General features: G+C 43.2%; 1 protein-coding gene and 1 long non-coding RNA gene across 4 annotated transcripts; one reads left to right on the forward strand and one right to left on the reverse strand.

The window, feature by feature from the left end:
* Positions 1-28,072: 28,072 nt before the first annotated feature.
* LOC119008904 (matrix metalloproteinase-16-like) lies at positions 28,073-102,755 on the reverse strand. Of its 3 annotated transcripts, none has more exons than XM_037079631.1 (11): positions 102,263-102,388; positions 84,756-84,904; positions 83,732-83,746; positions 83,349-83,471; positions 76,435-76,739; positions 56,057-56,218; positions 50,550-50,767; positions 40,270-40,408; positions 35,396-35,546; positions 34,659-34,774; positions 28,073-30,425 (listed from the first exon to the last, which is right to left on the reverse strand). In XM_037079631.1, the coding sequence occupies exons 1-11, from the start codon at positions 102,386-102,388 to the stop codon at positions 30,091-30,093; spliced, it is 1,839 nt and encodes a 612-aa protein (XP_036935526.1). In that variant the 3' UTR covers positions 28,073-30,090. The 3 variants fall into 3 exon arrangements, with proteins under 3 accessions (XP_036935526.1, XP_036935528.1, XP_036935527.1); XM_037079633.1 differs by lacking the exon at positions 102,263-102,388 and adding an exon at positions 99,532-99,590 and having other exon boundaries at positions 30,091-30,425; XM_037079632.1 differs by lacking the exon at positions 83,732-83,746 and having other exon boundaries at positions 30,091-30,425; positions 102,263-102,755.
* Positions 102,756-137,102: 34,347 nt separating this feature from the next.
* Positions 137,103-141,709, forward strand: LOC119008906. The gene is made up of 3 exons (XR_005071586.1): positions 137,103-137,834; positions 138,949-139,065; positions 141,546-141,709. It is a non-coding gene; the product is annotated as an uncharacterized LOC119008906 (long non-coding RNA).
* The last annotated feature ends 2,470 nt before the right edge of the window (positions 141,710-144,179 follow it).

The raw sequence follows: 144,179 nt of genomic DNA on the forward strand, positions 1-144,179 counted from the left end.
CCAAAGTAAAGAGAAGCAAAACAGTCTCTCAGCAGCTCCTCTCTCTCTCTCTCTCTCTCTCTCCCCTGTGGACGTCTGAAATGTGGCCTCTTTCCCTGCTTTGATATGGACTCGGAGTACGGGGGAGGCCCCTCAGGTAACCAGAGCTGGCTCTTTGGGCTGCAGGGCCCGGCTTTCAGAGAGAGACAGATGTGTCATTGAAGACAGCCAAGCATGACCTACAGGCATGCACGACAGGCAGGGAGGGTCTGACAAACAGCTACCAGATCTCTGCATGAGAACACACACACACACACACACACACACACACACGCACACAACCACCTGTTTTTATGCTCTTATAATAATCTTGTTGAGAGAAGTTTCACTTTTCAGCCTGGGAACTCTGAGAGGGAATTCCTTTCTCTCTTTTCATTCGCTGATTTCAATCTTCACCCTCTGGAAGGAAGCATGTGGTGTTTTTATATGAAAAGAGAAAAAACAGGTTAAATGTGTTAAAGGACTCAAAAGTGTTTTTTCTCAATCAGCTTCTCACCCTGAGCGATGGGGCTCTGTTGGATTAAAACAGCTTCGGAAGTGTTGACGTAGTTACGACTGATTCACATGAGAAACGTGTTTTTGTCTCCGCGCTGGTTTGAAGTGGGTGGGAAAAAAAAAAGTGGCGCCACACACATTGTAAATTAACAACATGGGATCGGAAAGATTGTTGGTTGCTTGCTTGTTTTCCGGGTCACTGTCAATCACATCTGGGCAAACCACAAACACACACATAGTCATCAAAGTCGGTTTAGGTCAACCTCTGCAACCCCTGATTCTGATTACACCACATCTTCTACAAGACGCTCACTTTCTATATTGTACCGTGTTCATTTACTGCAAACACAAACAAAACATTTTCTACTTCACAGCAGCTTCACATTAATTGTGAGTCGGACAGCATTGGAGTACTGTTTGATTCAGTGTTTGTTATGACTGTTGTTCATTTTGTCGTCAATATTCCATGTGACCAAGAAAAAACCCTACGGGGCTTTAAGTTACTGCGTCTGATGCCACTGATGGATAAAACATGGATTCATGCTGTCACAGGGGCTGAGAAGATGAAGAGAAGCGTACCAAATGTTGAAAACTACATTTAATTGAGAAAAAATATGGACACAGTTGTCTGCATTGACTACTATCATGAACTATGCTGACAAAATATAAATACAATCATTATTCCTTTACTTCTACACCTATAAAAGGACTATTTCTTGTGTTTCCTTGTAAATGATCAGTAAACCTGATGCTGTGGTTCCTGTCCTCCTCTGTTGCTGTAGAAATCAGTTCCACTTCCACTTCATGTGGACAGTAGCTCAATGGTAGCTTGCCAAGCTAACAGCGCTCCCAGCCAAACAAAAAAGTGGAGAGCACCACTCCTGATGCAAACAAACCGGGACTGAAGAAAATTATAGTTTTTTTGTTTAAACTTAACTTCAGTGCATATTTATAGAGGGTGATAACAGCAACTAACCGTTTGAATTATACGACTGAAACTCTTGAACCGGGACGGAAATCAAACTTGTAATTTGTTATGGAGGGAAATGTGATAATAATGTTACCATATTTTCTCCACTACCCAACAGCTATGGGCCCGTGTGAGAGTAATGATCCTGCACTGCTGAGGCACGAGCTATTAGATTTGCAGGACAGTTTGGCACACTGACTTGTATGTTGAGGGCTGATTCGATAACTGGGGCTTTACACATTATACTTAAATGGGGTCATTTGCCAGCTTGTGTCTCCTCTCCCACTGTGTATCCGCGACAGAGATCAATAGGACTCATTCTATTCCATCGACTTTCAATCACGTTTCTCTGAGTTTCCCTGTTCCCCACCAGCCGCCAACCACTGACTCATTACAGAGCCGGGTAAAGGTAACCAGGCCTCTGCAAGCCAATGCATTATGGGCCGAATGCCCGCGGGCAAAACAATCTCGTCCTGTTCGTGGTGCTGTAATGACAGGCTGCTGATGTTTATGCAGTAAATTTGCCGGCCTCGCTCTCTGCAGTAACTTTTCTTGTCAGACAATATTGACTCACTGAAGTCACTCGGAGCGGACTGAATCTCTCATTAGGTCATACTCCGTGGCAACTGATGACGTTTATAAAACCACCATGTACTCGTATATTAGTTATAATTGGTCAAAATCCAATAAAATGGCTCCCTGAAGATATTTCAGTTCTATTTATGGTCAGCAAGAGTCAAATGATCTAACTGCTGGGACAGTTGTGGTCAATAATGAGATAATTTTATGAGTTACACGTCCTAACCAGTGACAGTAATGTATAACATCATCAGCTCTCTGACAGTTACTTCAATATTGACTGCAGAAGGTGAGATTTGTAGCATTTATGGAAGCTTACTAAGTTACAGCTGCTACAGTTAGCAGATGAAGACAGAGCAGCCATGTTTGTAGTATGAATATGGTGGACAGCCAGTTCTTACTTATAGCAGCTTTAATAGAAAAACCCTGAAGAATCTTTTAAACAGCAGCAAACACTGACTCTTTTATGCTCTCTAATAAATTGCCATGTTTTCCATTGCACGTTCGATGTGTTTTTGCTTTCCTAAGCAGACGGTGTGTTCTACACGATACAGATAGCGTTTGATTCCTGTGCTCAGTTGTCCGCACACCTTTCCCCCGCCATCAGACCCGCGACTCCAACTGACTCATATCACTTCCTGTACAGTAAGAAGGACTCGGATCACAGCGCAAGCCTGCTGTCCGGAGCCAGAGTTAACAACACCCATCCCATCTGTTCCATTAGTTCAGCAAAAAAAAAAAAAAAAGAAAAGAAAAAAGGGTTGAGGTCCATCTGAGAAACCACAAAAAGAAAAACAGATTCATCTCCTTTGGAAAATATTATTAGGCTTCCAAAGGCTGTGTGTACACAAGGTCCGCCTGCTGCCAAGCACACAAACACAGATGAGTTTTACTGTCTGTTTGGCTCTATGTGAGGGGTCAGCTGGGACCACTTCCTCCTTCTCCCGTGCTCGTGTTCTCTCTCTGTCTGTTGCACTGCAAAAAGTAGCCAGCTTCTATTAATCTCCCACTGAGTAGGACTGTCACAACAATCGCGTTCAAACAAATCTGAACCAACATGGAATATGTTCGAATAAATTCGGCGCGACCCGCGAAGCCAAAGACCTGAACAGCAGAGTAAAAATCGCTTGATGGTGGAGACGGCAGGCCTGGAGGTGGAGACTGCGTTTTAACGTTGGAAAGGGAGACAATGCTGGATACTTTTGTGGAGACAAGAAGATTGGCAAGAAGCTGGCACATCTCCAGCTGGGTTTGTGGCGACAAAACCAGGTATTTTAAGTCAAAATGTGATCTTTTCCAGAACCAGAACCAGGTGGTTTTTTGAGCCTAAACCTAACCGGAGCACAAGTAGAGCTTTGACTGATTTGAAAAGCTGCCCTGAACCAGTGTCAAAGATCAAGGACCATTTTCTTTATCCTGCTGATGGTGCTCTTTGTAATGTAAGTATGATTCAAAAATTTGACCTCATTGGAAAATATTGTTGTCAGTAGTGGGGGGGTTTTAAGTGAATTTGATATTTCTTTACTTTTATCCTACACACATTCTAAACACAAGGGCAATAATTGTCACAATCTGTATGGCAGCATGTAGCTTGTGCGACGGAGCGATGAGAGTTGGTGCAAATAAATAAGACACAAACTGTCCTGTTGGACCACATCTGGTAAAGAGTTCTGTCTTTTCCAGAAGTTGAAGGCAGACTAGTTAAATTAATCCATCTCCAGTTCTCTGCGCATATCTGTGAAAACTGCCAGTAGTCACATAGACGGGATGTTAAAGATGAAACATCCATATCAACGTTGACATTTTTTGCAGCGCTCTCCTTCCTTCGGCAGCTTTCTCAGCATTTGTTGATCTATGACATCGTTCCTTCCATGTGGCTTTGGGAAAGTAGGATGTAGGAGGGGAGAGACATTCATTAAGGTGGCCTCAACATCAAACACTGGTCTGGAACAAAAACTGGATGAGAAGAAAGGGAAGAGAGGGAGCGGCAGAGATGGGCTATAGGAATCGAGGCCAGTGGAGAGGGAGGCGGGAGGAGGAAGGAGGAAGGAGGAGGCGTGGGGGGCCATGACGCGGGAATCGCAGCATATGGACGAGACAATAATGGTGTGCGTGTGCACACATGCCTGTGCATGTTTTGCTCGTGAAGTTGATGGAGATTGAGCCATTAAAGACATTATCACTGCTCTGCTCAGGGGGACAATTGATGTCGACGCAGACAGAGACGAAACCATCCCAACCTGTCTCCTTGCCATTTATCATTGTTAAGACGACAGCTGCAGCACTCCCAGTATCCCCACGAAGTCCCCCAAGTGTGTGTGTGTGTGCGGGTTTGTGTGTTTCTAAGAATCCCACCATCTTAAACTGTATATTTCACAAAGGAGACAATTTACGGTGATGTGAGGGAGATAACGCTCGGGGAGAGAGAGGAAAACAGAGGACGCTGTTGGAAGGAAGCAAATTTTATCTTGGCAGTGAGCGGGTGGCCGGAGGGTTGATGTGCTGTTTTTGTATTCCAGATGCTCGCTGGAAAATGGGCTGTCGTCTGCATCTCCACATGAACATAAGAGGAGACAGAGGAGTGACCGGGGGTGTCCCAGCGCTCGGCCCACTCTCTTGTGTGTATATTTGTATATTCTACACCATTTAGGAACCTCCGGACACCTATCCAAACAAAGTTTCATTGTGCACTTGTTTATGCACGCACACGCTCGTCTGTCCACCGACTTGATTTCCTGTGTGCGTGTTCATGTTTATATGTGTGTGTGTGTGTGTGTGTGGGTGTCCAGACCTCCGTTAGGGTCCGTCCAGGCCACAGTGTTGAGCACTGAGCGCTGAGTCAGTGCATTACTGTCATGGCAGATGTATCCTCCGGCCTGTCCCCCGGCTCTCACTGCTCGCCCATAGAGACGCATTCAGCTGCAGCCAGCGGCACTTTGCGTGATGAGCCTGGCCAATAGCCTCAATAAGGACTGATGGCACCGTTCGGAGGGAAAGAGGGAGGAAAGAAAAAAAAAGTGAGGAGGGATTATTGAAAGGAGGCGATATAGATGTTCGGATGGAGTGATGCAGAGGAGAGTAATGGCAGGGAGAGATGGGTAAGAGAAGGGTAATATTGGTGTACACTGAGCTCTGTGTGCACTCAAATGGGCAAACTGCTGGCCATTACTGATAAACAGTCATGTTCTGTGACTGCAGCCAGCTCAGTCACCTATCATTACCCTGGTGAATTTATTATTAGACACCGGGGGAAAAAAAAAAAAATTGAGTCCATTTCACAGCCACATTGAATCAATGACTGGAGCCTCGTTGGCAGCTGAGCTGGTGGCACGTGTTGGCCGATGGCACGCTTTTTAGAACCTTCACCGAGGCCTGCCGCTGCTGCCGACTGGAGGGGGGCCAAAGCAGGGGGTGCCATCTCATTAGCACTTCAGATCCATATTGCTGGGACTTATAAATAATTAGCAGTAAGCCGCTATGGGGAGCCAGGCATGCTGCTATCTCAAAAGTTAATCAACAAAAGGGTGATTTATTTACTTGGAGATCACTGAGGTGTCACACGGTTCACTCTACGCATGTCGGCAATAATGTTTCACGTCACAGTTGATCAGATGTTGACCCCAGGTCAGGAAAGAGACAGAAAGTCTGCCTCACTAGTAATACACTTTGTTTCAACATCCTCAGATCTTTGCTACTATCTGAAAAATGTTTCCAGACATGGTTTGCATTGGAATGTGATGGATTCGTGACGCGTCATCATCAGCTGATTAAGTTGTTCAATGAAAGCAGCAAAGCAGTGTCAGCCCTCGCTCAGCATCTACACACGATGCATTCAGGCACGATACGTCTGTCTAGGTCAACTGTGCTTCAGCAGCGTTCACAGCTCAACACACAATCACTGTAGTTACATGCATACCACAAAGCCTTGCCTTGCAGAGTTGCCACAACACTGGAATTTCAAACATTGATACAATACCTTAAGGAAACTTGTTTTTTAATATGAGATAAATATATTATGTGTGATGCACACACAGCATCGGAGTGTATTTGCTTCTGGAGGAGTAGGGGATGTGTAGGCACTACAACAGTGCATGGATATTTACTGTTTCAAATATTCTGATAACTTTCACCTATAAGCATCTGTACTGGCTAAAATAGAGTAAAAATGAAGCGTTGGGTATGTATTTTATTCTCAGGCACATATTATTTTTGCAGAGGCAAACAACTAACGAGTACGAAGGTATGAACAAGGTGGCAGAGTTATGTCAGAGATCCTTTGATTTCTTTGAGAAGAGAGTTTACTTGTGTGAACTGAACTGAACTTGAGTTGCTTGGGAAGAGATTACCTTGGACAGGTTTGAGAAACTGAAATTTTGTCATTTATTGGTGAATAAATAAATATTGGTTGGTTGGCTGATTGGTTGGTTTATTCTTTGATTGCTTCTTTGCTTGTTTTGTAGGTTGTTTGGTTGTTTTGTTGGTTGGTTGGTTGGTTGGTTGATTCTTTGATTCTGTTGTATACATGACTGACACATTAGTGCTGAAAAACAAACATGTAAATCAAAAATGTAGTTGAATTGTGACCTTAAACTCTAAAGTCAAAAACAAATCATGGACTTAGAGAATTGAGACTCCCCCTAGTGACGAAGGTCTGGAGCCCAAAAAATTTGGGACAACCATAAAATATGGGGCTGTTTGTTTAGAACCACTGATAAACTCTATGTAAACAAATGTGACACAGAAAACAATTGAATGGAAGCAATGGAATGTCTGTAACCCACTCACCACTATCTTATAGGCATATATTGTGTCCCACAGCACTGACGAATCAACATATCAGTGCTGACATTTAGCTGACTCAGACGACAGATGACTCAGTGATAAAAGTGAGAGATGACGTCATCGGCCTGCTGCACTCGCCACATACAGAATTTCACTAAACCAGCTGAACTAAAGTGATGTTTGCATTGGATGTACTTGGCAACAACATCCATGGGTGTGAAGGAACAACAGCCACATTCCACTTTTGCGGCGCTGAAAACAACAACCATCACTTAACCAGTTGACGTCCGGTCACATTGAAACCGCATGAGACATCCAGGCCCACAGCAGTCCTGGTAAACAATCCACTCGCGTCTTGATTTTGTGTGTGCGGTTTGCAAATGAGCGCAGGGAGTGTTTCCGACTGATCATTTCCTGTGTTTCAATTTACTCAAGAGTGCTTCTCCTGTCAACAGAGGGAACAACCAATTTCTGAATATTACTAAAGTCTCGTAATGAGTTCTTCCGCTGAGGGTCGACTCAGACAAACTGCTTCCTAATCAAGCGCCGATCGCTTGTCGACCTGCTGCATCCTCTTCCATTGAGCTTGATTATCTCTGCGCTGATTTCCGGCAGCGTGGCGACACTGCATGACTCCTCCATAATAAGAGATCAGAGCTGACGGCTTTGAATACTAATTATGGTGGGAAGGTGTAAAGGCGGGAGAAACTGATGCCCACCGGATAACTTTCACCTGCCAGTTTGGATTGGCTCCAGTCCCACACAACTTTTTAAAAGGGATAAGCAGGCACAGCTAATGGATGCTCAGGTTTCCCCTTTATCGCTCACAGTGGTTTGATTTTAATTACATCTCTTGTATGATGTCCAATCAGGACAACTGCTCCGCGTGATCCTCATTCATTTGCTATTTATTATGGCAGCATTTCACCCCTCAGAGCAAAACCTGTTTTAACGATGCTCAGTCCTCGGCCTGAAGGGCACATGAGAAAGATCGGTCGGGGTCCACAGGACACGGCCTCAGTCTTGTTTCAAAGTGTCATTATCTTGCAGACACAGATGTAAAACTGCCTTCACTTCACTTTGCCTCTCCATACTGTAATTTAAGAGAGTGATTTTAATCACTTAAAGTGATAGTTCAGGTCTGCTGATGTGGGGTTGTATAGGCGCCTATCCCTAGTAAGGGATGTATTACCAGCACGGCTGTCTGATGACAATGTTTAGCACCAAAAATGTTCAAAATATAGTGTACACTTACTGATCATTTTTTTCTTTTTTTTAGGAGGCTAAAATACATCTTGCTATTGGTTCCATTTAGCGGCACAATGCTCCGTTTCTCCACTGGGAGAGCTGATGGTCATGTCCTGCAGGTAATACACTGTCTATGGACAGGTACCTCATACAACCTCGCATCGAAAGACCCCACCTGTCACTGTAACGACTGTAGGCAGCTGAGGACATGACTTCTGTCACCTCGCTAAGTCAATATAAAGTTATGAGGACTGATAATATGCGTCGTATTCCGCAGAGGTACATATAAACACTTAGAAGATACCACAGAATCATCTGCAGTGAAATAACATTGATTGCATTGGATCTCATTAATGCGTAAACATGCATTAGCTTAACACAGTGTTGGTTTGATGCGATGATACAATCAATAACGGCATCTAATGAACTTCGTCTCAGTACACCTAATCCACCAGGGGAAACTGTGCATGCTTGTCTGGTGAAGGATGAATGAACGAAGGGTCACACTGTATCCCAGTATGATGCTGCATGTTGTATCTGCTCTGCGCTCAGCTTCCTCCTTCTGCCACAAAGTCTTCCTCGGTACAAACCAGCCCCCAACCCCCCCACCAGCAAACAGACCCATAGTCATTATGTTCCCATTAGCTCTCACTAACGCCGTTGCTCCTAACATTATCACGCTTAGATGCTAATGTTATGACTATGATTATCATGATGTGTTCTTGGCGCTGGAAACTCACACACACACACACCCGCAAACACACACACACACGCGCCAGTGCTGGAGACCTCATTCCGTTCCGTTCCCTGCCGTGAAACAAATCAAAAACTAGTTACGCCCCTGCCTCTGAATGCCATCTCTGGTACCTCACCGCGACAATAATATCAGCTATCGATAGGAGCCGGCGGGGAAACTGTCGAGCGGGCGCACTTCTAAGCTGGAGTCAATTAGTGGGGAGGACGACCTCTTCAGTTCCCCAATTATTACCCCCTCACTAAAAACCCTCTGGTTGGTGCTAGGCCGCCCTAATAGCATCTCAGCTGTGCTGCTAAGTAGAACTAATTCACATTTATGGAGGAGCATGAGCGTGTGTGTGTGTGTGTGTGTGTGTGTGTGTGTTGGGGGGCATGTCACACAGCCCTTCGGTTGCTAGTGAGGACTAGCATCGCAGCATACGAGTAGACATAAAACTGTTTGCTTTCACAGATTGTTTTCCACTTGTTGAAAACGGCTTCACGACAGTTTTCAATACTGTAAACCAAAGACAGCGAAGTGCAATCCAGTCACATCCTGCTGCTTCAATAATAGCAGCGCAATGACAGACAGATGTCCTCGATTGGTCACTTGCCAAGCACAATTTTCTTACTTTGTTTTCTTTCTCCTGCGAGGAAAAAAAAAAAGGCTGAGACGAGAATATCAATAATTTTCCAACTCCTGTGAAAGCTGCAGCTGCTGCTCGAACGGACAGCTTTGTTTCATTACCACAGACCTACAAGAGGCACTGTGTTCACTAGTGCATAACTGTGTGCTTTATTTCAACATTTCAAATAGTAATGTTTGCGTTTGCAGCTAACCATATCACGACTGCTTGTAGCTTTAACTTAAGTCTTTCAGCACAATATTGGAGCTATCAAGTGCATGTTTAAAAGGGAGGCCTGGTGCAACTCCAGAGGGAGCCGTGCAAAGTCTGATAACGTCCCTGAGGACTACGAGTTTGAAAATGAAAACATGAGGATGTAAAAGGACTGAGCACACTGGACCCCCGTGGCCCGCTCCTCATCGCTGCCTGAGGCTACCACTCGAGGCTTCATCCGCCGCTACCGGCATAAGAAAACAAACTGAGACCAAATGAGCGGCCGGGTTGCACTGTGGGTAATGTAGGTGCCAGGCTCTGTCAAGACAGAGGAATGCATGAAATTTAAAAGATGAGTCAGTCAGAGCCAAAACCAAGACAGCTGGAAACTGTGTTTACAGCCAACTCACGAGCTAACAGTAGCTCAAGACGCTAGGTAGCTGCAGTTGATAAATCTAGCGACAGTTGCAGTAACAGTGATATGCATTAGTGTTGCAAGGCCTGTGTACCGCACGTCAACCGCAAAATGACAGACTCATAGACCGCACTCAGACGGCAGCCATTTTCCACATCACTCTCAGGGTGGGAAAGCTAAGGGTTGTACTGCGGTGTTCGAAGCAAGCCCCCGGGAAGTGGGTCGGTTTACGAGGGAAACAACAATGGAAAAACAAAAACGAGTTACAATGGACAAAAAGACAAAGTAACAAGCGGAAGGGCAGAAGCAAAGTGCAAACACAAGCAGAGTACAAATAATCAGAAACATACCACACAGAGACACTGGGGAAGGTACCGGTGGAGAACGCAGGCAGGGTGGCATCACGGGGGAACACGGAGGAAGACACATACTCAGAGACACTAACGAGGGGAGCAGGAACAGGTGGAGCGAGGAGGGAAGAGGGCAGGTGAGGGAAGGAACGGAAAAACACCGGGAGGGAAAAACACACAGGAGGAAGTGAAGAGCAAGACGTGACACGCAAGGGCACAATACCAAAATAACACAGGAAACACAAGAACGACGAGACACTGAATCACGACAGCACGCTCCTCTCGGACACATTTATACAAGCCTGGAAGTAAAACCCACCGGATGCTATCGAGCTTGCAATCCGGCATAACATAGATGTTAAGAAGCAACCGGCCTCTTCCTTCCCTTTATCCTCTAGTTTAGTGATGATCCGGGAAAATGAGCGCTGAAACCGTTTTCAGTGTTCATAATTGATATGTAACCGATCCTGTGTTTCAAACGAAACCAATCGCAAAACACAAATTTGAACTCCTAACACCAAAGTGATAGCGCTGAACTCCCGACAGCTCCTCTGCATCACCGCCCAGCAAACTGAGACAACTGTCCCTCCGTAACCTCACATCCTGTTCATTTCCCCTCTTTGATCAGACACTGACACTGATCTGTGCTGCGCCCTTTATTTTGTTAACAGTAATTGAAGAGGCATGACGTGAGTAAGACGCAGCTGCACTCCATTTGTAACACAAACGCAAATGAGACTAACTGTAGGTACGGGGCGCACCTCTCTCTCCTGGCATTAAGACGTCTTCTCTTATTCTCTTTCCCAAACCGTCGATGGATACAGGCTTGACACGTGGGATTTTTATTTTTCATTTTAGAAAAGCAAAGCGAGTTCGGCCAGCCAAAGTTCACGTACCGTAACAGGTTACATGTATCGGTGTGTTGTACCCCTTGTACTCTCAGGTAATGAGCTCTCAGATCAGGTTTCCATGCAGCTTTACTTAGTTTATGTTGAGCAGTTTTGAGGGAAGGCTTCACTTTCCACTTGTTTTTTTTTCTCTCTAACTCATTAAATCCTCCCTTAGACTCCAGGCTTTGTTCATTTTTTATTCTATTTATTTATTTATTTTCACAAATTGCACGCTGTAGCCTGTGAACAACATGGAAAAACAGACAATTAAAAAAAAAAAAAAAAAAAAAGCCTCTTCCAAACCGCCCCGTCCCTCTCCTCCTGCATTCTCAATCTTCTCTTCACCTTCAGCTCTCTAATAACGGTCTTAAGTTGACATTCAGTTTTTCCCGGGGCCAAACACTTCTGCCGGTGCTGTCTGCTTTCTAATTGTAATAATAATTGTGGTTCCGCCTAATCTCAGCCGGGGCTGTGACCCCGGCCCGCTGCGAACGGATTTGAGATAATGAAATAATTGCCCCAAATGCTTTTTTTTCTTCTCCCAAACAGCCGCTGAAACCCGAAACTCCCCCCTCCGACAAAACGGCATCAACATTCACTCGGCCTCTATCAGCGGCATTTTCCACTTTAATTGAAATTTAGATTGTTGCTGACCCCCCTGGGTGAGGTTTGGCGGACCAAGCCGAGGACGGGGAGGATAGCGCGCAGCTCTAATGGGGTGGGTCGGCCCCGGAGAATGCCATCTATCTATCATTGTGAGCGTGTGTGTGTGTCTGTTTGTGTGCTAGTGTGTGTCTGTGTGTCCATGCTTTCATAAGAAGGAGGACATGCGGATGATATATCATCCGTATCGCCGCAGCCATTTCTGCATATGTATGTGTTTGTGATGATTTGTACCACACTTCACACAAACACACACACACACACAGACACACACAAAGGACATGTATACCATCCAGCCGGCTGGATGCATCATTTATCACGCAGGAGGCCGGACCAGGCTTTTGACTCACTCGTGATTGTCGCTGCCTGTTTAGGACGGTCTCTGCATACATGTGCTTTCTCCCCTCCTCTGGGTTAACAGGACCTGAGGGGTATCAGGGGTTCATCCATGTTCGAGCACCACTGGTTACCCTGCTGTTAGATGGTTACCCAATCTGCCTCCGTTTCATTTCAAACCTCTCGCCGTATCTGCCTCGCTAACTAATTAGAGCGGGAAAACGCCTGCCGCAATAGACGTGTACAATCTCTCACAGCTCACCATATGTCTGTTTAAGCAGCCAGTTCGAGCAGCTTAAGGATCTCAAGTCATTTATCAGCGCAGAAATGTAGGTTAAAGCTCTCACTGTTTGAGCGCTGCGGGACGGACAGCAGACGTTACATACGGCTGTATGCTCATCAGCTGTTTGTCACTTTAGAGAACAACCTGGACATTTGAATTGTAGGAGTGAAACAATGGCTTCATGACTTCAGTGGTTCATAGACAAAGACTTTGTGGGGTTATATAATGTTTTGTTTTCAGGCACTAAAGATTTTTGGTTTGTTATACTATGGCAATTTACGCACAAAGATTCAACTAAACCTTATTAAGATAAGATAAGATAGAAGTTAATTTAATCCCCTGAAGAAATTGGTATGCTGGAGACTGCTAAAAAAATGTATAACAACTGGTTTCCCCAGGTCAGGGCCCAGTTTAACACAATGAAAAGTATTAAATATGGGTGAAATACACCAAAAATTTAAAAAAAAAAAAAAAAAAAAAAAGTATTTAAGGAGATGTGGAGCCTGCATGATACAGTGACACAAGTTAAGAACAAAAGTGAACTAAAACTAAAGAAGCAGCATTAGCAGTAACACCAAAACTAATATTGGCAGTTATGTTGAAGGTAATCAAAAGAAGTAGTATCGCACATGAAAGTGACTGATGTGTTATCGTACTAAAGTTATCAGGGCACAGGATGAAGGTTTGGATGGGCAAAGTGGCACTTCAGGTGGAACGTGACCTTGACTTGCATTGAATTGGGAGAGGATGTTTGCCTTTAAAAATGACAACAGTGACATTTTGATATTAAACCAGCGCTCCACCAATTAAGCAGAACACCGCCTACAACAGTACCAAACGTTGTCAGACTGAGCAAATCAAATTGTGATAGTGAAAGGAGATATTTCAGGGGCGTGGTGACGCAAAACCCGATACATTGGTGTGTGTGCTGGGGGCTTGGTTAAACTAGTACAAGCTAATAGTCAATGCCTTGAGCCTCTAGCCTGGTATCTTCAGACAAAATAACATCAACACCAGAGCAGCAAGGATTGCTCGATTTAAATTAAATGTCTTGTGAACTATTTTGATGATTAATTAACTGTTTCAGCCATTTATATTTCAACTAAAAATGTCAAAAATGTGCTGGTTCTGGATTTTTTGCGAGGATTTGCTGCTTTTTTGTCATTAGTGACAGTAAATGAAGAGTCTTTGGGTTTTGGACTGCTGGTTGACACAATAAGCAATCTGAAGACGTAACTTTAGCCCCAGGGAAACTGTGACGAGCATTTTTCACAATGATATTGACACTTTTAGAAATAACAAAAAAAAAGTCATGAACTACCCCGGAAACCTAAAAAAAACCCAAAATGCTTGGTAATATTTCACAATTTAATTTCTGGCGCCACTTTTCTACCACAAGCAGTCAAACATGGAGGAACTCCTTCTCCTCGTGCCGTCCCCTTTCCTGTACAACACTGCGTCACTACTGGGAAACACCATGTTTACATTAGAGTCGGTTGCGCTGCATGTGGATCGGATGACACTGAGTGGAATCGCTGAAAAACACGAGGCCAGTGAGAGGATTCCTCAGAACCGGACCCATTACTGAGCGACCTGCGTAATGTGGAAACTACTCCAATGGCCGGGCGTGGATCAATACTTCTAGAGAAACGAGTAAACGAGATGTTCGTGCTCTCCCTCGCACTTGCCGATGCACAGCACTCAGATCCATTGTGTCAGAGTTATAGTTATAGAAGCCACGATACAGCAGCATGAATAATAGTCGTTATGGGTCCACTTCGGGGCCGCAGTGACCACAACCTCGGGGCGTCGGCGCGTCTGAATTATTCAGACCGTGGCAGGATGGGACTGTGCACATGCAGCTCAGGGATAACAGCTATACAGATGGCGGTATAATTGCAGCAGGTAAAATTTGTTGTCTACATCTTTATTATCTGACCAATGAAACAACGCCGCCTTTTTTTTTTTTTTTTTTTTTTTAACATTGGTCGTTTTATTTATGGCTACAGGGGGGCATTCATACTTAAAGTCAGGGCACGACCGGAGTAATCAAAGTGAACCAGAAGGGAGAAATAAACTTTATGTGTTTACTTAAGACTGGTGACGGTCGATCACTGCGAGCCAGTGATGAATATGTTTAATATTTGCCTCCAGTCGAGTCGTCCGCTGCAGCGCCCCTGCAAAGTGTTTGACAAGAGAGGACAGAGGGGGAGCGTCGCTCTCCAACCCCACAAAACGCTCGTCATCCGACGGGTTTCCGAGCCGAGCGGCAGTCAGATCCCGGTTCTTACCACTTTTCATCCCACTAATTAAACTGACTGGGGAACAAAAGCCAGCTCAGCCAATCCAGCTCCCTTAATTGCTTTCGACGCAACGCGCAGATCGTCCGCCCGATAAGATCCAAAGTCGCAGTTAGAATTATTGCATTTTTTAATTAGCCTCTTTTATGGAAGTCATTTTCACAAAGGCAATAAGAGAGAGATGGGGTTTTTTTTTGTGACCATTGAGAGTATTCAAGTGAAGGAACGACCTGATTCAGATAGAGGCAATTTCCTTATTACAGTGCTCAACGATATTGCTGTATGACAGGAAGTGGAGAGGCTGAAGCAAATATAAAAACTGCTGCTGGGTTTGTAACAGGGCCTCCAGCAGCTTTGGTGACACAAGGTAGTAATGGATATGTTGATGCATGGTATGGACCAGCAGGGAAGACATATTTTTGTAGGCTAACCTGGTTCCCTCCAGTGGGACGTTTCAGTTGTATTTTGGATTATTGCAACCAAAAAATGAAAGCTTTCTGACAAACCTGAGTTTATGATACTTGAACCTTTGGTTCAGTCAGATAGTCTTCTCAGATGAACACAGCTTTAATGGGTTTGGAAGCACGATTGTAATCGCCAGAAGTATAAAGCTAATGTTGAGATTTAAAGAGGGTGTGAATCTCTGGTAATGTTTGGATCTGATCGATTTGATTCCAATTCTTGGGTGTCCAGTTCGATCCAGATTTGGTTCTTGATTCAAGAAAATCAAGATCTCAGTTGCATGAATAGAAAAAGGGGGGCACTGTTTTCACTGGCTCACTGTGTGCTAATCCCACTGTTTCCTCCTCAGTCTGCTTGAAATACAACATGAGACACAGCTGCAAAGTGAGATAAACAACCTGCAGCCTTTTTACTGTAAAAAAAAAAAAAATGTTGACAGCATCAATGAATAAATGATTGAATTTGAAAGAGTCTGATGGTGGTGTGTGTGTGTGTGTGGACAACAGAATAAAGGGTGTGCGCTCTGCTGTGTGGTTAGCGTATTGAGTCCAGCGGCCTCTCTGCTGTGCTGTTACCTCCGGGGGGGTCCGTCGCTGTGCAGGGCGCTGAGGAGCAGAAGCAGAGTTTTCGAGGCGGAACACACTGAGCAGAGATGTTTCACTCGCAGCTGAGTTTGTGGAATGAACGTGGAGTGTTTGTTAGCCTGTTAAGCGGTCGTCAGCTGGTCTTGGTTGTTGCTGCCGACACCTGTTGCCCAGTTGCGCTAATGCGTAGGGATACAGGCTCTACGGTTGACAAAAATGCGGTGCCAAAAGAAAGGGTGGTCTGACGGCGATGTAAAGCGGTGTGAATTTTCCCTAAACAACATACACTTGAAGTGTTGTAGATTTTTAAGGTGAGCCTTGTTTTAGGTGGTTAAATTTCGCTTTTTCTCTGGACTCCGTTCACTGCAGTGCAAAGCTGAGCGTCTGGGCTGGAGCGGCTCTCTGCTTCTCCAAACTGAGGCTGCGATTACAGTAGGGAACAGACCGACTATAGATATGTACTTTATATGACCCCACTTCAAAAAACACGAATTATCCCTTTAAAGGCAACCCTGAGATCACTCGCCGATGTCCGCTCTCCACTAAGACCTGCTGCTGTGACGCCGTCCAAACACGACTATCATCGTGGCCGTTTAGAACTTTGTTTGCGTACACTGTTTGTAATCCACTTTCTCGACATCGCTGAAGCCTTAATTCCCGAGCAAATGGGAAACGGGGAAACGAGACAGTTGAATAATTACCGCATAAATATGGGAGGTCGGAGAGCCTGTGTGCGGTGGGATTACGGGAGAGATTTAATCAGATCAGTATCGGAGACGCCTTCGGTTATCAAACAGGAACTGCGGTCCGAAGGCTTCAGCTTGCCGTCCGCACCGAACTAACGCGGCCGAGCGTTCCCCTGCTGAGGAATGCAACTTACTTATTGATAAACGCACGACTCGGAGATAAAAATGCGACCGCGCCGAGCGTTTCAGATTGAGTGCAAATTTATGTTTCATATTTGGAGTAAGCCTTGCCCGAGAATTTTAATCCAAACGTTTCAGCCGGCGTTCCTGAGAGGTTTGGAAATGAGATTCTGCTGTCGTGTATAATCCACTTCTATAATGACTTTCCTGTAAAAGGGATAGATAGTCTGAGCCCACGGGGGTTTGCTAAGTAACTCTGTCAGAGAGCCACAGCTACTCACCGCTAACACAGCCTCTTACTATAAATACACAGCGGCTGGTGAGCAGCACACAGACACAGCTCCAGTTTATACAGTGAGAAGACGTCTCTCTGTGTCCTCACTGTACAGGTGACAACTCCGAGGTGCGGCAGGTCTCGAGCCGACGCTCCAACAAACACTGTAATGTTTCCCCCCAGCAAAGCGCCATCTGTGGCCCACTGCCACACTTTAATCACGCCTGCCGCTGAACGATTAATAATGAAAATGTCATTACGGAGTCTTCATCATTTCATGAAGCCGTGCCGAGCGGTTGCACGAGTTGAGAGTTTGATAAGGCAGAGGGGTTAATTCTTTAAGCCGCCATAATATCGGAGGTAGCGCTGCGAGTCTCCGCTAACAAGATGCATTAAGGAGCTTTGACGAGTGCGGGTGACGAGGGCCGTCAGAGGGAGGTTCCCTGTTAAACTGCACTCGTGTTGCATATGTAGCCTGTCCACAGCTAATGTACAGCAGCTGGGTCATTACAGACAGCACAAATGTAGTAGAGTCAAAAGTACAATTCATGAATATCCCTCAGTATAAAAGCTGTATAAAATGAAAGTAGCCAAGTACAACAAAAGTACCCCAGAACTGTACTTAAGTACAGTAAATGTAGATCCACCACTGGTGTTTTGTTAATGCAGGACATGCTACACTGTGGTGTTATGACTCAAAGAGCTCAGTACTGGTGTGTAAGTAAAACTCCCTTTTTCTTCTCCAAGTGCTGAAAGTGGACTCTTGGTTCCAGTTACAACAATCTGTCATACGTCAGGCTTTTGCCCGTTTTCACGCCGCCTGCAACCGTCCGACTGTTCCTTCATGTTACTGTTGGTGGGTCATGTGATCTGCTGTGTGTAAGCTGACCTGATGTACATTCTATGGTCCATGTAGCTCACATATAGATATATACAGCCTAAAGGCCAATGCGCAAGTCGTGTGTGTGTGTGTGTGGCCCAGCAAGTGAAGCCAAACCTGAATACACACACATACACGCGCACCAACACACCAGGACACCCATGAGTCATACTGAAAGCGCAGACAGAACACAGTTACACTCACACACACACACACACACAGAAACACACTTCAGGATTTTCAGGCCACTGACCATACATCCTGTAAGTAGAACAGCGTGCGGCTATACCCTTCGCCTTCGCTGCCCTCAGCCATATCCTTTGTGATCGTACAGCGCGGCATACACAACATGCACTTTGCTTTACAAGGCCGCAGCCCACATTTCCTCTGTAAAGTGCCATTTACATCAGGTCGACTGCCTCGCCGAGCTCCCTGTCGTTCCCACAGTCATTTGTCTCATGCAGCCACGCTGCTGTCAGCTGACGCTAACCCTCACTTCCTCTCCTTAACACATCCCCCAGAGGCCCGGCCCATGTCGAGGTCTGCTCATGATCCTAAAGTGTTTATGTCTGATATCGCAGATGTGGATGTGTTTGACCGAGTTTGATACAGTCTGGTAGATCTTATCCTAATTGCCTGAGATTTTGAGTTGAATTCTGCTGAGCCCGGGAGAGAAAACCATCCCTGGAAAACAAACGGTGGGCCCGTCGTGGCTATAGAGTCCTGAGCTGGGCTCTCTTCTTGATATCTTCCTGTCGAGGCTCGAGACAAAGCAAAGGGAAAGCAAATAAGATGGACTGCCAGCAGGTAGCCACGCAGCCAGCCTCTCCGGACTGTTTGAAATGTGTAACACTTCCTGAGCCCGAGTTTCCACTCACTGAAAATAATCACCAGAGAGAGAGAGAGAGAGAGAGAGAGAGAGAGAGAGAGAGAAGGCAAAATGTCTGGGGTGTGTTGATTTAGCAGATTTGCTGCTGAGGTCCTCAGAAATGGTAGTGTTCAACATGAAGAGATTGTATCCCACATCTCCAGCTGATAAAACTTCATCACTGTCAGAGGAAGCTGTGAAATTGGCACAGGAAAAAAATAAACCGATACTTTTCGCTCCTCTGGAGTTCTCACGCTCGCGCGTCCACTCCTGCAGAGGTCAAGACGCGGAACTCTTCGCCTCTGTGCATCTTTTATGACGGGACACTCGGCTAATTTGATTTCACACATCGCTGCCAGTCCACGCGTTGTAAACGAGTCCATGAGAACAGTCGAGATAGATCTTTCTCCAGCCGTCAGGTTTATGTCTGTTTGGGGTTTCAGCCTTAAAATATTAAAATATACCATTGTGGGAAATGTAGGACCTGGCAATTTTGGAGCTTATCAGAAAAATGGCCACACAAACCATAAGGTTTTCCTAAACCTAACCAAAGTGTGACTGTACAACCTCTGCTGCATCAGTATTGATCTCTCTCTTGTGTACCTGCATGTCCCAGAAATGTATCAAACTTAAAGACTAATGTTAAACTGAGAGTTTTCTGACCTACGTCACATGTGATACCAAAAATAAACCTATGTATGAATAAAAAGTTCATTTTGCTGCACTTAACATACACACAGTAATAAAACACAGTAATTTATGGATGAACGGGCGGACAAAAGGAATGGAAGTTAAAACAGCGCGTGATTAAAAACCAGGAATAAAACGCGAGGGATAAAAATGTAAAAATTCAAACTAATAATAGAAGTAAGCGCATTGTCAAGCATGAAGAACAGTGTGACTCAATAGAAACAGATTCAGACTGACAAAAACATGTCATCTCGTTAATCATCACCCAGGAAGTGGGAGGTGTAGCTGGCGTTCGGAATTCGGTACAAATTCTTCGTGGTCTGCGAAACCGAAGTGCCAAGGACCCTGCCATCTTTGTCTCCGCCTCTTTGTCTGATTCCCACAAAATGTTGCATCAAATGAAGTTGAAGTTGGTGTCTTTCTAGTTGTTCATTTTTTGGACTGTTGGTGAGAAGAGAAAGAAATGTTAATGAGCAGAAGAACTGTGGGTGGGTCGTTTCATGGCTCCATGTTCAGGGGCTGGACTGTCCTCCACATTATGAAAGTAAAGGGTGAATCAAAAGACGCATGTGAGGTTCAGGTTTTACATCCTTAATCTCTGAACGAAAGTATTCTCATTCAGACGACTCCTCCCTGAGAACAACTGGCTCCAGCTTGTTTAAGGACCGGTGTCAGCAGTGAAGGTTTCTGGACTAACAGGTACAACTCTTCGGCCGCACTGTAATCCGAAAGCCGATGAAAGAAAATAATATCATAGAGGCTGAAGGAAGAAAGACAAGCTGTCGTTGTGTTTGTGCAGCGAAAAGGCAGCGATCTGTCCCCGGGGTTCAGAAACATAACAAACAAGCTTTCTTCTTCTGCAGGTATTTGGCGGCTGACAGTCGGTGCACAGTGACGGCCCCGCCGGCCTCTCCATTTTCAAATCGCATACATCTCTGTGAAGGGTGGATATCAATCAGAGAGAAAGCTCTCTCACTCCCACTCTGGAATCTGGCTAAAAAACAGTTCATAACGTCTGGGTCGAGGAGCCGGCAGAAAATCCATCAGGGGGAGGAAGCGGAGAGGACAAAGGTGATGATGCAGAAAGTGAGATTTAAAAGTTTTCGGGCAAATCGCTGTTGAGTCTCACTTTTTTTTTTTTTTTTTTTTGAATAAGCAAGAGATGGAGGAAGTTTTCGAGCCCAATTCATTCTAATCTACAAGCAGACAGGTATCGACTGGTCCTCCAAAGACTGAGAAACACAGACAACCACGAGAAAAAAGGAGCCCTCCGGATAAACAAAGACGTTTTGGAAAAAAAGAAATAATAATAATGAAAAAGAAACTATTCTCAAACTCCAAACATATCATTCATACTCATCCATACATCTGTGCCGGTCTCCAGAGCTCATAACTGCTCCTGGTGAAAGGGACTGGGGAGGGGGTGAAAGGGGGAATCGCTCCCTGCAGCTGACCAATCAATGGCGTGATTAATGGAGCTAATTTTACCTGGACACCGCGGATCATTACTTCCTGCTCTCCATCTCCTCCTTCCTCCTGTCTATATGGAAGTCAGCGTGGATAATGTGTTTGCCTCGCTAATGAGAGTCCCGCGGAGGCACAGAGGACGGCGGAGGGTAAAGCCACGGACGACGAGTCATCTGGGACCGCAGCCCGGCACGCGGAGATGCTATCGGTGCCGACGCCACCGGCTAACGCGGCCGTGACCTTCTCGACTCGAGACGTTAGCCTGCATACCTGTCTCGTCACAATATTTCATTAGTCTGGTGTCCTGTGGAGGTGGAATTGTTGTCACGTGCAGTTTTTTTTTCTTCATGTCCTGGTGATCTTTAAAAGCGAAGCCATTTCCTCCCCATTCATTCATGCCCTCTCGTCAGAGCAAAATAACTGAGACTTTCCTAGAAGGACTTTGGTTCAGTTCGCTCTGCTCATCTCAAACAACACGTCCTGAATGCAGAGACAACAGTGGCAGCTTCACTTGCTTTTATAGCGCGATGAGTCCTTGATTTCAGACAAGCACACAAAAGCAGGCTTTTCATTTCCACTCAGTGAAGAAGTACTTGTTGTGAGCGTGGCTTCTTCTGAATATAACCTGCATCAAAACAAAGCAGTAACACCGGGTCGGGTTACGGTACCGACTACTGCAGGTAGTAGTTTCAGCTATTTCGCTGGACAGAGCTGGACTGACGTCTGCAGCTCAGCCTGAGAGCAGACTAAACACAAAGTCTCATCCGTTCCCCACGCACCTTTGTTGTTGTCTGTTTGACTGCTGAAAGTCAAAGAAAAAAAAAAAAAAAGAACAGTTGGATGCTTTATAGTCTTCATATCACGCCACTTTAACCTGACAGGCTCCATATACTATGATGAATAGCTAGTGGGACGCCTGATGCTGCAAAACACATGCAGCAGGAATCATCAGATGCAACCTCAGTGTTGTGTAAGAAAATTGTTTGTTTTTGTTTTTAGTATTATTAGTTTAATCTGCTGGAAGTATTTCAAGTTTGTCTCTGCGGGATGATGAAATGTTTTAGAGCTTTTCACTTCACCAAATCGTAAAATGCATTGTGGTTAAGAGAAGGTCACAAAAAAGCAAAGGCCGGGTTTTTTCCTGAGCCGATGCAAAATGGATATTTTGGACATTTTCATGCAACAGCAACAGTGAAGAGCATCTTTTGTCGACCTCAACCTTGAGCCCAATTTCACAGGAGGACGGGGTGGCATGTGTGATGCCTCTTTCTGTGAATTTAAGATGCCTAGCTTGCAAAGGCCACCTGGGACCGCGGTTTGAAATACGACTAAAAACAAGGAACCTCCTGGGGCTGCTTTTCTGAGGACGACCCCTACAAAATATGAACTTATGACCCGCATAGGAGAAAAGAAAAAATAAGCCCACAGGGGTTCGAACAGTAGATGGTGAGGCTGACAACATGAGCCAACCGAGCTCTATACTCCATCAACTGCTGACCTCCAGGATTGTGTTCCTTCAGTCTGTATTCTTCTGTTGTCTAAATCATCATTTAAGGGGTCAGTTTACCAAAAAAACACATCGTTTCACCAGAGAGATGGGGCCACTGGGTGAGAATGTGATGGTGGCACTTTCTGCAGAGAGAAATGTACTTTTGCAAATGTAATTTTTCAAAACTATCTTCAGTCACGCTGGCAGTGTGACTCTAGGGAAAGCAATGTCAGTTGGTTGAACCATCCTTTTGCGGTCCAGGCTGAAATTTTGCAACAACTACTGAACGGATTCACAAAAAATCTGGGATGACATGACACTCATCGTCCCTAAAGGATAGATCCTGATCATTTCCTGACCGGACTTTTCCTCTAGTACCACGTTGAGGTTGATATTTCTGATTGTGAGTAAACTGTCTGTATTCGGCTCAGTTGCTCACGACCTCTTCGAGATGAGCTGTAAAAACTTTGTTGATCCCTTACTGTTTCATCTAGCACCATCATCACGTCTGACACTTTCATTCGTTTGTATGTAGTTTGTCGCCAGATGGCATTCACATCAGCTTCAGCTAGCACTTTGTATTTCATGCTAATTAGCACATATTAGCATGTTAACATGCTAAATAGCAAATATTAGCGTGTGAACATGCAAAACAAAGATGGTGACTGGGGAACATTGCAACATCTGTGTCCGACAAACATTGGACTGTTAGCATGTTGTTACCATGTTTGCGCACCATTTTTGATGTGAACAAAACTAAAACTTTCTGGTGTGTTTCTGGCCTGTTGCTTCTTCCAGATTAGGGAAGAATAAGACTAAACCTAATACCAATAAAACCTTATATCGTCTGGCAACATGTGCGCCTGGTGGTTGTCTGATGGTGTGATCACCACCTTGTAAGCTCGTTGGAAAGCAGAATCACAGACAGCACGATTACTTCAACTGCAAGGGAACGTTAACGAGCACAAGGTTGTGTGTTTTAACTCAAGTCAACTCTCAGTGAATTCAGCACTCACCAGAGACTTCTGTCCTCTCACTTCTTGCAATGCAACACATGCACCTGACAGTGGATGTCACTAAAATCATGTAGTTTCTCTCTGTTCTAGCTTTTTAATTGTCAGTAATGGTAGTTCACCTTAATGCTGGTTGCTACCCACAACAAAAGGGAAAAAGAAGATGCTGCAGCAACAGTTAGCTGGCTGGTTAGCTTCTACAACGGTGCGACTACTGCTCATTAATTTACGCTACTCAAAACGAGGTGCTTGTCGGGATATTTGGAACAAACAAATTGAACAAAACGCAACATTTTTTAAAAAATCTGATATTTCACAGAATAAACAATCGAGTGAAACTACAAAAAAATCCCACTGTGCCTCCAGTAAGCTCACCGGTGTGGATTTTTGTTTCTTTGGCAGCCATGGCACACAACCCAGTCTGCAGGAAATGCTGAGCAACAGCAGCAGTATGCAAAAGAAGAAAGCAGCGTCAGTGTGGTAAGCCTGAGCATTAATACTGGTTGTAATGGTGTCGGCAGTCACTGGGCTTTTATAGGTGAAATCAGCATCAGTGTGTAACGGATGAGCAGATGCTTCTGACACTCCTTATCCCACAGTCTATAATACCTTAATCTTCATGGTAAGATAACGCCTACAGCTCCGACTTCATCCGCCTGATTGTAGGACGTGCAGTTTAGGGCCCTCGGTACCATTAAACCCCCAAATTCTTCCTAGATGCAACAGGGAGCGAGGGAATGTAAAGAAAAGATCCATTTTCTTCACTGCTTTTCAGTCAGCTCTGTACTGAACCTCCTTCCCTTTGTATCGCAGGCCATCAGCCCCATGCCACTGGAGTTAATGATGTGAACATAACGGCGGCGTGGCGGAGACAGCCGGAGAATCAGAGACTAGAAAGCTCTCAGTCAAAACATGGTGGGAAACCTAAACATGTCAGCAATTAGACAAAAAAGGTTCTCATACTGTTACGACGGGGCAGAAGTACTTTCAACAACAAAAAAAAAGAAAGCATAATGCGTCCCATTTGAGCGTCTGGAATGTGCAATGTGCCCTGGGTGTGTTTTCATATGCGTGTAGGTGTTATTCTAAGCAGATTTCAGCAAGAAGGTGCATGACCGAAAAAAAAAAAAATCCATTTGGAACCAATGATGGAAATGAAAGAAATTGGAAACAGATTACGAGCTTGTCTGGTCCGAGGCAGCTCGATCAAAGACGGCAGACGCGCACAAGCGGGTATTTCCTTGCGGACGTGGAGCCGGCGCGCTGCAGCAGAGAGGCTCCACTCATCCATTCCTGCGCGGTGCCGCGTTAGAAACTTAAGGGTCTCGTTCGCCGTCTGGAATCTCCCGTCCGCACGGGGGTGGTTTTTATTGCCGGCGAAATATGAAGATTGGTCTATTCGGAGAGATGTTCTCCGACTGTGAATGGACTAGAGGGAGATTGGAAGATGGCTTTCATCCGTCTCACTACACAAAGTGACAGTAGCTGTTCTGTTTCTCTCGCAGCGTTGGCCCTGGTCACCCCTTTGAGGAATGACACAGAATTTCCATATGGATGTGGGAGGAATGACATGAAAGGCTCATATTTTTTTATATATATGTATTCCAGAGGGACGCGCTCATAAAAGAAACCCCGGTGCTCTCTTGATCACATGTAGCTGTCAGCATGTTGGACTGTCACGTCAGGACCGCGTAGGCCTGACTTTATTCCTGCGGGGAGCGGCGGTGGGTCGCGACCACGCATGCATGAACATGGGGACGAACGAGGCCGGGATTGCGGGATAACATCTTTGACGTGTTTCTCGGTGGGTTTCGTCGGTGGGATTGACCAAACACAATGGCCTGTCAGCTGAACGCTGGCTGGAGTCCCTGACGCCCGGCAGCGGCGATGCCTGTCAAGCTCTTGTAAAGGACACACGAAGCCTGTAGGGATGATGGCGGCAGGTCTAAAGTCAAAAATTATTTCATTCCAGCGCAACCCTGTTTAACTATGAACCCACAAACACAAGAAAGAAAGGGACGAGAGGAGATGAGCCGAGCCGAGTTCCACTGCCCTACCCCCCCACTGCAAAAGACAGTGCAAGTAAGCAAACATTAATCTCCATATGCGTCCCCTATATATGGTTTAACCTATTCCATCCGGGCCATGGCAACAGATCGACCCTCGCTGACCTTCAGCGGGCTCCTTTTGGCTGCTTCGCCGCGCCGCGCTAATAACCACCTTCTAGGATATATGGTCCTTAACCTGGAAGGGGCCATTAAGCAGTGCACCGTGAGGACCGGGGGTTAAATGAAAATGTATCACTCTGGCTCCCCGTTGTAATCACTCAAGTTTTGAGCCAATGACGGCGGGAAGAGAAGGAGGAGGAGGAGGAAGAGGAGGAGGGCTGACCAAAATAGCACCGTAGAACAACAGCCCCAACCAGCGTAGGTCAGTTTAGCACCAATATTTTAGCCTGGCAGTCACAAAAGAGGCTGCCAGGCCCACAGGGGGTTTGTCGGGGCTCCAGTTGTGAGGCTGACACACACACACACACACACACACACACACACACACACACACACACACACACCAAACACGGAAAGTCCAGAAAGCATGCACAGGATGAGGGTGCAGAAAGAGACTCACTTATAATAAGCCCAGCCGAGGCCGAGACACAGATACGCCCAGACAGGCAGGGCAACGTGGGCTTTTTTTCGCTGACCGACTTAATACATTAACACCCACCGCCTCCAAAGATAAAGAAATAGAAGTAGAAAACAAGAGTCCTGACTGGCTCTTGCGGTGCTAAACAGCTTGTATTACTGCTGCAGGACTGGTAAATACAGCACACACATCTGTGTGGAAACGGGAGAACACAAATAGGCACATGGACACAGACACTCCGAGCCTGTATTTAAAGGGATGGAGTGGGAAGAAACAATGAGTTAGAGCCTCGGGAAAAAGCACCCATCTAAACATAGCTGAGCATATAATGCCTTTGTCTAAAAGCAGAGAGGCAATTTCACCACTGAACAGCCCTGTGATGAGACCCAATGAAGTGTTATTCCTACGAGTGTAATTTCATCACACACACACAGACACACACGGACACACTCAGACTCAGTGACCACAGTCAGTAAACTGGTTTGACTCGCACAATCTTTGTCGGCAGTGACTGCGTGTTGTTAAATGTGTCCCGGCGAAAAGCTAGAATAAACACGAGGCGGGTCGTAAGACGGCTCCCGTTTCACATTCAGTGCACAATAAACGCCAGCCCTCCACCGCCGGGCTCGCACATCTAAAGCGCTGATTTTTATCACGCCACCCAAAAATAAAGTACATGTAACAGCGTAGTGAGCTGAGCTCTCAGGCCCCGATCAGCACGTACACTATTTCCTCTAAATCAAATGCTACTTTTTCCTCATTCTTTCCTGCTGCTGACTGAGTTTATCTCTGCAGGTCAGAGTTCACTGTCATTTTAGCCAATGTTCTGTACTGTTGTCCTGAAATGTCAGTTGCTACAGACTGTAGGACACACTGGCTCCAGCAAAGTCTCTAGTTGCTTAAAGTTCAGCTACAATAATTAAATCATCCATTTTTTGCAATCAAAATAAATATCAATTTGGTGTTTAACTAGACTGTAAATTGTTTTAATCATTAAAAAGAGACAACAGAGATGCTACTTTTCTTCTCTTCCAGCTGGATGAGGGTATGCGCCTGCCTGTTTTGACAGGCAGTCTGAGCCCCGGCAGGATACAGACAGGACAAACCCAGGCTGTAGTCCACGTCACAGGCAGACAGCGTGTTGTCCTACATGGATGACACGTGTAGGCCACATTTACATGCTGTTCACAGCTGCTGCAAACTGACGTTAGCGGTGAGCTTTTCACAAGTCAGTGTTTCTTTGGTAGCTTGTTCAACAAGCTGACGTCCAGGCCAAGACGAGTGTGTGTGTTTGTAAGTTAGATAAGAAGGATGTTTAAGCAGGGAATCTAATGTTGTTACACAAGTCTGTGGCTCTTGTTCCATGCAGCAGGAAGCTTTCTGGTTCAGAGTGACTGTAAGGTCTCTGTGTAGAGCACATAGTAGATTAGTACAGGTATCCATAGTGATCACCCGACTCCAGTGTTGCTGTCTGGTAACATTTCTCTTTGTCTTCAGTGCCAACCAATGTTAACATGCATGTAGTGAACATGAGGTTAGCACTAAACTTGTCTCAGTGTCTTAGCACTGTGTATTACATGTGCTGAGCGGGGCATATTTTGTGTTGTCATGGGTGTTTAATAAATGAAAATTGTATTGTATTGTAATATTTTAACATGAAATCTTTACATTTACTAAAGAACTACTTTTAAATACTTTTTTTTTTTTTTTTTAACAACACTACAAATTATAGTTTCCATTAACTTATTATTAGATCAGCTGGTTGGCACACATGTGAGGTCAACATGTACTCTGGGTATTCAGATTCAAAGTTTCCAAGCACAGCATTATCTGCCATTATCAGGCGTGTGGGACACAGATGCACGACCAGCTCGGATGCATGCAAGCGGAAAGATGAGCAGAGTTCGAATGCAGCTCGTAATCATACATTGATCAATTTATTCATTCTGTCAGGACACATTTCCTCGTTGTCCCATAGTCATACACAAAGAAGTCATGGTGAGATGTCCAATTTGTTCTAACCAGAAAACAGGAAAAAAAGGAACAAAAAAACAAAAAACAGTTTGTGATCATGAAAACAGACGCACATTCAAAAGACGCTCGCCGTGACAGCGAGGACACTGCATGTTTGCTAATGGCTGGCTGCTTTGTAGAGGCCAATTTAAATTTGCCAAAGATCCTCCAAAGATCTCCCAATTGTTCCACTTGATTCTTTTAAAGTGTTTTCTGAGATTTAATTGTACCTGGAGGTAAGGGGAGGGGGAGGGGGGCTGGGGTACACTTAAAATGTACACAAATAAATGCAAACAGTATTTTTTTTTTTTTTTTTTTAACGAGTAAACTTCCTCCTCAGCGTTTGAGGGGTTTCCAAAGCCACGTTGAGCAGAACTGGTTGGATGTACAGTGTGTAAATGCTTGCATGCACGTTGACACAGGCACTGATCTTGACTTGGTGGCTCACTTCGTGGGTCCTCAGTCAGGAGACAAGAGCATTCTGGGAACTGTGAGCTCTCTCAAACAAGGCAGTCAACAGGATCCTTTAAAAAAAAAAAACTTAAAAAAAAATGGTTGAATAACCATACAGAATGACCATTTTGGATGAAGACTTCTTTAAAATGAGGGGAATGTGGGCCAAGGACAAAAAAAAACCAACAACAGTCGATCCATCAAAAGACTTCCAGGCTTGTTATTGACCTGATTTCTGTTGTTGTACGGAAATGATAAAAGTAACAGTAACAAATATCTTAACACACAAAAATAGTGGCTTGACTCCAGAACCTTCCGACATCTTTTTTACGATACAATACATTACTCTCAATACAGGCTGACCCTACTGTATATTTTTGTCCAGAATGGCTCAGCAAGCCAGTGCTGAGAACTCTGGGTAACGTAATAAAATCCAGAAAAAAAAACAATCACAGGAAGCTCACAACAAGCTTCTGTTACAATGAAAAAACAAACAAAAACAAAAGAGGTATACAAAAAAAAAAAAAAAACAACTGCAAGAACAGCAAAACCAAGCACAAGTAGTATGATCTATAATTAAGGCGAGTTAAAATATTGCAGAATAATTTGGCCCCTGTGTCTCAGACAGACTGCCACAACAGTCAGAGCTCCCCGACTCTTAATCGCTGCAAGGATCCAGAGAAGAGAAGGAAGGATGAACTGAAATGAGGACAACAAAAAAAAAAAAAGAAAAATAAAGCCAAAAAAAAAAAAAGTGATCCTCTTTGGAGAGAAATTGATTTTATTTGGTTTCGTTTGGTCTCTTCCTCAGAAGCGTGTTAAAGGGAACAGTGAGGACCTCCTTTCTAAGAAGTACTGAAAGAAAAAAAAAATTAAAAAGGGGAAAGAAGAACAGAAACGGGACTGAGGACTGGTAATGTGATTAACTTGTGTTTATCTGAGACTGTATATCTTTTGAAAACAGTATGGGGGGGGGCACCAAGATCAGAAAATATAAAACTGTTGTTTAATCAACAACCTGATATGACAGATGACAGTGAAGTGCCCTGTGAGAAGAGTGCTTGTCCCCCTGAAAAGTCCTCCTGATTAAGGGCAGTTGGGCGAAGAAATGAAAGAGGAATGGGACAGGAAGTCAAGTTTCTGAGATACAAAGTGATGCCGACCCTCCTGTTTGTTTTGACTGGGTCTGTAGGTCATTTCAGGCAAAGATCCCCCACAAATTGTCCCTCTGCTCCCCTGTTTGTTAAAAAGGCTGGGGGCTAGCGGAGTCATTTTAAGTCCTGGGGTCACCTTTCGTTTGAAGGGGTCTGATCGAAGGTATCAGATGACCCAGAAGGAGGAGGCGTGGCTGTGTGTTTTCACGAAAGTTGTCCAAAGCCCACTGTCCTCCTCTGTGAAAGTGGGGGCCACCGTCCTGTTTTCCCCTGTGTCTTGTACCGCCCCACCTTCCCCCACGATGTTTCAGACCCATTCCTGCATGGAGCGTTTGCAGTACAGTATGTGGCGTGGCGTACCCTTCCTCTTGAACTGCACCACAGTGTAGATCAACACCAGCAGGCACAGCGCCAGCACGCAGGGGATGACGATGGCGATGGCCTTCACCGTGTTCGCCTCGTTGTCCAGCTCGATCACCACGTCCGAGTTGCCATCGTCGGCCGGCGGCCGGGCGGGGTCGATGGGCGTCAGCTCGCAGCCCATGAAGTCCTTGAGGATGGAGCGCGGGTAGCCCGGCTCCACTCTGAGGAACTGGTTGTTGAACTTCCAGTACTCCTTCCCCTTGTAGAAGTAGGTGAATCCTGGGGGAGGAAATGAGAAACGGAGACCTGTAAGTACATTGTTGAAGAGTCTGTTGCACATGTAACCACACCCAGCAGGCATGGTGTGCTGGCCATAGATCTGTATAGAAGAACTAGACAGTGAACGCAAAGATGATGCCAGTGCGATCACAACTGCTCGCCTTGCACAAATGGCCAAAGAGTTTCCCAGCTTCAAAGGTTTACTTCCTCATTATGTGGCCAAGTGGATAAACATTAGGTTTCACCGACTGCGCCTGCCCGCGGGTTCTTGCTCTGCCCGTCGCCTTTACATTTTGATGACATCACAGGTTTTAAATAGCTTTCCCCTGCTTGGGTAAGGTTTTACAAATGGTGCTGTATGGGGAAAATGCAATAAGGGCCGCAGGGGTATTTTTCACTACAATGCAACGAGTGGCCGGTGAGCAAAATTGAAAAGCAAAGCTGAGTGGTGCCATTGTATCCAGGTCTATAATACAGTAATGGCACTGACGCAGCCTGGAGCACACCTCTTTGTCACGGCAGCAGTTTCAGCCACTGGAAGTCAACAACAAGGATCTTCAGCTGCTCATTCAAAACTCTAAACACGGTCGAGATGAGCAAAAGGGTCGACTGAACAACAAGCCATCACATCACTGTCAAACAATGACTGGTCACTCTGACCACTTCATGTGATGGAAAGGTGACCAGTTACACCGTGAGTCTTACAGGCCATGAATACCTCATTAAATGGTGATGGCAGTATTGTCAGAATCTATTTAATCTATATAAAGTCAGAATCTATAGTTAATTGGACCAATTTTATGTAGTGTTGGGCATTTGATTCTGTAACATTTTTTTTACCTATTTTTAAAAGTAATCATGTATTTGTTTGTTTAAAGTCTCTCGATCTCTCAGAGGTAACAAAAGCTCTGCAAATTACTATTTGGAAATATGCACATATGTATCTGTACTTGCAAATTGTACTTTAGATCAGAACTAGTAAATATACGAAAGATCAATGTTCAACTATAAACTCAGAGGGACTATTCTCTTTGTGATTCTATTGAAAAAAACTGTGCCTTGGGACGGCTGCCTTTCCTGTCATCAGAACACACCATCTGAATTGAAATCGAAGTGATGATAACCTGCCAAAGAGGTAAAACGAGCGCCGCTCAGACAACTGAGTGTGCTGCTCTGCTGCTAAGCAATTGTTTCCGTTTCAGCTCAGTTGTTCAGCTAAGACGTCCCCCGACTGTCCCTCAGGACTAATTATATCTGGTCATAGAAAAGAAAAACACAGCCAACCAGGAGCCAAACCCCACAGCTAATATCACACAACAGCACAACAAATGTCATGGAGAAGCAAGCTGCTGCTGTGCTTTTCAAACCACAAGAGTGGCAGTTTTTTTTTTGTTTTTCCTCGCAGCAACGTGGAGGCAATTGTCCCGGTGTCACGCAAATTCAGAAGTCTATTTACACAGATACAGTGTTCATTTTGTGATGAAAAATTGAGGGTTATTTCACCGGGTCTCTCTGTGTTTGTGTCAGGAACAATGAATATGGTGACAAGCAGAAAAAAAAATATCATGTCATTTATCCAACAGATACAACCATTACAGATAACATTATGACAATGAACACATTCTAACAATGACAAGTGTGACAGGCATAAAAATAGTTGTGAAACTACATTCTAGAGGCTTTATATGACATGTTTTCAGCGCCGTGACAATAAGTTGTTGTGAAACTGTTGTGTCTGTTTGGGTTGACACTAAACTTCGCTGCCCCCTGCAAGTCACTGGCTCCGAAAGGCGAGTTGGGAAAATAAATGCCGTGTAAAACCGAGTATGACAGCCTGGCTGAATTCTCATGCTCTCCTCTTCCTTCGCTGGACCCTTTTACACTTTGTTTTCACGCTATTTATTATTCATGCACGCACTTCCTGGGGAAAATAAGGGGGGGAAAAGCTCGGATTTTGCAGTCAGACGGTGTGATGGCTATTGTAGGAGCTGGGGCTTCTTAAAATCACTTGTTAGATGAAGATGTTTCTGGTGAGGCGGTGAGGAGGCACAGGACGGAGCTGTAAAAGATTCATCTGGGGAGCGCTGCTTTGCACATGTCTTCTCGTCTGACACTGTGAGACAAAAACTTTTAACAGGATGTGACTATAGCAAAGTCTTAAGTCACCTGATTACATTAAACCAAATTAAATTCCTATCTATGTAATCGTTCATTACTGTTGCTGGTTATTGGTGTTTTTTTTAAGGCCAGTTTTCTGTGTGCCTACAGCTGACGTCTTATGAGCAGAGGGAAATCACAGAAACCATTTTCTGAACATCAATTTCGGTCTTTCTATCCAAGAGAAGACTGGCCAGGAAGTGGTTCGCTTTGCCAAATAGTTAACTTAGCATAAAGATTAGAGGCAGAGTGAAACAGACCCAAGATGGCTCCATCCACAGAGTGCTGACATATGAACATTCTGTATTTCTCACATTGCATCATATGGGGAGTTACGTGACTACAACTATTTTTTTTTATTTCAAACAACCAGCAACAAGGAGCAGTAAGTTCCTGGAGAGTTGTCAATGTAGCAACAATGTAATTTCCTCTAAAAAAAATTTTTTCGTAGATTTTGTACAGATCAAAATACAGCACAATGTGATAAGTGTTTATTAATGAGTTTCATATTTGCTAATTTTGAAAACTGGCATGAGCCAAGGTAGCCATCTCTCCCTGCTTCTTTATGCTAAGCTAAGCTATCAATCTTCTCATCTAACTCTAGGCAAAAAAAGACAGCCAATAATTACCCAAAATATATATCTTTTACCTAATTCCTTAACAAGAAGCAGACAGTTTGGATCGGTCTTCTGGGAGACATCAACAGGCATGAAGTAAGCTAACAGGTAGTTTGCCTCATGAGGAGGCACAGTCTGATCTTTAAACACCAAGCAGCTACAGCCTGAGCAACATGTGGTCACGTAGGCACTGAAACACAAGCCTGTCTACAAACAGAACCATTCAATCTCTCATTTAGAACCCAGTTGATGACTGTGATTAGTCGAGGAATTCTAAAAAAAATCTTGGGGAATCTTCTCTCCAACCAGGCAGCAGCTTCTGCCACACTCTCTCCTACACTCAACACAAATCATCTGTTACAGAGAGACAGAACGGTCCAGGTGAAGCATCAGATAGAGGTGGATGCTGAGCAAGCTTACTGTAATTTAAAGAGCGCGAGGAAGAGCGAAAGAGAGAGGTGCGGGAGGGTGAGAGTTGAGACAGCCTGAGCTATCGTGGGCGAGAGCCAGGTCAGCCCTCAGGCCTCTGTTCCCAAACGTGTTGCCACGCACGCATCATGGAGAGCAGCAGCACACTCAATTATGGCTGGTTATCTGGGTCAATGTTATGAGCGTGTCGCTCGACACACTGTCTACGCAAACAACAGACCCGCCAAATAAATGCAGGCTGACACATATATAAGCAGAAATACATGTGATGCACACAAACACCCATCATCCCCTTGGATATAAATCCACCCTTCATGCTCGGATAGATGCCCGCTCCACCTGGCCTCATCGACAAACATGCATGGCTACGGATCTAGCAGGAGATCTGCAGGACAGATGGCCCGATCGCTCAGCACCACCTGCCCTGCTTTTTCCAACCCGGGCGGTGCCAAGACCAGGCCCAAACCCACCTGGCATGATACATCCAATGGGAAAAGCGATTTCTGTCTTCACAGTATCTGACGGGCCAATGGGTGAGCTCTCTGAGATTTCTAAATCCTGCCTCTTCACCCTCGGCGACGGCCCACTGGCTTAAACCGGAATGAGCGCCCAGCGGTGGTCTTGTCCTTTTCTGCTTTCCACAAGCCTGCTCCAACTGGGTCTTATGGCACACTGAGCAGGATGGACTGATTATGGAACATTCTGCTTGTGAAACAAATCAAAAACAACCCCCCCAACAAAAAAAAAGAAAAGAAAAGAAAACAAGCCATTTCTGTATAAACTGGCCTCTTATCATCTTTCAATTGCCATACATAAACACTCTCCATCAGTGTGCCTCCCCTGATACTGCATGTATGGAAGTGTGCCACTCATTGAGACTCAGCGTAATAACTGGGGCAAATTTCAATCAATGCTACTCTGCTTTACCTCCTGCGCAACATGTGCCAGTGACCAGCTGAAATCGATGCTATCTGGCACATGAACCGTGCTGTTATTGCCAAATCAGAGTATCGGGCAGGACAAATCGTACCATTGGCTTTGTCAACGAAGGCCCCCTGCGGCGAGTCAGGCACACCTCTCCACACCGTGATGGGCTTGGGATATCCAGGGTCCATGGTTCTCATTTCCTCACTGTAGCGCCAGTACCTAAACAGGAACAAATGATGAGCCACAGGAAGACAAAGCAGCTACTGTGTATCCATGAATGCAAGGTCGAATTGATGACAGACGGTATTCAATGCTCATATTTCATATGTTAACAGGGGCAATGTGTAAGAATTTTAGTTGAAATTGGTTAGATTAACCTAAATGATCAACAGTATGTGACTAAACAGCAGTTTTGACATTATAATGTTTAAGGTTTGATGTGTTGCAGATATCTACTGAAGTTAGCATGCTAACCAGCTAGCCCCAGGCCCACTCCGGACCAAAGCTCCTATGCTGGCTGTGTAAACACCATCAATCAATCAATAAGACACTTTAAGCCAGGCTAGTTTAAAGACCGAATGTCTGGTTATCACCCGTTATAAAATAAATGAAAACCACAATCTGCTTTGGCTTGTTGTCTGTGTAATGTACTATCATGTGAACTGACTGTGACCCGCCATGGAACAGCAGATGAAAAATAGCTGTTGGCTAACTCATTTCAGTTCATGAAATAGCAACATTTCTGATTAGTATCATTAAGTGGGCTTTTTTGGTATTTTTTTTTTCTTGCAGCTGCCAAATGTCTGAATCATCTAAGTTTTTAAGGTTCTTTATCCCCACCTGTCCCCTTTAAAGAAGTAGGTCTTGGCCACATCCTCCCACCACACAGCGGTCTCGATGCTCTGGGCCGGCATCCCGTGGCCGAACTGGGCGATGTCCTTGGGGTATCCAGACTGCAACACTGTGTCCTTAAACACCCAGAACTGCTTCCCTGCACATCGAGAAAAAGAGGGGGAAAAATAAATCAGCAAGAGAAGGACGAGAAACAGCTGGGATTACCCTCCAGGAGCAACACGAGCGGAGGCAGATTAAAAAGACAGATACAAGCCTGGTAACAAATGGCTGGCAATAACCTGTTGCCTTGTATTACAGGATTTGATGTTGATGTTCCTCTAATTTAAGATAGGGCACAGACATGGTGACAAGTTCTCCTTGCCCTTGCTTAGAGGTACTTTGGGAACTTTTTAGTGCTGGCAAACTGAGCCGGTAACTGCTCGACTGAGATAAAAAAGAAACAGCCACCATCCCCCCGCGGGAAAACTGGCAAGCGAGAGCCACATTTAAACATTTGTTAAAAAGTACAAGCAAGCAAGTACCTGAACATTTGGATATTTCTGGGAGGATGTTGACAGTGTTCTAGAAAAATTAAACCATGTCAAATGTTTTCTGTTTGTCCCCTTTCTCCATTTACCTTAAACCCTCCTTCCTGCTGGGTAATTAGGTTAACCAGCACGTTTCTGACAGTGTGACCCCAGGAAGTGCTTTCCTTCGTCACTGCTGGAGGTGGAGAGTGTGCCAGGAGGAAGTGGGTGGTGGGTGGGTGGAAGCGTAACGCGTTAGAGGGTTGAGAAAAGGAAGAGGCGGAATGACGAAGGTGGAAAGAGGAAAAACAAAGGATGTCAAATATTTTGGCTTCTCATTCTTTGACTAACGTCAGGCGGTTTTCACGTTATCTTATCAGACGCCTTTCAGATAAATTCACTTGATTACTCATTAAAACGCGGCCTAGGGCTGTCAACATTCAATGATAAATGCAGGGGAAACGATGTTCGTCAGACTCTGAATTTGCACGACAAAGATAGTCTTTCAATATTTTCGGGACTGACAAAAATAAATGTCTCTCTTTGGGATCTAAACCCTCAGGTAGAGACATTTTGTTGGGGGAAAGACGGAGACTAAGCAGGGAAAACATGAAAAGGCTGACAAGGAGGGAAAACAAAGAGGGTGTGCTCGTCTGACATTTGCAGAGGAAAGTAGCAGACGATAAATATACAACAGGCTACATACTTGTGTAGCAAATGTTTTTAATCACTTAGGTTTATGTTACATTGGATTTCATATTTTTTGGATGGTTTGATCAGAGCTGGACTCACGAGGAACATTTGCTGGGTCAGCTTTAACACAAAATGCACCCCTTTCTTCAACAAATAGAGGAAGTGGGCGTGTTACAAAACAGACGTGATTTCAGCAACATTTTAACTCATTCTCCTGCCTCTTAAAAGGCCTGACATTTAACCCTAAAGATTATAATTTACAACATACGGCCACAGTGGAGGAGGGAGAATAATAGGTGGAGAGGAGGAAGGAACAGTAGGACAAAGTGCGGCAGAGTTTAAGTGGGAATGTAGTGGCCTCCTTTTGGAAGAGGAAATTCCTGTCATGTCATCCTCTTTTTCTTACAGTGCGCCTCTCATTCTGGGTCGCACTTCCTCTGGCCCTGACACACACACACACACACACGCACACGCACACGCACACACACACACACACACATTCACACATCACACCCTGTGATTAATAGAAGCTCCCCTTCCCAAAAAGAATGAGTTAACTTGATTCACCAAAAAAATCCATCCATTCCATCTCTCTCCCACATAAAATAGGATTCTCCTGTTCTTTTTCTGCGTTCTTTCCTTTTCTTTCTTTCTTTTTTTTTTTAAATCTGACTCGACTTGCACTCCACATAAAAGTCGAGCTTCATCTTCAGAGCTGTGAGGGCTGCTTTGATGTAACGGTGGCTCCGGCATCTGCTGCAGTGTAACGACTAATCCCCTGCTCGCCCTCCACAGTGTATGAGGAGTGTTATATAGGATGAAGATTTGTTTCCAAAAAAGAGACGGGCCACACGCAAACATACAACCAAATGAGCCACACATGCGAGTGCTGACATTAATTTGCAGAATCTCACACACACACGCGCGCGCACACACACACACACACACACACACACACACACACACACACACACACACACACACACACACACACACACCAGTGTTCCCACTGTGACCCTGTGGTAAAAGTGCTTTACTTTGACCTAAATCTTTGTTCCTGATTTGTTTAACCCAAAACAGTTGGACTGAAAACCACTGAATGTAATGAATGTGTGTAAACATTTGTAGCACACATTTTGGCATGTTTCTGTTAAATCATTGAATTATAAGGTTTCTTAATGCACTTTAATGTTGACCACTCCTGGACTACAAAACAATACATTTCTCTATACACCAAAAGTTGCTAATGTGGTGCTCACAGCACTGACACTCGCTGCCTCAGGAGTCTGTGCCTTAACAAATCCACAAAGCAAAGATTAGAAGCGAATAGAACAGATTTAACAGTTTGTCTGCTCCAACAAAAGCTTCAAACATTAGCACGTCCAGGTAACGTGCTAACTACCTGCAATGGTACCCCTTTATCACCGCCTCTGATTTCCAAAGGCAGGAAGCATATCAATAGCTCACTATTTTTTATGTGGGATTATAGGTTACAGTATGACACCCTCACCTCTAAAAAGTAAAATGCTTACTCAGGCATGGAACATCTACCTTGTGAGTGACGAAATGCTAGCATACCAGAGTTTATGCATATGTTAACAGTTGATGTTAGCGTTAACAGTAACATTAGAAGCATTTTTCCTGCTCTTTATTTGATTTGGGGAAGTTTGCTTTCTTTAGACTGACACTTGCTACAGCTGATAAAATCCTCTAGCCTCAGCTGTCCTCGACTGTAGATTGGAAACTTTTGATTACTTCTATGTGGAATCCACTGACTTCCATTTTTTTCACAAATACATTTATTTTTACAGTTAAAAATAAACTTGCAATTGATCTTTATGGAACAATTTCTGCACCAAAGGTCCTACCTCATGATGCAAGACAACACTGATACATGTGCAATAAGTCTATATAGGCAGACATGTTGGCTCTGCTGATTTATTGGTCTGGCTGTAATATAAAATAACACGCTCTCAGACATGTCTACATGAGGTAAATGAAGCAAGCAGCTCTGTCTGACCATTGACGCAAAAAGCACCAATCAAGCTCTGATTGAATCCTGCCTCCTGGGAAGAAAATGCATTTTAACGTTTAGACTTTGCTGCATGTGTAGGGTCCCTTGTTGCCAACTTGGTACTGCCATATTTATTTGATGAATTTAATTTTAGTTTATAACCCAAGCTGTTATCTTGTGATTTACGCTACAGTAAAATTTACAATTTTAATGTTGCATATAATTTTCATTACATACTCTTGACTTGCAGCATCTCAGAAGAATGAAAACACTGGCTGAACTGGCACAAAGCACAGCACTGTAGGAATAAGAACACAGGCTGAATCTATCTCTAATGTATAACAATGTCCGCTTGCTGACCTTCACTGTGATGCCATTACAGCACAAAGCGAATCAGTATCTCAGCCGCCACTTCACCGCAAACCAGGGTGTAATGCCTCCATCTGTGCATTTATTTAAGTAGAATTTATCAGACGAGGCACTGCTAGAAAATATTCAAAACGGCTGGTTAGACAAGGACCTAGAGTGCTACATTTTGTTTCCTGACCGACTTTCTTTCCTAATTTTTATTCCAAATGGGGACAGACAGAATGAAGCCTTCTGGGAAATCAGCTGTGCATGCTCAAATGAAAAACGGCATTCTGTTAGTATGAATTCTCTAAATCCGTGTGCAATCCTGTTGCTACCCTGCAGAGAAAGCGAGCAGTGAGTGGACGATTCAGCACCGAGATCAAAAGTCCCAGAGCTTGTGGCGCACGCGGGACCAGTCGTCGGCATTTCCAGGAATTGTTTGGTGTTGAAAATAGAAACAGGTTTGATTGAAGATTTGTAGTTTTCATCTCAGCAGATTTTCATTGCTTCCGTACGTCTCCTTTCATCAACACCCTCCCTCTCTCTCTCTGTCGGTCTCCCTCCCTGGAGTGTATGCAAATAGGAGTTTACAGGACTGCTTTGTTTGCTTGCTGTTTCTTTTAAGTGGCTTTTCGGCTTCAGACATAATTAGCTTTAGATCTCAGTGTTTCGGGGCTTGAATAAGGAGACAAATCTCTTCACAGAGGTAGAGAAAAAAACTAAATTTGAGATCATCAAACACCGACAGCAGGTACTGATCTTTATCATGATGCAGTGATGGCGAGTTCCAAGAAATTATGTTTAGCTACAGTTGAAGATTTAGATTAAAACATAGTGCTATCACACAGTTTTTATTAAAAGTCATGACTTGTGGATTATGCTGGATTTTCCAAGAAAGTGAGCAAAACACGGCTTTAATCTTTCACATACTGACACTGAACTCACACGCACACGCACGCACACACACGCACGCACACACACACACACACACACACACACACACACACACACACACACACACACACACACACACACACACACACACACACACACACACACACGTGGATAAGACCAAGGCAGCAATGTACAGACACACAAAGAAAACACATGCTGAATACAGAAAAGACATGTGCATACGGTTTATAACAAGCGACAGCCATGTACACAGAACAGATCTGTGGACAGATAACATGCAAGAAAACACAGCACATGTAGCAAACGTATACCAGGATGGTACAGACTCAATATTTGGAGCGGATGAAGATGGATCAAATGGAGCAGCAGCTCAGGCTCACCTTTGAAGAAGACAAACTTTCCATCGCTGTTCTCGTAGACGGCGTCTATCTTGGGCGGCAAGCCCCTCCAGAAAACACTGATGAGCATGGGGTATCCTGGCATTACAGAGTTATCTCTCACCCGCCAAAACCAGTGGTCCTGAGAGGGAGAGGAAAAAGGACATTGTCAAGAAACAGAGGACACCAGCACAAAGGTCATGTGTAGTTCAGGTTACTCATCACAGGGAGTTTGAGTCAGCCTGTCACATTACATCTTTTGTGGTCCCGGACACCCTGATGATGTTGCCATGGTGATCGTGGATGGGGTTTGAGACTTCAAATTAAATCAACAGAATGCCTGCATTAAAAACTGGGTGTGAGTTTTCAAGGATGTGGCCATTCAAGAGGCAGGAAGGTCAAATCAAATCAAAAATGCTGCAAATGGAAAATGTATGATTCTGTCCTGACCCATAATAAGAGCAAAAAAATTGAATATCTTGGCCTCTGTAGCTTCAATTTTAACTACTGCTGTTTAATGTGTCTCCTGTGAGCCCCCCGACTACATAAGAAGTGCAATCTTAAACCACTGGAGCAGCCCTTTAACCAGATGTACATGGTTTGGCAAGTGTGCGTCTGGTTAAAGAGCTACTTATTCTTCGTCCCTGAAGTCTTCTCTCTTTTAAAACCAAAACCAAAACATTTGACACTTGTGCTGCTTGTAGAAAATTTCAACTGCACCGTCTTCTTCCCCTTAATTCGATGCCCCAGGCAAGTTGATTTTTTGTGGGATGATCTCTTTGGGTTGGAAAAGCACATACTTTAACTGTGTCTCTTTTTAACATTATGAAGTTAATGTTGATTGCACAATGTAATGACTGAAGAATAATGACACCACTGGCTGGCAGCCTGGCACCATTTCTATCTGCTTTCACGTAAATGGACAAATAAAGCGATGTTGTTTCCTGGGTTGATAGGGAGTTGCTGCTCAGAGGGAAACAGAAATTATCTTTACAACAATGGCACCAACAAAAATACCACTTGGAGATGACAGAGGGTGGAAAAGTTGTCTGTTATAAGCTTGTAGTGAATTCTGCATATAACATAATTTATGGTATAAAATTACAGGCGCTGAATTTAGGCTCCTTGCTTTTCCAGTTTCACAAACAAAGTCTGCTGGCAATGATGAACTCCGGCTGCTGCTTCGATAGCCCCAGTGCCTTAAAGATCCACATGTACTTTCTCAGGTTGCCTGGGAAGCCCGTAATACTCACACTCCGCATGCAGAACTTGAAGAACATACTGGGAAAATCATCAAGTAACGGGGGCAAAGTGATAGCCAGGAGCTTTATGAGAAGCCAAGAGTCTCTGATTTCCTTCGGGGTGGGAAACGTGAGCGCGGCCAACTGGAAGGTGTGTCTTTTTGATGTTGGATGAAACTTGATGACAGAGGGGGGCCAGGGGGAGACCCAGCTGTGAAAGCTATTAGGACTCAGCGAGATGTCCCACCCTTTGGCAATGAACGGGCAATTGCGTCTCCTCAACACGTAGAACGCTCAGGCCAAAAAGCCTGACCTCATAGTGAGGGACGCAGAGACACAGAGAGAGAGGGGAGAAACACATCATCACACCCGGCTTCATTCACAGTGAAAGCTAAATAAACAGCCCATTTATCAAACACTCTCTGCACTGCTCTCTTTCTCTCTCTGTCTAATCCAATTTTTTTCTCTGGGACTGTCCTCTCTCCCAGGACTCTTCCTCCTCTTTCTTTTCATTTCCCCCTGTCTCTCATTCCTATTCCTCCTCTCTTCCTCGCCCCTGCTCGCGCTGTACATACTGCCTCCATAGATTTAAATTGTTCAGCATTTTGATCTGTACACGGCCCGGCCCAGTAATTGAAAACAGATCAGACTGTGAAATCCAACCCATTTGAATACTTTTGACTTTATAAAAGAGAAAATGTTCTTTCTCCGTCCCACTCCCACTCTGAAAATAAAGCTTTAGCGGGCAGACTTCACTTGCAGAACATTTCAGCCAGCACTTTGCAATTACAGGAACGTCTAGAATAATCACAACAAGTTTGGTCTTAGCAGAAGTTACAAATATCATACTTCAGATTGTTCATGTTCTGTGCTTTGAGTGAAAGGGCAGTGCAGGGTTTGTCATGCATACTGTCCAATGGTGTGTGATAATGCATGCAGAGCATTAAGGGTGAATTACCATATGGTCTCTATAGATATAAATTCCTGACTGCTCGATGGCCCTAAACTGTTCCTACCGATGAGTTTTTGTTGGTGTCGATGAGAGTTTGTGAAGTGGAACTGTACTGTAGATATTGCCCTGAGAGTTCCTTGATCTCAACATATAAACTGTGAAACATTTGCTTTACTGCAGAGGGGACAAACAACTTTAAGCTTCAGAACAGATGAATGACTGGAACCTCTTTGCATTTCATTTATACTTAAATTTACAGATATTGACAGATTGATTTCTTTTTTTAGGAAAGATAACTGGCAAAACTCAATATAGAAACATAAATGCCATGGACAGATTACTGAACATGCCTCCCCTCTTAGTCAGAGCTTCTGTGTGGAGTAAAAATGACATTTCTTGTAGGAAAGTTAATCAGATGACTCGAAGGGACTCGGGATGACAACAAATAGATAAAACAACTACAAAGAGATAATGAAATGACTACCAAAGAGAAACAAAAAACAATATTGAAAAGACAAATACAAAAGAGATGAAAGGCACTACAAAGAGACAAAACACAACTATGAAAGAGATAAAAACAACTACAAGGAGACAAAAAAACTGCAAGGAGACAAAACACAACAACAAAGAGACAAAAACAACTAAAAAAGAAGCTAAAACAACAAGAATGCAAAAAGATGCAAAATGACTATAAGGAGACACATTTTTATAGCCAATTGTCTTCAAATTTGTCAACAAATAAAAATTAATTTTCAACATATTTATCCAAGGCACACTCTTTCTCTATTATATGTACTCTCATATTGACCTTCACAGCTACATTTTTAATGAGAGAGAAATAATTTTGCTGTCTCTTCATCAGAAATGACTAAGATGTATATTTATAAATAAAACCTGGACCCTCATTAACTTCTAAGAATTATACTTTTGAATGCCTTTTAAAAGAGACAACGGGTTTAACATAAAACTTTGCCAGCGCTGACACCCAGGTCAAGCCTGGTGGAGCATCTGCTGCTGCCATGTGCATTGCTGTGTGAGTGAAGAGGTGAGAATATGATAGACAGTGGTGTTAGGATGATAGTGTTGCTGACCTCTCACTCAGTTAATGTGACGCACACACTTGCTTGGCTTGGCTGAGAGCAGAATGCAGGTGTAAATAATTCAGATGGACAAGGATTAGGGTTGCTGCCTAAAGATCTCAGTGTTTATAAGAATTTCTGGCCAAATCGACTCTTTTTCACAGAGAAAATAACTGCAGAAGACAGGCTTTAGTAGCATGCCTGCAGTTGTGTGTTTGTGTGTTTTCTCATGCGCTGAAAGCTACCTCATAGGCTGGAAAGAAACTTCTCCAAACCACATTAACATTATCCACAACTCTTGTTAATAATGAAGTATGACCTTGAAATGCCACAGCAATAAGGCCTGGTTCAACTTTTCAACCCGCAGCTGCTTGTTTTTGTAACGGTTCATTCTGATATGGCTGCTTTTCAGTTTGTATACGTGGCAAAGGTTTCTAACCCAACAAATGTCAACAGAGTCCAGCATTTCAGACTGTTAAACAGTGACCCATCAAGCGCAGTTTGATAATGTCATCCTAGAACAACGCTCCTGTACCTGATATCTCTGAAACAACTGGATGAAATGCAAACCAAAAATGGCTTTGGTTCTGCTTAAATGCACAAGCAGCAGGTAATTATCTCAATAATTATCTCTTTTGCTCCCTCTGTATTTCAATTAAAAAACAATTTCACATCATTTTTGGAAACGCTTTCTAGAACTCTGCAGTTCAAAACAAACTGTGGCAAAGAATGTTGGCCGTACATTTCTGAGTGCTTCAGACACGCTGTTAGTGCAGGACTATCCATCTCTTTACTCCCAGTAACACAAAAGAGAAAGATCCTGAGAAGAGTGGACAGCTCACTGCCCACTTGGCCACTGTGTTCTCATTAATGGATGTCGGAATCAAAGCATGTCTCCAACATCGGAGGCCAAGTGGCCAATCCTGAACTGCGAGGCACCCTCTGGCATCCCAGAACCCCTGCTCTAAATCTGTCCACATCAAGGAAGGAATCTCTTTCAGTCAACTTGGGAGCAGTGAAAAGGAGGAGGAAGGGCACAAGAGTGTGGCAGTTTCCTTTATTATAGACATCTCAGGATGAGAGCTGGGTGATGGAAGAATTGTGTTTTTTCTCTATCTCACCTGATTGAAAGCAGTGCAAGAGGCTTTGACTGCATCCAAGCGTTGGTCTGCAGCTACAGATTTTTGAGCAGGCAAACCAAGCATCATCATTAAGCACTATAAATGAGAGCAACTCATTAAATTGACCTTCAAGCATTCAGCTGTTGATCCTAAACATGGATACAACCATTCTTAAACCACCATCAAAGGTGCACAGTGGACTTTTAAATGCTTTACCTGGCTTTCAATGGCTGTTGGACGACTATATGTCCATGTTTAACTACACTCCAAGCCTGATGGGAAACAAGTGGACTCTTTGTATCTTGTTGCCCAGTCATGGTATGACAGCATAAGTGACAAGGTAATAGTTCAGTACATTTTATGAGCAGCATAGAGAGAAAACTGGTTGCATTAATGCCTGAGAAAAGCATGGCACCGCATGGTTTGAGAGTTCATAAAAAGTTGAACCCAAAGTGCTTGCAATCATAAACGTGGTAGCTGTGTAATTTTAGCGAGGCATTTACTGGTGACACTGGATCTACACGGCTGAACACAGTCATCTGTGAACCTTAAATGACCCTCTGTCACTCCACTGAGAGAAAAATGATCGACCGTGAAACTACCACCTTAACAAGCATGACTCCTAACCTGCCTTTGTAGATTAATGTGTCTCGAATAACTCAAGCACTTCTCAGCGCTGTTTGGAACAATATTGAGCTGAACATGAAAACCAATATGCATCAGCTATACATCTGCAACAGAAAACATAGCTCAGAAAACACGTCTGGTCTTCATCTCAGTCTTCATGATTTCCTTCATGATTCATGATATAATAAGAGTATTCTGAGAGACAACAAGTACCTGTCATTCACATTGATCAACCATTTTAAAGGTGTTACTACAAACTGTCAATCTTTTACCTCCATTAATCTGCAACATTATCACTGAAGTTAAAGGGGTTGTGACAATTATTACTCATTCTGTGAAAGAAACTGTTGAATGCTTCAGGCGCTGTAAAAAGAGCTCTCCAAAGTCTGAAATAATAACCTTGATGATGTCATCAGGGTCATGTCGGCTTGGGTTTTAAGATTTAAAACTTTGAAACTGAAGGCCAGCGTTTCAAATTGGAGGTGTAAGGTTTTTTAGAAGTGGACATTTAGGAGGCATGGAGGTCTAATTAGAGACACTTGTCGGTCGGATTATGGGAAGTGTAGGACCCAACCTACACATGGCCTAAAAGCCAGGGTACTTTCTTTATCTTGTCTGAACCCCAACTTTATAGAAATGCAATATTAAATTTGTAATTCATTACATAATTGTGATAGAATTACTTGTACTTTTATGAGTATTTGTCAAGTCTATAATATCAGTAAACATTACAAAATATAATTTACTATAATTTACTATTAATTAATTTACTACTAATTATAATATAATTTACTATCACAATCATAATTTAGAGTACAATTGGTATTAATACCTAAACCTTTAAGCACCATCTTTGTAGCCAATAAGCCTATCCGACCATAAAAGGACAAAAACCTTGAGAATTGATCATGACCACCGAGAAATAATAATAAATGTAAATCACTGTGGAAATGACGCATGTGCATGAGTTTCTATTACACTCATGCAATCATCCACAAACAGATGTGGAAAACACCCTTAAGTTTGCACATGAATAATTGTGCCCGCTCCACCAATGGTTCGACCTGTCTGAGAACAACAGCAGTGAAGAAAACGTACAACGGATTGTGTTTCACCAGCAAAGCTCTTTCCAGCATCAGAACGATTGTCATTACGCAGGACGCATGGTTTCTGTGTGTACACATCACTCATAAATTTGCCTTCAGGACAGGATAAAGTTGCATATGTTTCAGTTTTGTCAGCAGTTCTTGATGAACTCAATGACTTTGTGATGCTGAAATTTGAAGTTTTTGCCATTTTGCACTTTTAAAAAAAAAACATTTACCTACTTTGTTTGCTTGACTTCAGCTACGAAAAAAGCTCTAAAAGTCAAGCACAGGAAAAAGGAAATGTAAATCCCATTTATTGCAAAGATTTGTGTTGATTGAGAGAAAAAAAAACACGTTCAATTTACATGTATATGGTTTTGGAGTTGATCTGTACACTTCAATATACTTTCAGAGGCAGGAAAGAATCAAACAGGGATAATCACATCCAAAGTTTTGACACAAGTAATCTTCAGAGACGTGATAGCAATGAGGGCTTTTCTGTAAACATACAAGTGTAACATGACTTCTCTCTAAAGCCCTCTAAAGTGCTGGACCACCTGTGGACCCCGCAGGCTGTGAGACTGCTGAGATCTCTGCTATAATGACTTGGCAACGACTTGACTCTGCTCTTCCAAAACAATCAAGTGAGGACGGTGAGTATAGCCAAGCCTTACAGGCTAAGTGGACCTCCGGCATGAAGTAAGCAGGCAGACAATCGCATGAATTATTTTTGGGGGAAGAAAGAGGAAATCACCCTTACAAATGACGGAAACAAAAGACAAAATTTTAAAAAAGTAGGCACAAATTGTAAATCACTTACACTCGCCAACCATCATTTTAACCAGTCTTCAATCTAACACACAGACCTTGGCATGCTCTGAAGGGAATATATCAAACTCTGGACTAATACAAACATCTCTGATTGTGATTCCACATCATCCGTTTTACAGTTGGGCAGCTTCATCTACCAGGAGAGAAAGAAAGCATTAACATGATACCTCAGTCTTCTCAGAGAAAATTGGCACCGAGCTCACTGAGAATCAAGAAATATTAGGACCACCTGCTCCTCCTGTGAAACACACTTACAGAGTGAGTCCAAGTCAAACCTGTGATCCCTTATTGATTTCACTTTACTTAACACGCCTGATTCACAGGCTGAGACGTGGATCATGCGAACGGGTGAGCAAATCACTGTGAGTCACAATATTACTGGTGGTCCTAATGATGTGAACACAGTGGATTTACAACCGCACTTACATGTGTTCTGTAACAAATCACCTCTCTCTGTCAGTCTCTCCCCTCCACTCCTCTATACCTTCGGAAAAATGGGAGCTGCTACTACTTGTAAACGCCAACAGAGAGTGACGTTCATCACGGCCTTCAAAATTATGGAGCAAACAGACTTCTTTCCCATCGCCACTGATGCCAATTGAAGCCAAGCAATTACAGGTAATCCCGCTTGTTTAACTTCACTCTTTAAAAAAAACAGACAGACTTTATAGGATATAGAAAACATAAATTTAATCTTTTTTTTTATCCTTTCCATCCATACAACATGTACAGTACACTGCACAACTGAAGAGGCACATTGCCCTACTCCTCATTGCCCCTTTGCTCGGGGGTTAATTATGTACATTTCATTTACAGTGGGAACTGCTGGCTGTAATAAGTGGAGAGTTTAAACAAAGAGGGAGCAGATTATGCTGAACAGAACTGTTTCCGTGTGGCCCCTGTGGATCGGCCTTTAAAGAGTACTTAGAGACTCATTTGGCACACAAGACGAAGGACTAAGTAGCAGTTTTTTTACGACAAACTGAGCCAAAGTTGTGTACACAAGTTTTCTAAAAAACTAGTAATTTATTTTCTTTAATTACAAAAGTATAAGTGCAATACAAAACAAACAATAGCAATTAGAGTTAGATTAAATCCAACAAACCAAAACGTCCGTTGTTGCTTTTACACTCAGTTGCTAAAAACAGCAGAGAGCACAAACGAGTGGTATGTCCCCTCAGATTTGGCATAAACCAGAAGCTGTTAGTGACATGTAGGAGGGAATAGGAAGTTTGTTGCTGCTCAGTGCACTTACATCATGTCTCCATGTCCTCCTTATTATTTTCTTATTTAGCATGCCAATCTGGCGAACCCAAGGCGGTCGGATACATCGATTGCAGCAGTGTTCCTTTTGTGCGGACCGCTGTTAATGACTTCTCTCGACCGTGTCTTGCGTTTTCTCAGCTTAGCTTCCTCTGCATAGCCAGCCCCCTAACTTTATTCCAAGCTTCTGAACAGCTAAGTGACAGACATGTGGGGCAGAAATAAAGACCCTTTGAGTTTGGGGATGCATGGCAGTGGTGAAGGGAGACGATTTTCTCGTCTGGGTAAGATCATTGGGTCAGAGCGACAGTGGGGAACAGCAGTGACTTCAGTGGTATGCTAATGACAAATTCCTTCCTTACAGCAACGTTGAGGGTTACTGTAAGGCAGGAATCCATCATGATGTTTCATTGTAGCGGTCGTCATATGCCTACTTAGTAGAGTTTAGCAGCAGTTTTGTTTATATTCATTGAAATTATTTGTTATTAAGTGCTGACAGTACTGCTCTCTGCGACAGGAAGCCTGATTCTAGTCTCTAAAAACAGGTCAGAGGTAAATAACATTAAAGTGATGTCTGATTAGTTATGACAGAGGGGCTGGCATGCTCACACTACGGAAATTAATTTTTTAAAAAGTAGTGCCAAGACAATTTGCTGCACTCAAATTCAATTTTTAATCCACAGGAGGTGTTTTAGAGCCCTCCCGACCTCACATTCTCTTTTTCCTAAACTTGTGAAAAGACTGTCTGATTGCGGAACTTCCCGTGTGCCTCCACAGAACCACCGAGCTCTGCACAAATCCCATGATCCACATCACTCCATCAGACCAGACTGCTACCCTGGGAGCAATGTCGGGTGATGAGGGCTGCTGCCGACACCATGTGACAGAGACCGGGGCTGTATTTAGAATATTGTAACAAGCCGGTGTTATTCACACCAAAAACACAGACACAGTGTGAGCTTTGAGCGCTATTCTGGTTCATCACCTTCACAGGTAGCAGCTCTGGTCCCGAGATTTATTTGTTCAACTTTAAAGAACACACTCAGAGCGGGGTGGCAGAAAGGACAGAAAGGGTTTTTCCCCCGACTCCACAAGCCTCTTATTTAACCATTGAATACTATCTATTTATATCCCGCTGAAAAATACAGTCCCACTCACAGAAGGCATCAGAGGCACTCTTTCTCCTTTCTGTGGAGAACACAGGACAGCTTTGTGTTGCCCCAAGGTTTTTCTCTATTCCTTACTGCTTGTTGCCAAGGTCTTGTGCTCACAAGCTGAGACCAAGGATAAAGATGCATTAAGGGACATGTGTACTTTTTTTTTTCTCTCACACTGGAATGAAAACCAGGCAGAATTTTGTTGGGAGAAAGGAAAACTTTGCTGCGCTTTGCATGGCACGGTGTTACCTCTCAGTACAATATCCGATTTGTCCTCTGTGCTCGAGTAACCTTGGAAGAGCTTCTTTAAGAATTTCTGCGCTGATTATGTAATAAAATACACAAGCACTGGTTTTTAAGGTAACTGAGGAGAGTTCAGCATGTTTCTAGATGTTACAAACACAGTGCCAAACTTTTCTGTCCAAAGAATTCCACACAACTTCTCCACAAAACTTCAGTCGAATAATTTGTATTACATCCAAGTGAGCCAATTCTACATTCAGCACACAAGGAGCATGATGCAGATTAATAGAAAAGCTCCCACCCTCTCTATATTTAAGTAATCCTTTAGCAAGCTCTCTGCAGGGTGCTTTCCAACCTACAGCCCATTTCCATCGCTCTGAATGGAGGCATTGATGGAGTTGTTCTTTTGTTGTGCGTATCAGCCGATTAAGTTATTCGCTACACCAAGAAATCCCCCCGCAGGACTCTGTTCAGGCATATATTGGTGATTTGGTGTAAAAACTACCCTCCCATCAAAGTCTCACAACTTTGTTTGGCCTGCAAGGACTGATTGCAGTACCCTCACGCGAAGGAGAGAAAGTTTGGGGCAAAACAGCTCCAGGCTTCAAAAATGACTCCTCAAAACAAACAAAATGTGAAAATGCCCCAGGTTTGTTTTGATACCGTAGACTCTGCGCTTACCTTGAAGACAAACATCTCTCTCCTCAGTATGGCGAGGGTGTTGAAGCCTCCGTCGCAGATGTTGGGTTTGGCGTTGGGGTGGGATGGTCTGTCTCCCGGGGGCAGCCTTGGAGGTCGGGTCTGCCTGTCTGGCTTGCGGGGGTCTGAGGGAGGATGGGAGCGGGGAGGGGGCGCCGTCGGCAAAGGCTTGGTGGGCTGGGGAATCTTATCAGGGGGCCCTGGAGGGAGTCACAGAAAAAAAACATCTCAATATATGATATTTGCAACCAGACATTCCAGATATGACTTTTGTTGACTACATTTCTTGGCAATGAATGCAAATTGATGCATGAGAAAAATAGTGAACGTGCATCTGAGTTATTCACAAGTTTAAACTCAGCTATAGCAACTGTATACAAATCTCTTAAGTATCAGTTCAACATGCTGGGAAATACACCTGTATAATTTCTTGCTGAGAGTAACAACCACTTGGAATACCACTGGATACCACTTGGAATACAATGGATACCACTTGGAATACAATGGATACAGGTAAATATTATTTTACAGCCCGACTGATTTCAAGGAGAAACATACATATATATCTGATATCAATCTGTTTGCTGTAATACACACATTTGTGAAATATCAGGCAACACATAAGACAATATGGATATTTTTGTGATAGACAGATAACTGATACATTGGTCAGGCTCTACTCCAGATTCCAGAAATCTTAATTTTAGCCTCTACTAATTGTATTAGCCCTGAGTTAGATTTAGTTGTTATGGCAGTGTGTAAATCTTTGGTTATCACCGGGCCAGTTACAGCCAACCAGCTACCTGCGCTCGCCTGAGAACTACATGTTCAAGCCAAGTTTATCTTTTTCACCTGTAACTTGAACTCAAATGGCAAAGAAAAAGGGTGAGAAGTGAAGAGGACATGTTGTAACAAGTAATTAAGGACCAAAGAAAAGATAATAAAACATGAGGAGAAGATAGAAAAACAAGATGAGGCCCTTTAAAAGTCAGCATGCAGCGTTAAATGCTGCCAGTTTCAGGGATCCGGCTCACCAAAGCACAATATGATATGTCGAGATGACTAAAACAGAAAATCAAAAGCATAAGGGGGAAGAAATGTACTATACTGTAGAGATAAAAATAAAACGTCCTCAAAAACAACGGCCAAGAAATTTCACGTTCATGATTTGCATGGGAGAAAGAGAGTGAGAGACGTACAGAAGGAAAACAGAGGAGAGGAGGTGGAGGGAGGGCAAACGTGTGGGTTGTTTGCTTGAATAATTGAGCGCATGACGACGCATGAATAACACACTGTGTGACTGTGAGAACGAGGATATGAGTTGCCATGTGTTGATTGGGGCCAGCCATTGCAGGAACAGATGACAAAGATGCAAACATGACAAGTGAAACCCCATCACCTCCAAAAAAGTACCACTGAATCACAAATAATGGCCTTTACACTGACTGCGATCATTCAGGACCGCTGCATATTGGATTTAATGAATTAACGAATGGTTTTAAAGTCAATGAATGAAAGAGGATTAAAGAAGTCAATAAGCAATAAATCCATGAACTTCTCCATCTATAGTGAGCAACTAAACAAAGAAACAAAGGATGCTGAACTGTTAAACTAGTTGACACACTAGCTGATGATCAGAGGATTAAGAGGAAACATTGCTTTGCCAGACATCTCCCAGTCGGCACAACTGATCTGCGGTCTGCACCAGAGATTCCATTCACTGACTGAACTAAATCCCCTGAAATACACCCCAGATTAGTGGAGCCAAAGCACTCTGCCGTTATGTAAGCACTGGGAAGACTCGCAGTCGGATGGACATGTAGACAAACATGCAAATGTGTACAGACACAACAATTACGGTTAATGAAAATCAAACGTAGCAGATACGCTGTTATGTTGTGAAAATTTTTGCCACCACACCACTACATTTGTTCGCATTCATCGGGTACTCTCCAGGTAGTCCCACATGTTTGACCAGTGGTCGCCCATGTGCCACGAGGCCCAGCCAATCTCTGCAGCGTCTCATTTCACTGATTAGTACACTTTAACCCAAACAACAGGGATCTAATCAGAGATCTCAGCTGGTGTGGTGATTGACAGTGAAAATCTGCACACTCCTGGGCCGTCAATGAACATAGATGGAAACCAATACTAGACTGAGAACAAAAGTGAAGAGCCTGTCTAAATGTCCTTAAAGGCATAATTCGGCATGTAGTATGACTTTCCATTAAAGGAGGACAATTCAGCCAAAAGACATCGCTATCTGTCTCATCTCCATTATAATCCATGATCAAAATTTTGCTCATTAACTTCAATGTAGGATATAGCCAGCCTTGATATAATCTATATATCTATATTTCTTCATTTGCACTATTAAAACACATTGAAGAGAGTCACTTGGCACAAGCTTAATATCTGCCATGCTGCTAGCTAAAACTAATCATGTTGCATAATTTACAATACATCACCCAAGGAAGAACCACAGGGCAACACTTTAAGTTACTTAAAACTTTAGTAATTTCTTGTTGCAAAGTTGCAAGTGATGTTTGTAAGCCTTTACATTGCTTAGGTGCAATATGTAGTACTGACCACCTGTCAAATTAACACTCTAAGTAAATACATGCTAACTACAGCTACTGTTAGCTAGTAAGCTCAGTTAACCATGCAGCTAGCAGTAGTATCTGCTGACTCCATTAGTAGACTTGGAGCTCAGAGCACTGGGGGAGTGCTGGTGATATCCTAACTTTTAATCTCTAGTAGGGGTCACAAGTTCACAACACACTGGATCCTGCGGTTATCATGATGCAGATAAAAACTTTCATACATTTGCTTTTAAATACTAATTGATTCTACCCATCAGTGCCAAGTACTTTATTAGCTACACTGTTTATTCAGAAGTTTGTATTTCTTTGTACAGTGATGTAATAGCTTTCTTTACTCTGCTAAACAGGAAGTCAGCTCCTCTCTTCAAACGAGTGGGAAGTCATTATGTTCAAAGCTCAGTGAGAAAAACAGTGATTTGCTCACTGGGATTTAAAAAAACAAAACAAAAGCATGACGGTAATTGCTATGTTTGTATATGATCTGTCTTTATTATTTATAAGTACTCACAGGCAGCTAAAACTTTTAGCTGTTAAGCCTATAAATATATCCAGTGACGTTTAGGTTGTTAATTATTCAGGAGAAATGACTGTGTGTTTGCACACAGGAAAATAAATGATATGAGGAATAAAACCAGCAGCCACCAGCGGGCTTTTACTCTCTACTGTACTGTGACCTCAGCTCTGAGGTGAGAAACGCAAACAGCTGTTGGATGTCCAAAAATGTAACAGCGGATCGATCCTCACTATCAAGCTCAACCTACCCGTCAGACCTTTTCTTCCCAAAATTCATTGTGTGATCCTGCTTTGCTCCCACCAGCTGCAAATCAAAGTCCTGAATTCAACATCCAATTTACAACGTTACTCCTCTTCTCTCTCCAGCTCTCCATCCCTTCTCTTACGCCTCACCCACAATTCCATTCATGTCTCACTATATGCCTCTGTCTGGAAAGTCATTCCCATTGTTCCCTGTTCAACCTTCATGTTGCAACTTCTACCTCTGTCCCTGTTTAGCCTCATCTCACATCCCTGTTGCCATGACGAAGGAAAGGAGGCCAACTGCCAAACAAGACTGAGAGAGGAGCTGCCATCACTTGTCCTGCCCTTCAACTCCTGGTACAACAGGGAGGAGGAGGAGGAGCAGCGGAGAGGAGTTAAACACGAGAGGGATGAGGAGAGATTTGATCGCTTGCCCAGGTCTGTCACTCCCAGAGGTACGTGCCCTGGCTATGTAAGCAGATGGCAGGCTCTTTTGTGCTCATGTGTGTGTTGGTGTGTGCGTGTGTGTGCGTGCAGCAATTCATGTGGCAGACCAGAGTCATCTCAGCTGAGTGTGACTGGGTTACAGCCACGACAGCTGGAAGGGACAATACTGTCACTTCCCACCGACTTGTTTCTTACTTTGAATGTCAAACTGGGGTTAAAACGACACTTGAACAATCAAATAAGTGTAAAAATTTGTACATGTAAGAAACAAATCGCCCTCATTACAATCAAAAGACCGTCTAGATTGAGGTCTCAGCCAGTTCTACCCCGATGTAAAGCTAATTCAACTCTGAGTGTGTTAAAATGGAGACTACACTGATGCTTACATAAATCCCTAACCGTCAAATTGAATTTCACACTTCTGATACACCCGCCCCTGAGCTGCATCAGCTTTATGAGTAGACAAAGCACCGCAATCAGCATCTGTCAACTCAAAATGTGTGTCAATGAGGAATGTGTGGGTGCTCTGATGATGAAGCTCTCGCCTCCTGCGATCTTAAATTTAGGTCTTAATCTTAGATCTGTGCTTTATCTACTTATCAAAGTTGTGCCAAAACTGGGTTAGAATAACACAGACAAGACACTACCCAACTTATGAGAGACCTAGTTATGATCATTATAGTCATCGTCTGTGACCGCTTTATCCCTTTTTCAAGGGGTCGCAGGGTTTATTGCTGGAGTCAAAGTATAAATGTTAAATACTGTGTTGGGACACATATTTTATGCTGAATCAGTTCAACTCAAATTTGCACCTTTGACCAACAGCAAACTGGCTGGACAGTGCTGACTTCTGATGTGAGGAAACAGCAGTTTTCATTATGATGTATTTGTATCATGTTACTGATAAGTTAGCATGCTAACAATCTAGCCCCAGCCCCTTAGACTGGTCCATACGTCCTGTATTTGCAGTGTAAACATCAACACTCCTCTAGTTCCTGAGCTCACAGTCAAAACCACTAGCTGTATGTCTAACTGAGCTAACTAGTTACAGCAGCTACAGTTAGCAGCAGTAAGAAGTCGGGTGACATTCTGCCCCCTATCTGTTTTGAGCATGAATTTGGCAAGTGGGCAATTCTTACATATTGCACTTTAATCTTACCAACTGTATGCAAGAATTTAAAATGCAGGTCAACACACAAAAAATATGTGAAATAGTTTTCCCATTGCCGGTGGCTCAGGTTGTCTTCCTGTTTTATTTATTTATTTATTTTAATCTGGTATGTCAGTGTCAGTGTCATGAATGATAAAGAATAAATACCCCTGCCTACTGTCATTTGACCTGAGAATGAGTGTCTCTTGTATGTTTTCCCAGTGAAGCCAAAAGCCAGATGTTGATGGGTGTTAGTGGGATTTATCATCCAGTGTGAAATGGGTTATCAGTTTCTGAGCAAGCTTGCTAGATAGCTACAAAAGTTAATGTGATTGATTGGCCCTTGAATGTTCACCGGATGTGTTGGCAGATAGATCTTCACTAGCTCTGCAAGAAGACACTATGTCAACAAGCTCAAAGAAATATTTTGCAAAGCTATTGATGTGTGACTTTCTGGTATACCATTACTCTGGCATGCAAATCAGACCTCATCTGGATTTATAGTCCAGCAGAACACCTAAATGAAGCCTTACCATAAATCTTCTGGATGCCCAGCAGGTCGTCCATGGGCAGTTTAAAGTTGTCAGTGTCCATGTACTGGTAGAAAGGAGCCATGATGGCCGTGGGGTCGTTGGAGTGTTCAAGGCCCAGCGCGTGGCCGAGCTCGTGGACTGCTACCAGGAACAAGTCGTTACCTGAACACGCAAAGAGAGGGGAAACAGAGCAGTCTGTCAAGGCGCTGTGTTTACAGCATTTTATATCTCTCACAAGTTGCACCTGCTCAGGTTGTCAGTGACAGCAGCTTTCCTTCAAAATAAAGCCAACATTTGGGTCAAAGAAACTATAGAAGCAAAGCCAAAATAAAAGAAGTTTCAGGCAAGTATATAGGCAGTAGACAGTAGAGTTGTTAACATATGGTCCTCGGAACAATATCAATCCAAGCATGTGTGAATGTGTGTCTATGAGCATAGATAATCCACTACTTATGTATCTAATGAGTGGATTATGTAGCGAACAGCCACTGATGGGACGTATAACACAGAAACATGCATACATACACACACACATACACACACATTTACTCTCACAAAGCGCAGAAAAGCCAGCGCTCTGTAATTAGTCTCGAGCCATGGTAAGCCGATGACTACGCCGGGTTGACCTTTTGACTCAGAAACCCTCTGTGGCAGACGACCAAGCCTGAACCCAATCCCAACTGTATTAGATTTGGATATTTGGGATTTAAAGCCACCCGTCCGTGCCCCATTCAATCTCCTCAACTTCGTCACTCGCGATGAAAACAACAACAACAAACACTCCTCCTCAAAGTCCTCTCTGATCTTATGCCAAGATGTCGAATCTGACCCATAAAGAAACTTGTCGATATTGTTGAGAAACTTGCGGGTTTACAATCAGGGCTAAGTCGCTATATCCAATTCATACCGGGGAGAAGCTAACACGATTCCAATGAGACATCTGCTGGCTAAAAATAAATGCAATTCCATTACTTCATCAAAGCCTTTAACACTCAATCATAAATAAAAATGTTACTGATCTATTGGCATCATGATCTCATTTCACGACAACAGAAAATATTTTTGGTTCGGTTTCATGGGTGACCCTCCGATGCTCTCACCAGTGCCACCTCTCTGATGTTGTCAGTTTTACCTTTCTCTCTCTTTCTTAAGACACAGAGAGACTGGCCAGGAGTGAAAAACATCATCACTTATTCATTGCGATTCCCGCTAAAGTGAGGCACTTATCTGCTGCAAATCTGTCACATGAATAACACATCAGCAGATACAGACGGTGACTCAGATCACTTCTTTGCAGGTACAGTACAATGCTCGAGAATTTAAAGACCAGGCTACCACTGAGAGATGGCTTAATTGGAACCTTGTAAAGGATATCTGACTGTATAAATGTCAGTGAGTCTTCATAGCACTGATGTAAAGCCCTCTACTGCACCGGGTGGAACAGGACAGCCAGACAGCGGTACGATCCAGAGTTTTGCTGAAATAGCTCCACCGTTCAGCCAAATTCTTCCAATGAAAGTAGATGGCTTGTGAAAATAGAAGAAGTGCAGCAAGTGAGGCAAAATTTATGCAAGCTTGTAATATTGAACAAGTGTCTGGAGATTGAGTTTATGGCAAATAAAGAGAGGCAGAGAGGAGAAAGGAGATAAAGCAGAGAGAGAAACGGCTCAGGGATTTAGGAAAGACTTGCGGAGGAAATGGGGTCACGCTCATCCGCAGCTGAAGACCCTTCTTCAGGCAATTTCCTATGATGGGAGTGGAAGGAGAGGAGTAGGAGAACTCAATGTAGCGAGAGAAAAAAAAAACACACTGAAATATCATTGTTGAATTAATTGTGGTACACGAATGTGACCGTGGTCCGTGACAAATTCTAGGTTTTTGCTTCATCTTCTTTCTCGTAGATGTGTAGCTGGTGCAAAGGACTGTCAAGACAGTTACAGAAGCAGAGAAAATGTGTATGATTGCTGAGTGCACTGATTCTGATTTACATACATTTGAAAAGACATTATGGCCAAATTAAAAAAAAAAAGGTACTGATTTCAATATATCGGCTGAGGGCTGAGTTGTAGATGTAAATGGAGGCTCTAAAACGCTTCTCAATTAGGCTTTGATGCATTCAATTACATAACTGTTAACTACCAATGCAGTCATAACGAATTGATCCAAGGTGATGAGTTTGAACAGTAAGCATTTTGAGCTTTTCTACTTGAGCTGTGTTATATATGCACTACAAGTTTTAGTATCAGTGAAAGTATTACCAAACTTCTTTATTTACTGACAAATGCAGCACAAGTTCAATAGGGCTGTACCGATGCAAGTCCTGATGCACCAGATTCTCTTGTCACATCGGCTGCATGAGTAAATGGAAAGACTGACTGTCTTTATACATCTCCGTCTTGTTCCATCCCTCAATCTTGAGTCTGTCTTCCCGCCTCCTGAGGCCATTTGAGGTCAGCGTTGTCACTTTGTGTTGGTTGCTTATGTAAGTCACGCTGTGGTAGACAGGGACGTCCTGTTGGCCCCGGGGCCACAAACAAAGCCGAGGCAGTTTGTACTGCCTGGCTAATTATCAGCTGGAAGGTATATGGAGCCCACACAGTGGATGGTAGAGTGTGCAGAGAGACCGGGAGAGGATGATGCAGGGAGCGAAGGATGAAAGAGACAAAGAGGTAATGTGAGGGGATAGTGTACGAGGAGGAGAAAAGAAGCAATGTGAAGGTGGGAGAAGAGATGAGTGGGAGACAGATTCGAAAGAGTGGATAAATACAGAGATAAACAAGGTGAGCTAAACTGAGGAGAAAGGGCGTTTGGAGTGATCCCTGTATGAGAAAATGTGGAGGAAAAAAAACACAGGATGATAAAGAGAAGCGGAAAATCTGAGGCGAGGAAAACGATAAGGCTCAGGACTATTTGTTATCTTGTAAGATGTTCCAATGTTCCAGCAATCGCAAAAAGATGGAGATGATGAATTACACGACTGTAACCTTTGACCCTGGCATTCGTACCATCACCCCTTCCCGTCAGTGGCCGTATCTCAGCCCCAGACACAAAACATAAAGCAGAAAACATAGCCTGAACAGCAGGATACAGCTGACAAAAACAATGCCAGCAGATGAAATACATTACAAAGCTCTGCAGGACTTGTGTGATAACCCACTGAGGGCACCATTTTTTTTGTTTTGAGGGGGAAAAAGAACAGACAGAGAGTCCTGTATTTTCACCACACTGTGATTCATCACTCGCATCTGTTCCGTCCACTGGTTTGGCCAGGAATTTATTATAAAATAAATATCTCATCCTGTTGACTATTTTATGCATAAAAGATATATCCCTAGCAACAAAGCCTCCAAAATCTGGCATTGTTTAATCATTCTATGTTTATTTCCATTAGAAGCGGGCAATGATCGCAGCATGGCAGCTCGCGGTAGCAGCAGTCTTGCAGACACTCTCCTAAGGATAGGTCAAGGTTGCTGCTAATGAGATAGTGTAGCCGAGAAAGAAAAAAAAAACAACTGAAAAATAAAGGAGGAAAGATAGAGTGGAAGAGGTGGAGGAGGAGAGTCACTGGAGATTTATGATGAGACATACCTCTCTCTGTCTTTCCCCACAGGGTTGCAGTAAAGTAAACAGGGGTTGTGATTAGAAACCAGAGACCTCTACCTGGGCTCTTTCTCCATAATTTACCGGCTCCCTGCACATGCCACTGCCCCAGCAGCCCATCTGCTGGCTGGGGGGACACGTGACATGGGAATACCGGATTTCAGACATAAACACACAGAGATAAACACACTCTGGCCCACAAATCAGATACGGGGCCCTGGACAGCACTGTTCAATTGCAGTAATAGCTCAGGTTGTCAGCGCAGGTCTCCAGGGGCCTGTAACCCTCTCCGCTTCCTTACTGTTTAACTAAGCGTCTGGGGTTTGCCCAACACGTGACATCTGACGTCAGCAACAGGCTTGGCTATCCACTTGCTGGTTTCCCTATTCTTCTGCAAGTTTTTCCCTGAGCTTTCAGATGTTCATTACAACCCCCGTGGTTGCGTTTGACAAATTACCAGCGCTGTCGAGGGACCAATTTTTTTTCTTGCCAGTCAGGAAGGCTTTTGAAAACACAACAACCTCTTGCTACGTTAACGCCATATCCACATCTTGGACTAGAGCAAGCCCCCAAACAAAGCTCTGACAACCCTCACTGCTCCAATTGTGCCAACGAGGATGCCCAGCAGACAATTCGTACTCCTCCGCCCTTTCTTTAGAAAACACAGCTGCGACTGTTTCTGCAGTTATCTTGATGCTGTTGTTATGCCGTCCGAATCTAAGCGAGCATAAGCGCTCTCTTTGTCCCCAAGGACCTCAAATGTTTCCCATTGTTCAGCTCAAAAAACTCCCTGAGTGGCTGACGCTGCACTTTCCTGAATGGTCTCGGAAAAATGTACCGAAACAGTGCTGCATGGTAAAGTAAATGCAAACTGGGGTTAAACGCATTTTCAGGAACATTCCTTAAAATGCATTTGACACCTTTTTGGGCAGTACGGCTGCGGTTCCTAACCTGTTTAGTCTGATGTTTTCCCACAGCCGTGTTCGAGCTCTGATTCCTCATGTATCACGTTCCAAATGTGTTAATTTATACAGATATAAAACTTAATGATATTTCACACTACTGATGTACTGTACATTACTACACTACTGTATCACTTTAAGTGGCAGATGATGAATGTCACAACCTTTAACACATTAGGCTACTTTCAGCTAACAAGCTATTTTAATTGTTTATATAAATAAGCTTAGTCAGTCTGACACATTTAGCTAACTGTTTCTAATGTTTACTCATTACTTTCAGCTAATTAGGCTAGTCTAGTTCAATTGTTCATCCATGACTTTGTGTTAACTATTTCAACTGTTTATCTAATAATTTTAGCTAACTCTTTCAATTGTTTAAGCCAATTATTCGCCGATGACTTTTAGCAAACCTTTTCAAGTGTTTACCCATTCCTTTTAGCTATTTTAACTGTTCAACAAAAGCTTTCAGCTAACTCTTTCAATCATCCATTTATGTTAGCTAACTGCTCAGCCTCTGCTAACTTGTTACCCAGTTTTCATGCCCTCTCGATCGAAACGCGAAGGTAAGTTTAGGTCATATACAGATAATATGTAGAGCATGGGGATATCTTTTTGTTTTTAATCATAATCTCTTAATTATTTCTCAATCTTTCTGTGTACCCTGTAGCATCTGCAAGCGAAGTTCATAAGTCGGCATGGTACAGGGAAGACAAATTTAAATCATATTTAGTGCAGAGTCAATAAAAATCTTTAATTTAAAAGTTGGCATTGGCTTTCAAAAGACAAAATGAGAGATAAACTGGTGATAATGCTGTTAAATATTTTACTGTCCCTGACACTGACAGAGAGCTCTACAACGCAGAAAGAGAAAGAAAAGGAAGGAAATTAGCTTTTATCCACTTGCCGAGGAAGTTCACAACACTGACACTTGGTGTTCTTTCTCTACGTCATCAGAAATCAGAACAACCTTGACCCTGAAGGAAGCTGGAGATATGTGAGGTGAGAGGAAAAGCAGAGAGTCCAGAGAGACAGCAGAGATGGTGAAACAGAGTTTGCCTCAATGAGAGCACTGGCCGTCCAGGAGTGCTGCGCTGTACTGACAAGCTGCCAGAGGATCTCAGCCCAGTGGTTCAGTGCCTGGCTCAGAGGGCCCTGGGCTCACACAGCTCTGCTGGCTGTCAAACCAAAGCTGTGTGCCTGACTTGACAGAGTGACCATTGTGAAGAATGCAGCCAAAGTACAATGGCTGCATTCTGCTCGCTTCACACGCACTCCAACACGCCCTCACAGGACAAAACAGTTACACACTGTACCACCTTACAATGGCAAATGCATAAACACCAAGGTTTTTTTCAGATGCAAAATCCCAGGAATTTCCATATCCAAGTTGGAATGAAAATGCCATTCCATTCTGGTTTGTTGCATTCACAATTACTGATTACAACATTTTTGGTAGATAATGTAACTGTCCATCAGGATTTGATGTGGCACCCCACCAATATATGGTCATGCAGTTTATCACAGAACTGAGGCTATAAAGTTTCTCAACATTCTTGTGGTCACTGAAGCCACAAGAATATTAATTAGGAAGATGATAAAACAACAGTGTGACAGTGGTGCAAGTCCAATAAAGTCACAGTCAACACACTGTTGATGTCTGGTATGCAGCAATGTCTATCCAGAGTTTGCTTATGCCATAACAGCAGCTAAGTGTATTTAATTAAGCATCAGCCTTTGTCATTGCTCAGTTCATTTTCCATTTGAATGCCATAGAATGTTTTATTTCATCCTTTAAATATTATTGCTTTAAATGCAATTTATAATGTTTTCTGGTGCTATACAATTGGCTTCTATCAATAATATTGGATCAAAGACATAAAACAGTCCTTCGTGCTTAATAATATAAGATGTTAAGCATTTAATTACATTTATAGACGGGACTTTGATGATCTTCTGTTTTGAGAAGTTCTCATGTGAGTCCAGTTTTGACTACAAATAAGGCTGGAAAACACCATCTAATGTGATAAAACACCAAACACTTTTTCTTTCAGGAACATATTTGATGTTTGAAAAAAATACCCTTATGACCAGTTCAAGATATGATGAACCAGCCGTTAGCATGATGACCCCATGGTATTAATCTAAATCCTAACCCTGGCAGTGCTGGTATCAGTACCACACACTATCCAGTATGCAGTGAGCTACACTATCCTATAGAGAACAGTCTGTTGTTCCACTTGCTCTCCTCCCTCCCCTCATCCTCCATCCCTTCACTCTTCATCTACCCCCTCTCTCTCTGTTCCCCTCGCTCTCGGCTGTTGACATTGGTTGAGCAACACTTGTGCTGTTGAATCTATTACACTTAATTCTCACAAGCTTGTCAGAGAACAAAACCCTTGCTGATGGGAGCAACATATGTACACTGGCGTAATTATCTATTTACAGAGACCGCTACAGACTGAAATACTGTGTGTGGAACGTTGCCAGGGATCCAAATATTGGCCGTTCCTGCGGACTCGAGGTAAATAAACCAGCAGAAAGGAGGAAAAAAAAAATGCTGCCAAGCATAGGACATCCTTTATTCTTGTCATGTTTATCTCTGTGCAGCACCTGTGAGCTAGACAGGGATGTGTGGACATTTTCACTGTGATCATTAATCATTAATAATGCATTCCCAAGCAGTGGTGTGTGCATGTGCATTTCACAAGCTTGCACACACTCCTGCAGCTGTGTCTGTGGACACTGCAGACGCTGCTTCACCACAAAAAAAGCTTTCTTAACTGAGATTCTACCAGTGAACCAGACAGAGAGGTACTGGGTATGAAGCTACACAACCTATAATACTTGAAAATATAATACAGATCTGGCCTTCAAGTGTGTGTGCATAAGCTCACTTTTGACCCTCTCTAGGTCATTAAGATTCTCTGGTTAGCCCAGGAAACAAGTGATGACCCACCAGGCCGACCAATAAAACAACAGCTTTAAAGGGTGAGTCCTCTGTCATTTTATCTATCCTCCTGTGAAAAAAAGAAAAGGTTCACAGCTTTTTTTTCCACAGCTGCCATTTCCCCCATTAATTAATCAAAAAAGGAGAGTTTAAGTGGCAGTCACAGTAAAAATAGCAGTTCAATCTGAAGTGCTGAAAGAAGTTCAAGTTTCAATGTTTCACTGTTTTCAGCTCTTCTACTTCAGCGGGAATTTGAACTACTTTCACCACTCGGATGGCAACTGACATTTCAACTGCTTCCTTCTTTTACTCTTCAACTCCTTTCATCTCTTACCTTTCAGGTGACTGTTCAGCAGCTTTCAGTTGTTCTACATCAATTGATCTTTAATTCATCAGCATTCATCTCTTATACTCATAGTTCCCCTTTCAATGTTTGCACCTCCGCTGACACTTCAAATCCTTTCAGGCCTCAGAAAGCAGCCTTTTTCTTTCTCTTTTGTCTACCTTTCTGTGAAGTAAAAGAAAAAGTTCCCTGCTTTTGTTGCCGAAATCCTTTTCGCTTTTATGACTGGATCAACAGGAGCATTATTATGTGAGACTTTTCTACGGAGTGCAGAACTACAAATCTGATATTTACAGACTAATGCTGCCTTTGTTGATGTGTCAGAGTTTCTAGCCTGAGGACTTTATGTAAGCAGTTTCCGAGTGACAGTCTGGGTTTGTAAGAAACACATTTTCCTTTAATGTTCCAAATAGTAACAAAGTGTGAGGTATTGTTTTATCGAGGCTTTTCAGTTGGTCACTTTTGTGCCAAGGCATCCTTGAAGATTCTAAAATTCTTCCTTTAGAAATGTGTAATCCTGCTGATAACATGGCCACTTCATCTTTACAATACGAAAACGGCCAGATATTACACATCACTAAAGCCAAGTGATGCTCCCTGAACTGTGATATTTTGTGTGTGTTCTCAGAGGGCGACGTACCCTAGGCAGGGCTGTTTACACTTTTTGTTTGCTTAGGATCATGGGTACGAGGTTATGAGAGCATCTGACTGCATAGTGGGAGGGCAAGTCTCCCCGGGTGCACGATTTGTGTTCTTCTAAGTGTGTGTGCGTGTGTGTATTCATGTGTGGGGGCGGAAGAGAGTGCTGCCGCCCACGTGGAAGTTGATGCTGCTGTCAGTAGGCGGTCGTCTATTTCTAGTGGCAGCCTGGTGGGCAGGAACGCATGGTGATATCTCTGTTTTCTTTCTCTTGCTTTCGTTTTCTTTGGGAAGGTGTGCAAGGAATGATTTGAATGGCTTGTCTTTCTCAAAGATGGTATTCATAGTTAGATAGTATGTAACAGACATAGATTGTAGTAGTCCACAAATCAATTTGGGATCTCTGGGACCTCATTTAATGAAAATCACATGCAGTTTCATTGATAGATAATCTTGTATTTGCATCATAATCTTGTATTTCCCCATCTGTAAATACTATTCCATCCCTGTGAGTACTGTTCACCAATCACAGGTTAGGATAGCCTATATGCTGCCTGACAGGCGAAGCCCACAGCAAGGACAGAAACTCTATTTGCCCCTAAATACTGAGCTCTATGTATAGCCGCATCTCATACAAATAGCCTACAATACGCTCCATGTTGTGTTAAATACAGTATGTCTATGTATCGCGGTATAGTATTCCATCACGTTTACACATCATGTTCCCTGACTGGATCATGTAGCATCCTGTGCTGATTTATTGAATTGCACTCTACCGTATCATGATGTTACATCATGTAATGTCGACTGTCCAACTGCATCCTTCAGACAAACTGCCTACAAGGTAGTGAGTTTTTCCAGCGTCCTCAAAATCTCTGTGTGTGTGTGTGTGTTTGCGTGTGCGTTTATGTGTGTGTGTGTGTGTGTGTGTGTGTGTGTGTGTATGTGTACGTGTATATGTGCATGTGTTTGTTATACCGCTTGTGTCCTCCCACGAACACTACTTACAGTAACTCAACCATCAATACTGTTCTTACTGCCTGCCCAAATGTAGCCATGCTGGAAGACCTCAGGACTCACACATACAAATGCTTCCAGTAAAAGATAAAGCTCCTGCTCCTGTGGTAGGGGAAAAAAAGCATCTGATTCTCCCCATTTATTTTCTTTGAGATATAAAGAGAGGCAGCGGCAGAGTAGGGGAGATAAAGGGACAAAGATAGGGACAGAGGACATAGGAGAGATTGACGATCTTTGTGCAGGGTAGGGAGGTATTCTGAGAAGCTAAATAACCTTGAAAGAATGAAGAATTACTTAACTTTGTGTTATCCTCGAATTGATCAAGAGCTTGGAGATGAGACTTCAAGATTAGATATCAGTGTTTTATCTTTGTTAATATTTTAATCAATTCTGGCTTGTGCCATTATGGAAACAATTACCGGCAAATCCTCCTCTATGCAGGTGACACTTCTTTATCACTGAAGAAGCGCTCGGTGGGGCCTGTACCCTGTAATTACTATATTACTAATAGTGACCATCTCCACGTAAATTTTAAGCCAAACCATGCAGTTTTCCAACATCAAGAAATTCTGAAAACATTTAAGAACATTTTAGAAAAAGGAGTTGGCGAACATTTATTTTGTCAATTTGGTTGGGAATCATATAAAAAAAAAAAAAAAAAACAGATACATTTGAAAACCTTTATGTTTTTGTTTTCTTGTTGTTTTCATGTACCAATGAACATTCAATTCAGATTCAGACTCAGATCAGAATTAGACTTATAATAGTTAATGGGTCACACACTATTACTACTTTTGTGGAAAAAAATCTGTCTTTCAAAGCTTTGTCCAGTGCCATACTTCACATTTCAGAGACCTACACAATGTTGAAAATAAACTGTGTACAGACTTAACTGGGAACTGCCTACAATAGCCAATCCTACTCAAACAAAGAATGTAATGCACTGGGTATACAGGGCTGAGAATGGGGCTTCAGTCTCTCCAACAAAGTTATTGGGACAAAAATTCAAAATTGCATCTCTGCAGACTTCTGCAAACGTAGTTCTAGAGCCCAGAGCAAAACTCCCACTTCACTCGCATGGCAGGAGCTCAATATCCTTAAAATTTTAATAGATCTGCAGTCACATCAAAAGTAGTGATTATACCCCTTAAAATGATCAAGCCCTATCCTGCTAGGAGCGAAGAAAAGAGTTCTCTTTTGAGTTAAACATTAGACCAAATTACAAAGAAAATAAGAATACATCATGCGCAGGAATGGAACAACAAATCCAAACATAACAAGCGTAACATGCAGCAGCAGACTAACTGACCGAAATAGCTGATAAGAAACTGAATGGCAAAAATCAGACAGAAGATAAACTCCATTGACTGAAACATTCTTTCATTTGGAGACAATGCAATTTAAAATTTTCCTCTGGTTATTCATATGGTTAATATGTTACTAAATGCCACAAAAAATGACAAGCAAGCAGAAAATAAATGCTTGTGTTCTTAATTTCTGTCTTTTAATCTTTTATATATCTTTTTTTTAGATCGACAGTCATCTACATATGCGAATCAAGTATGTTTCATTGTTTTAGCCAGTTTCGTTTGTAGTCATTATTATTTTAACTGTAACAGTGCTTCGGGAATCCATCAAGCATCATGCCAAAAAAACCTGCTGAACTTAATGGAGAGAGCGGGTGCAAGAGATGAGAAGATAGGGAACAAAAGAGAAAGAGAGAAACAGGGTGGAAAAGATAGTCCACTGCTTCCTCCTCATCACACAGTAGGAGTAGCAACCTAAAAATAAACCTGCAAGGACACCATATGCTCCTATGCTCCTCAACCTCTCTTCCCTTTCCCTCTTTTGTACTCCACTTGCACTAACATCTCTGATTTTCTCCATTCTTGTTTTCTCTTTCCTCACAATACCCTGACATGACAGAAGCCGCTCCACATAACAATGCCTCTACTATCCACTGCTGAGAAGCCGAAGATGGATCGCCTTTCATTGTCCACTGGTAAAAAAAAAAAAAAGGCCAAAATTACAGCAGCTTTGAATGAACAACCAAGTTACAGGACTGGACATCAATGATGAACCATTCTGTCAATCGAAGCAGGGGAGCAGAGCTTTCTCCTGCAACCATCAATCAATCAGTTGATCAATGTTGAGCCGGTCCCGACATCTCCTCCCTTAGCCAATCATCACTCTTTTATTGAGTGTCCCACCAACCTAGGAAACATTAATTCTTGACGTATTGTTCCGCCTGGTAACGGTGTGTTTTTCTAACCTCTTTAGCTCATTTTGGGGGCAAGGGGGAAGAAAATAATAAAGCCCTGGAATCTCTCATTTCCTGTGTGTAGGTCTAGCTCGCAAGCTGTGTTATGTTACATTACAAGAGGCTGGAGGTCCTTGAAGGCATACCAGGCCTTATAAGTCACCCTCGGGTTAGACTGGGTGTTTGTGTACAGTCATGGTATGCAGTTGCAACGATGGAAGTTTTTTGTTTTTTTTTTTTGTGATGCCAAGTTGTTTTTTGTGTAAAATCCAATCAGCCTCGCTGTTGCTGAAAGTCAAAATGGAATCTGTCTTATCTATTCCTGCGTGCATCGCTTTGATTTTTCACAAAGAAAAAACTCAGCGGCCTCAGCCCACGAAGATGACCTTGTGATAAAGCACGGATGAACGTCTGCTTGTTCGCCTTTCTTGTTGCGCAGAAATTGAAAACTGTCAAATGAAAAAAAAAAAACCCGCCCTGTGCAAATGCGCTCCCTTTCGAAAGTGGTCGTGGCGCGCTGAGCTCTGATGAAAAGACAATCTAATCATTTCGATCTCCAGTTCTTTTTCCTTCTTATCCTGTGTTCGCACTAAATCCCTCCACAATCCTCGCCTTTAGGCCCTCCAGCGCTCTGCCTCGGCATCTCCATTTAACCTTTTTTGAAACATTTGCGATGTTTTATCCAAACATGTTTCATCTCCTTGCTCTCCCCTGCATAATTTCCCTGTCCAACCTGCTGTGCTCTTCCCCATCACAACCTATTAGGTCTTTAATTTATTTCCCCATGCATCCATCTATCTATCCTTCCATCTATTGATCCCTTACAGCTATTCATTCATCAGTTTCTAAAGCCAAGCAGTCTAGAAATGTAGGGCAGCTGTAGGAGCTACAGGACCACTTCTCTCTGTTTTGCCCTCAGGGATGATGCCCTCTCGATGGAGATATTGACTGATCAGCCGCCTCTGCACAGTCCCTCCCTGTTGCTTCTCCTTGCATCGTCCTGGCTAAAACAGAATTACAGCTATCATTGTGCCATCTCTTACACAAAGATTTGTGAATTTGTCCAGCGCAGGATGAAATGAGATGATAGAACACATCAGTCAATGTGTTTCTTCTTAATATCTGACCTTCATAGACAGCTCAAAGGCTAGAGAAAAAAAAGGAGAATTGAGAAAGAAAGACATGGGATTGATCTGTGTAAGTGGCCACAGGTTTGAGATTATATAACTGTGCTGTTATCTACCTCCAGCATGGACGCACACACCAAACAGTTCACAAATCATCTGGGATGTTGCTCAATTTTGAAAAACCAACACAGACGTTGATCTCTCTTGCGTGCACTATTCATACACATGTTGTGTACAGCTTCACATTTGCCCACTGCAAGGTTTTACTTCTTCAGTGTGCTGTTTTTGTTAATTGGACGTGCATTCCACCTGTGAACAAGACCAATCGGATATGAAGAGTTTGATTATGATGGAATAAAACCCACAAACAATTTCCTCAAGCCAAAAGTGGTTCTCTAATCCACTGTTAGAAATGTTTGTTCATTTAAATATTGCTTAAACTAATCCTCTCCCTCGACTGCAAGCCCCATTGTTTTAAAGCAGCACCAAAGGCTGATACACACTTTGTAGTGAACAAGAGAAAAGGAGGGAGGGAGGGAGTGAGGGTGAAAATGGAAATAAATGGGTAAATCCGACAGTTAGTCTTCATAAAAAAGGATTTCTCCAAACCTCTGTGTCAAAACCCTCTTCAATCTTAGCTGCTCTGAAGTCTTTTCTGGCATGACATGCTGCAACATAAAAGCTTCTGGTGCTGATGTTTGACATGTGTGTTGCAATCATGTCGATTGTCAACCACAGCACCACACACACACACACACACACACACAGCTCAGTGGGGAGTGTTTAGTGTGAAGTAGAGGCAAGAACACTGAGGATTAATGTGAGATTCAATTCCCTACAGTTTCCTCGTCTTTTGCGGTCATGACGCTCAGTAAGGACACTCTCTGCTTCACTGGTACAGTTGGACCAAAGGCGCTGCAACTGAATCACTGCTACCCACGATGCATTTTCATCCACCAGGATTTGGTTATATCAGATAGATCTCATCTAAACATGTGTAGCTGCAGCAACATGGCAACTCACTGTATACTGATCATATCTGTGAAAAATGTCTCTTAAAACCCTGAATGATGTTGCTATTAAAGGTGGATGTAGGTGGCGTCCAAAAAACGCAGTCACAGTGCCAATGCATATATGTAGGAATGCTACTACTATCAACTACTACCACCAATAGTCAATCAATCAAGGATGGCCATGTTCTGTCAAACTTATAAAGATCATTTTTACAATGGTTCACCAAATATACTTTAGCTGCCATTAATATACCTGGGCGGCCCACCCACGTAAAGTCTATGTGTAGGAAACACTATACCATGTGTATGTGTGAGAGAGCCAGCACAGCTTCTGTAAATAGATGACTAATAAATGAACGTATGGGAAACCCTGTCCTCATTGGCGCGCACGATCCGCAGCTCGCCTTTATTGATTTATTGAGCAAGAACAAAAATAAATAAATAAATAAAAATCTCTCTCTCTCTCTCTCTCTCTCTCTGCACACCTACCCTACAACAAATACCCACATCGTTGATTATTTAGGCCCAGCCCTAGACTACGGGCAGGGAGATAATGCTGCATGTGAGCCTGAAATACTGATACCAATAACCAGAGAAATGTTCAAAATGACCCTGAAAATCATCCAGCCAATAACTGGAGCCCAAGGTGACGTATTCTAATCACTTGTTTTGCTAGACGAACAGTCCAAAAGATGCCACTGTACTGTGCTATTACAGCTCTGCATGCATGCAACACTCCAAACATCCATATCATGCTGAATGCTTTATGTTGAGAGAAAATTCATACCGATTTATTCTTTCATAATTAAAAGAGACAGGAAATCAAATTAAAAGATCAGAGTGAAGATCAAAAAACACTAATCCAGGCATTTACAATGATTGGGATTCTGATTTTGATTACTATTATTTTTTTTATAACAACTACAGTCAAATTATTGTCTTGATGGAAGTGATGAGGCAAAGAGCCACAAGAGGAAGTTATTTGAAAGCAGCCAAGAGGCACTCTGGCACGAGCGCAGGAACGCAAACTCTATAATGGAAACAAACATCTGTAATTAAAACCTGCAACACCTTGAGGAAGTGTTCAAGACCACTTTCTTGATGCTAATGCTGTTATCTGCCTTTTCCTGTGTGTTTGATTCTGCTTCCTCTTCTATATGATTAAAAGCATCAAGTCACACATGTAGAAAGCAGCTGCTGTGTGTACTGTACATCCAAGTCTCTCTTAAAATGCCATTAGTTAATCCCAATAAGAACCTCATTCAGCTGTGTGTGCTAAAAATGCCTGCTGAATGTAACTTCTGGGTAATCCTCTATCCTCAAATGCCTGGGTTCCAGTGTGAGCGAAGGTGCAGAGAAAACAGTGCGAGTGCACGCGCATGTGTCTATGTGTGAGTACTTAAACACGTGTATGCAAGCGTTTTATCTCCGTGCAGACCAGGGTTAATCCTCCAGTGTGCATCAGTGATGTCATCATCCAAAACTACCACAATAACATCTACGGTGTGATGCTGGCAACGGTCGCGGTGACAACTGATCCCGCTCGACAACAGTGTGGGGGGATTAGGTATGACAGCTTACTGGACAGGAGCTCGTCTCCACTGTGTGCCTGTGTGTGTGTGTGTGTGTGTGTGTGTGTGTGTGTGTAACTTGAAAGACAATAAAAGGAGGGAGAGGGAGACAAAAAGAAAGCCATGAGGAAGAGAGAAGTCAGACACTACATTATGTGATGAAATTACATCATTCCCAGCTGTTCCCCACACAGCATGGACACAGGAAGAGAGAGGAGATGATGATAGATGGATTACAAATCCATGAAAACTAGTTGCATTAGAAAATTATGGAATTATCTACCTCTGTTGCCAGAGATTTTGAGACCATATCTAGATTAAAAAGAACATTTACATAAATAAATAATGCAGTTTGGAGATGTAAGCTTTTCATCACTGTTACAGGCAATCTATTCGTTCGGCTTATACATGCTGTTGTATAAATGATCTGATATTGCCGAATCAGGGACTTCTCCCTCTGATGGATGCGCTGCAGCTGAATTGATCACATATGTAGTAGGACAAAGAACCACAGGCTAACTCGCAGAACAATAATATGACGATATTTGGCCCACAACACATGTCATTTTGTAATAGGCACTGTGTTATAATGTAATTGTTAATGATGTTATTATAATCATAGTGCATAATTTGACAAAATTATGATGTGTATGTGTAAGCAATGAGGAAAATGTACCTGCTGCCACATGCTGTAGGTAAGAAGAACCTGCAGAGCAGTAAATGCAGCAGTTATTATTTCATCAGCCACATTGTATGTACAGCATATTCGACTCCTTCCTTGATGAAGTGTAATGACTACATTATTCTAATCTTAAATGACTTAATTATGTTTACTTCTCAATATTCAGACTTTCATTTGGTGTTTCATTTATTTATTTAACAACACATGTTATATATAATCGGTATTAGCATCAGTTATCCTCACATATTGATATCAGGACTGGAAAGGTCCAGTGTGCTAAGCTTTTGTTTTTAAAGGTGACTAGGTGTCATTAGCACATAGCTCATTTAGCCAAGGATCTCTTGGCTAACTGGAGTTTGCCCGGAACATGGTTTTTATCATCCCTGGCTGGGCAACCGATGGCCTTAATCTCTAGCCCTGCTATGCTATGGTATTTTAGCAGTGACCTGTTTGGCCTTTGTAAAGACCATAAATGAAACTCTTCAGAATGAATGCACGCCAATAATTGGCTAATATTCGGACAAAGGAATGAACAGGTGTGTAACACAACAAAAAGTTGTCTTCAACGTAACATTGATAGCAATGGTTCTTCACAACCTGTCGTTAATATCAATTTATCTTTTTAATGTTTCAATACAAATGTTGGCCAGATTTTACACATTTCCCCTTTAAAAGGCAGGAGTCAAACATATGATGTATTTTTATATTGCATTAAGCTTTCACTTTCATCAACAGCTAGGTTTGAACACTTTGTACCAAAATGAACACACACGCAATAAGTCTCCTTGAGATCAGGTGGTGGTAGTCTTGTGCCAGTAATCCAAAACATGAAAACAGGAAGTGATGGAACGGAGTGCATAGAAAAACAAAGCACACGCCATAGTGTTCAACGGCGCACACAGAATTCTGCCCCTCCCACAATGGTGCTGATTCGCTGGCACACCGCCAATCAGAATGGTCATACAGCTAGCACACAACCAATCAGAGTATCGAATGGCTCAGATGGCCAACAGCCAGCACTCTAAGACTTCGCAAGTCCCAAAAGCTTCCAATGCAGCTGAACACACCGAACAGATTTGTTCCCGAATTTGTCCAAGTCCCTCCAAACGCTTCAGGTGGCCAATGTTGGCCCGGTGTGTTTCAGGCTTAAAAGCCCCGCTGACTCTTAAATGCTGCAGCCACAGTGTTGATCTTACATCAAAAGAGATTGTGTCATGGCATATCATGCTGATAAATACACCAGGTGAATGTGTTTAATTATTAGTAGTAACATTAGTAATACATGCAGCACTATTATCTTACAGCTTCTTTTGGTTTTCTCCTGCCAAAACTGACACACTCCTGCGGAACTGCTACGATCATGCCACAGCAACAACAACAAAAATCTTGCTGGAATACAGCATAACAGATATTTGTAGTATTTCTTGGCATAAGTATTGTAAAAAAAAAAAAAAAAAAGGAAGATATTCAACATCTCAGCACAAAATACAGGCTGTAAGCAGCTTGCAGCTGTAGGAGCCTTCAGCGATCCATCTCAGTTTAACACTAGTCACTGTGAAGGAATAAGAGTACCCCCCGCCACGGCAAACAGTCAGGATTCAGCCAGTGCATGTTCATATTTGGCAAGAAAGCCAGCTGGAGAGTGCGTAACAGAACTGCATGCATTATGGGATGTTTTCACAGAAGTGTGGGCCGCAGCAGGGCTGTATTAATATTGCATTGAGGGGTAGAGAGACAGTGTGTGTCTGTGAGTGTTGAAGGGAGTGAATCATTGCCTTCAATGACAGCTGCTTCTTCGTCCTCCAAGGCAGGGACGACAACACTCTGTGCGAATGTACGTGCAAGGCTGAGTCTCCATCATCACCTGCACGTTTAAACACGTTTGAATGGAGCGGATCAGGTGGTCAATAAAGCAGCAGGCGGACCGATAGTTTGAGGCTATTGTTATCACTTCCGTTGTGTTATTTAAGCGGAAGGAGTGATTGGATTCGATCTACGCGCTCTCTTAAATATAGCCATTCATAACATATTATCTAAGCCTACAAAAGCCCCTCTGCTTCTGCTTAATATTCAGTCGACGACAGCAAGTTCTTCACTTCTATTTTCGACACGTAGTGCTTAACAGCTCCCACTCATCTCCTCTGCTCTCCTCTCTCCCCTCTCCTCTTCAAATGTTTTCTTTACTTCTCGCTACGCTGCTTCCTCACTCTTTCCCTCTACGTCTCGCTCTCTCTCTTGTGAGCTCTAGAACCTCCAATATTTGTCTAGAGATGCTTTGCCATTCTCTCTTATCTTCTCTTCCTCTCTCCGTTATCTCCGCTGCCTTCCTTCTAGTGACTCCTCTTTTCTCCCCCCTTTCATTTGTGTGCTTATTTCTTAAGAGCTTCTCCTTGTCTCTCGCTCAGTCGTCCCTGTCATTGTTTTGACTCATGACTCAGGAACAGTCATGACTCCTCTTGAGTCGTCTCAGTGGACCGCGGGGCAGGTTTGCCCCTTAGATTTAATGAGGGATCCGAGGAAGAAAGCTGAAACATCAATCTTTCAGAATCTGAGAGACAAATTTGCCCTGCTGCGACATAGATACGGTCAAGAATATCAACCAAAAATCCCCCTCACTTTCAACACTTGCTTGGATTTTCTTGGCTCTATTTGACTTTATTTATATCATGTCTCTTTCACTATATTTTCTCTCTTCCCTCTATTCTTTCCTCTCCATCGACTCTCTTCCAGGGCCCATTCATCTCCACACTGAACTGCACCGGGTTCAGAGGTCTGCTGGCTCCCACTGATGCCGGCGCATCTGTTGGACCACAACACAACGCTAAACAGCAACACAGCTGTTCAACATGCAACCCACACTATAGCATGACAGACAGACCGAGTTTACATACAGCCTGACAAGCTGTAAAGCTCTGAGGGCGAGTACTCAGATACTGCAAGAGCTCAAGGTCAAACACATGTAAGATGAGTGAGCAAGGCTCAACAGACCAGGATTAAATCGTGCCAGTACAGAGAAGAAATCTGCAGCACACGGAGCAGCAAAACCAGTATCCAGCAGGCATTCCACTGCAAAACATTAAACTTCCTAGAGGAGCAACAAAATCTATGACTCTATGAAAGCAGGTATACTGTAAAAACAGAAACGTGAGTCATTACAAAAAATATATCATGATCAAAATCACGATTCTGTAACATAACCATTTATTTAAAAAGGACAGTCTGGCTCAGTATGCAGTCAGTTTGGAAAGCAATTCACTGCAACAAATGCATGGAACAAACTACCGATTCTGCTCTATTCAAATAGTTGCACCATGTCTTAGAAAAAAAATAAAAAATCACATTTAAATTATGTTGCCAAATATTATGCTTCCATCATGATATATGATAAGAGGGAATGATCATATAGTAATTGCCAATTGTCAATTTCCGCTACCGCTCCTGCTTTTCATACAGAATGTATTTTTTATAAAAAAGTCGACGTTCCCTGAGTGGGTAAGTCAATTGTGTCACTCCCCACTTCCTTCTGCTATTGTTGTTCACAGAGCATTAAAAAAAATTGTCTACCTCCACATCACTATCCAATTGTATGCTTTGAGTTGATGTTCCCTGAGCAGGCAAGTCAATCTTGTCACTCCCCCCTGCTGCCTTTCAGCAGAGCATCTGGAAAAACCCTCTTCCTCCACCCCAGTATTCATCTGATTCCTGTTTTTACGTGACATTAGTGCAATCAATAATACAGCAATGATGTAATCAGTCATTTCGGTCAAAGCACAAAGAACAAACCTTTTCTGCAACTTCAGATTTTTATAAATTATGAAATGTTGAGCACTGACAGCCCCACCTCCAGCTGCTGTACTTATAGAAATGATGACCCCCACGAGCAGTGAGTTTTTGGTCTCCGTAACAATGTCCATGGAACTTAATTTAGACCCCGGTCCCTGTGGTGGAAATGAAGTCCCTAGGGAAGGTCCTTACACAGCTTATGCTCCTTTAGGGAGTGTGTTTTTATTGTCACTTCCCCACTCCCTGCTGTATTGAGTTTTTTATGGGGAAAGAAAAGGTCAGAGCTTGGACACTAAATATCAACCCTGTTCATATTTGACATTTACATATAAATTCAGTCCATTTGAGTTCGCTGACTGACCTTTTCTCATTAAACATCTCTTGCACCATCCTGCGCCATCACAACATTCCCATGACTACTAATCAGTGCTTACCGTCATGGTTGGGGTTTCCAAGCGTCCACGGCTCATCTGAGTCAAAGTGCGTGTCGCCTCCTATTCCTGGCCCTGGAAAGTAGGCGTGTGCCAGGAAGCCACCTTCACCGTCGAAGGGCGAACTATCACCATGGAAACCTGAAGCGAAGATGATGGTGATGTCCACGTCTTTCTTTGTTCTCTCCAGCTCGCTGTAGGGCACAGCCTCAAAGCGCAGAGGTGTCACATTTTGCCAAACGTCAAAGGCTCGCCGAATGGCATCATGGGTCTCCTCTGCACCCACTTTGGGTGTCACGTTCTTTATGCTGCAAATATGTGAGATAAAGGAGGGGAAAGTTAGAGTGGGAAAACGCTGAAGGCCTTTGTAAACATTTCACACATGCAGATCATTTTCTCTTATCATCGAGTCCCAGCAAAACTCAAATCAGGATTTCTCCTTTAACTGTCAGGATGAGCAAATCTATTGTAAACTGGTCTGATAAGACTGTTGGGTTTGCTGAACTTTGCTGAACACACCTAAGAGTATCTTATTCTGCTGAATGTCCACACAGAGGAATAATAACAGATTAGAATCTGATCAGACAAGGTAAATAGCCTCCAGCTCATCTGAGGCATGAGGTATGGTGGGATAGAAAACAATTCAGTTAGCTTAGTCAAACAGTTAGCAACACAAGGGCTGAAAAAGGGAGGACACTGCTGCATGTCAATCTACATGATCACACTTTGCCAAAAAAGAATCTGTCACTATCACTGTTTTCCCTGCATGCTGCCATTTCACGCTCATCATGTCCGCCAACAGAGAGCTAAATGGAGCGATTTGTGAGAGAAAACAGCTGAGTCCTCCCCCGCTGGCTTTGAGTTGCTGCAGGTGTGGAAAGGACGGGACAATTTCCTGCCTCTGGAATTTATTTTCTAATTAAGGATTATCAACAGCCCACTGCCTGCTGAGAGCCCCAGTCTGGTTTGGGCAATCAGAAAAACCTCTCTCTACTTCATTCCCTCCGAAAATATCTCAGTCACGCTCTATTAAAATTTGGCCTCGTGCTCAGGATAGGTATAGTTTACATCATCCAACTTAGATGCTTGTAATGCACAATTGCTCTATGTCTTTGTTTGCCCTTAGTGAAGTGTCAGAATTTGGTGAAAAAGTTGGTTGATTTGTGTTCAGTTGCCAAGTTCAGTATGTGAACGTGAAATGTGAAAGTGCACAGCAAAACAGCATTGTGCCAATTTCTCTTTCAAAGTCTTCTAGAACAGGTGTTTCATATTGTGGCAGGAATTCCCCTTTTTCTCCTCACATCCAGCCCGTTCCCTTGCCTTATTCTCTGTCACCTCCTCGCCTTTGTTCTGCGTTTCATGTAAGTTCTTCACGGCGTCTCTGTTTGGCTGTCAGGTTGTCATTTTCCATAATAGGAATAAATATTATCAGTGCATCTTCTGTCTTTGACTATTCTCATCTTCGTCTGCACGGCTGGGAGACTGCTGCAAGGCACATTTATATACAGCATTATTAATATTGCATGTGAGCTCAGATTAATTATTGACTCAAACTCGGTGAAAAGGGAAGCATAAAGCCTGGTTATGAAATATAAATAGAGCGCTACTAAATAACCTGCAATGTTCATTTAAAATGTTGTAATTGCTCAGACCAAACCACACACTGCTTCTGTTTCGCTATCTGCTCCTTCAAGACCGACTTGCTGACAGCTGACTTCCGCTCAAGCAAAGTATAGCTTTAATAACACTCCCAAGTTTAGGCAAAATTTTCCTTTTCAGTTAATGATAATTTTTTGTGTTGATGGCCCTGAGCACTACACACAGACACACACAGGTATGAAGAAATGGAACCTATGTCATTTTAAAAAGACAAGTATACAAGAAGACAGAGCTTATGGTGGCTGAAATGATGGTGTAAGCAGTTTTTTAATAGTCAACAGGGGTATGACAAGAAGGCCTGACACGATTATTATATTATTGACTTAACAAACCTATTTCATCTTATCAGCTTATCAATATAGGCACATGATGATCATCATATTTGCTGTCCTTGACCCAAGAGTCCATTATATTAATTGTCTTGGTTGTGTGGTTTCATTTTATTTGTTTTGTTTAATAAGTATATACATAAGAATTAAAAGTTCAGGGTGCACCTGTATTATTAAACTATTATCATGAAATCAGTGGCATAAAATGATCATGGTTAGGAAATAATATTGTTTGTTGCAATTATTTCTGGGGACAGTGTTTTGAAGACAACTTCGACACATTATAACCTTAAGTTAGATGTGAACAAACAATGACTTAATTATACATTTATTAGACAACATTTGCATTAGTTTTGAGTCATGATTGTGTCCACCAGATGAATTCAAGTGTCTTCTTATGTTCATTGTTTGGTCTCCACCAACTCTTGAGGGAAATATCTGGCTCCTAAACTGCTTACTGTTTACCAGCAAGCTGCTAATTTTATACCTGTGCTGTTTGGTGCTAGGCAGGTAGTTTATAGTGGCCTTCAACAGCTGTGTGCTGTGGCGGGAAATGGGCCGCAAAACCAAAACAATGAGCTAAGACACTCAGTAGAACTATGAAGAATTGGGTTATGTCTTCGCTGACACTACAAGCAGCAGCTTTTAAATACACAGTATTTCAGTATTTCAAGTGATTTGATCCCATATAGCAGCTTTAATTGTTAGCTAACCTCAAGAGAGAATATTGAATGTGGCACGTGAAAGTGTTACTATTGCTATATCAATCTGAAGGCAGATGAGCAGATATTATCCCAATATAAAAACCTACAAATCGCATTTGACAGCTTGCACTCAAAATGTTTTGAGTCTGTGCTCTGCCAGTTTTGATGGCTCATTGTTGATTGTGATTGGCTTTGTTGTAAGTGATATGAATTGTGCTGAATGACAGCTTGAAAATAGTCTGATTCTCAATCGCCTTGCAAGTGTGAGTTATAAATACTTGAAACTATTTTTATAACTTTTTTATAACTATATATAAAACTCCTGAATTACAGAATTAATATTGAACATCCACTGAAGTGGTTTGAGGTTGTTGGTTGTTGAGTATGCAAACATTCCCTGCCTGATTTAGACCATTTGTGGAGTTAACACAAAGTGGCCCTTTTGTCTTTTCAAGTGTTTATGCAGAGCAGATAGAAATACGCAGAGTACAAGGGTGATACACATGTCTACAAAAAGGTACTTAAGCTCCCATGAATACATGTCCTTTTCCTTCTCTGTGTGAGGTTACAATGAAAGGCCTCCCGACATCTACAGCCTCTTGATGAATAAAAAAGGCGCTTTAATTTGATTCTATTACCCATTTCACTGTTAGCAAGTCTTTTTTTAAGAGCAAGACAAATAAAGCAAGAAATGTGGGGAGACTGTGTAAAGCAACAAACGAAAGAATTCCAACCTGCTCTCAGGCCATTTTAAATATTAAAATCCATGTTGTGAGGTGATAATGATGCCGGATGCAACTCATGTGCTATAATGGTACCTGCATGCAGGAAGAACAGTAGGGATGCCAAAGCTAATTAGTGCCTCCCCACAGCAAGTACTGTATGTGGCTACATGGAAACTAGCACACACCTAGGGCGGCCATGCATTTGTTATGCTTTCCAAATGCCACCGTTGTTTTTCAAAATTATTTTTGGAGCTTTCAGCTTATAGAGTGAGAACAAAGATTGACTTGACTTCAGTCAAAGACCTGAAGTTGGATTTCAGAACACAACATTGCAGTTTTTTCAGCTACAATTCATCTCACCTGGCCACGAGCAGAAAAATGACAGATTCCATAATGAAATGTTACACACCCTTTCACTAATAAACAAGAAAGGCCCTCTCTAAAGCCAGAGTTTGGTTTGTTGAAGTGAAACACTAATGTGGAGTGGAAGATAAATATCACATTGGTAATAAAATCTGGTTTTATTGTGGGTTAATTCAACTGTATCAACAAGGCTTTAATCAGCTACTAATCCAGTTCATGCCTCCGAGTGACCTCTTCTCCACACTAATGTCGGCTGAGGCTCATGGGTATTGTAGCATTTAGAGAAATATGCCATGCCAAAAAAACAGACAAAACATGATTACTCAGAAAACAAATCTGAAATAATTAAACCTGGTGCCTATAACATAAACCAGCAGAGACATAGTCCTGTGTTCCTGTGTTAAGTAAAGTTGAGTATCAGCTAAAGGACTCTATCTAACCATGAGTAAGCAAAACGTACTGAAACCTCATGTTCAAAACATGCAGGTCACAAATATAACATACCTTGCATTAGCCATCAACTGTTCAGCATTACATAATAATTAAAACTCCATCTTGAACAGACATTTGCCCAGAACCCACACTTCAGTGATACGCCCCTGGACAACACACCCAAGAAAAAGTTACAAAACACCCAAAGCGGCCATCTGGTAATAAACATTGTGCCAAAATCGACACTGCACTTCCCCGGGTCCTCGGCGACAAACCTGCCAAGTGTGAAGTACATTGAATGAATGGCTCTCGAGATGTACGAGTAATAAACAGACAGACCGACATTCCTTTTGAATAAAATGTTCATACTAATGTTCATAACGTTTCGTGATAAATGATATGTAGACGTGACACATAGGACCTTTAAGAAGATTAAGGATGTCTCGTGATGAAATATAATGTTCTACGTTTTCCAGGCACCTCTATAGCACCAATTTGAGTAGAAAGGAGCAGCTGCAGGCACATCTGACTATTGACTAGAGGCCAGGCACACATCTACTTACAACACACACACACATACACATATGCACGCAAACGAGCACACACACACTCTCAAAATGCTCCCATCCTATTACATAACCCTAATCTGTCAGAGAGCACCCTCTGCTTTCCACTGGGGTTTCCTCCTCTCCTCTCAGCTCATCTCTTTCTCTCTGCAGCTGCTTCTCCTCCAACACCCTCCCTCCACGCCTCACTCTCCTCCCTCCTCAGCTCCACCTATCCGCTCCTCCACTCCTCATCTGCCTGCTCATTTTCTTTTTTTCAAATCTGTGCCGTGACAGACGAACCAAGCTCTGATGAAACGAACTCCAAACCCAATCCCAGTGTCATTTTTTAAAAAGAAAAAATGCGCAGGCATGAATCTGAACAGTTCTGCCATCCGTGATATACTGTCCTACTTCAGCTGTAGGTTACTGATCCACTAGATTATATGCAGCATGTAATGCCGCTCATACATTTATCCTCAGGGCAGAGCAAAAATAAAAAACAAGCCCATGTCTTACAGATTATCACATTAAACATGAAGCTGCGGGCAGGCAGCATATAGTATGTATAAAATATGACAGAATCTGGGCTACTGACCTCACTAAATCAACAGAGAAATATTATATAACCACAGCATGTTGTCCTTTACATTAATACTCATGTGGCTGAACATCAGAAAATGTTCTTGTGAATTAAAAAAATGGCGATGGGGTCTCTGGCCCACGCATGGCTATTACATGTAAAACCTATTTCCCATTTGTGCTACATGTTCTGTTGAGGATAAAGCAGGCTCTTCTGAAGTCCCAGGCTTGAAGAACACGGTCAGTAATGTGTATAATGGTCTAGTCTGGCTTAAAACTATGCTGACCTACAGTTAAGGCCTGCAGCTAATGATTAGTTCACTGTTGATTAATCTTTTGACTATTTTCTTGGCGAACTGATTAGTTGTTTGGTCTTTAAAATGAAAACGAAAATACAGTCAATCTTTAGTGTGGCTCTTTCGTTGTAATTATGCTTTTAAACAAACGTTTGACTCGGGTACACAAAAAGACCCTAGCTTGCATTTTGGCCAGAATTTCACTTTAAATAGACAACTAATTGTTTCATTGTTTGGAGAGGACCTATTAATCGTGTTATTTTATTTCATTTCCTTCTGTGTATTATTTATGTTCTTGTTTATGTAAAAGATCTTAAAAGTTTAAAAAAAAAAGGTCTGCATCAACAGAAGCTCATCTCTCCCACAGAAAACACTGCTCCTGAAACACCTCGTCAGTAGTCCCTTTGTGACATCACACTATGTCACAGAGTCACACATTTGCATGAGTAATGCCTGGCAGTTAGTTTGGTATGCAAGTATTGATTTAGTATTGGGTGTTCAGGAGGGTGGCCTTAAATAAAGAGAGCATCTCAGACAGAGGGGGAATACAGGCCAGTCTGAGAAAAATGTATGTGTTTTTTGAGCACTAAAGCATGTAAACCCCAAATAAAAAAATAAACAAAATGTATTGAATTGAATGAATCTGAAAATTAAACATATGCTCCCTTTAATTGTTGTAGCTCTACATTGGCTTAACCTTTGATGGTATAGTTTTCTGTCTGTTACACAAGTCCAAATATTGTTGATTGGGTGTATTTGCCGCTCCTTAGTTTAACTAGTGTGAATTCGGACAAACAGGACCTTTTTAGTCAAGAGTCAACCAAATGTTATAGTTTTAAATAGGCTGCTCCATGGAGGGAAGAAGAAGAAGGAAAAAAGAAGACACGGAGTGTAAGAAAATAGGAGCAACTGCATGAAAAAAATGTCAGCAGGCTTTTTCTCTTTTTGTCTCTGTGAAAGGAATGTGTGTCTTAATCAAAAGGTCAACGACACTGGTTAAGTCCTGAAGCCCAGTCTGTGTGTACATGCCTGTGTGTGTTCGTGTGTGTGTGTGTGTGTGTGTGTGTACAGTTATCAGTTTTTTCTCTGTGGCTGTGGGCCCGCACTGGGTTAATCTTGTTGACCGGATGTCTTCGCAACTTGACAGGGAGAGTTGTTGTGTGAGTGTGTGTATGTGTGTGTGTGGCAGAGCGTTTCAGTGCATGTCAATGTAAGAAAAAACCACAGTGTCTTCATTTTTTCAGTTGATTGACATATTGTCGATGAATTCAAAAACACCCACCTGTATGTGATATGTTTGTGTTGCCACTTCTGTCCTGTGAGGGCGTACCGCCGTTTCCTGACACTGAATCTCGCTGCACCGCCCATCTGGTCCGGAACACCGCATCTGGGCCTCTTCATCCACCTGTGGCGAAGGATACAGTAGACAACCAATCAACACCGAGGGTGCACTGATCATTACACTGTGCTGAGGTGATGTACAACCACAACATGTAGTAATCTGCAATTGTATGCAAAAGAAATTCTAACACTGACTGAAGTGTTGGCACGAAATGGATGAGATACTGCAAAAAAACCCCACATAAAATACACGCACACATTTGATCACAGCTGCCGTCTAAAAGCACTTATTCATTCATGTATTGCACACAAGAGAGGCCTCACCTTATCGTGTTATCGCTACATCAACAGAGAGAAGCAGAGGAAGAGAGAGAGAGAAAAAAACACAGGCATACTGTTAGCTTATCACATTTCACTCTGTTTCAGCCCAGTGGTTGGACAGCTGTTAGTCTGCATTCACACCGCTGGCCACCACATTGCCATGTTACAGTTCAGTGGCCAATTTGAGCTCTTTGCTATTTGTAGCATGGATGGTATTTGGTGGGGACAAATGTCAGTGAACACTGAATTTAGTGAGTTGCAGGTAAAAGGACGTCTGGTTAAGGTCCTGGGGTTGAAATCCGAGCTAAATAACAACATGTAGCGGTAACTAGGTATGCGTGATACCAGAGATTTTGTTTTATTTTCTTCCCTTACATCCACGTGTCTGTATCCTCTCTTGTCAAACCACCCCTGCCCGTGGCTGTGGTGGTCGGCTTTCACTGATCGCACAATGAGCAACCATACGGTGTCCCCGTTCTTCCGTCTTTGCCGCTGAGTAGTAATACTTTGACATTTTGCAGCCTTTGATCTGATGGCAGAGGTGTGCTCTCTGCAAAAGGCCCCTTTGATCAAATTAAAATGCCCCACTTAATTCATGTCAGTGTAACTTTGTGTCTGGCAGAGTGACTCCGCTCACCTTCAGAATGCAAAACAAGGGATGAACGATGGACTCATCGACCATTTGTTCCCCATTTTGAAGATGTCTAGACCACTTTGTGCGTTGTAACAATCAAAAATAAATCTAACTAACAAAGACATAACAAAGACAAGACAATTGTTCACTTATCCATACATGTTACTGCCATGTAAGCTAACAAAAGAAAGAAACATCTACACTACTAATCAAACACTGCCTCTTCTTTATACCAACATTTAACTCCTAGAATAGGCTAGATGTGCAACTGGCTATGACTTCCCTTGTGTTCAAATTTTTATAAAGAAGAAACACATCATGAATAAAGCACACAATTCCAACCCCCCATATTGTGGCATCCTTTAAAGATTCTTTTATAAGAGTATGACTCACTCTATAGTGGTGCCGTCCAGAGTCCCTGTGACATTGAGGCCGTAGCGGCGCTGCATGGCAGCGATAGCGGACTGCATGACTCGAGCAGAACGCAGCACTGACATTCTGGGGTCTGCAGATGGGAGGTAACCATACCTCTGGAGCCATGCCTATGGACAAAAACAGGGAGACAGAGAGAGAGGTGAGACATCACAGTAAAGGGTAGGAGTGTGAATTACCAAATTCATCATGATTCCATATCATATCTATTCTTTGGTCGATGATACAGTATTCGCTGACATCACAAAGTCCGCTATGACATGTTTTCAATTCTGCTGCCTTTTTTTGTGTTCTTCTGGTGGCTTCGATAGTCCTAATTGCATGGCTTTGTTAGCTTATTATTTTGGTTAGTCCCAGTCAGATGGTCCCTGGTCGGTTGGTCTGAAAGGCTACCCTTCTTTTTCTTTCTTTTGACTGACCCAATAGTTTGTTGTTTTGATTATTTTGAGGTTATCACTTGCAACTTGGTTTTGTTGTTTCTGTTACACCTCTTTTGGATAATTTCTTTAGGGGGTCCTAACAGATCCCATTTGATTCAGGGGCCCAACACACATAAAACATGCCTTAGCAACAAGAATCATTTATACTAAAGTCTCAAATTCTGCACAATTGTCAGGAGACAAAACAAATGTCAGCTTAAAAGGTGTCTCTGATGATGACATGGGTGTTTTCTTCACATTGACAATACTGGATCATTAAGCCTTAACGCAATAAATTGATGGATTGTTACACCCCAAGTTTCAAGTTGAGAGGCCAACAGACATGTCATATGGTCAAATGAGCTGGGCCGCAAGGTACAAATTCAAATTGCTTCTTTTTTGCCAACAAACAAACCCAAAGACTCCTCTTCTACTGTCATGAAAGAAAAGCACCAATTTATATGTGAGCTAAGGATACAATAGTAAGAAAAAGATCAGCAAATAACAGATCCAAAGGCACGTTATTCAGAATATGTTAGCAAGGAAAAGGGCATGAGTAGAAAGAGAGATACAAGTTTAAAGTGCAGAATGTCATCCGTTATCAAGTCATTTGGCTCGTCAGGAAAGGGCTTTGGTGTAATAGAGCTTTCAGTGCCCCTTTAAAATCCTGCCAGAGGGAATCGCAGCTCAGATCTCTGGACTGGGGAGTCGGGGGGGGGATTGACTGGGCTTTCCCACTGAAGAGGCTTTAGGGATTTGGAGAGTCCCAGCCTCTCGGTCTTCATCATGTCAATGCTATACAGATTCTCCTCCTGCTGCATTTAGCAACACAAAGCCGCGCAATAAAAAAGAAAATTAAACCACTAAAATATTAATAATATTGTTTGAAGTGGAGGGAGACACCACAACACAAAGACATTGGACTGGAAAGACCCAGTGAACTCGGTGATCCCAGGCTGCGTATTTGCCTCAGACCTCTTGTTTTTCATTCGGCAGCGCTGCGCTGTGAAACGTGAGCGCTATTCTCGTACACAATGTTGTCGGGCTGCTTTAGTCATCATGGAGGCCTGCTGCTTGGGATAGCATGCATACTGAGAATTTAATTCACTAAACGGGAAAGGGAAGCATGGTGTGAGAGGCAGCGAGGAGAATGCAATAAAAGGCAAAGCATGATTCAACAACGGAACAAATTGTGAGTCTACAGCTTCTGTAACACAGAGCGAGTCTCGTGTTGGGCTCCAAGCAGCAACAATGAGTTCTGCGGAAACTTGGGGCTGTCAGTAGATATTTAAAAAGCGCCACCGACTGGGACACAGAGAGGCCTGTTACAACACTGAGCGATCGCAATATTCGTGATTTGAGGTTGTGGTGGAGCGAAAGCTAAACTGAGCTCGGGGACGGGAAGGCAATGAGAGTAGCATTTCATTTCTAGCAGAGTCATGCAATCATGCTGCAATCTTAAAAGTCATTCCGCTGAGTTTGATGTTACAAGGCATTACACCACGTAGGGAATCCGACAAAGTGTTATAATTTTTACAGCCAGTAACTAAACTAGACAACGGACGGTGAAAATTGCTGTATTTCAAGGTAACAACATACTTGATAACCCATTAGCTTCTGTTAGAGAACAGCTCACATTAGCATTCAGCCACTAGCTAGCTAATATTAGCTAGGAAGTTAATGAGCTAATAGAGAGGCAATGTGACTTGGCTTCAAGTGTGCCCCATGGGACCGCATTTCAGGATAGACTTTGTTCAGCAGTTAATGGCATGAGGCAAATAATACATTTTGCTGGAAATCACACATATGATAAAGATAATTTTTCAAGAGAAGAAAGTTGCAGTTTGACGTAAAGATAGTGATATGCTGTTGTGAACTACATCGTTTGCTCAGTATACATCACCGACATCCACATGGTCGTCCGGCCATACAGAATAGACAGAATATGCTAACATTTATCAAACACGACCTCTCATTCCATCATCTTAACTCCATTTTCCAAAACAGATGTAGGACTCAAAAGACTCAAACAATGTTTCATGTTTTAAACTTTTTCAAAAGTCTTCCAGGCTTCCATTAAAAGAGATTAACAGAGAGGAAGGTACAGTATCTAAGGCTGACTTGCTCCTTGTAGTTTATCTGTTCTCTGATTGACACATTGACAAATCCCAGATCATCCCCTGAGGACCACAGTTGGGTGCATGCATGTATTCACACTCTGCCACGATGACTTATCCAGCCCGGCTCTCATCAGGGCGGCAAAGACGTCAAAATGTTACGAATGTGTCATGATTCACATTTCTTCGCACCTTCCTGCACACCGGGGCTTCCTCCTCATATTTCGCTCTTTCTTCCACCTGTTGACTTTTTTCTCATTTGCTTACGCTTTCCATCTGCACCGCATCTCGTTTTCCATGTACGCCCTTTCACGCTCACTGAGTGCTCAGTAACGTTGCGACGTGTGTCAGGTTTTTTTACACTCTGGATAGACGTCAGGGGGTGAGAGGTGCGGGTGTGAGATTTCCCAGGTGATGACATGAAACACTTGAAAATAAGCCTGACTCGCTGACAGAGAGCTCAGCCATGATACAATCACACCACAGAAATACCACACACGGTGGACACACACTTGCAAACGCAAACAAGCACATTTCCTTCCAAAACGAACTCAAATCCAAGTACGAAAGTAAGGTTTGGAAAGCATAAAAACTATGATTTAGGTTTGAATAGCACAAATGACCTCTTTTAAACCCCGCCAAGTTTGTTAAAGCTGCTTTCTCTCTCTCAGTTTCAGATCTTTCCCCTGATAAAACAGGGTCATAAATACCAGCACGCAAAGCCGACAAGGCAACGTTTGAATCTCTGAAGAACAAGGGTGTTAAATCTCAAAGAGGCGAGCTCACAAATATAATTTAAATCTTTGGAACGAGTCTTATTCCTAAACTTCACAAATCAGACTTTTAGAACTTGTGCTTAAAGTTACAAGTCTTCAGTTTTACGAGTGTAAATTAGGATTGTAGGTCAAGCAACATTTAAGTTTTATTATGTTGTATATTATTATATTAAAATCACACTGGATTCCAGCAGGCTTGACAAGCTTCCTCATATTGCCATCATTAAGCCATTAAGCAGCAGGTGTCACGCATGCTGGAGGATCTTTACTTGCTCCCCCCATGCTTCCTTTTCCCATGTCTCCTCCCCATCACTCCCTACTGTTGTCGCTGTTTCCTCCTAATGTCTACTTTCCCTTTTCATGTCCTGTAATCAGCTCCCTCGCATCTCCTTCTCTGACATCGGAGGTCTTTCATTGTGACCATGTTTGGCTCTGTCCAAAAACCACTGACCCCCCAGTGAATTCCACTGCCGCTTTCGGGGCGAAGGAGCATCAACGAAAACAAACTTAAGAAAAAAGTTTATGGTTCAGACGTGGCACTGCGTATCAAGTGCCAGAAAGCCATGAGGCCGTCGCTCCTCCCACAGCATCAGAACGCTATGCGAGCTGATTGTTTAGACATTTCAATTCGACATGAGCTTCAGAACATGGGGTTTTGAAAAAAAGGAGACGAATACGCCTATGTGGGTGAGGACAAACACAAACTATACATTTGTGCCTAGTGCAGATCTAAGATGTTCTCTGCTCAGAACACAAAAACAGTGTATACGAAATGTATTTGCAGTATGAGCAACACCACTATTATGTAAATGAGGAGCCATGGAGAGAACATGACAGTGTGTATTTCAAGAGGTGTTGGCAGTAAAGTATTCAGTGAGGCGCTGTGATGTGTTTGGGCTTCCAGACAATGCAGCCCTTATCAGATCCAGAGATGCATTAGAAAAAAGGAGCAGCGGAGAAAGAGAAAGCCGAAGCTGTTGTGAGATATGTCTGTCACTCAGAGACTGACAGGATATTGGAAGGTGTGTGTGCTCGTAGGAGCTTTTGGCGGGGTGGTGGTGGTGGTGGTGGTGGGGGGTGCTCAGCGTCCCGTAAGAGAAGCTGATTGGCAGGACATGAGGGGTGTAGCTGTCACACGGGTTCACACAACACAACAGATGAGTAGAGCAGAAAAGAGCAGCCGGTGATTTCAGTCAAACTTTGCACACTGACGGCGACAACAAGTCTCTGTGCCTCTTCTTTAGCAACATTTTGCAAAGAAAAGGATTAGTTCATCCAAAAATAAAAAAAAATACAGTCAGAGCATACTCGTCCCATGCCAGTGGAAAGTCTGGAGAAATTCATAGTCCACAAAACATCTCTGGAGACTATCGAACAGACAGTAAAGAGTAAAACGGCTCCTTACAGCTCGCCCTGGCATCGACCGACACCAGCAATTTTCTGCAACTTTTCTTGAGACTGTTTTGCTGCTTTGTACGTCCTCTTCCTCTCCAATCTGATACATTTTGTTACCGTGCAGATTCAGATTATTCAGTGTTTATAGGTTATTAGCTCTGACCAATCATATATTGCTGTGTGTGAGAGACTGCTCCATCAGCCAAGGACGTACATTTTCAAATCAACCTTTTTTTTTTTTTTAGTCCCAAACATTGATTTGAAAAGAGGTTTTTCACACCATTTTTTAAGTGGAAACCTTCAATGTTGCTGCCAAGCTAGGAACGCTTTACGAGGAAACCCCAGTACTGCATGAAATGTAAAAGATCGAATCCTAGTCATTGACAGAGTTCACAGATCATGATGCACGTCATCTTATTAGTTCTGTCTTCCATGACTTCTTTTGGGAAGAGGTTAAACTTGAAGGGAATTCAGCGAGAGAGAGGGGTCGGTGATGTTGGACATGCTATTGGACAGCTGAGAAAATAGAAGAACAGCTAAACAACGATGCAGATGTTTGCTGATGGCTACAGTACAAGTGACTGAAGCAGTGTCTCCCACTCTTTCACTGCTTCCACGAGAGTGACCCATCTTCTGCTTGTAATCCTGGAGAGGGAAGGGTAGATCTTAAGGCGTTTTGCTGAATCAGCACCGAGCTCCACTCCTTTTACTCCAGCTTTCGCTCTCCTATCAGTCCTTATCTCTCTCTTCTCCTCATCGATTGACTCTTTTCTCTCCGTGATCTATGGGTCCTGTGTTCAGCCAATGTAAGGAGTCTAGAGACCAGGAGGCTCCAGCTCGACAGCCTCCTTATTCAATAAGACAGAAATTCCTCCCCGTCTTCTCTGCAGATAACGAGGGGGGTTTGTAAAAACAGACGGTGCTGTTCAATAGGGCTGCAATTTGGACTCCCTGTTGATGTAATAATAATGATGCAGAATGGTAACCATACTTCATCCACTGCTGCAAGACAAGTGGTTCACTGGGCTGCCGCAGTAACATTACTGCAAACAGAGCCAGAGGTAAAGCATCAGACGGACGATTATCAGGCACCATCATTATTTTGACCAGAGCATCAGATCATAACAGGGGGAGAAAAGCTTCATGAATTGTTAATGAGGAGATATCAATATGAATGTTCACATCTCGGGCTCACTCCTCAGGATCAAAGCAGGAAATGATACATCGGTGATTTACGCTCCTGCCCGTTTAGAGTTGACACACTGTCTTACACAAAACAAAACTTGATTGACTGCCTCGAGGTTGTATGCCTTCATGCACCAGTTAAGTTGTAGTTTACATCCATGTCTGCCCATAGTCGCATATTTCGCCTAAGTTTTCGAAGACTTTAAAGGAATTTCATGAAAGGCAAATGTAGTCTTTGGTGAAATCACTATATTGACATGTGTGATTTCAGTGAATGATGTCCGGTGAGAAACATGATGCAATGACAGTCAGCTGAAGCTCAATATCAGCAAATTGTGTGTTTTTGAGATATGGTATTCATCAGAATGATAGTAATGTGAGGTCACAGTCAACCAGTTCATCCTTGAGTCCATACGACTGGGAGGGGGTTGAAGTTTGCATTAAATTTGAAGTAATTCCCTGAGAGCACAAGTGAGATATCACTTTCAGAAGAACGGGTCAGATGGATGGATAAATGGACAACACAATATCATTTGTGCGGCCACAGCTGTGGCAGAAGAATAAAAAACACTTGGGCTGATTGGAAAACTTTTGTTATTGTATTAAAGCGAAGAAAGCTAGGGTAACAAAGAAGATACTGTATAGGAGCAGTTTTTTTAATTGTGCACATATGGAAAAAAAAAAATGTAATTTCTTCCCAAGAGTTAAGTGATGTATTTGTTGTGTCTGTTCAATATATTCATGCATTTATCAAAACTCTCATCCGGATCGTCATGCAGAGCAATCAAACCAGCCACATGCGTGTAATCGAATAATGTTTGCAGTGAGAAAAACAGTGTGTGTTCAGGAAAGACTGGAGTGCAATAATGAGGTTCAACTGCTCTGGAAATCAAGTTTTAAGATTGATTTGGAGTGCAATGACATGGAGTCCAGCAGCATGCCCCAATGAAGGCTAAAGTTTCCCAAATTCATCAGTGCCTATTTTTGGGTCGTCCACACTTGATTTCACTTCACTTTGAAGTAGATTTCTCTCATGCGCCTGACGCAGGAAGACCTCGGCCTCACCTCCCTTCTCTACACAAGACTTCACACAGAGTGCATTTCATCTTCACTTTTGTCACACTATGAAAAAAAAACAGCTTGTGGTTTAAAATCATGGCCTTCGTATCTCCCCTAAAAAGGACATTTCAGCGCATTTGCGTAGCCAAAGCTACACAGAACCTGTCAGCTGAGAAGCAAAGCAATGTCATCTCAGGTTAAATGAGACTCTGCTACCAATACTGCACATCAGGGGAGCAACATGCGAGTTATCCGGTGGAAGAGTGGTCCTCGTCCTGAAGTGACTCACAATCCTTGTCCTCATCCAGATGCCTTGCACATGCACTGAACTGGGGTGAACCCGCAGCATTCATGTCCCCAGAACACCTCCCAACCAGCCGGTCTGGCCCATTACCTGACGAGCAGAAGGCGGGCTAATTAGTCGATGGGTGCCATCAAAAGGCCAACCGGCAAGGCGATGGAATCACTCCATTATGGATGAGAAGTGCCTCAGGAAGCACGGTCGGCATGGCAACGTGCGGTGGCTGCTGATGTTGACGTTTGTGACCGATCAGCTGATAAGAGCTCGGTCCCCTTGGGTTACAGACAGCGTGTGGCTGCAGATCACATGTGCATTAATTCTTTATGGGAAGTTGTGGGAGTGGAAGTTTGGTTCTAGACAGATGGTGAGGGTGAACTTTTGACATGAACTGACTTCAAAAATGAATGAAAAGACCGTGGCAAGAACAAAAAAAATCAAGAGAAGAATGTTCATGGCTTGTATTTGTTCATGTCACACTAGTTAGTCCTTCATTGGAGAGTGCTGCAATAAAGTGAGTCTGAGCGAAACAAAAACTGAGACTTGGTCTTGGTTTCAAGTCTGGTTTCAAGACCACTTTTTAATAGTCTTGTCTCTGAATCCACTGCATTTTAACTCTAACTCCTCTCGGTCTAGGCCAAATGAAGACTCTGGATTTCCTTTCAAGACCTATGGTTTGCATGTTCCACATTGTAGCGTGCCATGTGCTGTGGGACAAGCACTGGTCTTGGTCTTGACTTGGTCTCAAGACCTCCATGTCTTGTCCTAGTCTTGGTCTTAGTTTAGGTGGCCTTGACTACAACACTGCTGGCTCCTCTGCATGTCTTTGCATGCATCAATTTCTGTGACAGTGCCTGGAATTACAAGTTATTTCCCAAGTGTTTGCAACATTATCCATCACTCACCCTTGGGTCCTGTTACACACACTGCAATATCAGAGGTAATTAGTCTCAGACTGGTCTATAAAGTCTCTATATTTATGCCTGTGATCAGAGCAGGTTTGTCACACACCATCACTGAAAGCAGAGTGTGTGTTTACAAGCCTGAGCTACTCAGAGAATGTTTATGGGCTGGATGGAAAAGAGGAGACGACTGTACGTTCTGTATTCAACAGTATTACTCAAGTTGAGTACACATACTGTCCCTGCATGTTCTTAAGAATGTGTATATAAAAATGTACTGTACCTGCATGTCTACACAGTATCTGACTTATAGTTTGGCAGTGTGCGCAGAGAACAAAGCACTGCACACTGGCATTCACAATGAATGCACACTATTTAGGATTGCATCTCTATATACACTCTTTCATAATTCAGAAGATCTATTTGTACAAACAGAGCGGTAACAAACTCTAGAATAATGTCTCATATTAAATAAGCTGGTTTGGCCGTTACTCTGAGCCATATGCTACTCGCTAGAATTTCACAAACATCAAGTGACACAGGTGTGCTACTTGGCAGGACAGAGATGCTGCCTTAAAACTGCTTGAAGGATGCAAAATGCCAACAAGTTTCTCTGCTATGGGCATCTTCCTGTCAGTACCTGCCTATGAGCCCTCCAGGTTCTCATTCTACCCATCTAATCAGGGAAGGATTTACACCCAGGGGTGCTGGGTGAATACAATTAGCTCCCTGCAAGGATAGACACTCAGCAGGAGAAGACCTTGAAGTTTTATACCACAAATATCAGGTCTACCAATTAGAACCAAGATAAGAAAACTGTGAAAGAAGAAAGATGTTTTAAACTTTCCTGCCCTGACATTTATTCAATGAATTATGTAAATATGTACTAGATAAGTTATTTCAATTTTAAGGGGTTACAGTGGTGAAAAAAGGCAATTCACAATAAACATGGCCATCACAAATGTAACTTTTCCAACATTTGTACTTGAAGACTTCTGAAAATTAGCAGGGCGATGGATTACAAAGGTCACGGTTCAGATCCAGTCATGGTTTTGAGGCACAAATGTGATAATTTTTCAGATAAATAAATAATAACTAAAAGTGGGTCAAATATAACTATGCACAGACCATGGTTTGACTTAATTCTGTTTCACCACTACTCAGCAAAGCAGAGATCTGTATGCCATGCAACTGGACACTGGCATCACTGACTATATGACAAAACCCGGTGGGTGATGGCAGCTGGAGGGATTTAAAAAAAAGTGTCTTCATCTCTCCAGCAACAGAGCTGGGACAGTGCACTCGGGAGTGACTGGAGCTTTCGGCCCAGGTGACTTGTGGGAACGTGATCCTGGCCTCATGGGAAAGCCTGCCGCCTCTGACCGCCCTAAATTATTCATCGGTTACACGGCGAACCACCAGCGAGTATGCCAGGGTCGCCAAGGCAACCGCAGCATTCCTGCCCACATCAGTAACCATGCACCCACACACATACACACATAATTTAACTGCTCTACTCGAATTTAAATTTCAAAAATGATGATGCCCCAACTATTATCTGCACCTCTTGACCCAAGAGCGATGAGATCACTGCAGAGGTTGAACAGGGTATCGCTGCATATTTAGCTGCCAGCGCCTACACAGACACGCACACAGAAAATACTCAATGCACACCATGTTCACCATCTCGGTGGCCCCATTAGGACAAAATGTCACAAAAATGTCACCCAAAAATGTCACAGTCTGATCATACATACTGATCAGAACAGTGCCTATTGTGGTGGCTAATCCTTTGTCCAAAGCATTTTAAAGACTTCAGATTTTGGAAAACGACGAAAAGACAATTGTCTGGAGTATGATATCTGACATCAGCTGACGCAAAAAAACAAAAAAAAATCTCAATCAAGACTGAACCTCCATACGGCTGATTGATATTCTACTTAAGTTCATTTCATGGTGAGGCGTAATCATATTTTCAAATACGCTGCTATAAGATCCTATTAAAGTGCGCAGGAACAGATTGCAACAGTTGACATGATTCACTAAACTGTGTGGTGTGAAAATACCCCCCCAATACACACACAGACATACACACACAGATATACACACACACATCCCTGAGCGCTTCTGTCAACAGCTTAATTGACAGCCTTACATGTGATGCCCCATTGGCATCATCTAATGTTGCACTTGTCAGTCACATTAAAGATTTAACAGCTCAGTAAGCTGTGACCAAAGATACATTTCAGTGAGAGAAAGACTGCGTGTTGACATACAGGGAGGAAGATTTGGAAAGATTTGTGTCTATGTGTGTCAGTGTGTGTGTGCAATTATGAATCATTTAGGTCAGTGCAGGTGTTGTGTATTTCTCTAGGATTGGGTGAACAGACTGACACAGACACCCCAGTGGCTCCAAAATCTGCTCTCTTATCAAAGCCAAATGACGTCAAGAGTACTGTGTTTGTGTGTGTGAGTGTGTGCGTGCGTGCGTGTATGCATTTGCGCTCTTGCAATCCATATGACTGCTCAGTGAGAAATGAGGGCAAACACTCATGAATAGGCCCGCATGCACTCAGACACAGAAGGTGAGCTCATACATACAAAGTGTACTGTATCTATGAGGAAAATACAGCTGCATGGAACAATCAGCAACCATGAAACATCTACTTTGTTGAAAATAGAAATTCTAGTTCATAAATGTGTTCAAATTGTGTCTATTTCAAACAATTGTGTAGTTAAGTAGTTAATATAAGTACTGATAACCACCATGGCACAGGAAAGCGATGGAAATTTAAGCCTCACTAAGAGAAATTTCAAGTCAAAACATACCAAAGTACCATGGACACTGGTGCGACTGCCAAGTGATTTCTGGGAAACGCAGTGCAAAAACACCATGCCAGTGAACGCTTATCACCAAAAATAGCAAATAAGATCTTTCAGACTGTTTTGAATTGCATTCAGTTATATTTAAGCCTCAGTTCAGTCCAGCAGAGTAAATGTTTCAGTCTTTGTCATCAGCAGGACTGTGGCTACCTACCGAGAGCAGCCACTGTCCCATGTAAATCTGACTGGCAACAGACACTGAGAGGACAGAACCCAAGAAGCCACGACTGCATACCGTCAGGCACACATTCTCACCAGTTGCTTCCCATTACTCAGACGCCACTCAAAGGCCGAGCATGCAAACTGGTAACATGAGCTGTGACAGGAATGAATCTCTACCATTCTCCACATAGTGACAACAGAGCTAAGCAGTTTGCATTGGATAGGAGTGAGCGCCGCATTAGCATAGTGCTGAAAACAGCTACAGTGGTTACAGTGGTATGTGACTCATAGTTTTGCAGCAGGGCTTGGTGATCCAGTACAATATGATATGGGAGATAACAGTCGATAAAACAATAAACTGATTAAATTGGTATCTGGTATCTGTACCTGTTGTACATTACATTACATACTTGTGATTTACTTGTTTTTTAACTATGTTTGGAGTTATACAATTGTAAAATGTAAGATTATTTGTTAAAACATTAAAATAATTAACTGAAATGTATGAACAGATTGTGAAGAAATAGCAGTTTTGACAGCTAACCTGACCTGTCCGGTCCACAGCTCATGCACTCTCCCGGTGCTCTGAGCCCTGAGCCTGGACCACTAGGTGTACAGCTAACTGAGCTAACTAGCCAACAGCAGCTACAGTTAGTGGTTACTCTAGTGATATGCTTCCTCCTTTTTTGTTGAAATATGAATAGCAAATCTCACTCACTTTAATGCCTGTACATTGAATCTAAAGCTTGAACCAATAGATGATGAGAGTAGTTTAGCATAAAGTCAGCCTGGCTCTGTCAAAGGGTAATAATGTGCCTACCAGCACATTTAAAGCTGAATAATTAGTTAATCTTAATAATAATAAAAAAAAAGTCAACAAGTCAATCATTTCAAGGGCAATACCATTATTGCACACAATAAGAGCAAAAAAAAGCACTTGATGAACTGTTACACTCAAAGACACATTTCTGTTCCTACCTAATCAATCTTGGCATCTCTCATACCTTGTAATCAAAAGTCTCTATCTGTATTCGTTTCATAGTTGTGGCTTAAACTCAATGGACTGACTAATGTTTGAGTTTCCACTTCTGGATCATGACCAAAATCTAATCAATTGTTTCTTGACACAAGGTCTGTGCACCACATTTCATGGAAATCTGATCATTGATTTTTTCAGATACCTCACTAACTGACCGACAGACCAAAAGCGGGAACAGATCAACTCCTTTGTGAAGTTAATAATTACAGTAGACTGTCGGCGGAGTCTCTCTGAAGCAGCTTTCATAAATTCATCTGAGACGGGATGTGCAAACAGATGGGAGTACACTGGAGCAACTTTGCGCTCTCTTTGTTGTACAGTGGATTACCTTTGACTACGCAACTTTGCTTAGTCTCTGGTGAGCACAGTGGCATGATTCAAACACTTAATGTGACTCAGAGTGGAGCGCTGCACCTGATGCCTCTCTGTGAAACGCCAAGTGTAACCAAGGCAGTGCGATGCTCATGAGGCTTTGACGCTTCCTCGTTGTTGTTGTTGTTGTGTTCCTAGAGAAAGCTACTGTGGTGAGAAAAATCAGCCATGAGTCAAAATATCACAAATCCCAGCAGAAGGAGAAGAAAGTAGGCTACAGAGCATGGAAACAGCTGTGAGTGATACAATGAGGATTTTATGTAACCAGGCAATTTTTGGACACAGATGGAAACAAAAGCTTTTAAGATCAATATATTCCTGTTTCACTGCAATGTCTGTAAATTCTTGAAATGTACATATCGGTCACTCTGTGCCTGCATTCAAAACTCAAACCATAGATTTCAGGTTTCAGGGCGTCACTCCAATGAAAACCCGGCACAGGGTTAAGAGCATCAGTAGTGCACTTGGCCTTTAAATATGATGTTGTATCTTGAAGTGAAAGCCTTAAAGCACCAGTTCAAAACAACCACTTTAGACAAAATGGGACGATGGACACAGTTCAGGCTGGCAGTGAGCAGAGAAAATTCTTATGCAATATTAAAAAGGTCTAGTGTGTGGGACTGAAGGTCAGAAACGGAATATAATAGTCATAATCATGCTTTCATTAGGGCATAATCAACTGAAACTGAGAACTACTGTTTTCTTAATCTTCTTCGCTACCTTAGACTGAGGCACTGGGTCCTCTCATGCCAAGTCCACCATGTTGCGTCCCCATGTTTCTAAGGTAGCCTGGGACAGACAAATCACTGGGTCCAGAGAGGGGGGGGGGGATTTGAACACGGCCATTATAGGGAAGGATGAGACAAGGGGTGCTCCGCTGCTCACTTAATCCTACACACTGTACCTTTTAGAGGTCGATGCCAGTGATGATAGGACATTTTACAAACAAATGTTATTGGCTGGACTGGCTCTGATAGTTGCCAGTGGCTACGCAGCCTCCACCGACTGCAGAGGAGTATGTCACAATTTTGCATGGAGGATACACTGAGTCAATCATCATCATTTGAGGGCCACTTCTGCTGAAAACACCTAAATCCTCTTAATCTCTCTCTCCCTCTTAATCCAAGTTATACAAATTGACACAAACAAGTAACTGCTGTATGTTAACGTTATATATACAGCAGGCGTAGCTAATGTCATGTTTGTCAGTGTAGACTAAGACAGACTAACGTTACATCAGATACGGTTTTTTCATAAAGTAATTCGCCACTACATGAAATACCTTCCACACATGAAGACAGGGTTAGAAATCAAGGGGCGCCACCACTGGGCAGGGACAGCAACCAGGCAGGCAGGAACAGAACTATCCATCCATACGTGAAACACTTTAGGATCCTATGCACAAAGTTTCATTGTTTGTAAGAGTGGCATTTAACAATTTAACAGGACGCACACCACAAGTAATCCTGGTCAGTTCAGCCACAGAGAAGTGCTTCATCCATTGTAAACAGAACAGCAAAGAAGTGTAAACAGCACCATCGAACACAAAGAGGTAAAAGAGATTACCATTGAATTACTCTACGCCTACCTACCACATACAGTATTTGGCCATGGGAAGAAAATGGACCAGACGACTTGGCCGGCTGTCGCACTAAGTTGTTACTTTCCCATATAAAATCAATATGAATTGAAACGGAAAATCACACTCGCAAAGAGATAAATGAAATTAAGTCATGGCTGTGCCATTGTTAATGACATTGTCTAATTTGCAGAGAAAATTACTTCTTCAGGGAAGACAATCGGATAAACAAAAGCTGAGGAGCTTTTCAGAAATATTTCAGCAGTAAGCACCAGCTGGCTGATCTATAGTGTTAGACTGAAGAGAGGTGTTACAAGTTCGGATTAATTACTTGTTTTATCACCCGGCGACAGGCTGCACTCTCTGTAAAATGTCATCCAGAGCAAAGAAAATTGTAAGAAAGGAGAAAATTGGCAATACAGTAAACTCAGCCATGCAGTCAAGTCAAATCCAGGAAGTCGGCGCTACAGCTGCCAACATAAAGGGTAACATTTTCTGAAAGACCGCAAGTCTGACCGGCAATTACAGGGCAGGTTTGGGTGACCTCCTACCTCAGACCACACTTGTCATTTAGCGGGAACTCTCATCTCTCTCTCTTCATTATTACCCTCTGTAACCTGTGGTGCGCACACACACACACACACACACACACACACACACACACACACACACACACACACACACACACAGTCATAACAAGTCCAGTATGTGGCTCCAGTGAAACCAGTTCATTGTACTCCACACAAACTGTTTATACCATCGCAGACACACATGAGACATCGGTCACCCTGCTGGCTGTAGACCGCTGCCTGGCTGCAACATAACACTGCCGGGCTGAACACTGTTTAAACAGCACTTACAGTACGACACATTTCTGGACATCGCTTTGTCCTGCTTCAAATGCCTCCCAAGGTCACATCGGGTTTTGTTTTAAAGCCAACTGAATTTGTATCATTCTTCATTTCCACACTTACAGCAGACAGCTGCCAGTACAGTCTCACTCAGATACGTTTGGCAGCGTGATGCTCAAACCTGTAAAAGGTTTCTCAAAAGGAGATTACACGGCAGGTATTCTGACAATCGTTTCTGTCATTCTTCAAGCGAAAACACATTTGCTGGTTGCCTCTACTTAGGGATTCACTTCTAATCTTTGTCATTTATGACAGCAGATGAAGTGTCTTTAGGTTTCTGACTGTTTTATGGACCAAAGAAGTGATTTGAAAATGTCACTTTGGGTTTTCCTCCATTAATAATGATAATAATCAGATTAATCAATAACGAAAATAATCAAGTTTGCTAACCAGACATGTGGAGGCTTTGAAGCCCTCCAACACACGCTATCATGTCAGGGAGTTAAGAAAACAGTGATCACAGATGTGCAACTACTGAAACAACATTTACTCGCCAGATAAGTGAGTGACTGAAGTGAGAACACGGCAGTTTCCACACATGACAGAGGCATAGCGGGAGGCTGTCACCAACATACAGTGCGAACGTCTTACTTTATGATGTCTCTACTCGTATGCATGCAGAGATGTATGGAATTCTCTTTTCGTGCGAAAAGTGTGGAGCGTTTTCTCCGTTTTAACCCCCAGGGCTGAGCACACATCTCATACATTTAAAAGGCCAGTGGGTTTGCAAGTTCATGTCTTTGCTCGGGAGTTCACTTGGCTGCCAAAGACTGACTTACAGCGACGCTCAGATTTCCTAGACTACAGTGTATTCACATGTAAGTGCGACAAAGAAAAGCTTTGAGAGGAAATTCGATGCGAGGGATTGTGTAGGATAATTACAAGTGAGGGCAAAGGATGTGGGAGAGGGGGAATGTGAAATATGACTGCGATTATATGCCGGACGTTATCAACAATCGCTTGAATTTAGATTTTTAATTATGGCTAGATCTCGTTGAAAAGCTTGGGTCAGTTGACGTCTATTTGGCCCAGAGTTAAGAGACCATAGTCAAGACAGCGCGCAAGACAAACCTTTTTTTTTTTTTCTCTAACTTTCTTCCTCTTTCCGTCATGTGAGCCTGCACATTCTAACTGAATAACCTGTAGCATCTGGACTGAATCTGCTCCCTGCCTCTCCAAAGGGAACAGCGCGGCATGCCAAGCTTGCAAATCATGTGGAAATGTGGATGTAGGACTTAAATGACTGTCAGTAGACATGCCAGGATGTTCCTGTGTTGTGTGTTTTGTGTGTGTGTGTGTGTGTTCAGCCAAGTGTGAGAGACAGGCGAGGGGGCTGGCAGTGTCACACTTTATGATAGCCCAATCAACTGTGGCTCAACAGCATCTTTGCTGTCGAAAATAATAAAAGGGCGTAAAGTGGACGGATGTGCCCTTGATATAAAAAAAAAAAAGAAAAAAAAACGCAAATTAGGGTCCGCTCGCATTAGCTCTTGACAGGAAGAAAAGTCAAAGGGAATAAACATCGATTCTCTTTAAAGGCTGATTGAGTGTTAAAGTTTATTGGCGCAACACTTGTAGCCTGAAGGCTTTTAACAATCCATTAAGTCGAGATATCAGATGGGAATAAAAGCTCCCTTTGAAAAGAAAACCTTTTTTTCCTCCCTTAGTTAAAATCTCATCTCACTGCCCACATTGTTGCTTGTGAACCCATCAGATCTCTTTCTGGAGAGTTTAGCCTCAGAGCATGTGCTGCATTTCATATAAGAAAAAGGCACCAAGTGATACTATCTGAACGCTCTGTAGTGGAGGCTCTCATGTTCGGTCTTAAAAACTCCCTGAGACACAGAGACCTGCCCAAGTGTTTGCCCCACTGACAGATGATTTCTCTGTTGACTTTGTATTGAATTACACGGGCATGTGGGCTTTTGCAAGGGGGGGAGATAACAGCATTACAGTTGACTAAAATTAAACCAGTTCTCGCTGATGTCTACTAGGGACATTTTCTTATTTATTTATTTATCTATTTATTTTGTAAATCAAATTATAGTGAAAATAAGCAACTCCTTGTTTTTCTTAGCTTAAATGTTGGTCGGTTTTTAGAACACACAAACAAACACAAGCCAGTGGTGGGAAGAGAAAGAGATTCCTCCAGAGAGAATTCAAAAAGTGGAGGAAAAAGGAGGGATGGAGGTGCGACCCAGCTGGGCATCTCCCAGCCCAACAAAGACCCTGTTGTTGGTTAAAACATCACACCACGGGGCCACAACATGGGCTGCAATGTGGCTGAGGCACATTATTCTCCTGAAGGAAGACGAGATAGGATATTAGCAGTAAAAGAGGGGGGACAACAAATAACGGTCCCGGCTCTTACCTCCACGCTGAACGGCTGCTCCTCTCCGTTCACGGCGCATAAAATCCACAGCAACAACTGCAAGCATAACGTCCCCATACAGCAGCTACTGAGACATCTCCTCCTTCGGAGCGCCGACAGAACCATAGTGAACCCCGCCGTGGTCGCTTAGCGTCTCAGTTTTATTTACAGTCGGCACGAACAGACGGACAACGGGGATAAATCCTACACGTTTAGCAGCGACATAGCCGGCTGTCTCGGTGCGTGTCTCTCTGGCGGAGCCGAAGGCAGAGGAGAGGAGAGCAGGAGGAGAGGACAGGAGAGGAGAGGAGAGGGGGAGAAGGAGCGGATTCGTCGACCGCTCGCCCCGCCGCTCTCAGGAGGGAGGTTATCCCCGGGGAAAGAGTCGCCGTTAGTGCCTGTCAGCAGCCTCCCGGTCCCGCAGTCCCCGGGTGAGTCCTCCGCTACACCGGCCGTTGTTCCAAGCGGACGCGTCCGGCTCGTTTTCTGCGCCGCGCGGCATAGCTGCCCGTTTTCAACCGTTGTTTCCCACCGAGTGCGCATGTGCGCGCTGGCACGAGCACCCCCCCTCCCTTCCCAAAATCCCGCGCCCCGATGCAGATCCTGCTACAAACACAGTCCTCAGCACTCACAGCCACGGGTGAGCTGTTTTTCATGAGCTTCGGGCTTGCTGTTTTAATCCCCCCCCAGTCCGTTCATTATAGCCTACTTGGTCTTGTAACTAAACTCTTCATCATGACATTGTGCGACTCTTCTTTTGGAAACAGGACGCGCTCACTTTACCAGAATCCAAAGAAAGCTTGTGACCATACAGGTAGAGATATGAGCTGAGCGGAGCTAATGCTTTTGCTGTTATTTGCTGTCCCCATTAAACACATTACATGTTAAGGGTTTTACAAGACTAACATATGGCTTATTAGTGGTATATTTATCAACTGAAAATTAGTGTAATTGCTGAAGCATTGGTTTAATTAAGTTAAATTACCCTTTCATTGACATTAATGCCTCAATAAGTTGCATAAAAAAACACTATAAATCAAACTAGCTACATAAGAACGAAGAATAACGATGCCTTATGTTGTCCCTTGTGAGTTTCTGATGTTTTTGAATTGCTATTGTTCTTCTTTCTGTCCTCCAACGCACAGCTGCATGTAGTGTCACTGTTTTCCTGCCCTGTGTGTGGGGTTTTTTATTTACTGTTGTTTTATTTCAGGAGTCCATCAGCGCCACTAGAGGGCACTGAAAGGCCCAGTGCCTCTTTCAGCCCTCAGTGTGCTGGGAGTGAGTCTTCCATGGTACCCTGAAGGGTCATCCGGGTGTCAGCGCTGTTTGCAGCAGATGACGATGATGCCGTCCGTGGTCACTGCACTTACCGTAGAATAAATGATGCGTTCAGGGCACCGAGGTCTTATCATCTTTACATGTACAGAGCATAATCTTTCAGTTGTACGTCTCACACACTGGTATTAAGATATGTTACGTAAGTTATGTTGCCTGTGTAAAGAGCAATACATGATTCATTGACTTATGGCTCACTGATAATACACACAAATCCTGAATCTACTAAAAAAAAAGCTTTCTCTGTAATCCCAGATAATAGAGAAGGGTGAGATCTTAAGAGCCCCATCAATGATTTGTGTGTGAATGAGTGCGCGTGCCAAATGAGAGTTAGGTGAGCCGCACCATTAGCCCATTGATGAGGTTTCAATTTGCACGCGCCTCACCGCTTTCCTCCGAGGAATTCTCACCGATCGCACTGAATGGAAAACTCCCGTTTGAAGTTTTTGAAGAGCATCCGCAGCGCCGCGGTCGGGACCGCAACTGTTTATCGCAGCGATCGCTTTGACCCCTGAGTCACCTGCGAGTCTCATTTTTCGCTGCGGGACACACTGTCACACTATAATGTCAAAAGCGCACATGATCATGCTCACAGTAATTCATGGCAGGGCTATTAATAAAAAGAAAGATTCACTGGAGTAAGTGAGAGACACAGTCTGACGCCCGGGGGCTTGAGACACGGTTCATCGAGGGTTGAAAAGGTTATGGACTGTGAAGCGCTCTGAGGTCTGCTGACTCACACAGCCATTAGTTGGCACTGTGCTTAACAAGGGGGATCGCAGACTTATGAACTGATGATTTACCTTTAACACAGTTGAGACCCTGTTTACAATTGCAATGATTTATGAAAGACGCGGAGATGGTTGATTTACCTCTTAAGTGATGAGAATATAGGCGGTTAAATCCCTCTGGGACTTCCACTAGATCATGATGCTAGTTAATGCGATAATGACGTGTCAATGAGGTAATAGTACAAACTCAGAAATATTTATTTTTCCCATAACTATAATAAACACGCCGTTCTTGGAGGAAAATAAGGTCCCAGGATAGTGTTTGAAGCTAGAAGGTTGGCAGGGTCCGCCATATTTGAACAAAGTATAGCAGTGTGAAACTGTGTTGTCCCTTAAGTTCAGTGTATTTATCCAGATTATTCGGTCATACAAACAAGTTTGTTTATTGAGTTTGTTTTGCCATAACAAAAAAAAAACCAGTCAATTAAGATATTTCTCTTCTAAAATGTCTTTCCCAAAACTACATGGTGCACCTTTAAATAGCTCTAACAGTCATCACTGTTATAGTGTTTGGTCAGTAACAATAAGGAGAGAATGCATTATCTGGTATCCCTGCTCCCTTTACCCAATCAGGAAAGAGAACTCCACAGAGGCAGTCCTGTCTGCCATGTCTGGTGATTCCTGTTGCACGCTCATTTGCTGACATAGACAGAGAGGAGGGAGGGGACGTCTTTATTATACGTCTTTTCGGTGTTCACTAGAGATTTCCAAGTGACATTCTCACAGAATTCAAAATTAGTTTCATAACGTAATTTTTGGCCATCTTTTCAGTTTCAGTTTGATGTGTTTAAAGATAGTCTTGTGTATTGAAATTAAAGTTTTTATGACGGCAAAATTTAACTTCTTGCAGCAAAAAAGCGAGTGGATTTGAACCCTGACCCTCCTGCACGATGTCATTTACTGGGAGAGCTGTTCATCAGTTCAATTAAATGCCATGTGTTTGTCATACAGCCTTTGACAGGCACTCTAATATTCTAACCTCGGACCAAAACATGGTATTTTAATAAAGCTGATGAATAGCTCTCCCAGTAAAGTGCTGAGGCTGAGGCTTGGGGTTCACATCCAGCCTGTAGTTTTTGCTGCACTGTTTAAAGATTTGGCGTCTTTTGACCCACACGTTACATGAGCGCAAACATCGATGTACACCGCATTCCGTTGGATACTTGTTGGGGAATGAATCGCCCGAGAGCAGCTGAAATGAATCACAGGCAGCGAAGCAGCGACAGAGAAGTTGTGTCCCTTGGATTTAATTAATTTCACTGCTAAGCTGGGATAAAGGTTTACAGTCATTTTGCAAGCGTAAAAGTTCGACTTTCCTTTCTTTGTCCGCCTCGTGCTCATTTAGAAGTTTGTTGGCTGGTCGAATCATTTTCTCGACCCGACTTCCCTTCTTCCCTTCTTCCCTTCCTAATTCTCTCGCTCTCGCCCGTCCCTCTTCCTCTCCTCTTCTTAATGATTTCCTCTCTCGCGCCATAATCCTGAATGCCCTCTCTGAAAGGTTCTGGCCCTTTCCAACTGGTCCTCCCACCAGCGCGCAGCCTTGCCAGGATCCTCAAAGCCTCGCTCTCCAAACATGACTCTGTCTCATAACTGCTGCATCTGCTCCCAGTCAGACCTCCTGGATCTCTTGGCAGCATGAATCCAAAGCCTCCCGTCTGTCTCTGTCTCTTCCCCCCCCCCGAGCAGGGGAATAAAGAAGAGAGGAAGAGAGGAAGAGGAAGAGAGGGCAGTGATCTGGAACGGAGCGCTGACTTCAACCAAAATGATTGTATCAATGAAGGTATTTTAAAACCGAGTGCTTTTGTTGAGGGGATGAATGATTCCTGGGCACTTCTGCCTGACTCCTGGTGTGCTTCTTGAGGTTGGGTGGGTTCAGGATCGCATCCCTCCCCAGATGAAGCTCCGGGGTCGGTCTGGAAGCACAGTGAGAAAGCCGCCCTGACTGATTGCAGCTGTTTCATACCGAACGGCTAAAGCCAACGAAAAGAAAAAAAGGCTCCAGTCAGAATTAGCTGCTTTATTCCAACAAGGGCCTTTTACACAGTTGGACCTCTTTACGTATTTCAAAACCCCAAATCAATGTGTGGCGCTTGTCACCCTCACAGGGCTGCTTTCTGTCCACATGGTAGTTCTTCCAAACCATAAACAATTTGTGGTTGTCATCATTGCTTTTTTTTTAACTAGTTTCCTACCAGTATTTTGAGTTTAATGTCAAGAGTCACAGTGAATAAGTATTTTTTACTTTAAGGTGCAATATGTAATAATTGTGGTTGAAAACATTCAAAAATGAACTATGTTATGAACAGAACTTGTAAAAAATTAGCAATTTCAACTTTGTGTCAACTAAGTATGGTGCTGCAGAGGTCTCTGCTGAAGTTGGCATGCAAACCAGCTAGCCCTGGCCCATGCCTTTTCATAACACCACTCATTAGCTTGCAGTCCAGACTGCTAGCTGCACAGCTAACTCAGCTAACAAGCCAATAATAGCTACAGTTAGCAGTAGTTAGTGGTTACACTGGTGTTGGAAGACTGGATTTGAGAGATGGCGATTTCTTACATACTGCACTTTTAAAAGATTTCAATCATTTCAAGTTGAAGTTTTTGCAATTCCTCTGCTTTTACGTGCTTCATCAGCTGTCTAATATTTATTTTTTTTGGGATTCAGAGGAGTTTTCGGGGGGAGAGTTCAAGTCTGCTAATGCACAGTCAATGACTCAGTTCAATAAAAGATGGAAGGTTTGGCTCGCATCAGATCCTTACATTTATTAAAGAGAAACCCTCTACAGGTTTTGTTTTTACACTTGATGTTCAGCCGGAAAATGGCCCTGCCTGCACACAATACAAAATATTTCCATGTCTAATGATGGCTTGGCTGAGCACTTAAGACCAAATGACACAGGAAATCAACACATCTGGGCGTCTGGCACTGATCGCAGCCCATCGATGATTTGATTGCGCTTCCTTCTCGGAAGTTTTGACATAAGGCAGAGAGTTGATCTCTATTAAACCCGCCCGTGACGCCGTGAGTCCCTGCCATGTGGCTCCATCTGAGCACTGGCTTGTTTAAAGTTTGGACACACAGACGCACAGACCGACGGCAGAAATGGGTCTGCTCGGTATAAAAATAACCTGATTACAGCCCACACGTTGCCAACCCGGCGAACAGATTGGATATTTACATAATAAGCTTAGTCGTGCAGTCAGTTTCACACCAGCGAGAAACCAGATTCACTTTGCAGAAGCAATGGGGTCCTTGTTATCTGCGCTGAGAAATACGTGTGGGGCAAACATGTGCATGAAACACTCGTATGGACCCAAGAACCACTGAGTTTATTGAGGACAGAGAAAATGTGTATGAATGTGATGATAAGCTGTTCAGGTGCGAGGGCTGTCAGGTAATTTGGCAGTAGATTAGTTGTGCGGAGCAGACAATGATTTTTTTTTTTTTTGCTTTAGAGTTTTGGCAGTCTCTTTGCTGATGAAAAACAAAAACCACACCAAGAGGAACCTGCATGGAGAGACAGAAAAGATTAAGGGTTGAGAGGGAGAGAGAGAGAGAGAGAAGGTGTGGAGGTGTGAGGTGAAAAGCAAAGCGTGGAGTGGGCACCGTTCACCGTCGGAGGCTGTGAGGAGTTAGCTCGGCGTGATCCAGTGCTGGTCTTCCTCTCGAACCTCAGCTACTATCATAGGGTGTCATCATTTGGTGAATGTACGGTAGCAGATGAAAGAGGTGTAAGTTGGACTGTCGCTGAAAAATTCCGACCCGCGTCCGCGGTCCGGCAGCATCACACATCGCCAAATCGTCCACGGGCTCTTGCAGTCGAACAAGAGAAATGGGGAAGGTCTCATTTTTCACTTCATGTTACATCTGCTCACATACGGCCAATAAAAAAAGGCACTGATGCATGTAAGTTACGACAGATTGTTACACTGGGACCCTTTAAATGCAATTAAAGGGTCACTGATAGCTGTCGTAGCTAATCGTACGGGAACATCTAGCGATACGCCAGTTTGTTCTGTTAGTGCACGGCCATGCTGCAGAAGCAGCATTTTGGTCTTCTGATGAAATGTTAGTCCACTAAGTCCACTGAAGACGGAATGAACAACAATGGTGACACAAGCAGGAAAGGAGCGAGGGGGGACAACGCTCTGCCTGCTCCGATAGGATTTCTTCCAAACTCTGAGTTTCCTGAATCTCTGCAAACATGAGCTCAAGCTCAAAGTGGCCACAGTTGAGAGGGAAGATGAAAGTTCTGTGATTTGGTTTAGGATCGGACGTGGCTACAAAAACAAAAAGCCAACCGGAATCGGACAGTCTCGACAAGATGTGTCACTGGAGGCATGTCACCATACACGTTCCTCTCCTGTAGCTTTGGTGTGCGCACCTCACTTGCACGGCCCGTCAAGTTTTTTGCTGCTTTTGTTCCATGAGTTACACGCTCCCCTGGGTGCACCATGCTATTTTGCCCAAAACACGCCACCCTGAGAGTTTTTAGAACGCCTGTAGTAACAAATCTCTGCATGAGACTTCCTGCACTTCCTGAGCGTTGGAGATAGATGTATGAGAGCAAAATGATCCGCTGTGGACGTAATTCTCATAGAAAATATTTGGCTAATACATAAAATAATAAAGTAAACCAAATTTTTGTCTCAGATGTTTAACCTTGGATGCCTGATTCACACAATGCAGAGGGCAAACCACGAAGATGCTCCCACACACAGAGAGCTCGCACATTGTTTTATCGTTGAGAATAAATGTTGTGAGCTTTTCAGACTGTTAAACGTCTCTGAGCAATCCTAATTATGGTATTTATCATAAAATCAGCCAGTAAAGTGCTTTATCTAGCAACTACATGGAATCTGATCAGAATCTATCCACCAAATTGTCATCAATGCATTAATGATATCAGCCATCAGGACAGTTATCATACGAACGTTACCTCCTAGGTTTTGGAATTCCAAAAATAGTTGTGCGGAACCTCCCCACAGATCTGATAAGATTAGAAACTTTAAGCTTCAAAGTCAGGCCAATGGAAACTAATTCACCACACACACACACACACACACACACAAATGGCTTTGGGGAGATTTTCCCTACTGATTGGTTGTGGTTACAGTGGCTTCTGAGACCCGGAGTCTGCTCTGCACCAAAAACGCTTCCACCCTTCCTGTACGGGGTAAACATTCGTACCATGCAGCCACCCACTGGCCAAAAACCTGAAACTGATCCGTACCGCAAAATCGGAAGTAGGTCGATTGGCGCTGTTGGCAAACTCTGTCTCCCACTCCCTCTCTCCCTCTCTCTCTCTCCCTCTCTCCCTCTCTCTCTCCCTCTCTCCCTCTCTCTCTCTCTCTCTCTCTCTCTCTCTCTCTCTCTCTCCCTCTCTCTCTCTCTCTCTCTCTCTCTCTCTCTCTCTCTCTCTCTCTCTCTCTCCCTCTCTCTCTCTCCCTCTCTCTCTCTCTCTCTCCCTCTCTCCCTCTCTCTCTCTCTCTCTCGCTCTCTCTCTCTCGCTCAGTGCGGCCAACAGTTTCTTTTTCAAATTTGTGCTTGTGGGAATGAAGGCAGACTGATGCCATAACAGAGCCGTTAATAACTTCAGTGGGAGAAACTTGGAGGGGAAGTACAAGACTGGAGAAGGCAGCGGCTACCTCCCATCTCCTTTTTACCTAATGGCAAGATATAGACTCTGTATTGTGTGTGGGGGCACGGATCTTTCTCAGTAGGTGTTTTGTCTCTGAAACACTGTAAGCTTGGAGGAATATGACATTTTGGAAAACACTTTGCTTGTTGAAGCAGCAGCCAGCAGCTGGTTTGCTGAGCCTATTACAAAGGCTGGAAACAGGGAGTTATTGCTTCCTACCAAGAAACGGCCCGGCATATAAATCCCCAGTAAAACCCACGCGTCAGCTGAGTGACAGCTGTGTCTGTGTTCTCCGCGGCAAGTCACTCACTTTTATCGGTGGGTACTGGGCTCAGCGAGGTTGCTCCCTCGTCTTGTGGTTCTTTTTGTGAATTTCTCGAGGCTGAAGGAAAGTGCGAGGGTTCGGGGGATCCGCAGTTGCATCTCGGCTCTTTGCAGATGATGAGCTTCTACTGGCTTCATTGCTTCGTAGCCACCAGTACACACTGGGCTGGCTGTCTATCCGTCTTAAGGGTGCTCTGTGTTCAGAATGGGAGGATTGTTTCCTCTGAGTTGGGAGTCAGTTGCTGCCCCAAGTAGAGATGCTAGTTGATATGAGCATTGATATGACGTTGATATGACTATCTGCAGATGGCTTTCACACCCATACGTGACACAGAAAACGAGTCGCAGAATCTCAGGCTGCTATTCACAAGTAAAGGACCGCTAAGAGGCGGCCGAAAATGGCTGCCAAACTTTTGATTCAGCAGACAGTCTAGGTTCTTACCCTCACCGTCAGTCAAGAGCCTTTGAGTTTGAGTGATATGGGTGTCTCCCTCCCTACCTTTGTATTTCCCAGCATGTCTAAATGGTAGGAGAGCCTGCAGTAGACAGATTCCAGCACTGCACATCTCATCTGGCCTTGGGAATGCCGCAGGATTCCCCACAACGCGGGAGAGGAGGACACCTGACCCGCCTTGCCTGGTCGTCTGCCGTCGCAATCCTGCCCCCGGATAAGCTGAAAAATGAACCGATTGCTGCATGGATAAACAAACACGGCATAATGAGTTTGTCAGGGAGCTTTAGAGGCGCCGGTTGGCACGATCTGCACTGAACATGGCTTTTAATCGCTTTTTCCTCGTTCTGATATGGTGATAATTACTGTTTGTACAATTCCTGAATGATCTAGTATTATTGGAAGTGGCACCAGTGCACCGGTCCTCTGCAGAGAAAAGAAATATGAAGAGTATAAATTACTGCCACCGATACATTATTCATTATTAGTGTTGTGGCTTTTTTTTTTTTTTGTTGCGGTGAAAAAGCACGAAATGCTGTCTCACAGGGACAGAGAGAGAGAGAGAGAGAGAGAGAGTGCGCTATGTTTGCCAACCGATCTATAATTTACCAGTCAGGGTCTTACAATATCTGAACCATATTTTTCTAGTGCGTGTGTGTGTTGAGGAAATGAGGAGTTGGCTGTGACCTGAGCCTCAGAGGGAGCACGCAGGCTTTGTGTGAGTAATATGACATAAGACTTCAGTCAATATGTTTTAATACAGCCGATGTGAGGGTGGGAATACTCTCAGTGATGGATCAAGCACCTCCGGCGCCGCGGCTGCCCGCTCCCTGTCGTCCACCTCGACATACTGCCGAATAAAAAAAAGGCTGAATGGTGCAAGTTCAGCAGGGAGGGGAACACCACGGCAGAAAGGATGAGCGGTGCACTCACTACCCTGCTCTAAGCAATTATGATTGATTATGGCTCCTCGAAGCCTTTCTCACACCGGGAGCTAAATTCGTTCCCGGCTCTTGGGGAGAAGCACCATATCACACAGCGACATTTTAAAAGCATGACCACAGCCTGCAGAAGTGGGCTACCCCCAGACCTGTCGCAGTTAGCACACGAATGAATGCTACTTTACAGTGGATGAGTTTTATTCTTATTCCGAGTGCGACTGTGGGAACCCAGCTGTGGGCACGGATTAGCCTGCAGTCTGAATTGGGTTGAGCAGTGAATACCTAGTCCCTCCTGACTGCAGACCGGGCTCCAGGGCAGTCGGGGCACCCCACATGATGTGTCTGAATAGTTGGCCCAGACTGGCGAGGTCCGTGTTGTGTGAAGCAGTGCAGACAGAAAGTTTTTGTCAGTTTAGCTCAACGGAAGTGAAAAGCAAAATATACAGGAGCTGCAGTCAGTTTCTAGCCGATCCACTCCTGATAAACCGGATACCTTTCAAATGTGACAAAATCCGGAGCAGATTGCATTGTGGAGCCATTTTAAACAACTGACTGTAGCTGGGCTCTCATATGACTCAACGAAACACCTCATGTGGTCCTTTTGACTCAAGCAAGTCTGCTTTTTTTCATAAACCCTGCATTTATTGTGACATCAATGTTACAGAGTAAAATACTCTGATAATACGCTGGCCAGTGGCTTTATTGTTAAAACTACAAGCTCTACCTAACCCCCCAGCGTCGGGTTTGCATGTGAAGGGCTCCGCGATCAACTTTCCGATAATGTATAAATATGCGATCTCTGTTCAGACTTTCAAAATAAAGCTTGCTGACAGACAGACCATCGGACAGTCGTTCGTGTTGCTGTGGTTTGGTTTGGTTTAGGCTCCAAAACGTATTGGTTTCATTTAGAAAAAGATCAAATCAGTGAGTCTCATAACTGTTTGCTTACTTACATAAAATAACTTTGATTAACTTTGATTCTTGGTCATAAGCATGGCATGAACCCTGGTCTTTGGAGGGTACCCACCCAGACCTATTGGTAAGATAGAAATATTGACTGTGACAGTACTCTGCGTGGTGCTCAGAATTTGGTCCTTTGGTTGTCAGAAGCAACTACTGTTGAGCTCAGTGCTGGACTGATGCAGGAAGGGTCTATGCAACAACGGCTGGATTATTTAACGGGTTAAATCTCACTCCTCAAACCAAGTATTCCTTCACACCGAGTGCTTTCTTTATTACAGCTTGCATAATTCTCTTAACAATGAATTTATTGCTGATTGTGTTGGGGATCTTGACATTGAGGCCTACACTCCAGCGCTCACTGTAAGCAGCTCCAGACACGAGTGTTAGCCACCCGTCTAAAATGTAAATGTAGAAAATGTAATGGGCAAAAACGAGCCGTGGGCCAGGAATAATCGCGAGCTGAGAATACGCCATGGGAAAACCATTATCCAGCAGATGCTTCTCAGATGAATGATCACATTAAAACAAAGGTGTTATGACATTAGAGGCCTTTAAAAATGTTAATTGTAAGCAAAAAAAAGAAAAGCCCCGGGCTTTCAAAGACAGAATTGCTGCAACTGTTAAGAAACACTTCACGTGGAGGCTATGGTACAGCTGCACAGCTGACGCGAAGAGGAATACTTTCAGACTGTGATCATTAACGGGGAAATGTGGCGTACTAATGAGCGGGGTGAATTGGGAACACTGGTGAGGAGTCAGAGGGTTTACTACTGTGTCTAACTGTGACACAGATACAAGAGAACACACTCCTGACTGAAGTCTCTGCCAAGCTCTCAGATGGTGCAAGTGGAAACACTACTGGGAGCAGGAGGAAATGAGCGAGGGCTTGCTGCGCTTGTTAACACCAAATAGTGCAATCCTGAAAATATTTTTTTTTTAAGAGCACACCTGCAGCTCAGGCATTACACTAACAGGAGACTGCCAGAGGAGCAGAGTCAGACGATCATCTGCAACTGGACTGCACACAGTCCAGAAGACTGAGACTGTGTAACTCTTGAAGGTTATGACATTATAATCAAGACAAATCACAAAAAAAAAGAGAAAAAAAAAGATTTTAGAATCTCTTTCCCTTGAAAACATGACTTTAAAAAGCTTGTCGGGTCCAAGATGATTGCTTTGTGTATCTCTTAAAACTGACTAATAACATTGTAAGCCAATAGTATAACACCCTAGTGTGGTAATAGATAATAGCTAAACTAAGACAGTGAACACTGCAAACTATACATGCTTGGCATCAGCATGTTAGCGTCATCACTGTGAGGGTGTTAGCATGCTGACATTAGCATTGAGCTCTAACCTGCCACTGTCTTGTTGTGTTAGTAAGTGTAATGTTTGCCTGTTGCTTATTTAATAATGGATGTATAACATAATAGAAAAATACTTAACATTTGAAGCAATTTTCGCGAGGGACGACGTGGTGTAATATCTCTCTGTCCACCATGTTGCCTGTTTTGTCAGTTTGCTCTTTATTAATCTGAAAGACACTTGCAGCTCCATCTGCCTCCACAACATGTTCCTGCTCATACCGCTGACAGCTGTGGAGGACTGAAACTGCAAAAATCAGTAAATGAATCAAATCAAAGGGGAAAATTGGTAAATAGTTGAATTAACAAAACAGTAAATAAATATGCATGCATATTATATATGTTTGTCTCACATTTTATAGATTCATTAGTTGATCAAATTATTTTCTTTTTCTTGTAATTTTTTTTGGTGTATTTGATGGCATATTGAGCTATTTGTTTCTTTCTTTCTTTCTGAACTGACTGGCAAACTGAGACCATGTGGTCCATGTGGAGAGAATCTGAATAAAATAACATCGAGGATCATTTCCTGAAACAAAAGAACTGAACAAAGATACGCATGTGAACCTCACTGATACATGCACGCACTGACTACAGACAAAGGATTTGCGTGTGTGTGTCTGTGTCTGTGTGAGTGTGTGTGCGTGTATCATCGGAGAGAAACCTGGCAGCGTTGCCCCCTAGACAACATGTCATTTCCTGGCAGCCCCTCTACAAACACATGTGTGTGACGGCATCGCAGGAAGTTCACCTGCTGCTTATGACCCTGACTCATTAACCAAACTGCCAACTGGGACGGGGATGATGTACAACGTGTTTGTATGAGTGCTGGATCTCTGCGCGGGGGATGTAATAGGTCACATCCTCTGATATTTGCTGTATGTTGGCCTTTCAGCGCAAGTCCGATCCAATTAGTGTGATCTTCCTCTGGCACATAAAGTATGACACCCATGAGAAACTTTGGAGATGAAACATCTCTAAAGCAACAGTTTGATCACATTCACCACATGCATCTGTGCATCTTTTTAATTAAATATCCTAATGGAAACATTTTTCAACAGGAAGTTAAAAACATTATGTCCACACAATATTCAATATCCGGTCCAATTCCATCAGCACAGTAAAAACGTGGCTATGCTGGGTCATTTTCAAGCAACGAGGCAACAGAGTTGGGACCCTCCTGTCAGGGCCAATAAAAAGTGAATTAAAGGGACAGTTCACCTCATAATCCAAACTATATATTCCAATAATAATGGTAAAAGAGGCTCGCTAACTAAGCTAGCTAACGTTACAGCTCATGACAAGAACATTTCAAGTTCTGTAAGGCTGTTTTTTTTCTCTCACTGAAGCCTGTACTGATAGAAATGCTGCCTTTAAGGGATAAATTCAACCAGAAGTGCAAAAGCATTTATTATCTACTCACCACCACGCTCGAGAGAGGTCAGGTAAAGTTTTGAAGTCTGCAAAAAACTAATCTGGGGAGCTTCCCAGCAAATCAACTTTTTTGTTCTCTTGTAGCAGCAACAAACAGCAGCAACAAAAACATTCACAGAATGGTCGCAAAATGCAAGTCTCTGGAAGTCGAGTAGAAAGACGGTATCTACACGGCCTTGACTTGGAAGATGCAGGATGAGCTGCATGGAGCCATTTTTTTGCTGTTGTCGTTGTTTTCGCCCGTTGACTTCAGCTGAGTGCTGCAACACTGTTTTGCTGGGAAGCTCGAGAAACTGTTTTGTGTATTGCTGAAATACACCTGAATTTCCATCGTCATGGATCTGAGTAGATCATGACTAATGAATTTTCATTTTTTGGGTGAACTCATCCTTTAAAAAACAGGATTTTTACCTCATCCATTAAAAAAGGACATCAACAGATACATATTGATAGATAGACATAGCATAATAGAAAAAATCATTATGTAGCTCCAGACAGGTTTGTGAATTAGTCGAGGATTTTTGACCACGGATGGGAGAGCAGACCTCGAGCTGTTTCGAGTGTGCAGCGCGAGTCAGCAGTCACATCCCGCAGGACGATGAGCCGGCCCTGATGAGTGTCCCGCGGCGTGAAGCGGGGCACATCGAAATGCCAGAGCAAATAAAAACGCCGCCTTGCGGGAGCGCCGCTGTTTGTATGCAGCTTGGCTGCAGCGCAGGTTCAAACAAATCTATCAGAAGTGTGGTCGTGATAAGAAGACACATTCATTTGAAAGGTCAGGCCTGTTGGAAACAGATGGCTGAAGATATCCATAAATATTACATTATCTATGGAATGAATATCTTGAGGCCAGCGGGTGTCCGGGAGATGAACAAACATACAGAAGCTCAATAAATGAACGAAGAGGAGTCTGCATACAGATGGAGGCTCAAAGGTTGCTCTCTCACATTACTTCCTTACATGAACAATGCTACTGTATGTTTGCGGTGGGTAATGTTCCAGTGGTCATGGTGAGGTGTTTCTTGTTTTCTTGCTGCAGCATTTTCATCAATCTTTAGCCCCCATCATTTGTCTGTATGCCTTCCTCTGTGCTCACTTGATGGACTTTCTGAGGTCGGCTGACGTCCTCATCATCATCAGTCCCCATTATAAAAGCAAACAGCACAATCTGACAGTAATAACGCTCAGTTTCTTCCACTTCTGTGTTGTAATGACTCCAGTGAATGTGGGCGCGCTGCCTGCCAAACAGCTTCAGCTGCTGTCTTGCTATCAATGCCGCACACTGCTATCTGCATTATCATCCATTTGACCCAGTATGGGCGTGCGGCAAAGGGGCACTTAGAGCTTTATCTAAAGCTATAATCTGTGAGCGCTGTAATCAATGGCTAATAACCATCCAGGCAGCTCAGCCGCTCGATTGGACAGCCAGGTGGAATTGGATTGTTTGATTGGGGCGTTTGCCATTTGTCAGAGTGTGTATTGAGCGTCGTGGACAGCTGCAGGGCAGATGTTCCAAGTGGGAGCAGCGTAATCTCTGCTGGTACCACAGATCCACACTGGCTCCAGTGTGGTAGATATTACACAATAAACTTTATTGTCCAAAAGGGCTGAAACAGTCAACTTCCTATCTGAATTCACTCAAAATCACAACAAGCATCTTTTTTCTTCTTTTTGATACGGATCACAGTTTAGGATTTTTTGTTACCCACAAATTAAACCTTACAAATTAGATATGAGATTTTTTTCAACAGTGTGTTTGGCAATTAGAAGGCTGTTCAGTATCAGTTAGCACCGTATGACCTGTAGCAAGCCGTGTTACAACTGGTTGCAAGTACCAAGACAGGGTGGATCATTATAGAAGCCCATTTCCGCCAGTGGAAAGCAAAAAAGATTAAAAGGAAAAGCGAAAAACGAAAGCTTGACGAAAAAATATGCTCATGTTAAATCATAATTATGAGTTTAAGTGTCATTACTATGAGATTAAAAGTAATAATTATTAGTTTAAAATTCATAATTATGTGATAACAATGAATGTAAGCCTGGGTTAAATCATCCTTGCTAGTTTTCCTCTGCACTTTATAATTCCACTGGTATGTTCATGAAACAGGTGTCAAATTGCAGGAGTATTTGCTGCTTTAATTTTTGCTGGTCTTGGACAAGCGCAGAGTGTTCGACAAAGTTGATTGTCGTAAAGGGACAGATCTTTAGTGTTCGATACCTAACGCTGTGTGGATGTGCTGAAAAAAGGCTCTCAGTGATCACACAGGCTCAAAGTCTGACGCGCCTCAGTCAGCAGCTCGCTGCAGAAGTTGACAGCGTGCCTCCTCGCCGCCGCCGCCGCCGCCGCCGCAGCAGCAGCAGCAGCAGCAGCAGCAGCAGCAGCAGCAGCAGCAGCTCTCAGACGTCAGTCAGCAGCTGCGATGGGAAACACCTCCGGAGGCTTAAAAATTAGATGGTGTTTATCTCGACAAAAACTGTATCCTCTTTTGAAAAAAACATACATTAAAAAAAAGGTACAGACTAGCTGCAATCTCACTGTTACAGATCGATACTCAAAGGAAAAGAAAACAGGAGAATTTACATTTTATCGTTCATTGTTTGAGGTTTGGTTTGCCTCTTTTTAAATATACGCAGAGTTGAACACTTTGGCGCCGCTCCCCTCTCTGTCTGTCCAGTCCTTCATCCCCAGCAGCCTCTTTGATTGAGATCATGCTGTCATCTGCTTTCAGCGTTACTCACACTCAGAATTGGGACACGTCCCTCCCACTGCAATCTGTCTCTGTTGCAGAGCTGACATTGGGGTGGATACTCTGGTCACTTTGCACACTTCTTTTTCTCTCCCTCTTTCTCTCTCCCCCCCTCTCTCCACCCACTCGTCATTTGGTGCCCAGATGGAGCCGTTGCAGGCGAAAGGAAGCCTTAGCTGTGCACCCTACCTTTTTTTGCAGAAGGAAATCTGCCGCAGGGCAAAGAGAGAAGAAAAATATCAATGAACACTCTCTGCTGTAATTGGTGTCCAGCAGAGTAAGCAGATAGACACAGAACGGCCCAGAGCTGCAAAGTTAAACCGAAGAAGTTTGAAACTGGTGTTGGCAGTAAAACATGACAAACATGCCTGCATCAATAGGCACTGCCAACATATTCATGCACATCATGTTTATCAGAAGCAAATGTGGAAACGAATGCGAGACTGGAGGAAGTCACCCGCGCTTCACTACGAAGCACAACTTTTTTGCAGTTTGCAGACATCATCTTTTTTTGGTGACAATGACATTTGATGCCGCTGGTGGGAGAATTCACGTAGGAGTTGCAGATCTGTTGATTTGTTCCAGCACTCCGACACTGTGATTCAGAACAACACAACACCAGTGGATGATTACCTCGTATCACACAGGCGACTATTGGATGAATCACTACAAACTTAGCAGACATTCATGTTGCCCCTCAGAGCAACTGTAATAACTTCGGTGATCCCTCAACTTTTCCTCTTGTGCAGAGTGGGTGATTAAAACTGGCCAGAACATCGTCAGCGAATAGGCGAAGTGAGACGTGAGATACTGAAAGGCAACACCTCTTCACTCCAGCGGTGAGACACCTCAAATCATGTTCAGCTCTCCACCATCAGAAATATGTTGTTATTCTTGTGTAAAACCAGAACTGAATATCAGATATCTCCAAAACTTACAGCCCAATCAACCTCAGCTGTACTTTAGCCAGTGTTAGCATGCTAACGTGCTAACTACAAGTGCGAAAAAGACCAACAACAGACCAAATAGCCAAAAATGACAGCTTCACTTAAAATAATTTTGGGATTGTCACTGATGGCATTTTAGCATGCGTTAGCATTTGGCTCTCTTACAGTTATCAAATAAGTTATGACATTTAGACTTGATGCCAGCGCTAAGCTACCAAACTCTGCCTGTTTTCAACACATTTATTCGCTACCAAAAGAAAAAGCAACAAGGGGTACTTAGAGATATAACATGCAGGAATTCTGTATTTCGCTTCGACAGAGAGGCAGACTTCCATGTTGTGCGGCTAACGTGTGCTTTATTTCTTTGCTTCTTAATTCTTTCTTAAATGATAGAAATGCTGCATCAGTGCTCGAGTCGCTGAGGCAACAATGCGACAGTCACAATGCGTGTCTTTGTACTGTGTGATTCAGTTGTCTGGATTAAATGCGATGAGTAATTGTTCCTAGGTGAGTTTGGGAAGTGTGAATGCGTGGCTCTAACATTTGCAATCCAAATCAAACATGTCATAAATATGAACTCTGTGATTTCATGTTCCTAGTAGAGGCTATTCTGAGAACTAGGAACATTTCACGCTGAGCTACAATACAGCCACCTACACAGGCTACACACCTCCTGCCCATTCTCTCTCATTCACAACCTTGATAAAAACAAAAAAACAAAAAAAACAAGCCCGGGACCATTTTGTGTTTCCATTCAACTGCGATGTGCTATGAAAGTCTAATCACAGTGATCCACTATAATCGGAGCACCCAGCTGAAATCCGGTTCCATGCGGTTCGGTTGGTACGGCTTGTTATTGTAAAAGCCTGTGGTTCGCTCACCGCCGGAGACAACGGCGCTGAAAATGCATGTTCTCCTCTGAGCGAGGGCACCTGGCTCAGCAACATCAGTGTAACATGCACTGGCTGATCCTGTAGAGAAGGGTCGCTCACGGCCGGAGATGAAAATGTGCTTCACCATGTTGTCAAAAAATGAAAACAACGGAGGCCGGCGGGGGAATCCCATCAGGGAGGAAGCGGGGAGCCTGGATTGGATTACGGGTCATTTTCAAAACACATCCTCCCACATTCTGGACAGATATCAGCTTCGAATGAGTGTTGGTACAGTGCAGCTTTCTCTCCTCACTCAACATGATGCGAGGTTAAGGCCAAACACTCGGCCGTGGAGGAATACTTCTCTATCAACTCCTGGGTGGATAACAAAGTTAACTTCCTGAATATTTATCCTGCAGTATTTATTTCCTCAAGCAAAGTGCTGGTAATACATTGAGGAGTTAGTGTACTTGTGAGCAAGAACAAATTCCTATTACATGTACAATACAATGCAGTATGACAATAATAGTTTTTTTTAGGTTTAGAATAAACTTTTAGCAATGCGCAAAATCCAGGGAAGTATCAGTGGTAGCCAGGTCGCCATTACTGCCGTGGCGTCTCCCTACAGTGTCCATATTTGTGAATGCGAGCTGTCCTAAGAAGTGAACCGCTTTACTTTCTGTGTAACGATACTTTTGAAAACAATGTCCAAAGAAATCCATAAGATTAGTCGTGGCAAACGGTATGCAAAATACCTCACACAAGCCTTCGCTTTATGAAGTGAGCTGCTGTCTGAGACCACATGCTTTATGTAGGTTCTCTGGTCATGCAAAGGACCAAGCTTGTCGCCAGAAGTGGATCAAGAACTAGTATCATTGATTTTTTAAATATAATTATTATTATTGTCTTTTTGTTCCTCTATGAGTGACGTGTAGTTGGCATTTTGTTGCTCATCGCCTGCTGATTTACTCAAAGAAGGGTGTATTTTCTAATCTTCTTTTAAAAAAAAAATTGATCTGTGATGTAATGCATTTCTTGAATGATGCTAGATAGATAGATAGATAGATAGATAGATAGATAGATAGATAGATAGATAGATATCAATTAATCCCAGATGGGAAATCATAGCGGCGGATATATTCAAATATGAATACAAGAGGGCAAATATTGAAACAATAAATTGCTATATACAATAAAATGTTTAAGTAGTTAGTTATAAAATAAAATACAGAGGTAAGTAATATAAAATAACTCTGGCGTACCGGGAGACGCTATGATAGGTTTCCACTGGCACGGCGCCATCTTGGAAGATACTCGCTAGCTTGCACAGTAACATTACTCCATAACACAGTTAACTCACCATCCATATCCGTAGAGCTATGTGTTCAGCTGAGTCATGGAAATAAAGGAACAATATTGTTCATGTATCTTGTAACGTCAGGCAGTTCATTCATTCTTTAGTATAGTTTACACACGTGGACAAGCAGGACAGAGGTGACATTTTTACATTATTATAACAGCATTTTGCACTTTTAGGAAGCCTAGAAAGCTAGCTAGCTGATAATGCTGAAGTTGACGGCTAACGTCAGTGCAGAAAAGCGTGTTTAAACCCCACTTCTGTCGTAATGCTTGTGGTCTGTGAAAGTGTTGGAAAAAAGAAACTGACATCAAAAGTCTTTGTGCAGACGCTCGCTCTCGCCACAGCCCCATGCACACCACTTCAGCATGTGAACAGTTTGGAGGGGAAGTTTTAGGAATGGTAAATAACTGGAGCTTGAACACTTAATACCTGAGTAGTGATGCATTCTGCTCTCACCTGTTTGTTGCATGACAAGAGATGAAATGAGCTGTAAATAAAGATACTACCAGTCTGGAAGCAAGACTCGACAGCTGCAAACACAACACAATCAGACGCCTGGGACCTATTACTTAGATGGCGCCGCCGGTCATTAATAGCCCATTTTATGATTTTTATAAATCCCTATTAACCTCGGAGCGGAGCAAAGGCTCAAGAGAAGATTTAATGACATACTTGGACAGCAGCTCTCAGCCTGCCGTGTCAGAATATGAATACGGGCTCGACCAAATGTTCATTTTTACCGGGGAGGAGGAAATTTGGGAGGCCATTCTGTTAATACCCTCCGGCAAAGCACCTGGTTCAGACAGGTTCCCATTAAAATGTATAAAAGCATTGGCCTAAATTATGCCCTGATTTAATTTAACAGTCCTTTGGAGGGAGACAAAGCAGGACATGTGGCAATTGCGGGAAAATGAAAATGTATCAAAGACTGCGGCCAAAACACCGACGAGACGTATTGATTTTTACAGATGTTAGTTCCAAGTAAGGTTAATTAATAAAATATTGCTCATTGCTGACATTTCTGAAATTATTTTGAATAAAATGAAGTGCAGCGGCACTGTGCCTGAGTGAGACATTATGGCAAATCATCTCAAAGCAAAATGATTAGAAAGATTTTTATTTTTTCCCTGCTTTCATTTCTGTTTTTTAGGGAAACATTACCAAACTTTCCAAAGTGCACTTCCAAGAGAATGGCTGTCAATTAGCTTCGCATTTTCAAGACATCAGATGAGCCCTTCAAACAAATTCGCCAGTTCGACATTAAGCCCAATGACCTGGCAAAACTGTTTTGTAGCCAGTAGCCAGCAATAGCTGTTACGCTGCCTTAAGTGAGAAATATTGGAATTGTGAGCGCTGAAAGTCTTCTAAACTTTTATTTTTTGACAAAAATAAAAGGAGTCATAAAACAACAGGTCGCTCTTCAATTATTTTTTATCTCCCCTTCAGGCGGTCCGTGCGCGGCACGCTCAGAACTGGCTGAGAACCCCGCACGGCGGCCGCCATCGCCACTTGTGCGTCGTTGAATCGGGGGGGAAACTTTAATGATGACGGTGCACCTGCGAGAGCAATAATAATAAACCCAATCTTAATACGCAGAAAGGAGTTATGGAGCTATAAAAATGCATTAACCCCCTATTGTTTGTGTGGCCCTCTGCAGGCAGGAGTCATGAAAGAGCCAGAGGAAAAGAAAAACACCTAATCATCATCAATAAAAAAATAAAAAAAAATAAAAAAAAACCTAATCCACTGCTGCTTGTGTAGCAATGGCAGTTATGAGAGGACATGATTTTATGGAGTCAGAGTATACTGTGGCATAAAAAAAAAAATCAAGCCGGTATGATTGCCTTGGGGGAGTGTTTTTATGTCCAAACCCTGTGAAACCTTGAAAGATTGGACACACTGGGGGGGTTATGGGTGTTATCAACCCCAGACACTCTGCTGGAGATTGTCAGAGTGAGTCCATCTCCCTCCACTCCTGCGAGCCCTGCAGTACTGTATATTTTCCGCCGGTGTCATGGTGCACTTATAGGAGAAAGTAATTGAGTTGAATTTGACTCAACAAGCATGGAACTCACTGGGCAAGAAGCGCTCCTCTGTGTCTCAGAGGGAGGTCAGCTGAGACAGTTTACAATTTGGCTCAATATGTGCAGTTGACTGTGCCGCCGCCGAAAGTACAAGTTTCAGAATTCCTTCCATGGAGAGGCCTCGCAACCGACGCTACAATACAAACTAGGACTCTGTTGCTGGCAATCCTCCGCGTGTCTCAAGGCCAGTTTGTCAAGGGCAAGAGAGCCGTAAATCTGAGAGGGGGTGTCGGAGAGCGGTGTATGGCACTCAGTCCCATCAACAGCCTCTGACTTTTACCTGACATCCCCGTGATGGACTTTCCATTGACCTGTCGTCGCCATCTCATCTCATCTCGTTGCCCTCGGCTCGTTCCCTTCCTCTCCTTTTGTCTGCTCCCCTTTCACAGCGAACCGGTCGAGCGCGGCATTTCAAGAATGTCCAGCCGCCGCGTGACGTTTGCGCCGGCATCAGGGTGAACGGCTCGCTCATCTCCCAACATCTCAAACTCGCCACCGTCACGCCAGTCTTCAGTGATCAGTGATGGGTTTGCTGCGCTTCGGTCTAATTAACCATGGAGGTATCCTTGCTCATAACTGCAGACGCAGGTTAATTGTAACCCCCCCAAGGGTATCGCTGCCTTCCAATTGCTTATTTTTCGTATGAGTGACTGACTCAGTGAGACACTGAAGAATGGCATCTATTCAGAAGGCCTCTGGAGGCCACGCTGAGCATATTAAGCGATGGATCCATGCAAAGGTCACACAACAGAGCTGTATTCCGAGCAACATGACATCAGCTCCTGACAGCAGCAACCTTGAAGATGGGATACAACTGGAACCGCGTGCGAGGCAGGTGATTCAGGACGTGGTTGTGTGGTGCACGGATGCAGCGTCAGAAAACGTACTCAGCAACTGACTCCAATGAAGAATATTTTGCGACAGTGCTGTTATCACTGCACTTCAAATGATGCTCTTAAGGTCATTTCACACATTCATAGTGATTAATTCATCATATTATTCAATCAATAACTCAGCTAATTATAATCACCTCCCCCCCCCGGCTCCCCCTGGCACTGCATCCCAAACTGACCTTGCCTGTTGAAGAAAACCTTTTAACTAACATCACGGAAATATTACTCTGTTATGATCAATGACTCTGGCTGCATAAATAGATTTGGTAAAAAAAAAAAAAAAAAAAAAAGGAGTTGGACGTGTCAAAACATCCTGCCTCTTATCTCGCAGTTAGAAAATGTTCTTTTTTTTCCCCCTTCGCAGTCTTAAAGGTTCTCGCTTTATCCATCTGGCGCTGCAGTCTGGGCCCAAATGGCCGATGACGAGATACCGTGTGCACTGTACCCTCTGTGGCGAGAGAGGAAGCGACGGAGAGCCAAAGAATCGTACACGAGACGAGGTGGGTGGGCTGAACTACGTCCTTTGGCCGAGTGATCGACATAAGCCGCCGCAACCTGTCCAGTGCTCATCGTCTAAAAGACGCCCCCCCCCCAAAAAAAAAAACAGCCACGCTTGATCATTGGCATCATCTGCACAACATGTGTGTTTGATTTTATCAGAAAACAGCCCCCCTTTTCAGGAAATGTCTGCCTTTTTTCTTGGCACATGCACAGCTACTTAATAGGAATTGCCTTTCAGCGGCTCTCTATATGCTTTGCCACAAAAATGCATTTGTACTTTCTGTCCGCCTGCAACATTCCGAACAGCGAGCCTGCACGGATTCGACGAGACGCACACACACACACACACACACACACACACACACTCCTGTCCTCGGCGCAGATGCCCACGGCGCTCAGTGTGTGGAAGCTGCCACTGGACTGGAAGCCCCGAGCCTATTTTTGCTAACGTTAGTGCTGATTTCAGCTATAGACGTTAGCAGACTGGGTGAACTAGCAGTGAAATGCAAACTTGAGAGCGCGGAAATGTTGAAAAGGGACAGATGTCTTTAATCACGTATGGTATGGCGCCTTCGGCCGTTTTTCTTCACACACACACGCATACGCACACATTTGTGAGGCCATATGCTTCAAAGGGAAATCACAGACCGGACCCGAGGCCTGAGGGTCTAAATAGAAGTTGATGTAATCACAAACGCTGACTTCCAGTCTCCACCCAACTTCATCATACAAATATTAGTCGGTTGCAAAAACCTCCACAGAGGACGTGACCTCGTTGCGCTCCTGCCACCCTGCGTATGAGCTCCGCACGTATCCTAAAGGTGCTCCAAGCAAGTTGTGAATACACTGAGAACTTGCTTAAGATAACGGTGTGTTTTCATTTAGTCACCTGTCGCTATGACTTCTGTGAGAGAGTCCGCGGGTGAGGAAGGAAGTTGGAGAGAGTGAATGAAACTAAAACGTTTACATTTACAACATCAGATTTTTATCAGCAAGGGTTGTTCGATTGTGTTTGCCACCAGTGAAGTGAGTTAGACAGAGAGATCATTTGTATTTATTCAGTGTATTAGTCTTTGATCGCCCCAAAACAGCCAGATTATTTTACTGCACATTAGCCATCAGTGTGTTTGAATTCTGGTGAATTCTGGCTCAAAAATGATTCTCATGAAGTATAGTATGTTTCCTTTCCAGCTCCAGTCGTCCAGCAGTCGTCATTACTGAACATAAACACCCGAGAATGAAGGTCAACTCCGTGCATCTCTGCTACAGTCAAGCTAATAAACAACTGGTAAGAGAACCTTTTTGATCCCAAAAGTTTGATAAAGATCTCCAGGCTCTCCTCCCATCAGTAAACAGCCCAGAGACACTGCAGTCTGTCATCCAGAGCACCGATCAGCCGGACAGCGGCTCTGGCGTACAACTTTTGTTTTGTTTCAATAGAGAGACCCCTTATAGTAGATATTACATCCAGGCAACCGCTGCGATCACATGTTGATGCAATGTTTTGAATCCACATTACTTAAAGGAGAGGGTGGATTTTAAACGCCATTTTCTGTGCAGCAGTAGCTGTGAGGGACTGGCTCCGCGGCTGTGGATTATGCGAGCGCCTCTACAGTGAGTTGTAAAAGCAGAACAGTTGTTCAACAGAGTAGCCTTGAAAAAGTGGCTAAATGTTCAAGATTTGGACTGCAGCACATGTTCAATACAAACAGATCCTTGTGATTTTCTCCTCAAACTGCCAGCGTGCTTCAGCCTGTGGAACATTTCTGCCTCCCTAAGCTGAACTAAATGCTAATGGCTCGGGCCAGGTTAACCGAGGCCATTACATGACGACCCTCTCCAGTCTAAATCTTGAAAGACAAACTTCAATAATGAACGCAGAAAAAAAAAAGGGGGGGGGGGGCTTTGCAGCTCGACGGGGCCTCTTTGAGCAGGTGTTTCAGCTTAAACTCGGCAGACATTAACAATGGCAATGATGTTTAACACAGACGCAGAGGATCTCTCTCCCAGAATGGTATTTCCTCTTCTCTTTCAAAGCTGGAAGCAATTTTAGCCAAGCAGGTTTGCCAACTCTCTCTTTCCCCGCACACTCTGGTGTTCATATTCTATATCACAGAACCCTGGTCCTGTGCAAACACCAACACACACACCAACACACACACACACACACACAGAATATACTATACAGCACAGAAACGTTTTGTTTCATGCACACACACAAATTTGATACAAACATGCGCACATGCCCTGGGAATGTGCATACATGCACAAATATAGTACACACGCAAACACTTGAACCACTTTGCATATTCCCAAAATCACACACACACACACGCACACACACACACACACACACATAAACAGTCAGTATCTCTCAGCATGCTTATGGTCTTCATAGCTCTCGGTATTGAAGGGTTCCTGTTTGATCTCCTTGATGTGTTTCTGTTCCACAAACTCCTCTGGGGCTTCTGGAGAGAGAAAGAGAGCGAGAGAGGGAGAGAAAGAGGGAGAGAGAGAGGGAGAGAGAGAGGGGATAGAGGAGGATCAAGGATCAAAGTGAATGAACTGGGTTTAGAGATCAGTTCAGGGATCTGGCAGTAAGATTATGTAAAGTCAAAAGATGCCACCCCTACTTCGAAAAGGTTCCTGCTTGGTAAAGTGTACACGAAGCTTGTTTGTAACAACGTCAGTCGGTCTGTCTGTCAGTGTGTGTCATGCAGACACTTTAGACTTTAGACTCTAGTGCAACATACAGCATCTGACAGCAACCACTAATGTGACATGTGTTGTGGATATTCATAGTTCCCAGAGGATTGTTCCTGATTTTGGTTGTTCATCTTGTGCGACCATCAGGTTAAATGTCCACTTCCGTGAGCAATTTGCTCGTTACACGTTTACTTGAAAATTAATTGCCCAGTTTTTGTGAAATTGTCGGTAAATATTCACGTTCACCAGAAGATGAATGGATTTTACAAACCTAGCGCAGGAGCTTTTGGATCGTGCTGGTCCAGGGCATGCTGGTTAGCATGCTAAACATGCTTCATAATATAATGTCAACACTTCCATCACATTCTGTTGATAACTTTAAGTACATTTTAAAACTCTCGAACCAAATTGCTTACATCTGGCCCCTTTAAGTTAAGCTTCATCTCTTAGCTAGCTTAAAGGTAATACACAATGGAAAAGCTCAAATAACTTGACACATGGTTGGGTAATTAGAAAGAAATAATGGATAGAATAATTAAACACACAAAAAAACAACTTATTAAGCCCTAGGCGAGCTGGCGGGTAGACGTTTTTAACCTTAAAATCAGGCTAGCTTTCCCGCATGTTTACAGTCGTTATGCTAAGCTCAGCTAATCCCTTGCTTGCTCGTAATGTGGCGGAAAAATGAGAGTGGAATCAAGTTTCCCTTCTAACGATGGGCAGCAGATATATACTGTATTAGAATGTCTAACTGTTCCCTTAAATGCGTGTCATTAGGCGATGATGCTGCAGCCCTGTGGGACGGCTGATAGAAGCACGAAGCGTCAGCCTTCAAAAACATGGCACAGCAACCCCCCATGCACACACAAACCCAGGTAAATCAATCCCATGAAGGACACGTGCACTGACTCGTGTTTGCACTTGTATATTTACTAATGTTAGCAAACACGTACACCCCCCACATGCCTGCGCTTTATACATAAGCGAAAGCATGCATGTAATGTGAACGCTCCCTTGTCAGTTTGACAGTAGCCATGTGTCAGTCCATCCTTAAAAACCTCCTCACAGGGCGTAATGGCGGTTACGGGAGAAGCTGGATGTTTATTTAAAGTGAAAACCGTCACCCGGTTTACACTGGGGCTGAATGAAAAAAACCCAAGCCGAGCTTGGCTGTAGCTCCTCCACAGACGTAGAGAGCAGCTCATCATTTAGTGTGCTTCATTTGGACTTGGGATATGGGAAAAAGTAACATTAGCGTCACTCACAGCAATCTGCGCCGGTGGTGATTTGTGTTACGCTGGAGTTGAGCTAATTATTAACCCCCTCAGGTTGCCGCGACCTAGAAAAATAAAATAAAGAGTTCAGGATTCAAGTCTGGTCCATGAGATTTTTGTTGCAGGGACAAGGAGAGGGTGCAGTTCTGAGAAGCTTCCGTTAAAAAGTGGGGGGAAAAAAGTTGTGAGTACAGAGGTATGCTTTATCTGCTGGAGACTTTTTTTTAGTCCGATGTGGTTTTTGAAACATATTCCTCAGAGCACTCCCACAGCGCTGCCGATTGAATGGTAGTATTGATAAAGTAAGTGTGCGTACGTGTGTGTGTGTGCGTGTGTGTGTGTTGGAGTCGATCACAGTCTGACCCGTGGGAATGTGTTGAGTCCAACCAGAAAATAGATTGCATTGAGAGCTAGAAATGGGAGTTTGGACCCTCTGGGAATCTCCGGCTGCCTGACTGTCCCCTAATCAGACTTTAAATATTTATATGACATTTTGACACAGAGCCTGTGTCGAGAGAGTGTGTTTGTGTGTGTGTGTGTGTGTGGGGGTGATACAGAATTTGCCCTGAGCTTTATGGCACACTATAAGACAGAACTGGACCGCTCCCCATGCTTTGCTTAGGATCAGGACCCTGGGGTGTCTGCCATCTGCAGCCTGGCGTCAAGAGGCCTCATACAGATTATGTCATGACATGCCGCCATCGGGGACAAGATTATTATTCCCACTGCAGGCGTTTGACACCTTTACCTTTACATGCAAAGTCTTTCGTTAATGTCACTCAATACAAACCTGGGACTCGATTCAGCAACGCCAGCGGAGTACCAACGTGTCTGCAGAAATAATTACCAACCCAGGATACCTGTACCCTGGAGGGTGCTCCTGCGGTTGCCAGGGGGCTGGAGTGGAGTATCTCAATGTGGGAAAAAAATAAATTGATTTATTTAAAACTAAAGCCTAGACAAAGACCTATTGAGTCTGCTCCAACAGCCTGAGTAGGGTGTGTGAAAACTTGTCATAAAGCAGAGAAGTCTAAACAGGTTATCAAAAATGTCCTTATCTGTGAATATTGATAGAATAGTGATGAATTAACAGTTCAATTAGTCAAAAAAAACAATCAAAAAATGCATAAACATATAGGTGCAATTCTTAAATAGATTAAGCTAATTATCCAAGGTGAAAAAGCCAGTAATGTTATGCTTGAATATGTTAGTTAAAAATACACACATTTTTATTTCAGCAAAAACTACAGTCATGCTGGCTGGAAGACGAAGAAGTCTGATTAACCCGCTTAACGTTAATGAAGAGTCAAAAAGCGCAAAGTAATAGAAAGATAGTTGGATAACTAACAAAAAGGATAAATAATTAAAAATGTAATCTCAAAGTAACAGATAAACAGGCAGAGTGGTTAGCTTAAAGTTAGCCCGTGAAAGAAAATGGCAAGAAGTTCAAACATAAAATGGTTGAAACTTAAATGTAATGGAATTACGTTTGAATGAGTAGCAAAACACAATGGATACAAAATTTAAAATGTTAGGTAAAAGTAATGGATAAACATTGGTATGGTTATAGCTAGCTTGAAGGCAGCATAAAAATATTGAGAACTAGAAAGGAGACTTGAAAATAATAAAACAGATAAAGCCATGGATAAATAGTCCAAAAGTCACTCGAGGTAGAAGAACGATTGTAAACTTGACCAAAGTGACCTGAACACTGACTGTATAAACACTTAATGTGAAAACATAACTGTGACACTAAACACTTGTATGAATCAGTAGTGTTGACACCCATATAAAGACAAGTCTGAGCAGTCACACTGTTCATGTGACAGAGGCTGTGCTGAGGAACATCACACTGAAACGCTGAGAAGACGACCGGCGTGCATGATGTCTGCCTTTTCCTGGCTTCCTGTTTTTACCGAACAGAGACTGCTGGGACTTCAAACACCTTCGCTAATTAAATCTTCAGTGTGTTCGGGCAGTCGATTTACTTAAACACTTCCTTGTCTAATTTTGAGCTCACGTTTTTTTAAGTTCAGCTCGTGGGCTTTGGCAGGAGATTTCCCTTGCTCAGGATGTTGATCGGCTGTGTATAATGTGCATTATCCTCCGTAAGACGTATTGAGGGCTTATTTCGGTAAGACGCACCAGCTCTTTAAATCAGAACCCGGGCCTGCTCGCAAGCTTTCCCCCACCATCTTTATTCTATAAACTGCACGCCAAAGCCAAGAAGAGTTTTGGCAGCGGCTGGCAGGGTTTTTTTTGCTCCATTATTCTAATTGCCTTTAACCTGTAATCAATATTTACAGCACAGACAACCCACGGGGCTGAAGGACTAAGCAGTTCTCCCTTTTCTCTTGCCTGTGATTTGATTAAGGCAAGACTGCGGCGAGAGTGAAAGTGCACTTCCTGGTTATGGCTTGGGACAACCGGGTGATTTTCTTTCTCCAAAATCACAGTGTGATAACTCTTGACCTTCCCGCACACCTCTGGAGCCGAAGCGCCTTCTTGCCCTCACAGTGAATCAAACAATCTGCTCGATACGATCGACCTTTGTCACGTATTGTTTGCGGAATGAAAAGGTGCGCAAATCGAAGAACAAATAAAAAGGTCAGATAAAAAGGAGCGGAGAAGGTGAGACCGAGGCGAGGACGCGCTGACAAAGATGAGAGAGAGCGGCGGAGAGGAGGTTAAGTGGGATGAGGGAGGGGAAGAAAGAGGCCCCGGAAAAAGGAGAAGAAATGGTGAGAAATCAAGTCCTCCGGAGTGTGAAAGGCCAACAGCCCATGCTGTGATTCCATCTGGCCTCCTCGCTCGGTGTGTGTGTGTGTGTGTGTGTGTGTGTGTCTGAACGAGTGGAATAGTGCCAGAGCGAGAAATGACCCCATATACGTGTTTGTGTATGTAAGCTCGAGGCTGCATATGTGTGTTTTTGTGTGAGAACATGGCCGCTCGTCTGTGTTCGTTGGCAAGTCCACGGATCATGCCTGCAGCCTGCGTGTGTGTGTGTGTGTGTGTGTGTGTGTGTGTGTGTGATGTGGATGAGGAGTCGACAGCCCCTCGTGTCATTGCCTGACCTGTATACAGTCAATGGGGACACATCTGTGACACTCGCAGTACATGAGGCTGAGAAAGACAGCCGGAGGAGCTCAGCGAGGGTTAAAAACTTAAACTTGAGTATTTGAGCGTTGCTGCCTGCAAATCTGCCATACTGCTGTGTTGACGTTGCTCTTAGATCATAACTAACATTGCTGCGGGAACATCATTTCAACTTCTGATACACCCACTTCTGGATCAGGCCGTCTTGGCTGGATGGGTAAAGGAGCAGGTCACACAAAGAATTAAAATCGTCTATCGACCCTCATGCCAATGGAAAGTTGAGTGACGTTTAATAGTCCACACATTTTTTGAACTGTAGTAGATGGGAACAGAACAAAAACAAAAAAACATGAAATGGCTCCACGCAGGTCTGACGTGATCCAAGTCTCTGGAAGCCCCAGGGTCACATGTTTGTTTTATAAAAAGGCATCATTTACACCCTAGACGTGCTGTGGAGCTGCATGCATCCACTTAGGATGGGGTGTGCGCCACAGTGAAGAATTTGGCTACAAAAGGTTGTTGGAAAACTTCCTTTCGAATCATTTTTGGAGCCATTTTAAAACAAGTCCCAGTCCTCTGTTGTTATGTACGTCTACATGGCTGAAAAATCACCTCCTGGTATCACAATAACGTGATATGTAACAGTCTTATTTGACCCTGTGTAAGGGACTGCACTCCTGATATTTTGTTGTTGATTTTAAGTAAGACCTCTCACACATTATGTGATGATTTTTTTTCATAATCAATCAATCGTCACTGGTTAACAGGCGTCAGGGTGTCAAAAGCAGAATTAACCAAAACTGTCCACCCTATCAGAGAGCCAGACAAGGACCTGACACAAATGTTTCAAATGACCGTTCTCAAAAGCAGCTTCTGATCTAAAACAAGCCGACATTTATCTCTCTGAACCCCGTGTGCCTGATTCCCAGCACGGGTGCGATCTTTGCCGTCATCTCCCTGAATTAACCTCCGCCGCGGATGAATCACATTTGCAGTGCCAACATGCCGCACATATGAGCAGGCAAGAATGAGTTCACCCAGTTCGCTCCCCCGATTAGAAAAATTGGAAATAGCCTTGGCTTGCGGTTAATAGAGATTGGATTCACCGCGTCTGGAAAAACAACATTAAACGAACGGCATCCCATTTTTGGTTGTTCAGTATTTCTTGTCCTCCGAGTTGAAAATCTAACTAGACCAGAATTTAATGAGCTTCACTGTTTTTTTTCTTTTTTGTTTTTTTTTTCTTCACTTGGCTCAGTGGTGAATGGCAGCTAATCGTGTTTTTCATGCTAACGTCCTGTTTCGAATTTGCACGACACGCGCTGAATCCTGGAGAGGCCCCCTGTGGCCCCCCTGAAGATCAGATAGAGGTGACACGAACAACAGCAGGAAAACTATCAAAAATGAAAAGGGGCAGCTGTATCTGTACTGTACACACTCTTTGTACAGTATGTTTATGCTGGTGCGCGAGTTTTTAAGCCACGTTCGTGCACTTCATCCTCAGCCTGCGGATACTCGCTCTCCAGGGAGCTCATTATGCAAATAGCCTACAGTAAGTTGGTGACCTTAAAGGAATCTCTCGCATTTTAGCACACTTTGCCCTTTTGGCCTAATTCAGCTTGTGATAAACATCCGCACTGCACGACAGGAAAAAATAAATAAATGCAAGTCTTGCATCATAATCCCCCCACCCCCACCCCCCCACACGCTTCAATAACAAATGGTGATGAAACAAACAGCCTTTTAAATCCCTCTGAATCCTCCCTTCTTCCCTCCCCGAGCACTGTCTTGTCCCTAAATATCCCCTGACCCACTTCAGGCTTTCGTCGGAGACAGTTTACACGCTGTTGCATAAAAGGAAGTCTGGAGTTCGCCAACAGTCTGAGGGGCCGATCGACGAGAGCCACATCTACAGAGGTGTGAACAGTCGAAAACAAAACAATTACAGTGAAGGATCTGCCGAGTGCCGGGTGTCTCACCTCTTAGCGTAACACAGCGCACGGTTGCATGTCTAATGTGATTTTTGACTATAAAACTGTAAGTCAGTTATAACTTTTATAACTTTCTAGCAGATGAATGAGTCACAACCAGCCACCCATGGGAGTCGTGCGGTGCGGAGCCACTGTCGTGCCAGTCTTTATTCAGGGACAACACTATTTATACAGCGCTTTTCATACGCGACATGTTCCTCCCAAGCGCAACCATCGAAGTCAATATGGAGTCAGTGCCAGTGATGTCACCGCGGAGCGACCACGCCCTCGACTACACCCGTAAAACACTGCAGTCTTTTGCAGGTTTGGTTGATTCCCCCTCCAGTCCCTTAAATCTCTCAGGCAGTGTGTGTCGATGTGTCTTTATTGTGAACTCACACTTGGTCACCAGTAAGATGTGTTTGGCCTTTTCTATATAGTTGGCTCTTTACAGTTACTTCTAATACCTGCCATTCTGACTGCTGGAAAAGCCCTAAAATTAAACTATTCCTTTATGGCGGAGGGTGACAAAGGAGTAGAAGAGTGTCACAGCCTGTGGAAAGACGCTGCTTTGTAGACTGCTGGTACAGAACGGCACTGAGACGCTCACGTTTTGAAAATAGACCGCCACTTTCTCTCACGTGCTTCCAAAACAAAGGCACAGTCACTTCAGATCCACATCTTTAGACAGGAGGTGGTGGTGCTCATACCACTTTCGTCCACAGGGGTCGCCAGACTCAACGAACAATCACAGTTCCTTGTCGGAGCGTTAAATTACTTATTTAATACTTTCATGTAATGATCATAATTTATGATTCAGTACATAAAACTGAGAGTTAAATAAAAGTTACTCTGGATTTTAGTCGGTCAGGTTGTTCGAGACTCTCTCGTCTTGCTTCACTACGGTCACGGCCCCATTCATCTTTATCAGCTATGAGTCTGTAACAGCCTGTGAGTTGGGGCATTTTTACCTTTTTGTATAGTTAAACTGGGTCATTATAAGTGCCAGTACCCACCGTTTGGCTTATTTGACATGAATTCATTAGTAAATACTGAAATAGATGTTCCAACGAAAGCTTGGCAGACGCCATATGAGCTAATGGTTTCAGCCAATCAGCCTCTTCTAAAGCTCCTCCAGTGAGCAGATACAGCTGGAGTCAGCTTCTGTAAAGCCCTGACCTTCCTATACAGAGTCTTGGACAGTCTCAGGATGGGAGATGAATGTAAATACAGGCATTTTATTTTGGCCGGTTAGGGTCTTTTATTACAACCATCTGAATTCAGCGAAATCCAAAGAGATTCAGCGCTCTGATTTGTCCACCGTCCAGCCAGACGCTGCCGGAAAGATTATTCGTTTTTGGCCTGGTGGACCCAGACAGAGTGGCCTTTTACTGGGCTGCAGTAAAGAACGCCAGCCTCCTCTAGCTATTCATTATCTTAAGTGTGTCTGCAGCAGACAGTGAACGGTGCACCATGGGAAGGACTGCTGAAACGAGCTTTTCAAATGGGAAGATCTCACAGGAGACTGTTAATTAACGAGCGGATGCGATTGCGTCTGATTAAGATGGCTGATGTGCGTGTATTTTCAAAAAAGGTCACTTACTATTTGGTCGTTGTTTTGAAGCAGGATTACTGCCTCACAGATGTACCCTCAGGAGCAGAAAGTCCTGCAACCAATTATTACTTTTCTGATCATTCAGAAGATTTGGAGGTTGGTTAAAAAAAAGAATTGTTGAGAAAACACTGAATGGTTTGAATCATGGCTACTAGAGCTACAGGCTCAAGAGGCTTTCTCTTTTTCAATGTCTTCTCTGCTGCGCCGACAGTGAACAGAGTGATTTCTCAGCCACCGATTCAGTGTGCTCAATCAGCCGAAAGAGCCACCAACAAGGGCTGACAAGTGCCAACAATGTGGGACACACCACAGCAACACGGGGCACACACGCTCACCCTCAGTCCTGACACTGGCCCACTGTGAGCCCGAGTCCAGCATGTTTTACAGTGTTAGATTGGAAGGTATGGAAAACAGAGAAGAACTAAGCCACCTCTGCTGAAATCACCTGAAATCACCTTCTCTGACGTAATCTGGTTTGACTTCATGTCTGACACTCAGACTGGAAGGGATAACTGATATAAAAAAGTTTGCATGAGTCAGGAGAAATAAAAGTCAGACACATGACAGCCCTGACTTGTGTTTTGGATGAGTTGATAAAGAGCTGTATCAGGTCGATCAGCCTCATCCGTCGGTGTGCACCTTGACGCATATCAAACCATCAGTGTCTTCGCTGTAATGAGCCGGGAAGAGGAGCAGGAAGGGGCTGATTAAACTAATCTTGTAACTGACTTCCTCCATCTTCTAGTGATTAAACACTGTAAATGTTAAACACTTGCTGCGGCTTTAGTGAGACAGGAAGAGAAACTCTGCTGTGTGTGTGTGTGTGTGTGTGTGTGTGTGTTTGTGTGTGTGTAGTCAGGTGTAAAAGTACCACACTGTGAAAATACTCCACTACAAGGTAGATCATTTGAGCTACTTTATGCAATGTTAAGTATTTTTAATCTACAGCAAAGCATGATATTCTATCAGATCAACATGTGTAGCGTCACTGCACTGTGTGAACCACGCAAATCTAAAATGCCAAATTAAGGTTAAAGGTGCAATGCATAAGAAGTTAGTTGAAAACAAAACTGCGAAGAAATAACAGTGTTGCCATCATATCATTATTATGGTTATACACCACGTAAGTATTCAGCAAGGTAAGTACTAGAATACCAATGTAATCTACAAGGCTATATTGTTTACACAAACACAAAAAAGCTGAATGCATTATATCAAATATGAACGCACATCATACAAATAAATAAATACAAGAACATGCGTATGAAACTAAGGCTAGCTCAGTCTAAACTGGCTAGATCCAGCAGATATAATTAGCATTTGGTTGAAAGTATGTGCTCATATCAGCACATCTATTGTGAAATGTATTTCGCAAAACACATTCTCTGACCGCTAGCTGCATCTCTAATTGAGCTAACTAGCTAACGGCAGCTACTGTTAGCAGCAATAGTGATTTTCTGGTGAACTGCTGGCCAATAGTTGTTTTGAGTATGAATATAACAGACAGCTAATTCCAAGTTTTGCCCCTTTAAAGGTATTTTTTTCTCAGCACATGAATGGACATAAAATGTCTCCGATTATCGGAAAGATTCTGCTTCAACATCACCAAATTCAGAGATACGTGGTTTTTACTGGATTGGAAATGTATTTTAAAAATGTAATGTTTAAAAGTAACTAGTAACTAAAGCTGTCAGATAAATGTTGAGGAGTAAAGAGTACAATACAATAGCACAAAATGGAAATACTCAAGTTTAAATAACTTAAATTTGTACACAAATACAGTACTTGAATGTACGTAGTTACATTCTATAACAACAATCCCAGTTGGAGTCACATTTTTGCTCACCTGATGAAATCCAACAGTGTTTTTTCTTTTAGCTCTGGTTTAGTCTCAACAAACTTTCGTGTTAAAGTATATTCACTATGAGATATTCAAGTCTCTTCACCAGCTGATCCATACAGATACCAACAGCACACCAGCACTTCTGTTTTTGTGCGTACATGCGAGTACAACACAGGCAATGCCCTCTGGCTGAGACGCTATGAAAAAGTGCATCATTATCTCCACGCTTAAATGATTATGGCGTCTCCCTCCTCTGTGGTACAGCTGGATGTTCTTCCCGCCTTCCATTGTGGCACTTCGGCGCAGCCATTAACACTTCTGACGAGCCAGATGACACGTTGTATTAACATGTGGTGTGTCCTCTTCATAAGCTGCCTCCTTCAGGCCATATGCTACATTTCTTCTCTCCACTAGTGGTAAGATAATTAAAATAGAGATGAATCTATAATGGTCTACACCAGAGTTTTTCCAACTGTGAGGCATTAGGCAAAGATCCTTCATGTCTAGCATGTAAAAAAAGGGATTTTGGTTATTGTTGTTTTTGGCCCTTGAATTTGACTTGGTCACCCACATGGTTAGCAGTAGCAGTAGTAGCACTGGCATGTGACACACAGCTCATGAAGATACTATGTAGCAATTTGCATTTTGTACTCTTTCTCTTAGCCCCCTATGGACTCCCAATGATGACAGGAACTGCAGGAACCTAGAGCATGATTATCCCCCTAAGTGAAATGAGACAAAGAACATATAGAGTTCATAACAAAAAAGGACGAGGAAGAAGGTTAGGCTTACTGACAAAACTACAAAAACAACAGCAGGCAAAAGAGAAAAAAATGCAAAGAACAAACCCGAAAGAGGAAGAATAACTGATTAACCAATGGAGCGCAGGTGAGCAGGGAAAGGGGCGGGGAAAAAAGACAAAGACAGGAAGTCGAGAGTAACAGTGAAGCACGAGGATAGATCGACAAAATAAAACAGGAAAGTACTCAGCAAAATCCTCAAACCACGACAGACCAACAAACAAAATCTATTAATATAAACTGTTCAAGTTGAACCATCAATATCTTATATATTACTTAATACCATATTAACATGGTTATTACATTCATATAGATGTGTGCTTTGTGTTGAAAAACTAGGAACACATACAAAAAACAAGAACAATTTCAAAGAATTGTGTTACTGCTTAACATTCAGGGGTTCAGCATTCAATGTTTGCATAACTACAACAGCAATAAGGTTATATGAGCTTAGTTTCAGAACAGTAGTTCTTAGAATAATGTATTTCAGAGGAGTCAAGACAGGGGAAGACGTTATACTGCCTGAAAAAACCCCTTACAGTATTTATAGCAGCAGCACAGCCTACCACCCAGACACAATTCTGATCCATATGCATCATCAAAATGAAATGTTAATCAGACACATAAAAGTGCAGCTAATCAATTCTGTTTGTACAACTCTAGGAAACACTGTTACCTCAGCCGAGGCCGCCAAGATACTGTTTCATGGAAAGTCTCTTTTCTGTTACAGAGCGCTGTGTAATCTGCAACAGATCTGGACAAACACCGAGCGTAGACTGCTGGATGCTGGGCTGATGCTTCTCCTCAAGCTCACTGACGGGCTGACACACAGTCGGATCTTCATTCAGTAAATATTCACAAATCGTTCAGATGATGGAGCGCGACCCGGAGCTGCTCGTTTAAATTGGTTCTAAAACAGTGACATTTGCTGGCAGCGAGCAGACATAGGATTAATTCAGCTGAGCCGCCTGTTAATTATCACAGTGGTTAAAAAGTTGATTTGAAGAGACGTCCTGGAATACAAGTGCAATAAATGCAGCTATTGTTGAGTTGATATCAGTCAGTGCACAATTACCTTCCAATCAATCCAAACAAAGGGGGCGTTTGGGAACACAATAGACAAGACGTAGATAAAAGGTTGCTTTTTTAGGTTGGAATGAAATTAGTATTTTTCTCTGGAATGTCTAATTTTCAATTCCCATAATGGTTCAAAAGGTTACGGAAATGAAATTACAATTGGAAAAATAGAAAAAGCAACGTCTGCCTCATGTTGTATCGCTCCTTTTCCCTCCTCCACTTTTAAAGAGTCGCTCGCGCTTTGAGCAGCGCCGAGCTCAGGAAATCCTCTCAGACAAAAAGAGCTCCTTATCTTTCTCTCTCCACAATAATGGGAATCCAATACATTTTATTACTCATAGAAATTCTAATTAATCCCGGGTTTATAGAATGAGGCCAATCAGTCAATATTATCTACAGTGGGAGCAGGATGCAGCCTTAGCCGTGGAGCGGAGCGAGGACTCGGAGATGACAGAATGTAATATCTCATTTCTGAGTCGGAGGAAAAGCGGGCCGGCCGCAGCAGACACGCCACACTTCTGTATTGAGAAGAGCCTGACGCTGCATCTCGGGCCGACTCTTTCTGCTTCACTTCACTCACTTTGCAGATGAGGTTGGCAGCGGCAGCCCCGCTCCGTATTTCAGACTAATTTATGACCTCTGCAGAGGAGGGTGCATTAGGATGATCAGCCGCGTCAAACCTCTGCCACGCTGCAACAACTGGCCATGAGAAGGCAGAGGAACACACCAACACACGCACGTGGAAATGTGTGTGTGCGTGCATGCGTGTGTGTGTGTGTGTGTGAGTACATGCATTCAATTAAAGCTGAAGTGTATTGCATTTGCGCAGGTTTGGCAGCACTCCAATCTGAGGAGCCACTCTCCATGTCTACACAACTGTATATATATATATATATATTTTTTTTCATTTGGAAGACTTTCCATGCAACAGTGCTGCCTTCCATCAAAAAAAAAAAAAAAAAAACTGACATTGTTATCATTACAGAGGTTTTTAGAGTCATTTTCAAGGCTTTTATGGCTTCAAATATGTTGGTGTCTTTTTATTCAACGCAATGCGAGACAAGGTGTTCGCAAGACTCCGGAGGTGTAGTTCAGTCACGTGTGTCGAAGCTACCCGATCACCAAGCGGCAACCTCCAGGGCCGAGGACCGAAGCTGACAACAGTACTGACAAAAACTGCAGTTCCTTGATTGGTCGCTATTGAAAAGCGAGAGAGCGAGTCTTTGCCGGTAGACTTCAATTTCCAGCAGGAACGTGTTGACAGCCTGGAAAAAAAAAGACGGTTTTGGTCGCAATAGCTAATTTGCCTGTCGCTGACAACTATATCTGGGTAATTTGTTATATAATTTGTTCTTTTAAATTATAATAAAGGTGCATACTGTAGTTTTGAGGAAGAATTTGACTCTTTGCTTTCAAGACTGACGAAACTGAATAAAATGGCGGACCCTGCCACCTTTCTAGCTCCAAACAGTGTTCTGGGGACTTTATTGGCCCCCAAGAACAGGTTTTGAATATTAAGTTTTAATCTTTTGTGCCCCTTTAAATCTTGAAATGATATATAATGAATTACTTGGAGCTCCAGCCGTGCTCCACCTCTTTGCAAACTTTTGGCTCAGCCAGCAGGTAAACACGACAGTGACACAGTGCATGATTAGAAGTTTTTACTGCTTCACATGCTGGTGTGTTCATTGTGACTTTCTTTTTTCAATTAAAATATTACGTCATTAACCTATATCATGACCTTCTCCAATAAAGCTTTGGAGACTCACAAGAGACAGTTTTGAGAAAAAGATGGATAAAAAAGCTCTGAAAACCTTGGATTTCCTCCAACATTTCAGCTTCTTATAGAGCGGCAAAGTTGGAGGACTGATTCTTGGCTGTTCTGAAATCAAAGCCACATTAATTTTCTAAAGAAGCGATGCGAGGTGACTCATAGGCTCTGCACCTGAATAAGTGCGAATTACACGCAACCGTGCGAGAAAATATCTGGTTATTTCATTTTAACACAGAGTCAGAGGTACAAGGCCGCACACATAGAAACGCTGAGTGAGAAGTTAACTACCATTCAGGGTGAGTTATTGAGAAGGAACATCCAACCATTGAACTCACAGCTGCACCTCTGACAGTGGACGAAAGCAAAAGACTTTCACAGGGTGACTATTACTCCTTTTTACTAATAATCTGACCTTCACACGGATGTAAAATGGGCGATAATACAGTCAGTCTCAAGTGTCCCTTCTCTTTTCTGAGCTCCTGCAGGACTTTCTTCCCTCCCCCCTTCACCCAGTCCGACGAGGGAGGGCAGATGTATAGCCAACAGGACACAGCCACAACTTTGCCTCGAGCGCTGACCTCCTCCGATGACAACCATATGCTCCGCTATTGAATATGTATGGCTGCGGGAAGAGGCTCGACACGTGAATTTCAGTGTAGTGTAGTTAACATCCGTAAGGAGTCTGAGCGCTGAAGATGTCGACATCATCACGCCATTAAACTTATTACACCAGTGATCTTATGACTAAATCCAGACTGTTTTTCATTTTTTATTACTCTATCTCTTTGCTCTGCAAATCAACATTCCCTGAGTGGCTTAACAACACTATAATAATAACTGTTGGTCCATTATTTACTGAGACCTCTAGGGTCCGTTTTCTGTTTGTTTTCTCTTCTCTGTCGTCGGGAGTGGATTCATTTCCTCCGAGGGTCAAGGACAGACGGCCACTTATTTCAGCGAGAAACACATGGTGGAGAAAAGTCAACATACGGTTGAGACGTTTAAGTGCGGGAAATAAAAGTGCGACGACGATCTCCTCATGCCTCAACAAACACAAGTGTTTACGTAGCAGGAAACTGGAGGTGTGAAGTGGCTGAGAGCTCAGTTTGCTCCCCACACATGGCACAACAAAGAGGGTGGTTCAGCAGATTACTCTTGTTCGCCATCATGCGTGTCTGAGACACTGATGATGAGACCGACTGGTTTCCTCATTTTAAAAAAATTGGACTCATCAGCGTATGGATAGCAAACACCGTGGGCCAATATAAGGTGATGTACATTATTAGTCAGAGGAGGTCCTCCCGGCTCTCAGCAAATGAGACTCATGTCAGCCTGAGTTCACATCATTATCAATTTAACAGTAAGAGCCAAAGTAAACACGTATTTCCCTCTCCATTTCAGCCGTCCATCCAGTCTAAAACCGAGTTTTTCCCAACAGCTTTTCCTTAACAGCCTCCAGAGTGTGTAAATCTTAAAACAGCAGATTGGTGTTTCAGTATGTACAGTACGTGCTGAGCAGAGCTGCACTGGCAGCGCGCCAGCAAAGTCAAGAAGTCGCCTCTAACTTTGTCTGCGTAAGCCGAAAACACAGCAGAGCTATTGTACAATAGTGATTAAAAAATAAGGATTTTATTACTGAAGCACAGCAGGTTGGAAATGACAGCTGGTTAAAGTTTAGGGGCTGCTATTAGTTAAGTTTATCTAAAAAATATATTTGAATAAAAATAAACATATTGTAAATTTGACTTTATTAAAACCAACCCGATCACCAAAGTAAATACTAGCAAATTAAGTTTAGGTATACCAAACTATATAATATGCTGCACCTCTCCGTTTCATTTGGGTAAGTTTTCAGTTGTAAGTTGTGATACACTAAACATCTGATCTGGTTAGGGTTGAGGCACAAATCTGGTTGGGGTTGCGGGGGGGGGGGAATGTTTCTTTTTCAGTCACCACAAACCCAGCTGGAGATATCCTGACAAGTTGTTACAAACACCCAGTTTGTGGCCGCCGTGTAAGTTAGAAATAGTGAGGTTAAGCCAAAGATATCCAGCGGTTTCACACTTGTGTCAGAGGATGCAGTCTTGAACAGTTGTCGTTGGCTTGGCAGCTCTCTCACTATCCCCTCCTTCTCTTAACATGACCGTCAACTCGTATAAATGTAACCTCAGTATGATATGTATATCACCAAGGGGTTGGAGAAGGAGGGATGTGGCTCGTGTTGTTCAGGTGTTTTTACTTTGGACACGAATCATTTTATCCTGAAAACAACATTATAGAGATGAATTCCATAAATTAGCTCAGCAACAGAACATCTGATTTGCATATAGTGCATTATAATTAATTCTGAGCTGTTTGTTGTGTTATGTTGACATATTGCAACACTTTCCACCGGTGCTGTTCAATAATTAATGGACTATCATGCTGCTGCCAGTGTTCCTCTGCTGTTTGGGTTGACTGAATTTTGGATCAGATCAGATTATGCTTTGGTCCAAAACTTTTGGACATATCAAAACCCGTATACGAAAAAGCCCCCCCCGCGGCTCCTCCATCATTTATGATGCACTATCTGGATGTTTTCACCGGCCAAAAAAACATACTTCAGCATTGAGGGCTGAAACTCGCCTGCTTATACTCTCACAGTGGCAACACGATCTGTGATGTCATGCCGCTGTGATGCACCTTTGGCTTCTCAGGTTACGATGATTTTCAGACGGAGGATCAGGTTATTAACTCCAGGGCCAAACATTCGCTTCGGAGGTGTAATCATCCTGTGGAAGCTCGCTGGATGATATCACTCCACCAAAACGCCTCTCTGAGGATGGTTACGAATCCATACGGGGGCCGACTCGCAGTAACATGATATCGCAGCCGTGAGAGCAGTTACAGTCAATTGCATGTGCTGCGCTGGGTGATGAGAAACCCTTAAATGTGGAGTGAGTCACGCCTTCTACACGGCCGTTTGTTGTTGCTGCATTATTTGTTCTTCTCCTGGAGAACACTGGAGTTTAATATTCAAATGTTGTTATTATTATCATTATCAATAATACTACAAATATTCATTGTTTTTCCATGACTGAATAAATGAGCTGTTCCCGGAGGAAAATCCC

The sequence above is a fragment of the Acanthopagrus latus genome, chromosome 19, assembly GCF_904848185.1.
Source record: "Acanthopagrus latus isolate v.2019 chromosome 19, fAcaLat1.1, whole genome shotgun sequence".
Taxonomy (NCBI): Eukaryota; Metazoa; Chordata; class Actinopteri; order Spariformes; family Sparidae; genus Acanthopagrus; species Acanthopagrus latus.

Bases quoted from the DNA above. Each gene is read 5' to 3' on its own strand.
- LOC119008904 (XM_037079631.1), bottom strand. From the start codon at position 102,388: ATGGTTCTGTCGGCGCTCCGAAGGAGGAGATGTCTCAGTAGCTGCTGT. The intron at 56,219-76,434 runs GTAAGCACTGAT...TTGCGTGTTCAG, and splicing joins TGGAAACCCCAACCATGACG to GTAACGACTTGTTCCTGGTA. The intron at 34,775-35,395 runs GTGGGGATAAAG...GTTCCTGTTTAG, and splicing joins TACTTCTTTAAAGGGGACAG to GTACTGGCGCTACAGTGAGG.